The 124,849-nt window shown below is 37.6% G+C and overlaps 1 protein-coding gene and 1 pseudogene across 7 annotated transcripts; one reads left to right on the plus strand and one right to left on the minus strand.

Moving 5' to 3' along the window:
* Positions 1–42,933: 42,933 nt before the first annotated feature.
* LOC123324259 lies at positions 42,934–43,039 on the minus strand (annotated as a pseudogene).
* A 488-nt stretch (positions 43,040–43,527) lies between these two features.
* ELF2 (E74 like ETS transcription factor 2) lies at positions 43,528–117,705 on the plus strand. Of its 7 annotated transcripts, none has more exons than XM_021679372.2 (8): positions 43,528–43,613; positions 62,582–62,747; positions 104,294–104,407; positions 105,984–106,157; positions 109,244–109,330; positions 113,195–113,387; positions 114,247–114,594; positions 114,923–117,705. In XM_021679372.2, exons 1-8 carry the CDS (start codon positions 43,542–43,544, stop codon positions 115,548–115,550), a joined length of 1,782 nt encoding a protein of 593 aa, XP_021535047.1. In that variant the 5' UTR covers positions 43,528–43,541; the 3' UTR covers positions 115,551–117,705. The 7 variants fall into 7 exon arrangements, with proteins under 7 accessions (XP_021535047.1, XP_021535048.1, XP_044768816.1 ...); XM_021679373.2 differs by having other exon boundaries at positions 106,020–106,157; XM_044912881.1 differs by lacking the exon at positions 109,244–109,330.
* Positions 117,706–124,849: the final 7,144 nt, after the last annotated feature.

Below are 124,849 nucleotides of genomic sequence, written 5' to 3' on the forward strand. Positions count from 1 at the left end.
CCCTGGCTTCTTACCCCCCACCATCTTACTCTGTTACCCCCTTTCCTGCCCTGCTCCACCTAGTCAGTGAGAGGGAGGCTGTTATTGCTAAACTTCTCCCATTAGGCTCAAGGGTGTCAGCATTTCCAAAGACCTTCCTCTTCCCCAACTTTCACCTCAGTGACCTCAAAAAGGGAGCTTGTAAAAATAAGAAAAGCTGGATTTGAATTCCAACTCTGCTTGCCTGCATTAACAAAAGCAAGTCACGGGGCGCCTGGGTGGCTCAGTCGGTTAAGCGGCTGCCTTCGGCTCAGGTCATGATCCTGGGGTCCTGGGATTGAGCCCCACGTCCGGCTCCCTGCTCAGCGGAGAGCCTGCTTCTCCCTCTCCCTCTGCCTGCCACTCTGCCTACTTGTGCTCTCTCTCTATCTCTCCATCAAATAAATAAATAAAATCTTAAAAAAAAACAAAAAACAAAACAAAAAACAAAAAACAAAAGCAAGTCACTTATTTTTAGGCCTCAGTGTTCTTAACAGTAGAACAATTGGGTCAGAGTAAATATATAATATTCCTGACAGATCTAAAAGACTAAATAAAAGCTGGAGGTTGGAGACTCCAACCTTGCCTTTTCCATCTGTCAAAGCTTACTTCTCAGGGCGCCTGAGTGGCTCAGTCGGTTAAGCATCTGCCTTCAGCTCAGGTCAAAGTCTCAAGGGTCCTGGGATCGAGCCTGGGGAGTCTGCTTCTCCCTCTCCCTCTGCTCCTTCCCCTGTTTGTGCTCTCTCTCTGTCAAATAAATAAATAAAATCTTTAAAAAAACATATTAGTTTTCTTTCTCCACCCAGGTAACCAAATAAAAATGCAGACTTAGTAGGTGGGCTCTGAAAATTCTCTACTAGTAGAATATAAGACACTTTTTTTTAAATTCTATTTTTTTTTAAACAGTTTTTTTTTTTTTAAGATTTTATTTATTTATCTGACAGAGAGAGAGACCGGAGAGAGGGAACACAAGTAGGGGGAATGGGAGAGGGAGAAGCAGGCTTCCTGCTGAGCGGGCAGCCCGATGCGGGGCTCGATCCCAGGACCTTGGGATCATGACCTGAGCCGAAGGCAGCCGCTTAACCGACTGAGCCACCCAGGCACCCCAAGACACTTTTTTTTTTAAAGATTTTATTTATTTATTTATTTATTTATTTATTTATTTATTTATTTATTTGTCAGAGAGACAGAGTGAAAGCACAAGCATGGGGAGCTGCAGGCAGAGGAAGAAGCAGGCTCCCTGCTGAGCAAGGAGCCCAATGTGCGACTCAATCCCAGGACCCTGGGATCATGACCTGAGCTGAAGGCAGTTGCTTAACGACTGAGCCACCCACGCATCCTGAATATAAGACACTTTTAGGCTTGCTGAATTGTGACTAGGACCCTTTCTCTTCAAATCACAGGTCAGAGGTATTGGCTTATTCATAAGGAGAGCACAGGATAGGGAGAAGCTGGCCTGGTCTCTCCTTCCATCCTGGAGAGGACAATGCACAGGAGGAGGAAGCTGAGTAGACTGTTGGGAGTGTGGAGTCTGGAGCCAGCCTGCTTGTGCCTCCTGCCTGGCTCCACTACTCACTTGCTGGTGGTCTTGAGAAAGTTGCTTTACTCTTCCTTCACCTCGGTGTCATAATCTGCAAATGGTAACAGTACTTTCCTGATAGGGTTTTTATGGGGATTAAAATCAAAGATTAAAAGAAAGTACACATTCAATCAACACTATTAAGATGATGCTAAATTTCGAAAGTATTTTGTTGCTATTTTGGACTCTGATCACATGTAAGTATAGATATTATCAATTACTATACCTATCATGAACCCTTGAATATTAACTTTTAACTATGGAACTATTATTATTTCCCTCTCTCCTTCACATTATAGGAGTTTCCAGTCATTCATATAGATTCATGGTATTTTAAAGGTTTATTTATTTATTTTAGAGAGACAGTGAGAGAGAGAGAACCCTTGAGAGCAGGGGAGGGGCAGAGGGAGAGGGAGAGATTCTCAAGCAGACTCCTGCTGAACACAGAGGCCGTGGTAGGGCCGGATGCCACGACCCTGAGATCATGACCTGAGCCGAAACCAAGAGCTGGACACCTAACCGAATGAGCCACCCAGGCACCCCTAGAATCACAGTATTTTAAAACTCTCAACACATCTTCCCATTTATTCCATTTTTTTCCTGCCTGGTATTCACATTTTAATTATTGTTCTTTTTTTTTTTTTAAGAGTTTATTTAATTATTTGACAGAGAGAGAGAGAGAGAGAACAAGTAGGCAGAGAGGCAGGCAGAGGGAGAGGGAGAAGCAGGCTCTGCACTGAGCAGGGAGCCTGATGCAGGGCTCGATCCCGGGACCCGGGGATCACGACCTGAGCCGAAGGCAGCTGCTTAACCGACTGAGCCACCCAGGCGCCCTAATTATTGTTCTTCTTAATTACAGTGACCCATTCATTCTCCATGTCGATTGGCTTCTTATCCTGATCCTAATTTCTCTCTCTCCTTTTGCTTAGCGGTCAGTGTCATCAGCAGATATGGGAGGTCTAGTCAGACACAATGAAGCAGACAGGAAGAACAGGAAACAGGAACTGGAGGAGAGGGAATATGTTGGCAACCAGTGGAGGAAGGAGTGTCTGGAGAGAGGGAGATAGAGAAGATGGCCAGAAACACTCAACCATCTGCTATGTTAGGCAGAACAGGACCCAAGCAGAGGTGAGTAGAACTGCAAGGTGGCATCCAAGCCCAGTGAATTTGGGGGAATAGGACATGAGGCTGGTGTCCAAGCTGAAGGAGAGGGCAATACTTTTTGCCCTTGATGTTTGGTCATGAACAGTTAAAACACACTTGCACTTTAGAAGTGCTGGTGGCTAAGAGCATGGGCTCTGGAGAAGGATTCAATATCTAACTCTATTATCAACTGTGTAACTTTGAATGAGTGGCTTAACCTTTCTTACCTTGGATGTGAACTGTAAGATGGAGATACTTGTAAAAACTCACAAGGTACCTAGCAATATACTAATAGTGGTCAATATTATTGTTATTATTGTCATTATTATTTACTATTAATAAAATAATGCCACCCACTCTGGTTAGCTGACCAATAGGAAAAAACTGCAGAGAAGAAAGCAAATAAATAGTGGAAAAAACAAAGCTTTTGGTTTGCTTTTCTAATCTTTAGAGTGATCCAGGAAATAAATGGAAAGAAAAATTTCTATTAATTCATTTTAACTTAGTAGCATGGAAGAAACAGAGTTAAATACCCTTGAAAACTAGTCAGCTTACAAATATGGAAATTTATTTCAGAACTTTCCCCCATGGAATATATTTATCTTTGTGTTTTAATTAACTACTATGGCATTTATCCTGAATTTTATTAAGAAACCAATTTTATTCAGAAACTCTAAAGATTAATATGATCTTAAATCACTATTAAAATGTCTTCATGTACATTTCATTGGATTTTTAATTTTTATAATAAAGACAAGGAGGCAAATCTGCTTACAAAATTGGTTTTATCATTGAAAATATAAGAAATTCTAACTAGAATAAAATATAATCCATCTTAACACTTGAAATATTTTAACAAAGCAATAAAATGTATGCTAAAAGTAATTTATTTGTTGATAGCATTAATGTTTCCAACTAAAGCACTATCTTAAAGAGAAAGCTGCTTTAAAAATATATCAAGAACTCAAAGTATGAAATGACTTTACGTACTTATTTTACTAGAAAACAGTACATGGTAAAATTACACATGCGACTTAGAAGGATTTAAATTCCCTTCTATGAGGATTTAACTTCCCTTCTATGTTCAAAACTTTGTACTTTCTGCTTATTTTATCCGATTGCATTTGATGGTACAAATTTCATTCTTAAGAATTGTTTCATTGGGGGGCGCCTGGGTGGCTCAGTCGATAAGTGTCTGCCTTCGGCTCAGGTCATGATCCCAGGGTCCTGGGATCGAGCCCCGCATCAGGCTCCCTGCTCTGCAGGAAGCCTGCTTCTCCCTCTCCCACTCCCCCTGCTTGTGTTCCCTCTCTCGCTGTGTCTCTCTCTGTCAAATAAATAAATAAAATCTTAAAAAAAAAAAAAAGAATTGTTTCACTGGATTCTGGAAACTTAACATGTTCCCCCGGCCCCCAGTGGTTTTGAACATTCTCTGGGGAAAGCCTCTTATAACTTGTTTAATATGTGATGTTTAAGAGATTCTGATTCATACAAGGCAAAATGATACCTAAAACAAATGTGAGTCTGGAGCCTGGGTTCCTTTGCAGAACCAGAGTATGGGAGAGTTATGAATAATCATCTTTGTAGAAGCCCAGAAAGGGGTGGTGGAAGGGATGGATATAGTGACTTTTAAATAAGGTAGGTTAATACCAGGATATAACTGGACAATAGCACCCAGAACCACTTATTTTTTTAAAAAGATTTTATTTATTTATTTGAGAGAGTGAGAGGGAGAGGGAGAAGCCAACTCCCCACTGAGCAGAGAGTGGATGTGGGACTTGATCCCAGGACCCTGAGATCATGACCCAAGCCCAAGGCAGACGCTTAACTGACTGAGCCACCCAGGTGCCCCCAAACCACTTATTCTTTAAGGAGAAGCAAGAGATTTTTCTCGCTGTTCTTGTAAAGTCTACATAGTTGTTGGTAACCTAGGGATTTGCCCATCTGTAATGAGGGAATCCAACAGGTTTAAAGACTGTCAGTAATTCAAAGTTCACTAGTGCAGAATGCCCTTGTGGTAGCTAGCTTCCAACAATCCTCACTGCCGTGTGTGTGTGTGTGTGTGTGTGTGTGTGTGTGTGTGTGAGAGAGAGAGAGAGAGAGACAGAGAGAGAGAGAGAGAGACTCCTGAGGCTAGGTCAGAAAAGGTAGCACAGCATTCCCTTCTCTTGGACTACTCACTTCGAAATGTTGTAAAGGAATATAGCTTTGTTTAATCAACTCTAACTCAAAGTATCCAAGGATTATCCCAAGAAAGAGAATTTCCAGTTTGGGAGGGGCAAATGATTTACTGGCTAGCACTAGGAGAATTTAGTCTTCTGTGTTCCTCATGTTGATTATCACTCCCATCCCTAAACTGGCCCTAAAACCTCCTTTTCCCTTTTAATATTCTGATATAAAAGTGGAAAACCTCTTCTCTTGGTTAACCCATCATACTGAAGACAGGCTGAAATTTTAAAAAGACTTTCTTAGGTAGTAAGAGAGAACAAAGGGTAAATGGAGAAAAGAAGTACAGAAGCATTCTATCTAATACACATATTATACCATTTCATTTATAGTTAGTCTACATAATTACATGTGTATGTATATAAACGCACAGAAAAACGTCAGGAAGTTGAAATGCTAACTTATCATTCATGGTTGCCTGTGGAAGGGTAGAGGTGTGGAAAGACTGGTATGTATGCAGGATTGAGGAGTGGAAAAGGAAGTAGAGAAGGAAAGGAGGAGACTTGACTTTTTTAAAAAAGTCCGTTTTGTATTATTTGAAAGTTGATGATGAGAATGCATTAGTGAAGCACTTGTCTAATTACAAAACAAATTGTATAATATCAAAAAAACAGAAGAGCAAATTTAAAAAAATTTATTTATTTTAGAGAGAGGGAGAGTATGAGGAGGAGGAGCAGAGGGATAGGGAGACTCCGCACAGAGCATGGAGCCCAGTGAGGGGCTCAATCCCATCACCCTGAGATCATGACCTGAACAGAAATCAAGAGTCGGTCACTTAACCGACTGAGCCACCCAGGCGCCCCAGAAGCAAGAGAAGTTTAGGTATAACCTGGAGATCTCATAGTCCCTATTCATTAGCTAGGACCACTGACCACATCATCCCTTTCCTACTGAGTCTGAGGTTTTAGAATGCCTTGCTACAAACTTGGCTTCCACAAAGAATGTGCCTTTCCAAGACCCACTATGGAAGAGCTGCCCCAGAGACATCCGTTTGGCACCTTTAAGGCTAATGACAAGAGAGCAGATTGTTCCATCTCCTATTCTACCAGTCAGCGATTGGAACACTAGTTCTGGGTAGCACACTCCTAAACACAGTGCTTAAAACAACAATTCCTTTTTCCTGTAGGTCACTGGCTCCAAGCTGGGGATGGTTCTAGACCCGCTTCATGTCTCTCATTCTTGTTTTACTGGCAGACTACCCAGGCATGTTCTTCACACTGTGAAAGACAGGTGTGGGGGAGAGGCAAGCAGAAACATGCCAAATCTAAGGACAGGCTCAGAACTGTTACACTGTCACTTCTGTCCATATTCCTTTGGCCAAAACCAAGTGGAATAATCTAAGTCCAACATCAGTAGGGTGGAGAAACTTTCTGCCTCTAATTAGAACTGCAAAGCCACATTTCAAAGAACATGCATGGAAGAAGCACTGAAGAATTGGGAACAACAATGTTATTTACCCTTGTTACCCACCTGGGACTTGCCAGTTTACTTGCAGCTGGCAGTAGGAGAGAGACATTTCTTCTCATGGTAGCTGAAAACAGTAATGATTTGACCCAGCAGGTGAGATCTGTTCCTAACTACAGGAATCAGGCTTTGTCCTTGCATCCTCCTTAATATGACATGTTATTGTCACGGAGATGCAATAGTATTATTAATTCTTTACATATATCGAGTGGACAATGGTTCCCTATTTTACAGCAAATATGAGATCAGAAATACTGCCCTAGAAAGGTTACTATGCTTGTAGTACCCCGTTTATTGTGTATTAAAGGTTTGAATTCTTTAGTTCAAAAGAACGTCGAGTCGCCATGTTTTAGAACTAAGGGATCCATAAAACTTCATCAGAGTTAAGAGGATCTGTTTGATTAACCTATTTGCTATCCAGGTTTCCCCTACGTAAAAATCTCTTAAGGACTCACCAGAGTTGCTTTTCCAGATAGGAGAGGAAGAATCCCACTTCCACCCCCGTGCCCCGCCCCCCCGCCAGTAAATAAAAAAGACATAATAGCTTTAAAAAAGAAAGAGATCATTAAATTCTTAGGTTCTTCAGGAACAAATCAGTGGGGCTGACAGTCCTCTGACATTTGAGCCCTACTCTAAGGTTATTTCCATGGTTCCCACGTTACTTTAAAGAACAGCTACCACTTACATTCTTTACGGTTTTTTCTTCTCTGACTGGTTATGGAGCCGCAAAAAGACTAAGGCTGGAGCCCAGCGATGAACCTGGTGGATACTGCGCCAGGTCTATCGGAGTGGGGCTGCAGGAGCCCGAGAGGGGACTAGAATTAGTCCCTCCGCGCACCGGGACAGTCATCGCTCTTTGTTAACAAATACAAGAAAACGCGGCGGCGGCGAAGTGTGGTGGAAGGGCGGGGGACTAGATTGAGGCATAACTTTGCGTTTATATGCATAACTGTGCGTAAGAAAGATCATTAGCAAGGCGTTCCAAACGCTGGACAGTCCAGGGCACCGTGTCATTGGCTTTTGTGCATTTGAAGGCGCGTGAGTGCCCGGCTCAAAGGTTCCCCTTTGTGTGAAAGTGGGGAAACCAGAAGCGTGCAGCTACGGCTGGGTTTTCATTTTCGAATTCATCAGGCACTTGGACCAAAATACTCCCGCACCAATACATTCCCGCATTCTCGCAACAACAATACTCGGACTTGAGTTACTTATCCGTCGCTGACCGAGCGAGGAGCGACAATGGCTTGGTGCGGGCGCCCGCAGTTCGGGGGGCAGCGCCAAGGGGCCGCCCGCCGCGCTCCGCAGCTGCGCGCTGAGCCCCGCCACCCGACCGTCAGCAAACGCGGGCACCAACCGCCGCGCGGCCCGGCCGTTGGGCGGGTGGTAATTTCTGGGAATGGGGCGGGGTCGCGGGTGTGCAAGGCCGGGCGCCTGCGAGCGAGGAGGAGGAGCGGGCGGCGCAGAGGGCGCGAGGCTGGAGGGGCGGTGCGCCACGAGCGTCACGGGCCGGGGAGGGGCCGGGGCGGGGTGGGGTGGGCGGTGCGCTCTGGCCTGCCCGAGCCCCCACCTTTCACTTAGCGGAGGCTGTGGAGTGGAGAACTGGAGGGTTCTGGGCTAGGAGTTTATCCAACCCTCGGCCCCCAGTAACTGTCAGACTGCCCGAGTGCGGAGCTGTCCCTGGAGAAGGGCGGGAGTCTGGAGCTGGGGCTGGAATGACAGCGGGGCCCGCGGGAGGCTTCAGAGAGTGGCGAGGGTGTGTGCGTGCGGTCCCGGCCAGCTGGGAGAAGGGGGCGGGCGGGCGCTGCAGGTGCACGCGCGGTCCCGCTACCCCCACGCGCCTGCCCGCGCCTTGGAGCCCCTGCACCAGTCTGGGGTTGGAGCCGAGTGGGATGGGGGAGCCCCGAGCAGGGAGCGGGACACGGGGCCAGAGTCTTTACCTGAGATGGAGGGTTTGGGAGAAGTTGGGGGATCAGGGGCGGGCGAGAGTCGAGAGAGCCACTGAGGCAGGTTGGCGGGCTGGTGGGGGCCGGGGACGGTGGGGCCCCGCGGGGTATAAATAGCCGGCCCTGGTTTGACAGACGCTGCGGTGACTGGCGGTGCCGCCCCCCCTCGCCGCGTGGGGAGGGGAGGAGCGCTCCGAGCGGGCGGGGTGGGGGAGGCGGACTCGAGTGTCCTGGTGGCGGCGGCAGGAGGCCGAGGGGGAGGAGCTGAGGCGGGGGGTGGAGGGAGGGGGCCGGGAGCGGGGCGAGGGCGGGGGCCACCATTGCTCCCCGCGCCGGGCTCTGTGTCGCTGCCGTCGCCTCGGCGGTTGGGGATCGGTGGGGCGGCGCGGGCGGGGGGCGCTGCGCGGGGCGGCTCGCCGCTGTTTTGTTTCCTCCTCTCCCAGTGGAGCGGCTCGGGCTGCCGGGGAGGCCCTGGCTCCCTCGGGACGCCCAGCCAACGGCGGCGGCGGTGCTAGTCCGCGGCCCTGCCGGGAGGGAAAGCTACGCCGTGGTCTTCCCAGGCGACGCGGAGAGCAGGTAAGAGCGCGGGCAGCCGAGGCTGGTGGGAGGGAGCGCGGAGGGCGCGGCGATAAAGCCTCGCTGTCCCGAGTGCCGCCTCCTCCCTCCGCACCCCCGCCCCGCGCCTGTGTTGTTTGCTCCGGGGTTTGCTGAGGGTTTTCCGGAGGCTGTGGCGGTGACAACGGCTGGGAGCTGGGGAAGGGGGCTGAGTGCCCCCGGGCAACGGTCGGGAAGCGGGACTTGGAGAAAGGGGAAGGCGCGCTGTTCGCCTGCCCGCGGGGAGCGCGAGGCGCGGGGCAGGGCTGAGGAAAGAGGTTACGGACCCCGGCGGGGGGGGGGGGATGGGCTGAGCGCAGCTGGTCTCGCTGTGTTTACATCTCCGCGCGAGTCACCTCTGCCGAGAAGCGGACAGAAACTGACCCGCCTTATCCCGCGGGGAGGCCAGGGCGGGGGTCCGGCTCCGGAGGAAGCGCGTCCTGGGAGGGTCTGGTAGGGCGGGAGGCTGCGGCCGGCGCCGGGGCAGGGCAGCGAGCTCTGGGCGGGACCTGGGAGGCTCCGGCCGCTCCGGGTGGCGTGGAGGGCTGGACACCAGTTTCCTTCCCCGTCAGGCCTTATCGCCGCCTCTTACCTTTCCTTCTTCCCGCGGCTAGCTTGCATGGCAGGTTGTACTCGGTTATCCTTTTATTCTCGCTTTCCACGCCGGCCCCCTACTGCCACTTCCCCCAATTCTCCCGGGGGTAGGGAGGCTTGGCTGTGATAGGAATCTGTTTTTTAAACAAAACAAAAACGGGCTCTGTAACGCGCGTCCAGTGACCGCCTTCTGGATCCTCTCTTGGAGAAACTGTCCCCTTGGGACCGTGCTACTGGATGTTTTGGGGGCGCGGGAAAGGAACGGTGAGGGCTCTGCTAGGGCTGGTGCTGACTGCCGGAGCAGCTTTGCGAGCAGAGTAGCCGTACCCCCACCCCCGACGCCCCCGCTCCAGTTGGGCATTTTAATTCCATGTCACTAAAGGACAGAGAAAATATTCCATAAGGCCAAGAGTAATCCAGATTGTACTGTTTCTAATGTTTCTTATGTGCCAGCATCCTGGGCTCTCTTTCTAGGACCTAGATTCGCTGCAGAACAGCCTTTAAGTTATTCGTACTAGTTTAGATGAGTGAGGGGGGAACACTTCATTCAAAAACTGTAAAATTTCCCCCCTTCGTGAACATTTACTTCAGTTGTGTGGTTTAAATTTTAATCCGGTGATGATATAACAGTAATCTTGTGTTTGATAATCAGATTTGCTTTTCTTTTTACCTATGAGTCACTATAGAGAGGTAAATTATGCGCTTTCCCTAGTGCCATAAATCACAGAATAGTGCCAGAATCACGGAAGAACGTATACTTTACTAAGGTAGGATTGGGTAGTTGCGTTTCGGAGTTTTTTTTTTTTCTTTCTTTAAAAGGTAAAAATGACTTTATATAAGCCTGGAAATTATTGAATTACATTTAAGGAACTCAGGAATAATGAAAGTTTATATGTAGTGCAATACAGTTTATGCAGTGCGTTCATATGAATATAAGGGAGCTAGCTCCTCATAAACACATGAAGTAGAAAACTGAAATATCTTGGGCATTTGAAATTTGAATATTTAATGACAACCTATTTTTTAAGGTTAGTGACTTAACGAGTTACTCAATCATTGCTTGTAATTTCAGATATATATACTCATATACAAAATTATGAGAGTATGATTGGAAGATACTTATAACTTTGAGATTTTTCTGTCCTAAATAATAGATTGGTAACTTTGGATGTGGTAGGCCTACCAGTGTTGATGGCTTTGTACACCCAGGTTTTGTTTTGTTTTGTTTTGTTTTTGTAACAGTTTTATTGAGATATAATTCATATACGGTTCAATTCACCAATTTAAAGTGCACATTTTAGTGGTTTTTAATATATTCACAGAGTTGTGCAACTATCACCATAATCAATTTTAGGACATTTTCATCATTCCGAAAAAGAATCCTGTCTCCATTAGTGGTTACTCTCCTTTTCCCCCCAAGATCCCCAGCTCTAGGCAACCACTGATCTTTCTGTCTCTATGGATTTACCTATTTTGGACATTTTTTTATGAGAGGAATCATACAGGAGTGCCTGGGTGGCTCAGTTGGTTGAGCATCCAACTCTGGATTTTGGCTCAGATCATGATCTTAGGGTCCTGAGATTGAGCTGGGGGTGGAGCCTGCTTAGGATTCTCTCCCCCCACCCTCCTTGCTTGAGCAGGCACTTGCTCTCTCTTAAAAAAAAAAAAAAAAAATAGAATCATACAATATGTTATTTTTCATGACTGGTTTCTTTTACTTAGCACAATGTTTTCAAAGTTCATGTTGTAGCCTATGTCATTATTTTTATTGCTGAGTAATATTCTATTGTATGGATATACCACATTATTTGTTAGTAAGTGGACATTTGAGTTTCCACTTTTTAGCTATTATGAACAGTGCTGCTGTGAACGTTTTTGTACACATTTTTTTGTGGATGTGTTTTCATTTCTCTTGGGTATGTACACAGCATAGAAAATTAATATGCATAAGCCTGTTGCATTTCTATACATTAATAATGAACTATCAGAAAGAGGTTAAGAAAACAATCCCACTCACAATTGCATCAAAAAAAAATAAAATAGGAGTAGATTTAACCAAGGAGTTAAAAGACTTTACTCTGAAAACTATAAGACATTGATGAAAGAGATTGAAGATGATACAAATAAATGGAAAGATAAACCATACTCATGGATTAGAAAAATTAATGTTAAAATGTTCATATTATCTGAAGCAGTCTACAGATTCATTGCAATCCCTATTAAAATTCCAGTGGCATTTTTCACAGAAGTAGAACAAGTAATCCTAAAATTTGTATAGAATTTTATTTGTGTACAAAAGACCCTGTATAGCCAAAGCAATCTTGAGAAAGAAGAACGAAGCTGAAGATATCAGGCTCCCTGATTTCAAACTATGCTACAAAGCTGTAGTAGTCGTCAAAGCAGTATGGTACTGGCTCAAAAACAGACACAGATCAATAGAACAGAATAGAGCCCAGAAATAAACCCATTCTTATTAATGTTTGACAAAGGAGGCAAGAAGCTACAACAGGGAAAAGATAGTCTCTTCAATAAATGGTGCTGGGAAAACTGGACAGCTACATGGCAAAAGAATAAAACTGGACCACTTTTTAAAAAAAATTTTTATTTATTTATTTTTAAAGTAATCTCTGTGCCCAACATAGGGCCTGAAATCATGACCCTGAAATCAAGAGCCAAATACTTCACTGATTGAGCCAGCAGGTGCCCCTGGACCACTTTCTTATACCATATACAAATAAAAACTCAAAATGGATTAAAGATTTAAATGTAAAACCAGAAACCATCAAAGTCCTAGAAGCAAACATAGGCAGTAAGCTTTTGGACATTTGTCTGAACAATATTTTTTTGGATCTGTCTTCTCAGGCAAGGGCAGCAAAGCAAAAATAAGTAGGACTACATCAAACTAAAAAGCTGCTCAGTGAAGGAGACCATAAACAAAATGAAACGGGGACCTGCTGAATGGGAGAAGATATTTGTAAATGATGTAACTGGTAAGGGAGATCAATAATCCAAAATATATGAAGAATTTACAACTCAATATATTAAACAAAATCCAATTAAAAGATGGGCAGAGGACCCAAATAGACATTTCTCCAAAAAGACAGACAGATGGCCAACAGACACATGAAAAGTTGCTCAACATCACTACTAACCAAGGAAATGCAGGTCAAAACCACAATGAGGTATCACTTCACACCTGTTAGAATGGTTGTTATCAAAAAGACAAGAAATGACAAGTGTTGGCAAGAATGTGGAGAAAAGGGAACTCTGTGCACTGTTAGTGGGAATGCAAAGTGGTGCATATACTGTGGAAAACAGTATGGAGCTTCTGCAAACTAAAAATAGAACTACCATACAATCCAGCAAACCCATTTCTGGCTATTTATCTGAAGATAATGAAAACACTAATTTTATTTATTTATTTATTTTTTAAAGATTTTATTTATTTATTTGAAAGAGAGAGAATGAGAGAGCACATGAGAGGGGGGAGGGTCAGAGGGAGAAGCAGACTTCCTGCCAAGCAGGGAGCCCGATGCGGGACTCAATCCAGGGACTCCAGGATCATGACCTGAGCCGAAGGCAGTCACTTAACCAACTGAGCCACCCAGGCGCCCGAAAACACTAATTTTAAAAGATAAATGCACCTCTGTGTTCATTGCAGCATAACTTAGTATAGGCAAGATATGGAAGCAACCTGAGTGTCCATTAATAATACATGAATGGATAAAGATGTATTATATATATATATATATATATATATAATGGAATATTACTCAACCATAAAAAAGAATGAAACCTTGCCATTTGCAACAACATGAATGGACCTGGAGGGTATTATATTACATGAAATAGGTCAGAGAAAGACAAATACTGTATGCTATCACTTGTATGTGGAATCAAAAAAACAAAACAAGAGAACAACCACAAAACAAAACAGAAACAGGCCCATAGATACAGAGAACAATTTAGTGATTGCCAGAAGGGAGATGGGGCAAGGGACGGAAAAAATAGGGGAAGGGGATTAAAAGGTACAAACATCCGGTTATAAAATAAATTAGACACAGGGATACAATGTAGAGTGCAAGGATTATAGTTAATAATATGTAACAACCTCATATGGTGATAGATGGTAGCTAGATTTATTGTGGTGATCTCACTTTGTTATCTATATGAATGTTGAATCTCTATGTTGTATACCTGGAACTAATATTGTGTGTCAACTGCACTTCAATTAAAAAAAAAATTAGTGTCTTGAGTTATTTAATACCAAAAATGAGTCCAGTTGGGTTGCACAGTTCAGTTATTTTTTATTTTTATTTTTTCCCAAAATATATTGAGATACCACCTCACACCCGTCAGAATGGCTAAAATAAACAACACAGGGAACAACAGATGTTGGTGAGGATTCAGAGAAATGGGAACCTTCCCTCTTATACTGTTGGTGGGAATGCAAACTGGTGCAGCCACTCTGGAAAACGGTATGGAGGTTCCTCAAAAAGTTAAAAATAGAATTACCCTGTGACCCAGCAATTGCACTACTAGGCATTTACCCAAAGGATACAAAAATACTGATTTGAAGGGGCACATGCACCCCAGTGTTTATAACAGCATTATCAATAATAGCCAAATTATGGAAAGAGCCCACATGTCCATTGACTGATGAATGGATAAAGAAGAGGTGGTGTGTATATATACAATAGAATATTACTTATCCATATAAACAATTCAGTTGTTTTTAGTAACATATAGAATTGTTATACTATCATTACAAGCCAGATATATTTGTTTGTTTGCTTGTTTATTTTAAAACCATTTACAAACTTTAATTCAGCAAAGGAAGGTCTGTGAGAGGACTGGGGAGACAACACACCCCCTAGACTCCTCCAGAGACGGAAGAGGGAAGCTGGTGGCCCAGGTGGCTAGGGGGAGAGCCCAGGATCTCCTCAGACTGACAGGTCCTGCTGGTGGGCAGGGGCAGAGCTTATCTGCATGAAGTTGCCGGACTCCACACTGGGCCAACAGGAGGCCAGGAGGCCACCTGTAAGTACTATAGCCTGGGATGGAGAGGCAGAGCTCATCTTCACCATGGGGGTAGACAGCAGAGGCTCAAGTCAGATGCACAATACCTGACTCCCGCAGACTGACAGCAGGACTGGTTTAAGCTTATAAGCCACTTTTAGAACATTTCTCTGTCCTCCAAAAAGTACCTCTAGTCTGTTTGCAGTTAACCCTTCCCCCGCCCCCTCCAACCCAGTCCCAGGCAACCACTGATCTGTGTTTTGTCTCTCTGGATTTGCCTTTTCTGGATAGTTTATAGCAATGGAACCATACAATATATGGTTGTCTTAGCTTTTACTTATTTACTTATTTACTTATCTGAGAGAGAGAGTGCGTGCAAGCGGGGTGAGGGGCAGAGAGAGAGAGAATCTCAAGCCTACTCCATGCTGAGTGTGGAGCCCTCTGTGGGACTCAATCTCACGATCCTGAGATCATGACATGAGCTGAAATCGAGAGTTGGTCGCTTAACCAACTAAGCCACCCAGGCACCCTGAATCATACAATATGTAGTCTTTTGCATCAGGCTTTTTTCACTTAGCATCATGTTTTTTGGGGATTTATCCATATTATAGCATGTACCAGTACTTTGTTTCTTTTTATTGCTGAACAGTATTCTATTGTGTGGATATACCACATTTTGTTTATTATTGACCAGTTGAAAATAATGCGGCTTGAACATTTGAATACAAGTCTTTATGTGAATATATGGTTTCATTCTCTTGGGTAGATACTAGGAATAGACTTTTTCTATTCTGCTGAGTGGGGAGCCCAACATGGGGCTTCATTCCATGACCCTGAGATCATGACCTGAGCTGAAACCAAGAGTCAGACACTTAACTGACTGAGCCACCTGGGCGCCCCATATATTTACATTTCTAACAGCAGTGTATGAGAGTTCCAGTTTCTTCACATCCTTGTCAACACTTGTTCTTATTATTTTTATTATAGCCATTCTAGTAGGTATGAAGTGGTTAACTCATTGTGGTTTAAGTTCACATTTTCTTAAAGATTCAAGGCATTGAGCATTTTTTCATATAATTATTAGACATTCATATATTCCTTTTGTTGAAGTAGCCACTCAAATGTTTTGCCCATTTTCTATCTTATTATTGAGTTGTAAAAGTTATTTTTTTAAAAAAGATTTATTTATTTATTTTGGGGGGAGGGGCAAAGGGTGAGGGAGAGAGAGAATACCAGACTTCCCACTGAGTGGGGAGCCTGACCTGGGGCTCAGTGTCACATCCTTGAGATCATGACCTGAGCTGAAATCAACTGAGATATGACCTGAGCTGAAATCGAGAGTCAGATGCCTAATTGACTGAGCCACATAGGCCCCCCCCAAGTTGTAAGAATTCTTTATGTATTCTGGATACAAGCCCTTTATTAGATACATGATTTGCAAATATTATTTCCCAGTTTGTGGCTTGTTTTCTCATTTTTTTATTGGAGCCCTTTGAAGTGCAAACATTTTAAAACATATATATTTTTAGAGTTTTTATTTTTTAAGTACGCTCTAGGCCCAGTGTGGGGCTTGAACTCATGACCCCATAATCAAGAGTCGCATGCTCCACCAACTGAGCCAGCCAGATGCCCCCCCCCAAATTTTAATTTTGTTGGAATTTAATTTCCCAGATTTTTCTTTTATAGATCATGCTTTTGTTGTAAGAACTCTTTGCCTAATCCAGGGTCTTCTTTGTTTTCTTATAGATGTTTTATAGTTTTTGCTCTTAGATTTGGGTTGTATTTTGAGTTAATTTTTATGTATGGTATGAAGTAAGAGTCTAAATTCATCTGTTGCATATTGATTGTCTTGGAACAATTTGCTGAAAAGATAACATATCTTTGTTGAAAAGATGCCATTTCTTCATTGATAATAAATGTAAAGATTTATTTCTGGCCTGCATTCTGTTCCATTATCTATATATCTGTCTTTATGCTAGCTAATACTATTCTGTCTTGATTATTGTGCCCTGTGGTAATTTGTGAAGTTGGGTAGTGTAAGCCCTCCAATTTTGTTTTTGTTTTTAAAAGTTATGGCTCTTCTGGGCCCTACATAAAAATTTTAAGATTATCTTATTAATGTTTGGAAAGCAGTCTTGGAATTTTGATGGGAATGCATTGAATCTGTAGATCAGTTTGGGGAGAATTACAAATCTTGCAATATTGCATTTTCTAATACATGAACAAGGAAAATTTCTCTTGATTTATTGATCTTTAATTTTTCTCAGTGATGTTTTGTAATTTCAGTGTATAAATTTTATTCTTAAAATTTTTTTATTTTGTGGTAAGAACACTTAACATGAAATCTACTTTCTGAACTTTTTAAGTGTACAGTGCAGTATTGTTTATTGCAGCAGTACAACAACAGTGTTGTATAGCAAATCTCTGTATTTGGTAGAGGGTTCCTTTTAAATCCTGGTTTGTTCCTGAATTTTTATCATGAATGGCTATTAGATTTTGTCAGATGCTTTTTCTGCATCTGTTAGCATGACCAACTGTCACAGTTTGCCTAAGACTGTTCTGGTTTTAGTACTGAAATTCCTGCATTTTGGGAAACTCCTCTGTCCTGGACAAACCAGTATGATTGTTCACCTCCATGTCTGAGATGATCATGTGGTTCCTGTCCTTTATTCCATTAATATTGTGTGTTATATTAATTGATTCTCAGATATTAAACCAGCCTTAGTCCTAGGATAAATCTCTGTTTGTCATGGTGTATAATTCTTACTATAGTTGCTGGTTTTCCTTTGCTAATATTTAGTTGAACATTTTTGTGTCTATATTTATGAAAGATACTGGTTTGTAGTTTTTTTTTCCTTGTGATGTCTTTGGATTTTGTAACATAGTAATACTAGCCTCAAAGAATGAATTGAGAAGTGTTTCCTCGTTTATTTTCTGTAAGAGTTTGTGAATGACTGGTGTTATTATCTCTTGGAATACATTTGATAGGATTTACCAGTGAAAGCAAGTGGGCCTGGATTTTATTCCTTTGGAAAATTTTTATTTTTTATTTTTAAAAAGATTTTATCTATTTATTTGACAGAGACAGAGACTGAGAGAGGGAATACAAGCAGGGAGAGTGGGAGAGGGAGAAGCAGGCCTCCTGCAGAGCAGGGAGCCTGATGCGGGGCTCGATCCCAGGACCCTGGGATCATGACCTGAGCCGAAGGCAGACGCCCAACGACTGAGCCACCCAGGTGCCCCTGGAAAATTTTTAAATTGCTAATTCAGTTTCTTTATTTGTTATAGGTCTGTTCACATTTTCTGCTTATTTTTGAGTTAGTTTCAGTAATTGCATTTCTTGGGATTTGTCCATTTCACCTAAGCTATTTAATATTTTTGGCAAATAGTTCATAGTATTCTTATATGTGCTTTTAATTTTACTAGTGTAGGTAGTGATGTCCCTTTTTCATTCTTAATTTTGGTAGCATGTGTATTCTTTCTTTTCTACTTGGTCATTCTAGCTAAAGGTTTGTCAATTTTGCTGCTATTTTCAAAGAAACAGGTTTGGTTTAATTGATTTTTCCCCCTATTTTCTGTTTTCTATTTCACTGATTTCCATTTTAACTTTTATAATTTCCATCCTATTGCTTGCTTTGGGTTTAGTTTGCCTTCTTCTAGCTTCTTAAGGTAGAAGTGTAGGCTATTGATTTGAGATCTTTCTTCCTTACTGATACAGGCATTTAAGGCTCTAAATTTCCTTTCTGACACTGTGTTAGCTGCATCCTATGCATTTTTTATGTTCTGCTATTTATTTATTTATTTATATTTTTAAAGATTTTATTTATTTATTTGACAGAGACACAGCGAGAGAGGGAACACAAGCAGGGGGAGTGGGAGAGGGAGAAGCAGGCTTCCCGCTGAGCAGGAGCCCAATGCGGGGGCTGGATCCCAGGACTCTGGGATCATGACCTGAGCCAAAGGCAGACGCTTAACGACTGAGGTACCCAAGCGCCCCTATTTATTTATATTTTTAAAAAGATTTTATTTAGTTGCTTGAGAGAGAAAGGGAGAGAATGAGCAGGGAGAGAAGGACAGAGAGAGAGGGAGAAACAGACTCCCTGCTGAGCAGGGAGACTGACATGGGCCTCCATCCCAAAACCCTAGGATCATGACCTGAGCCGAAGGCAGACGTTTAACCACCTGAGCCACCGAGGCACCCCTATGTTTTGCTTTTTAAAATTTTTATTCACTTCTAAATATTTTTAAATTTCCTTTGTGATATCTTCTTTGACCTATGGGTTATTTAGAAATGTACTGTTTAATTTCCAATTATTTGGGGATTCTCATTTCATTGTTGATTTTTTATTTAATTCCCCTGTAGTAAGAGAACACAGTTTGTTTGATTTTCTCATTTTAAATTTATTGAGACAGTTTTATGGCCCAGTATGTAATCTTTTCTGAAGAATGTTCCTTGTGTACTAGATAAGAATATGCTGTTGTTGGGTGGAATGTTTTGTAGGTGTCATGTCAAGTTGAGTGATAGTTTGTAAGTCTTCTATGTCTGTGCTGATTTTCTGTTTAGCCATACTATCAATTATTGAGAGACAGATTAAAATCCCTATTATTATGTTTGTTTTTCCTTTCAGTACTGTCAATTTTTGCTTCATGCTTTGGGGGCATTGGTGTTAGTTACACTATACATACATAATTGTTTTACTGATAAGCTGATCTCTATCATTATGAAAGATTCCTCTTTGTCTCTAGTATAGCCACTCCACTCTCTTATGCTTACTGTTTGTATTGCAAATATTTTCCCATCTTTTTAGTTTCAGTCTATTTGTTTTTTGAGTCTAAAGTGTGTCTTACAAACAGCAAAGCATAACATGCTTTTTTTTTAAAAAAGTGCGACATTTCTACTTTTTGATTGGAGGGTTTAATCTGTTCACATTTAATTTAATCACTGATAGATTTATATCTGCAATGATGTATCTCTTTTTTTTATTTGAGAGAGAGAGAGGGCGCACGCATGAGAGAGGGACAGAGGTAGAGGGAGAAGCAGACTCCCAGCTGAGAGGGGAGCCTGATGTGAGGCTTAATCCCAGGACCCCAGCCCCAGGATCATGACCCAAGCTGAAGGCAGATGCTCAACTGACTGAGCTACCCAGGTGCCCTGTCTCGTTTCTTTTTTATTTATTTGCTCATCCTCTTCTGCCTCTTCTGGAGTTAATAGATATTTTCCAGAGCATCATTTGATTCCTTTGTTAGTGTTTTAACTAGATCTTTTGGGTTATTTTCTTAGGTTGCTCTAGGGATTACAATATGTGTCTTTGTCACAGTCTACTTCAGATTGACTAATTATGGTAAAATGTAGAAACTTTGCTCCATTTCCTCCCCATTGTATCTGTTAGTATTGTCATACATATTAAGTTTTTATGTGTTAGAAACCTGACAGCACTGTTTTACATTTTTTATGCAATTGTATGTCTTTTAAAACAACTAAGAGAAGAAAAAAAAATTTTTTTAAAGATTTATTTATTTGACAGAGAGAGAGAGCGTGCCCACAAGCAAGGGGAGCAGCAGGGAGAGGGAGAAATAGGTTCCCCACTGAGCAAGGAGCCCCATGTAGGACTCGATCTCAGGACCCTGGGATCATGACCTGAGCTGAAGGTAGACACTTACCTGACTGGGCCACCCAGGCACCCCGAGAAGAAAAAAATATTAAGCAGTCTTTTATATTTACACATATGTTTACCTTTTATGGTGCTCCTTATTTCTTTTTGTGTATTTGAGTTATGGGCTGGTTATTTTCTTTTAGTCTGATGGACTTCCTTTAGGATTTCTTGTAAGCCAGGTCTGTTATCAATGAATTATTTCAATCTTTGTTTTTGGGATTGCTTTTATTTTGCCTTTATTTTTGAAAAATAGTTTTGCTGGATATAGAATTCTTTGTTACAGTTTTTTTTTTTTTTTTCTTTCAGCACCTTGACTATGTTGTCTCCTGCTTTCTGGCCTCCATTGTTTCTGATGAATTGTTTTTCTCTTTGTGATTTTAAGATTTTCTTTGTCTTTGGCTTTCAATAATGATGTCTAGCTGTGGATCTCTTTGTGTTTATCCTACTTTGGATTCCTTAAACTTGAATCTATAGATTAATATTTTTCAACAGTTTGGCAAGTTTTGACCATAATTTCTTCAAATATTTTTTTCTGCCCTTTTCTCCCTCTTCCTTCTGGAACTTGCATTACATGTATGTTGGGTGCTTGGTGGTATACCATAAGTCTCTGAGGCTCTGTTCATTTTTTAAAATTCTCTTTTTCTGTTCTTCAGAATTGGTAATTTCTGTAGATACATCTCCAAGTTCACTGACTCTTATGTCATCTCAAATCTGCTATTGAGCTCTGCTAGTGAATTTTAATTTTGGTTGTGTATTTTTCAACTCTTATACTTTTCATCTCCAGAATTTCCATTTCTTCCTATTTTTTAATATAGTACCTATATCTTTATTAAGATTCTCCATTTTTTTGAGTTGTGGTTGTCATACTTTCCTTTAATTCTTTAAACATGATTTCTTTAATTTCAGATAAAATTACATTTTAGGTAGATGATATCTAAACTATGTGTTAAATTCTAAAATGATGCTTGTTTTATTTTTAAATTATGTTCAATAATTTTCATCTGTATTTCATTATATGCCTGATTGTGTATTACTCATAAATGCTAAATTCATCTGATAGTTTTTATAAAAGCACAATTGACAATTTACTTATAATTACTAACGTTTACTGATATGTAGGGTCAGTGTACAATTTGAAAGATATACCATTAATTCTGAAACTTTGGGTCAGTTTCTGAACTGATTATAACGTATAACATCTACTTGCTTGTCCATATTTCTTGGAATTAACCTATTCTTTCATGGTAAGTGCTCATGGTAGAAAAAAAATGGAAGAAGCCTAAGAGAGCAGTATGTGTGAGAATGGCTACAAAATACCAAAATCTTCATCTCAGCCTGTACATTTAGTAGTATAGTATTAATTCATTTTAGGTCCTTGAGTGATTGTAGTAAACAAGATAAATGCAGTACTTATTCTTATGGAATTTATATTCTGGTGGAGGAGACATACATTAAACATAAATGAATAAAATAATTTTCATTATAAATATAATGAAGAAACAAAATAAAGTAATGTGATATCAGATAGAGACTGATGGGGGAGCTACATGGCAATGGAATATAATTGGAACTGGGGAGCCATGATAAAAATATTTCTCTGAAGGGGTGGTACTTGAGGTGATATTTGTATGGTAGGTGAGGAGGATTCATTCTGTGGATGATCTGTAAGAGCCTGTAGTCTAGAGAATAGGAGGTACAGAATAAGCTTGTTGTGTTGTGGGAATAGGGCCACTGTAGCTGGAGCTCAGCAGGCCAGCGAAAGAGAGATGAGAGATGAATGAGGTTGGAGAAATGGGATGGGCTAACCCTGGGTTGATCTTTATATAGACCATGTTTAAGACTTCAGATTTTTTTTTCTAAATGTGGTGGGAACCCACTGGAAAAATACTGTAGTGACCTTCATTCTTGACTAAAGAGTTAATTTACAGCTCACTTTGTAATTTATTCTGTAACAGTTTTTGAGTGTGAGTAAATGTATGTAGAATTTTCTCTCAATGATTTTAGCTTTATAAAGAACAGCAGGGAGGGCGCCTGGGTGGCTCAGTTGGTTAAGCGACTGCCTTCAGCTCGGGTCGTGATCCTGGAGTCCCGGGATCGAGTCCCGCATCGGGCTCCCTGCTCAGCAGGGAGTCTGCTTCTCCCTCTGACCCTCCTCCCTCTCATGCTCTCTGTCTCTCAAATAAATAAATAAAATCTTAAAAAAAAAAAAAAAAAAAGAACAGCAGGGAAAATAACTTCCCTGATGTTTCTTCCTTGAAATTTAGCTACCTAAAAATAAAATAAAATACCAATATCTAGAAAACTTTAAATTTGTAGTACAGTTACAGCAATGGCAGAGATTTTTTTTTTTTTAAGATTTTATTTATTTATTCATGAGAGAGAGAGAGACAGACAGAGGCAGAGGGAGAAGCAGGCTCGGGACTCGATCCCAGGACCCTGGGATCATGACCTGAGCCAAAGGCAGACGCTTAACTGACTGAGCCACCCAGGAGTCCCAATGGCAGAGATTCTTATGATAATAATTTTAACCAATTCATGTTAGTGTTATAAAATTATAATTTCAGCTGTTCATAATTATGGGCTAAAATATACAGATAACATGATGTAATTAGTTGTATGATGACTGACTTTATAAATATAACTTTTTTCTCCTCCATTTAACTAGCAAAAACAGTCAGAGTTATTCTTTTTTCAAAATTAATTAATTAATTAATTTTTTCTTTCTTTCTTTTTTTATTATGTTATGTTAATCACCATACATTACATCATTAGATTTTGATGTAGTGTTCCATGATTCATTGTTTGCGTATAACACCCAGTGCTCCATGCAGTACGTGCTCTCTTTAATACCCATCACCAGTCACAGTTATTCTTACTATTTTTTTAAAAGATTTTAATTTTTTATTTGAGAGAATGCAGGAGCTGGGGAGGGGGGAGAGGCAGAGAGACAAGCAGACTCCATCCCAGGACCTTGAGATCCTGACCTGAGCCAAAGTCAGACGCTTAACCAACTGAGCCACCCAGGTGCCCCAGTCACAGTTATTTTTGTTTGGCTAACTAGTACTAACATAAAATAATTAGGAGTTCAAATTACTTCAGATTAGACAGTGTGGAATATAGTCCACTAAAGCTTTATGTGAATAAAATTTTTGAAGATAAACTACCTTTTCAAAGTGCCGCTATTGTTTATTTAAAAAAAAGTAAGCTATGGTTTTTATAAAGTGACTGGTAACCTCCAGTATTTCCCTTTATAATGTCATGTATTTTTTTTTTTTTTATATTTTAAAGTTTACTTTTCTAGGGGCAGTTGGCTGGGTGGCTCAGTTGGTTAAGCAGCTGCCTTTAGCTCAGGTCATGATCCTGGCGTCCTGGTTTTGAGCCCTGTGTTGGACTCCCTGGTCAGCAGGGAGTATACTTTTCCCACTCCCTCAGCTCCTGCCCTCCTCTTGTGCTCTCTCTCTGTCTCTCACATAAATAAATAAAAATAAGTATAATTAAATGTACTTTTCTATAATATTTAAGATATACTTTTTTAGTATTTAAAATATATTGAAAATATATTTCAAATAAGCTAGCTCTATCAAATCAACTCAGATGTATCATAATTTGGAAGGTATTTTTAAATTACTCCAATTCTCTATTAATACTGATTTACAGTGTGTGTCTGAATATATTTCTTTGCCCCTTTATTCACTAACCATTTAATTTGACTGTATTCAGTATTGTATATATAGTTGTTAAAAGGTACTTGCTTTTTTCCCCGAAATAATTTAAAGTAGCTTAACAAAGGACACATATGTATATATATTAATGATAGTAGAATAGAAGAAGGAAGCCAAGAACAAGAAAACTTGAGTCAGGAGTTAAAATTGTAGTCTATTATGTGCCAGACACTCTTCTGAGAGGTGTATATACAATGATGATTAGGATAGCTATGGCTCAGCTCTAATGGAGCTTACATTCTAGTTTGTGTTGATGGGGTTGTAGAAAGGTTTGCATTAAGCATGTAAAAAACACCCGTTTTACTTCATTACAGAGGAATGACAAAAAGATGATTTGGGACAGGATAAAATCCAGACAATTAAAAAACAATCAATCTACTGTCTAATATTATTAGTATCCTTGTTATGATTCATTTAAGATAGAATAAAGCTAATTTGTTTTGGTTCCCAAGCTAACATATGTTAATTTGAATTATTGGATTATAAATTTGGCCAAAGAACAAACCAAAAAATTTCTCTGATCTGGTAATTTATATGTTCTATAGGTTTCTACTCAGCCATAATCAACGATAATGTGGAAACTTAGAGGGACATTGTGGTAGATTGATTATAGGGCTAAGCTTTATAAATAATGTAAGAAAAGAAGTTAAATTCATGAATTGGGGATAAAACAAACAAATAACATAGTGATTTCAGATTAAATATTAAATCTCAAAATGCTTTGGTTTCTTATCTATACTTGAAGGCCAAAGTTTCAATGTTTTCATGAGTAAACTGTCCAATTTGAGTAGTTTTATTTATAACCTTGCAGTGGATATCATTTAGATACATGAATAAAAAAGTAAGTTTTCCTTATTAATCTCAATTCTGTGTTAAACATGTGCCATTCTAAATCTAAATTTAATGATTATCTTAATTTTAGAGTATAATTAGTAAGAATTAGAAGGTATATTCATTTGTAAAAGGATTAGTAAATTGTTTCCTCTTTTTTGTTCTCTAATAGTGTGATTAAATAAACTTCTAGGATAAGCTCATGTTTTATGTTTTATTTTGTGATCTGGATGGGTTGAGAATGTTCCAGGAAGTTTGCCTTCATGAATTTTTACTTAATTTTTGGAAGTGGAGATGCTGTTCTACTATGTCATATCTAAGCACTTAAACTCAATCATAATATCACTCTATAATGATAAAGCATTTTAATCCTGGCATATCTTTTACAGGAGAAAGATGGGGTCTATGTCCTCTTCATTCCTGATCATTATGGTTTTTATCCTCCTCTAAAAGTTGCTGCTGGGTTGAAGATTAAGTTTTAAGTTGAAGTTTTACATTATCTGTAACTTTCAGTAGTCCTCCTCATCATTATCACAAAGTGATCTTTATGAAGTCTTTTTTTTTTATTTATCTTTATGAAGTCTTGCCATCACACTGGATAACAATACCGTGATAGTTACACTATAATAGTCATTGTAGCTGTGACGTTTCTATTATCTTTTCCTTTTTACAGATAAGTCTGAGACTTCACAAAGTTAAATAACTTTCTGTGCAGACAAGAGTTAACATAGTAGGTCTGACACTGCTCTCCATAGAGAGGCCTGTTTGCAAGGTGGCCCATGGCTAGCATCTGGGAACTTGGCTCTCAGAGTGTTTCCAGTAACTGATAAGGATGATTCATTGGTTAAGCATTTGACTTTAGCTCAGGTCCTGATATCAGGGTCCTGGGATTGGGCCCCACATCGGGTTCCCTGCTCAGCGTGGAGTCTGCTTCTTCCTCTCTCTCTACCCCACCCCCTGCTCATGCAGGCACGCTCTCTCTCAAATAAATAAATTAAATCTTAAAAGAAAAGCATGATTCAGTGTGCCTAGACTGTTTGCAAACAATATGGTTTATGTTGAACACCTGCTTTCCTTTTGGGGGTCTGGAATTTTGGTGTATATGAGGCAAAGGGTACCCATGTGAGCAGGCCTCAATAAAACTTTGGGTGCCGCATCTCTGATGGGCTTCCCTGGGCAGAAACATTGCACATATGTTGGTGCATTTTTGTTGATGGGGGGGGAAGAGTGAGTTCTGCATGCCCTCCTCTCATAGGAAGGAGAGAGAAGCCTGCTGTGGCTCTTTCCTTTCTTGCCTGCTACATATCCTTGCTGTTTTCCATGAATGCAACCATATGCTGAGATCTGTGAGACTCCTGACACACCTCTTTAAGACTAAAAGAGATTCTGCCCTGCTGAAGCTGAACATTTGTGTTTTAACCTCTGGGGAAGCAGTTTATTTACCTTTGCCTGGTGATTAGAGTCCTAGGTACAATGGAGAAGATGATATTTAGTCCTTCAAATAAAAATAAGCATGCATTTGTTCATTCATCCATTCATTATAGTTCTGTGGGCCCATATGTGCCCATGTTTCAGGCCCTGAGAGGGAGCTGTAAATCTTGGCTTAATTAGGTAGAGAAATCACCTTGTAAATAGTTCAGGCCTCAAAGTGGGAGAGTAGATGTACTTTTTCCCCTAGTTGCTTCTGCAGGGGATCTATATCTACCTACCTATCTATATCTATCTATCTATCTATCTATCTATCTATCTATCTATCTATCTATCTATCTATCTATCTACTTTTAAAGATTTTTATTTTTAGGTAAGCTCTACACCCAATCTGGGGCTCATACTCACAACCCAGAGATCAAGAGTTGCATGCTCCACCAACTGAGCCAGCCAGGTGCCCCTGCAGGGGGCCTTTTTATGTAGCAGTGTGAAAATGTTTATATTTTAGTTTCAGGGAGTTCTTTTATTTGAAATATGGGTAAACTTGAATTAGGATATAAGGCCTATATCTGAGAATTTAACTCAACCTTGAAGAGAGCAAAGTAGAGAGAATTTCTGTCACTTTCTCCCTAAGGCCTACAGAACTTATATGAGACAATTTGTGAGTTAAAGAATTCATCCACCTGCCCAGGCCGCCCCCCCTTTTTTGAAAAGAGAAAGAAAAATCTGTATACTTAATGTAGATAAGATATATATAATTTCCACTTAACATATTTTAAGCTTTCTAATTGCTCATGTTATGAGCCAGTAAGAAATTAGGTAGAAGAATCTGCCAGGGTGGGGTGGGAGAGATTCTGTGTGATTCTTTCATAGTTTTAATAAAACAAAACCAAAGATACTTGTATAATCATGAGGCAGAAAAACTTAAAGATTAAGAGCATAGATAGACTCTGGAGCCAGACTGCTTATGTTGAAATTGTGACTCTGTCACTTGCTTGTTGCTTGACCTTGGCTAAATTATTTGAATCTCCCCATGCCTCAAGTTTTCCCAAATATAAAATGGGGATGATAATACCAGTTTTGTAGGATTGTGTAGATTAAATAGATTAACACATATAATGAATTTAAAACAATGCCTGGCACAGAGCAAGTGCTGTATGAATGTTACCTATTATTTTCCCTTTATTGTTTGGAAAAAGAAGGAAAAATATTCTATTTATTTATTTTAAGATTTTATTTATTTTTACAGAGAGAGAGAGAGAGATAAAGCAGGAACACAAGCAGGGGGAGTGGCAGACAGAGGGAGAGGCAGGTTCCCCGCTGAGCAGGGAGCCGGATGTGGGGCTCAATCCCAGGACCCTGGGATCATGACCTGAGCCAAAGGCAGACGCTTAACGGCTGAGCCACCCAGGCGCCCCCTAGAAGGAAAAATATTCTAAACTAAGCTAGTTATTGACTTTCCTCTAGGATAAATTCACTTAATGGATTCATATCCTATCAAATCAGAATATTAAAAAAGATTCTTATATAAGGCAGTTTTGCTTCCTTTTTAAATCATGAAAGTGAGGAAGTTGGCTAAGGTTTTAGAAATAAATACACTAAAATCTTTAGGATGGCAGTTGCTGGACTAGCAATTTATCCCTCCTTAAAAAAGAAAAATTCCCTCAATTTGCTTTCTGGAATAGAACTGAACTAGATTTTAGGCTTTCTTAATGACTGGGAATCTGCCATATATCCCAATCACCTCTAGCCCTAGCCTCCTGTAAAGGAGTTGCTTAACCACCATAAGCCAGTTGAAACGAGTCTTCTAAGCTTTTTATGTATTTCTTTTTGGATAAACAAGAGGCTATTGTGACCAGACTTTAGACTTTTCAAACATTGGAGCAATAGTCAGGGCATAAGCCTTGACTTTGATTGTTACTTTTTCCCTAACTAAACCTCTTAGTACAAGTCCTTTTGTCTGGTTCTTAACTGATTTGGAAGTTTGCTTATTTGCAGAATATACATGGCTAAACATATTTATTCCCATAATTTAGTATTTCTTACAAATAGTTAATGAAGTCTGGGAATGAATAGTCACACAAATTTGGGGTTGTTGATAAATAATCAAAACTTTGTTGCTTATCTTCAGCCTCAAGATAGGTTGGATTCTATATATATTTTTTTAAAGATTTATTTTGTAGGGGGGCGGTAGAGGGGGAGGGAGAGAGAAACCCAAGCGGACTCGTGCTGAGCACAGAATCCAATGTAGGGCTGAATCTCAGGACCCTGAGATCATGACCAGAGCTGGGGGCTTAACCAACTGTGCCACCCAGGCACCCCGAGATAGGTTGGATTGTAAAATGTGCTTGATGTGGTTGCTTTCTCCATATACTTATTCTGACCCTTATTATTGCTGCCCTAGAATTTGACCATTATGTGAAATGGTAGCAGAGATTAGGAAGATAATAATATTAAAGGAGTGTCCAGTAGTGACTGTAGGCAGCCAAGTCAGGTTGATTTTGTCTTGTCTCTTTGCTCATCAGTACTTTAAATAACTGTAAAGTTTGATTATTCAAAGTATTTTTAAATTCCTTTTTTTGTTTTTTGTTTTTGTTTTTTTAAGAGAGAGCAAGTGCATGTATGCGCATGGTGAGTGTGGGGGTGGACAGAAGGAGAGGGAGAGAGAGAGAATCTTTTTTTAATTTTATTTTAAGATTATTTATTTATTTATTTGACAGAGAGAGACACAGCGAGAGAGGGAACACAAGCAGGGGGAGTGGGAGAGGGAGAAGCAGGCTTCCCGCGGAGCAGTGAGCCTGATGCAGGGCTCAATCCCAGGGCCCTGGGATCATGACCCGAGCTGAAGGCAGACACTTAAAGACTGAGCCACCCAGGTGCCTTGAGAGAATCTTAAGCAGGCTCCACGCCCAGCACAGAGCCTGATGCTGGGCTCAGTCTTACAACCCCAAAATCGTGACCAGAGCCAAAATCAAGTTGGACGCTTAACCAACTGAGCCACCCACATGACCCCAGGGTATTTTTAGATGATACTTCTCTGTTAGATTTTAGTCATCATAAAATAGGTTGAACAAGTCAACATTGATGAGGTTACACCTGGGAACCTGGTCATTGTAGTTCTTGGAAAGCATCAAAATATTTTAAACAGGGATGCCTGGGTGGCTCAGTCGGTTAAGCATCTGCCTTTGGCTCAGGTCAGGATCCCAGGGCCCTGGGATTGAGTCCCATATCGGGCTCCCTGCTCAGTGCAGAGCCTGCTTCTCCCTCTGCCTGCCACTCCCCCTGCTTGTGCTCTCTCTCTCTCTCTGACAAAATAAATAATAAATAAAACCTTAAAAAAATATTTTAAACAATTTAGATGAAGTCACAGATTATCTAAATTCACCCTATCTATAGGTCATTCATACGTATTTCACATACAAATATTTGATTAAGAACATGTATCTTAATTGGATAACAAGGTCAGGGCCATGAGTAAGTGAGGATGTTAAGATATCGTTATCCATGGTGTGGGACTCTTGAAATGCAAAACTTTTTTTATGGTTGGCAAGTTATTTCACTCAATTTTCCGATTCTTCTCTTTCATCTGTTTTTTCTTCTATAAAATGAGCTCTAAGATCTCTTCCAGTTTAAAATAATTTTCTTTTATCCTATGCAATTTCTGCAATTGCATTTATCCTATAAATTTCTCTTATCCTATAAATTTCTAGCCTCCAATTTTAAATATCTAGATCAGTTACCTTGGCCTAAAGTAGGTCCTATGACATGAATTCTTGCTGCAACAAAATTATTACCAGTCCTGACTTATGGGTCCAAATATTTCTAAACCATATACTCCTTAGACTTAGTTCCCTCAAAATGATCTCATTCCCATTTCATGGGAATCTTTTTTTTTTTTTTTTTAAGATTTTTTGTTCATTTATTTGACAGAGAGACACAGCGAGAGAGGGAACACAAGCAGGGGGAGTGGGAGAGGGAGAAGCAGCCTTCCTGTGGATCAGAGAGCCCGATGCAGGGCTCGATCTCAGGACCCTGGGATCATGACCTGAGCCAAAGGCAGACGCTTAACGACTGAGCCATCCAGGCGCCCCTCCAAGGAATCTGTTTTTAAAAAATTCAGTAACTTACTGTTTATCCTTTTATTTATTTAAAAGTTTTTTTTTAAAAGATTTTATTTGTTTATTTGACAGAGATACACAGCGAGAGAGGGAACACAGGCAGGGGTGAGTGGGAGAGGGAGAAGCAGGCTTCCTGCTGAGCAGGAAGCCCAATGCGAAGCTCGATCCCAGAACCCTGGGATCATGACCCGAGCCGAAGGCAGACGCTTAACGCCTGAACCACCGAGGCGCCCCTTAAAAGTTTTTTTAAGATTTTATTTTATCTAGAGAGAGAGAGAAAACGTGAATGGGGGGAGGGGCAGAGGAGAGGGAGAGAGAGAATCCCAAGGAGAATCCGAGAGCATGGAGCCTAATGTGGGACTCCATCCCAGGACCTTGAGATCATGACCTGAGCTGAAATCAAGTCGGGTGCTGAACCAACGGAGCCACCAGACGCCCCTTATTTATTTTTAAAAGTTTATTTATTTATTTTTAAGTAATCCATACACCCAACATGGGGCTCAAACTCACAACCCTGAAATCGAGTCACATGGTCTTCTGACTGAGCCAACCAGGTGCCCCTGCTTTTTCTACCTTTAAAATGTTATACAAAAAAAAAAGTTGTGCTAATTTTTCTTTTAACAAATTATAAGAATGAACATCTCAATTTTGCATGAAGAACAGTTAGGTTTTAGGTATTATCATCTATTCTGCTACTGCTTTATTCTTACATGAAGCTTTAGCAATATGATATAGTTCCAACATTCTATCAAAGAGATGATAATAAATTCAGTGACATTCAGTGCGCATAATGTGCCAGAGACTTTATGTAAGGAATGAGAAGAACTAAACACACCTACTTCCCAGAGTTGTTTTACTATCTTATTATGGATGAGGACATTGAAGTTTAAAGAGATAAATAATTGTCCAAGATTACATAGTCAGAGGTAAAGCCAAAATTCAACAAATATTTGCTGAGCACCTGCTGTGTTCTGGGGATGCAGTAGCCAACAGGCTCTTAACTGTTAAATCATACTAGCTCTTAAATATAAAGCATACTGTCAAAATAGTCTTCATGTGGGGCGCCTGGGTGGCTCAGTTGGTTAAGCGACTGCCTTCGGCTCAGGTCATGATCCTGGAGTCCCTGGATCGAGTCCTGCATCGGGCTCCCTGCTCGGCAGGGGGTCTGCTTCTCCCTCTGACCCTCCCCCCTCTCATGTGCTCGCTCTCATTCTCTCTCTCTCTCTCAAATAAATAAATAAAATCTTTAAAAAAAATAGTCTTCATGTAATAAGGGGGATGATTATACCTATTTCATAGGGCCTAAGGATGAATAGGCAATGCATAAAATTGTGTGGTTCAATAATTAGAAAAATACATGGTGAGACTGTTATTATTGAGACTCTTACATTATTTATTATTATTTTTTAGAAGATTTTATTTATTTGACAGAGAGAAAGACAACGAGAGAGGGAACACAAGCAGGGTGAATGGGAGAGGGAGAAGTAGGCTTCCTGCTGTGCAGGACGCGGTCCCAGGACTCCAGGATCATGACCTGAGCCGAAGGCAGACACTTAACGACTGAGCAACCCGGGCGCCCGAGACTCTTATATTAGCATTATAAGCTATATATATAATTCCTGTCAGACTTGGAATTGAGTTCCATTTAAAAACTTTTAATTTTACCAGTAAAATGACTAAGAATAATAGGGATTTTGGGGGAGAGAATTCGCTGATTCTAAGGGCAGGAATCAGTTGTGAATTAAACTGTATATGGATGGGTGCCTGGGTAGCTCAGTTGGTCAAGCATCTATCTTTGGCTCAGGTCATGATCCCAGGGTCCTGGGATCAAGTCCCGCATGGAGTCCGGCATTGGGCTCCCTGCTCAGCGGGGAGTCTGCTTCTCCCCCTCTCCCTCCCCAACTTGTGCACTCATGCTCTCTCTCTCACAAAAATAAATGAAATCTTTAAATACAAAAAAAGGAACAATATTAAAAAAAACTGCATATGGATTTAGATTACAAGCTACAGTTCTTAATATATTGTTAATATTGAACAAGAGTGTCTCTTTAATAGATTAAATTCTAATTTTCAACACTCTTCTCCCCTCTTTTAAAGTCGTTTATTGAAATTTAATTTACATATAGTGAAATTCATCTTTACATTTCCATGAGTTTGACAAATACATAGCATTGTGCAATCATTACCACAGTCAAGATATAGAACATTTCTATCACCCCAAGGCACACCTGGGTGGTGCAGTCTGTTGAGCATCCGACTCTTGGTTTCTGCTCAGGTCCTGATCTCAGGGTCCTGGGATGGAGCCCTGAGTCGGGCCCTTTGCTCAGCGCAGAGTCCGCTTGAGATTCTTTCCCCCTCCTGCTCGTGTGCTCTCTCTCTCAAATAAAGAAATCTTTGAAAAAGTAAAAGAACATTTCTCTCACCCCAAAAAGTTTCCTTGTGCCCTTGGAGATCAGCTTCCCATTGATTTTCTGTTCTTACACTTTTATCTTTCCTTGAATGTCATATGAATGGAATTGCCCTTATTCCTTCTGTTAAGTTGTTTAGATATGATTGCTGCAATAGCAAACAAGATAACTAACCCCTGTGCTGATATAGCTTTCTTACAAATTAGGAATTGCATTAAGAAACAATTAGATGAGAAACAATATAGCCTGTTAAATTGTAAAAAAGAGATTTTGTTAAAGGATTAGTAAATATTTTCAGTTTACATGACATACTTAAAAAGAACCAATTCAGGTTTTCACACTTTAGATGGGAAACTAATAAAATCGATATGGTTTTGAACCCCCTTCCTTGGACCCCAGTTACACAAAATTAGATGAATCATAATCCTTGATTCATGACACATTTAAATACTTAGCCCAAGCATGGCTGTTTATTTTTAATAATCTAATAAATACACATCATTCAACACAAGAACTAGAACCATATCAAGAATTCACTGTGCATTTACCAATGTGTATCTTAATATAGATTATATAAAAATCTTTAATAGAATTTTGATTATATATATATTAATTAACAGGAGTTCCTGCCCCCCCCCCCTTTTTTTTGGAAGGAGGGGAATGAATTTTCCCAGTCTCTTGTCTTTCAGTTTTGTTTTTGGTTTCTGTTTTTATGCATTAAAAAAAAAAATTGGTGTAGTCAAGTTCATTAATTGTTTTTTTGCTTTCTATGTCTTATCTAGTACTTTCTCCTTACCTGTGAGTTCGTGAAGATAATCTGTATTTTCTTCTAATTTTGCAAATTATTTTGTATATTTAGGTCTTTAGCATACCTGTAATTTGTTTTGTGAATGGTGTGAGATAATGATTTAATTTCTTATCTTGTATGGATAATTACTTGTCTCTGCATCATTTATTAAATTTTTTTTCACTGATTTTAACACTGCCTGTGTTATATATTGTTTCCAATATGCATGAGTCTTTTTCTGGTCTTTATATTCTGTTCTATTAGCATATTTGACTGTATATACACCATTCCTTATTTTACTTATTGCCTAACTATATAGACTAGGTAGCGTAATTCTTCAGGAGGTTTTTGGCCAACTTTTGCCCTTTACTCTTTTACATACTTTTTTTTTCACTGCTGCTGTTAAGTTTTTTATAAAACCTTTTGGGATTTTTGGCTGTAAATATATTGAATTTGTTAGATGAATTTGGTGAGAATTGACATCTTTAAAATATTGAGCTTTTCTTTCCATGAGCATGTTTATCTTTACAAATACATGAGACTTTTTAAATTCCTTTCAATAAATTTTATGATTTCTCCATAGAGGTCTTTATATATTTTTTCTTAGATTGAATCTTAGTAGGTATCTTATAGTTTTTGTGATTATGTTATCCTATTTATTTATTTATAAGAATTATTATTTTTTTTTGAGAGAGAGAGAGAATGGGGAGGGAAGGGGCTGAGAGAGAGAGAGAGAAAGAGAATCTTAAGCAGGCTCCACGCTCAGTGTGGGGCCTGATATGGGGCTGGATCTCATGACCCTGAGATCATGACCTGAGCTGAAATCAAGAGTTGATGCTTAACTGGCTCAGCCACCCAGGTGCCTGCTGTCCTTTGTAAAGATTACATTTTCTGTTTGTTTTTGGTTTATCCTTCTTAAAAATACATTTTCTGTTTGTTGCTGGTATATAGAAAAACAGTTGATTTTTATATATTGATCTACATCCACATACCTTGCAAACACTCTTACTCTGTTATCTGAAGATTCTTTTGGATTTTCTGTGTAGATAGTCATATCATCTACAAACAGTGATAGCTTTGTGTATGCCATGCTAATGAATTTTATTCCAAAGAGGAAAGGGAGTCATTGAAGGTTTTTAAAATTATTTTTATTATTTTTTAAAGATTTTATTTATTTGTCAGAGAGAGCACAAGCAGGCAGAGCAGGCAGAGGGAGAAGCAGGCTCCCCACTGAGCAGGGGGCCCGATGTGGGGCTCGATCCCAGGACCCCAGGATCATGACCTGAGCCCAAGGCAGATGCTTAACTGATTGAGCCACCCAGGTGCCCCTTTATTTATAAAGTTTTATCAACTATCAGGTAGGTAGTTGTTGTATCTACCAGGATGATGTATTATCTCTTGCTGCATAGCAGATTACCTACAACACGTGTTGGTGGAGATGTGGAGAAATTAGAATCTTTATACAGTGCTGATGAGAATATAAAATGGTGTAGCTACTTTGGAAGAAGTTTTTCAAAATGTTAATATAGAGTATGTTCCAGCAAGTCCACGCCTGGGTATATCCCCAAGAGAGATGAAAGCATATGTCCACATAAAAATTTGTACATGAATTTTCATAGCAGCATTATTCACAATAGTGAAAAAGTAGACTACAGCCCAAATTTGCATCAACTGATGAATGGATAAATAAAATATGATGTCTCTATTCAATGGAATATTATTCAGCAATAAAAAGAAATGAAATGTAGTTGACCTTTGAATAACACAGGTTTGAACTGCGTAGGTCCACTTACATACGATTTTTTTCCAATAAATATAGTACTGTAAATGTATTTTCTCTTCCTTATGATTTTCTTTCTTTTTTTTCCCAAAGATTTTTATTTATTTGACAGAGAGAGCACAAGCAGGGGGAGCTGCAGGCAGAGGGAGAGGGAGAAGCAGAGTCCCCCGCTGAGCAGGGAGCCCTACATGGGGCTCGATCCCAAGACCATGAGATCATGACCTGAGTCGAAGGCAGATGCTTAACCGACTGAGCCACCCCGGTGTCCCTTCCTTATGATTTTCTTAACATTTTATTTTCTCTAACTTATTCTGAGAATCCAGTATGTAATACATACAACATACAAAATATGTGTTAATTGACTGTTTATGTAATTGGTAAGGCTTTCAGTCAACAGTAGACTTTTAGTAGTCAAGTGAAAAGTTATATGCGGAATTTTTACTGCATGAGGGGGTTGGCATCCCTAATCCCTGTGTTGCTCAACAGTCAACTATACTAATACGAGTTACACATAGATGAATATTGAAAACATTATACCAAGTGAAAGAAGCCAGTCACAAAAGTCCATATGTTATATGAATCTATTTATAGGAAATGGCCAGAACAAGCAAATCTCTAGAGATAGAAGGTGGGGTAATGGTTGCCAGGGACTAGGGGTTGGGAAAGTTTGGGGAGTGACTGCTAATGCACATGGGACTTTTTTTGGGGAGGTGGTGCTGGAAATTTCTAAAATTAGATTGTGTTGATGATTGTACTTAATACACTAAAAACCATTGAGTTACACTTTAAATGGGGGAACTGAATGATATGTCAGTTATATCTCAGTAAAGCTCTTTAAGGGGTGCATGGGTGGCTTAGTGGGTTAGGCATCAGACTCTTGATTTTGGCTCAGGTCATGATCTCAGGGTCGTGAGATCGAGATCCATGCTCAGCAGGGAGTCCGCTTGAGATTCTCTCCTTCTGTCCCCTCTCCCCCACTCTCTCTTTAAATTAAATAAAACATTTTTTTTAAAAAAGCTCTTTAGGGGCACCTGGGTGGTACATTCAGTTAAGCATCTGTCTTCGACTCAGGTCATGATCTCAGAGTCCTGGGGTTGAGCCCTGCATTGGGCTCCCTGCTCAGTGGGGAGCCTGCTTCTCCCTCTCCCTCTGCCACTCCCACTGCTTGTGTGCTGTCTTTCTCTCTGTCAAATAAATAAATTAAATCTTTAAAAAAAAAAAAAAAAAAAGCTCTTTAGGGCACCTGGGTGGCTCAGTTGGTTAAATGTCTGCTTTTGCCTCCTGTCACGATCTCAGGGTCCTGGGATTGCCCTGCATCGGGCTTTTTGCTCAGCTGGGAGCCTGCTTCTCCCTCTCCCTCTGCTGCTCCCACTGCTTGTGCTTTCGCTCTCTCTCTGTCAAATAGATAAAATCTTAAAAAAAATAAAATAAAAAAAGCTCTTTAAAAAAAGGTGTGTATATAATTTACTTAGATATTGCCAAATTGTGTGAGTTTGCATTCCCACCAGCAATGTATAAGTGCACAGCTTTAGCAACAGAATATAATGTCAGACATTTTAATTTTCACCAACCTGATAGATGAGAGAAATGGTTTCTTATTTAAAAATTTTTTAAAAAGTATTTCCATTTCTCTGTGAGTGAATTTGAACATTTTTTCATATGTTTAAGGGCCATTTTTTATATCTGCTTTTGTGAATTGTATGTTTATTTGTTTTCTGTATTTTTCTCTTGGGTTTTTTTTTGGTCCTTCATTCCTCTATTTTAAGTGTTCTTTATATATTAGTGATATTAGCCCTTTGTAATATAGTATCCTATTTCTAATATCATAGTTTGAGTTTTCCTTGTTTTTGTACTTTATATAAATAAAGTCATACACATAAACTGTTTTTGATGAGAGTGTGATTTGTACTCTAAGCAACTAAATTATAGTCTGATCAGAATTTACTTCTGAGTGATACTTAAGTTTTTATCATTTTGCACAGTTTTTTTTTTCAGTCCTGAGACTAGCATTTATTATTCAAAGTTGTTTCTCTTCTTACTGCTGTGCCAATTTCTATCCTGTCTTCTAGTCCCAGAGCAAATGATGGCTCCTTTCTGAAGGATGTTCCTTTTTTTAATATTCCCATTGTACTTTGTAGTTTCTTTAATGACATTTACGTGATTGTAATTGCTTCTATGTTGTTTCTCCTTACTAGACTTTAAGCTGTTTGAAGGCTGAGTCCTGACTTCATTTTTGTGTTCCTGACATAGTTCTGTGTTTGGTATATAGTAAGTGCTCAATAAATATTATTGAAAGAATTGGTGTAGTAAGAGATAGGAAAGAGGTGATGTCATTTTAGGGAAAAATTTGTCCTTGAGGAACAGGTGGAATTTGAATAACCAAAGAAGAGGGCATTCCTGGTGAGAGAAGAGGACTAGCAAAAGGATAGCTGTGGGGATGAGCATGGTACGTGTAGTGAACAGTGAAGATACTTGTCTGATTGGAACATGTTTGTTTATTCTTGTATTCATCATATCTTTACTGTGTATCTGCTATATGAAAGGCACTGGTCTAGGTGATACAAAACACAGATTTTTAAAACTTGGTACTTTGGGAAAGTAGTTGGTGGTAAGATTAAGAAGGTAAAGAGCAGGATTTTGGAGGACACTGAAAGAAAGGCATAGGTGTTGGGCTTGAAGATTGATAAGAGGTGGCAAATGAAGGATCTGCTGGAAGCTGTTATTTCCCTGATGTTTTTATGAGGGAGGTACATGTGTGGATGGGAGAAGAGCGTCATAGAAAATGATATTGAGGGGCTCCTGGGTGGCTCAGTTGGTTAAGCATCTGCCTTCGATTCAGGTCATGATCCCAGGGGCCTGGGATCAAGTCCTGCATCGGGCTCCCTGCTCAGTGGGGAGCCTGCTTCTCCCTCTCCCTCTGCCTGCCACTCCCCCTGCTTGTGCTCTCTCTCTCTGTCAAATAAATAAACAAAATATTTAAAAAAAAAAAAGACCTTAGCTAGGTCAGAGGGTATGAGATTATAGAAGGGTCAAGAGTGAGGGAGTATGATGGTTTTTCAGGAACTCTGAACTTTAGGAACTTTACTTTTTAGATAACTTGTTACGGTGTTGGGGTAGCTTACTGAGCTAAGCACAGTAGGAAAGGTAATACATTTTCCTAGCGGAGGAAAAAATGGGTATAGTTTGGGACACATTGGACTTCTCTTCCCACACTTTTCCCTATCCCATGGCTATTCCAGTGTGCTCTGACTGCTATCTTTGGATTCATTTTTTATTCTTTTGATTTCATATCCACATACATACTGCTATAAAATCTTGTCCATTCACTTTCAGAATATATCCAACAGTTTTTCACTCTTTTCAGAACCTACCACTCTGGTCTTAACCACCATCATTTCTCACCTAATTATTATAGTAACTTCCTAACTGATCTCCCTGTTTATGTCCTTGTCCCCTTGTCTGTTTTCAATCCAGCTTCTGAATGATTCTTAGAATAATCAAGTCATCCATCTCTCTGCATAGAACTCTCCTTTCCCTGGAGTAAAAGTCACAGACCTCAAAGAGGGCCTGCATGTCCCCCTCCCCTTACTCTCTCTCATTTTCTTCTATTCTTTCTTCCTTTTGCTCACTTCACTCCAGCCATATTGGCCTTCTTGCTGATCCTTGAACTAGTCAGGCGTACTCCGTCCTGAAGATACTGTATTTCCATTTCCTTTGATTAGAGGGCTCTTCTCCCAGTCATTGACACAGCTCACTCCCTACTTTCAGGTCTTTACTTATATGTCACTTTTTTAGTTAATCCTTCTCTGATCACCTAATTTGAAATTATAGTTCTCTTCCCTGCTGAATACTCTTTCCCTTTGATTCATTTGTCTCCTTAGCTTTTGTCACCATCTACATGTATGCTAAACATATTTTATTTTCACCTCTTCCCACTGGAATTTAAGATCCATAAGAGTGAGGATTTTTGCTTTATTCACTGCTGTACTTCTAGCACTGAAAACTGTTAGCATATAATAGGTGCTCAATATTTGTTGAATGACTAAATTAATTAATGAAGTGCCTGAGATATCTTGGAATTGGTGCTTGCTATTTATTTATACCCTATTTAATTTCACAAAGAAGTAGAGGCAAGAAAGTGTCTAGTAGACAGGGGCGCCTGGGTGGCTCAGTTGGTTAGGTGTCTGCCTTCGGCTCAGGTCATGATCCCAGGGTCCTGGGATCAAGTCCTGCACCTAACTCCCTGCTCAGCAGGGAAGCCTGCTTCTCCCGCTCCCTCTGCCCCTCCCCTCGTTCGTGTTCTCTCTTTCTCTCTCTCAAATAAATAAACCAGAGCCCAATAAAATGGTTTAGATTGGAAGAGAGATTTGCATGAAGCCATGGCAGTGCATGAAATAGCTTATAGAAAATGTAAAGAGTCAGAAGAGGATTAGGGATGGGATTCTGGAAACACCTCCATGTAAGGGTGACCAGGGAGTAGCACTGTTCTTTGGCTTTGCTAAGCAGGAACCCTGCTCTAGGCCTGGTGCTTTAGAGGTCCTCATCTGGCCTTTGTTGAGTTTTACCCCTCCTGATAGGATGAAGATGTGTGTGTATGTGGGGGGGGGGTGCACCAGGGAACTAGTTCATTTGGTACCCATTTCTACATTAAGTTCTGAGTATTTGAACCCCAGAATTCCCTGCCCATGTGGCCCTTCAAAAGCCTCTTCTCTGATTCTCTCCTCTCTTGACTGAACGCATGTATGCTTCTCTAGGCCTAAGGGATGACCAAGCAACTGCTGTTTGCAGGCATGTGGCCAGAACCTAGACATGTGGGATGGGATGTCTACATATATACATATGAGGCTCCTTATTGAATGGAGTGGAACTAAAGATGGGAAGAGAAAAAGGGGTAGGCTCCCAAAGAATCTGAGTGACTCCCATGCTCCTATAGAACTTGAGGGAGTGAGAATTCCAGATCAGAACTTAGCCTTTTAGGTTGTTATAAAAGTATATATGTCAAGATGGGAGGATTGAATAATAATTTGACAGCTTGTTAGCTTAATTTATAACTTTAAAATATTTAGACATGTGGAATGTAGGCTTCCATTTGTACTCTTGCTCCAAGCCCCTTGAAAATTAGGGGTTAGCCTACAGGAGGGAATTGAAAAAGAGTAGCTAGAGAGGGAAAAGATAAATTCAAGATAGAGTTTCAAAGGGAATGATCAATAGTGTCAAATACTTCGGAAACATTAAGTCCTATGAAAACAGATGTATCCATTGGATTTGATTGACAATCAGAATTTAGTAAAAATTTCATTTGGTGGTGATAGATGCCAAACTTCCATAAAAGGAGGACTACCTGAGGAATTAGGAAGTGGAGACAGAAGATAGGAGATTTTTTCCCCTAGATCCATCTCTGAGAAGGGAAAAAAACTAGAACAGTAGCTGGAGGGGTTTTCAGGGTCATGGAGGAGGACTTTTCTATGTTTAAGATTAAAGGGTCTTGGGGCGCCTGGGTGGCTCAGTCGTTAAGCATCTGCCTTAAAAAGAAAAAAAAAAGATGAAAGGGTCTTACAAATGCTGATATGTTGAGGGAAAGGACCCAATGTGTAGTAAGAGAAGGTTGAGGAAAAGGAGGGAATAATTGATGGAGCAAGGCCTAACATCCAGTACATAGGTCATTAGATTTGCCTTTGAAGGGAGGAGGGCTATTTGAGAAGACTTGGGATGTTTGGATGATATGGAAGCTAGGTTTGGAGGGTGAAAGAGCAGGAAAGTGACTTAATAGGCAATATGTCATTGATTTTTTTTTACAGTAGTTTTTTGGGTTAGTGTTTTTAAACCTGATTTTATATTCCTGGGCATCAGGGCTTATACCTGCAGCCACATATTAAAATCCTGTTGGTTAATTGAAATGTAGCCCATAATATGAGGCATAGGCCATAGCATGTTGGATCTGTCTTTATTAAATAATTTGACAGTTTAGTGGTGTCTTAAAATTATAAGTTTGATAAAAACTTCTGATTCCTCAATAGCCTAGAAATAATTTCTTTATTATGTTCATTATGTAATGTGTGTTATCAGGATTTGGAGATGGCTTTTTATAAGAAGTGCGTATTGTCTGAATCACACCTATTTTGGGCAAAATATTTTTAAATAGAAGTATATTAATACTGTCTTCTTTCCCCCAAACCGTAGTTCCAAAGAACTGCTGGTTTATATTTTAGCTCTTGCCAAGTTGTGAAAATAGTGAAGGATGATTATACTACTTAACATTCAAATTGTAAGTAAACTTTATTTCTACTACTATTACCTGTATGTTAAGAAAACTGAAATTGAAAATAGTCATTACCTTATATGATAATAGTGAGCTTTAGTGTGACATGGCCTGTGGATTTTTACTAGTTTTTGTTGTTAAAATACAAATACATCCTCTCCCATTGTCTTTGATAAGATGAAAAAGAATACTAATAGTCCTGAATGAATCTTAGGAGGTGTGAAATTTCTGCTTTTTTCCCCAGGTATTTCTTTTATTGTGTAAATTTACAGAAATTCTTTTTTTTATTTTCATATCTGTATAGTGCCAGTGGTCAAATTTAATATAGGACATAATATTAATGGAATGATTTATTAGAAATGTATATTCATTTCTCTTTAAATATGCTTAATTTTTCTGCATTATTTAATTTTTATATGAAAATCTGTAAAAAATAAGTCTTTAATTCCTTTATGAAAAATATAACCTACATAAAATCAAATAAAATATAACTTTATCGGAATAATCTAATGCATAAATCTAGATGATGTATATATATATCAACATTCATCTCTACTAGGGGAAAAAGGCTTGAATTATGTTTATTTGAAACCATTTGCTATATTGAATTTTTTTTTTAAAGATACATTTATTTATTTTATTTTATTTTTTTTAAGATTTTTTATTTATTCATTTGAGATACAGATACAGGGAGAGAGAGAGCATGAGCAGGGAGAGAGGCAGAGGGAGAGGGAGAAGCAGGCTCCCCACTGAGCCAGGAGCCCGATGTGGGGCTCGATCCCAGGACCCCGGGATCATGACCTGAGCTGAAGGCAGACGCTTAACCATCTGAGCCACCCAGGCGCCCCACATTTATTTTAGAGAGAGAGCGTGCACAAATGGTGGGGAGGGGCAGAGGGAGAGGAAGAGAGAATCTTAAGCAGACTGTTCGCTGAGAGCAGAGCCCCACACGGGGCTTGATCTCATGACTCTGAGATCATGACCCTGAGATCATGACCTGAGCCAAACACTGAGAGTCAGACGCTTAACCCACTGAGCCACCCAGGCACTATTGCTATAATGAATTTTTAACCAATAGCAAAAAAACTATCGAGGAAAGAATGATACAGTAATATTAAAGGTATTCCAAGTGATTTTACTACTTTATTTTTAAACTACTCTATTTGAAAGTATAAATATATAACTCAGATTAATCCATTTTATAGTCCTTATAGAGTATTCAAAATATGAACACAAAATGAGATTGCTACCATAATCAAAAGACAAGTCTAATTATATTATTCAGATAAAGAAACCAGAGGAGCCAAAGAAGAATGAAATATTTACAAACCAATAACTCTTTTAATTTGTTAAATAGGCAAATAATTTTAGAAGTTGTCTTGATTTAGCATATTTTGTTATCAATGCATAAAAGATTTTTAAACTAATAAGAACAGATACTACACTTGATCTTAGCCAAAAGGCTGAGAAGCGATCAATGCATAAAAGATTTTTAAAATTTCTACCAAAATATTTCAGGGATAAAAGTATATCTTCATAACAAGACAAAGTTATAACACTTTATCCCTTAGAATGTAAATAGCATAAGGTCATCCATGTGCAATAGCTTGGTTGCAATAAATTGTTTATGAACTTGACAGCTCTAAGAAGTAGAATGCTCATGACTGCCCTCTTTTGGCACTGGGCTTTGTAAGTCTAAGCTCCTTTTTCTTAGCTTACAAAAATGTAAAAGATTAGATTGTAAAATAGGTTGTGCTTTATATCCTTCCTGTATATTTTTAATAACTTTTCAAATTCTTCCTCTTTTTAGGCTCTCTGGTTAATCATCTTTAGAAGACTGGATTTCTGGATATCTCCTTCACTCCATGTCTATTGACTTTTAAAACATGATATTGCAAACCTGTAACACTGGCAGTCATCCATGAACCTTTAAATTACACTACTTAATAGTGTTTGAAGCTTCCTCAGGGAATAACAATGACATCAGCAGTGGTTGACAGTGGAGGTTCTATTTTGGAGCTTTCCAGCAATGGAGTAGAAAATCAAGAGGTTAGGCATCCAATGTATTACATTTCTGTTTTGTTCATAGAAATCAATATATGAACTCATTTCGAAATTAATGGGAAACAGGTAATTTTTGAGTAGAAATGTACAATGCATGAAACTGTACATGTATATGCCATGTGCCCTCATATAATTTAGGTAGTAGAAGGTTGAGGTAGGTATTGCTAGGCTCACCTGAGTTGTTAGAACATGCATATATTGGAATGAACTGAGAGGAAAGAATTGAAAGAAAGAACACAGAAAGTATTAATTGAAATAGATTTTAATTCCTGATAAAATTCATTGTTTTGGATTACAGAGTCTGTAGGTAAATACTGTACCTAAATACATAAATTAGATTCATCTTAAATTAGAATTTTGTATCTCCTTTAGTTGTCATGTGTGCTTTTTTTGTTATTTTATTATATCTAATTCAGTGTGGAGATCTATCATATTTTAATCCTATATATATAAAGAATTTAGATGATTTGTAAATCAGAAAGAAAGGTTTTGAAATTTTATAAATGTAGAACTCTGCATCATTAGTATATTTGGTTATTTTCTTGTTATTGATAACATTAAAGAATAGGAGGTAGGAGTAGAAAAATAACAGTACCAGAAACTTACAGACTTCCAGGGCCTGGCTTCTGTTCCCTCCATTCAGTAAAGACTGAATATTGGGAAGGATCTAAATTAAAAAATAATGCTGTCATAATAACAGACAAATATTTGATCAGAGATGAGGTGGGCAAATGAAGAGTTGGCTGTATTTAAAAAATCTATTTTCTCTATATTCTGTGAAAGATATTGCTGTTACTGGTCCTTAGTACCAGCATAGTAGAATAGTGACAGGACCAAGAAATATTAGGATATTAGGCTGTGTATTCTGGAGTCTGCTTCTTTTTCTTGCTTGTTTGTGTCTGTTCAATCTTCCAAGGTAACTACGGTTAAATTCAGAGGGATGGGGATAAAATGAAGGTACTACTTTTTCTTTGTTCTCAGTGGACTTGGTAACCAGAATGTTCTTATTGTGTTTCAATCTAAAACTGATTTAAGGTCCATTAAGAGAAGCCACAGCTAGAGAATATACTTAAGTCTCATAATCAGTTTCTATTTGTTCCTTGAAGATTCACTTTCTATATGATCACTTCTAGGTATGACTCACGAAAGAGATCAGAGACTCAGGGGACTTCCATCCCCTCCACATCACCCAGACCAATTATTACTTCATTTTCCAATGCTTTCTCTTTGTTGTATAATTTTACTTTGTTGTATTTAACCCTAAGAAGGCAACCACCAAGAATAATAGGCAGAGTATATTTACCTTGTGCTGGTTTGGTATCATTAATATGGGAAAAAGAGTACAACAGTTTGTTTCTGGAAGACACTATATTTTTCTTCCTTTACATGGAACCCAGGTGTTCATGGCCTGGAGAACTAATTATTATGGAAGAAAGAATCTGATAAATGAAGTCATTTTACCAAAGCATTATTGATTAATGATTTATGTGGTAGATATCCTATGGGTAGTCACAGGCGTTTTAGGTAGTATGGCACTAGAATGGAGGAAATTATTCTTGGGGAACTCTTTTTTCAAATTATACTATGTAGATACCCACTTGGTTTCATTTATTTGTTCCTTCAGCAAATATAAATTGACCACTTACTGTGTGTCAAGTACTTTTCGAGGCACTGGGAATAAAATATTTCAGAATGGCTATGAAGAATAAATCGGGGCTAGAGATAGATGGAGAGGTGGTAGGGGATGTTTTAGTTAGGGTGGTCAGGGAAGCCTTTTCTGAAGAGGTGGCATTTTATTTTAAAAAATTTTATTTATTTATTTGAGAGGGAGAAAGAGCACAAGCAGGAGGAGTGGCAGAGGGAGAAGGAGATGGGGCTCGATCCCAGGACCCCAGGATCATGACCTGAGCCAAAGGTAGACACTTAACCAACTGAGCCACCCAGGCACCCTTGAAGAGGTAGCATTTTAGTCTAGACCTAAATAAAGTAAGGGATTAGGCTGTAGAAATAGAAACATCTGGGGAAAGAGAATTCCAGGAAGAAATTGAAAAGCAACTAGTATCTGAAATATCTCCTAATATTACAAAGAGAATTTTGAGGATTGTATATGTGAAAGATAAATTTAATATCTATACTCTAGAATGTAGGGTGGGGTGAAAAAAATGACCTGTCAAAATTTTAAAATCATAGCTCCAGAATCTGAAGAAAAAAATAAATGTTTAAGAAGTTGTGGGCATTTGGAGAGTTATTGATGATTTTTAGGCTTTATTTTTTTTAACTCTATTCCTGATTATAAAAGTAATGCATTTTATAAAATTAGAATAATTACATTTCTGGCAAAGAGACAAAAACCAAAGATACCAATTCCAGTCTTAATAATGAGTATAGATGCAAAAATTAAAAAAATAGTAATAAATATATAAAATGCAGTCATATATTAAATCCAGTACTAAATAGGACTTTAGATACACAAGGATAATTCAGTATTAAAAAAAGAACAATTAATATATATACCTCTACTAATAAGACACATGACCTATGATATGTTAATAGGGATAAAATACCTGATGAAATGAGATTTTATGAAATTGAATATCCATTCCTGATAATATAAATATAGATAAATATTTCTGTAACATTATAAAAAATAACTGTTACAAATCAGTAGCCAGAATCCTGTTTAATGGTGGAGTACTGAAGTATTTCCTTTAAAATTGGCAAGAAGATAAATATGGGCACTACTGTAACTATTACTTAATGTTTTCCTGTAATCAGACAAGATAATGAAAAAATATATAGACATTAGAAAGAAGACCAAATTATTATCTTTAGATAATATCATTCTCTACCTGGGAAAACCAGAGGAAGTCCATGAAAACCAATTAGAACTAATAAGAGTGCTTGGTAGTTTAGTGGGTACAAATTAACATTAAAAATATCTAGCTTTCTTTTGTAAGGAATTAGTTAGAAGAGCTCATGGAAAATAAGATTCCTTTCAGGAAATTAACAAAAAAATATTGAGGAATAGTGTAAAAGATATATGGGACTTCTTTGAAGACAATGAATTAATGATACTGAGGTACATGAAAGAAGACTTTGGTAAACAAAGAGATGTACTTTGTACTTGGATAGGAGAGATGGAAGGAGTCAGTATTGTGGAGGATGTCAATTTCCTCCAGTTAGTCTATATATTTTATTCCATCTTTATCAAATGTTAGGGCAAATTTGGGGGAAACTGATTATATGGACCTAAAGATTGTATGGAAGGGTATATATGCAGGAATAACCAGAGCAGTTTTTGAAAAGGAAATATATAGCAGGTAAGTCTCGTAGAAATGGGAGTTAATGCAGAAAAAAATAAAAAGAGGATTTAAATACATTTTTAAAAACACAGCAAATACAATTTTAGAGAGCATCTGCTTTCAGACAAATAGGATCAGGAGCTCTTCCACTTAGACTGTGATGGAATAACAGACCAGATTTTTATTCCCACCGTAATCAAGGAGGAAAATGAACAAAACATGTGAAAGCATAGTTTGAAACATTGGTGCAGTGGTCTGAATGTTTGTGACCCCCAAAATGTTGAATCCTAACCCCAAACATGATGATACTGGGAGGTAGGGCCTTTGGGAGGTAATTAGGTCATGAGGTAGGAACTGTTATGCATGGGATTAGTGCTCTTATAAAAGGTTCCAGGGAGATCCCTTGCTCCTTCTGCCATGCAAGGATCCAATAAGGAGTCCTTGACCTGGAAAAAGACCCTCATCCAGTCATGCTGGCACCCTGATTTTGGACTTCTTGCTCCCAGAACTGTGAACAATAAATTTCTACTGTTTATAAGCCACATAGTGGTATTTTGTTGCAGCAGCCTGAATGGACTAAGACATTTGAACATCAGAAAGCACAGGGCTATGCTTCCCAAGAGAAGAGCAGGTGATCTCTGATTGTACTGACTCATTCCTTGGAGCCACTTTCTGGATTACAGTGTAGGGAGGAGGAACCCAAAAAAAGAGTGACAGTGTCACTGAATTGAGGAAATAAAATTTGAAATTTGTGGTTTTTTGGGGGGGGGCAGCAAAGCAAGGTTTATTGAGCGATTTATTAAGCAATAACAAAGTGATAGTACAAAGCTACCGAGGAGGGAGGGGACCCAAGAGGGTTGGCTAAAATTTGGAATTTGGAGAGGCAAACACTAATTGGAAGTGCAGAGTATCTGAGGGGAAGAAGCTACCCAGAGGAAGAATACCAGAACTCAGCCTCAGGTACTCTGGATTTTAGCTGAATAAGCTTCCCAGATACAATATGAAACTCCATGAAACCAGGCAAAGAATGACCAGAAAGGTATAAACTCAAAAATTTACTGAAAAATCAGAGTTCACTCGGGGCTGGGAGATACTAGAATTCTAAGCAGTTAGAAGGGAGAGTCCTTGTTAAATGCTCAGGGCATTCCTAGAGACTCCAGAAGAGTTATGCCTTCCAGTAGGGCTAAAGTAGCTCTGGAATAATGGGTAGTTCAGACTTGCCCTAAAAAGTTAAAAAAACAGGCCTTGAAAAAGTTGACCCATAAGGAACTTTTTTTTTTTAAGATTTTATTTTTCAGTAATTTCTACACCCAACATGGGGCTTGAACTTACAATGCTGAGATCAAGAGCTGCATGCTCTTTGGACTGAGCCAACCAGGTGCCCCTTGACCCATAAGGAATTTAAACGTCATAGTAAACATTATTAAAATACGACAACAGGGGACGCCTGGGTGGCTCAGTCAGTTAAGCATCTGCCTTCGGCTCAGGTCGTGATCCTGGAGTCCTGGGATCGAGTCCCACGTCGGCTCCTTGCTTGGCAGGGAGCCTGCTTCTGCCTCTGCTTCTGCTGCTCCCCCTGCTTATGCTCTCTCTCTCTGACAAATAAATAAAATCTTTAAATAATAATAAATAAGTAAATAAATAAATAAAAATTATTTAAAAAATAAAATAAAATACGACAACAGTATGTAAATTGCACCCAACAGTGTAAAATTTATGTATCTAACACCCAAGCATGTTAAATGCAAAGAAGGAGGAATAATACAACATATAACTTGAAGAAAAAAAAAAAACTATCAAGACAGAAAAACAAATGATAGAGATGATGGAATTAGCAGATAAGACTTCAAAACAGCCATTATAAATATGCTCAGCAATTTAAAAGAAAACATGGAACTCAGAGGAGAGGCCTAAAAGATGTAAAAAAACAAACAAACATAACTTCCAGAAATGAAATTTATACTATTTGTAAAAATTTCACTGGATAAGATTAAAAATAGATTAGGTACTATGGAAGAAAAGACAAGTGAATTTGAAAAGAGCAGAAGAAACTGCATTATGAAGCACAGAGAGAAAAACTGAAAAAAACATGAACAAAGACTGTTACCTGTGAGAAATATCAAGTTGTCTAAAATACATGTAATTTGAGTCCCAGAATGAGAGGAGAGGAGGGAAACAGAAAAAGACAAATGAAGAAATAACAGTCATAAAAATTTTCAAGTTTGATGAAAAATATAAACCCATAGATCTGAGAATCTTAACACCAAGCAGGATAAAGCAGAGAGCAAATAGACACTGAGGCACATTATTTTTTATTATTATTTTTGACACTGAGGCACATTGTAACAAAAATACTGAAAGCAAATTTCAGGAAGAAAATTCTGAAAGCATGCAGAAAAAAAGTATTAGAGACAGAAGAACAAATTTAATGACGACAGACATCTTGACTGAAACTATGCAAGTCAGAAGATAATGACTTTAAATGCTGAAAGACTAAAACTTGTCAGTCTACAAATATATATCCAGTGAAAATGTCTTTCAAAAGTGAAACTTTTTTTCTGACCAATAAAAGGTGAGAGAATTTGTCATCCACACTGGGTTATAAGAAATATTAAAAGAAGTTCTATAGGCAGAAGGTAGATGATACCAAATGGAAACTTAGATATGCACAAAGGAATGAAAAGCCCTGGAAATGTGTAGGTAAATATAAAATGCTTTTTAAAATAAATTCTTAATTAAAAAAAAGATACTTAAATAATAACAGTGTATTGTGGGGTTTACAATGTGAAAAAGTAAATGTATGACAACAGTAAGCAAAGGATAGGAGGAGGGAACTGGAAGAATACTATTGCTTTTTACATTATTCATAAAGTAACATTACTTGTATATTAACTGTGATTAACATGTTGTAAAATCTAGAGAACCACTAAAAATTAAGCAAAGAACTATTGATAGCAAGCAATTTTTGCATTAAAATGGATACTAAAAATACTCAATTCAAAAGATGACAGAGAATAAAGAGAAAGGAATAAATGAAATAACAGAGAGCAGGATGGTAGATTTAAACCCTGTTTTACTGATACTATTAAATGTAAATATTCTAAACAGTGCAATTAAAATGGAGATATTGTCAGATTGGGTTAAAAAAAGCCAAATCTATTTATGTTACATATAAAAAATTCATTTTAAGTATAACAATGTAGCATAAAAGTAAAAGTGTAGAAACAGATATACAATGCAAACGTTAATCATAAAAAAGCTGAAGTGGTTTCAGGACAAAAATATTACCAGGGTTAAAGATAGATTTCATAAATGATAAAAGGACCATTTGTCAAGAAATGGGTATGCCCTCAATTATTAGAGCTTCAAAATACACAAGACAGGGGCACCTGGGTGGCTCAGTTGTTAAGTGTCTGCCTTCAGCTCAGGTCATCCCAGGGTCCTGGGATTGAGCCCCGCATCGGGCTCGCTGCTCAGCGGGAAGCCTGCTTCTCCCTCTCCCATTCCCCCTGCTTGTGTTCCTTCTCTCATTTTCTCTCTCTCTGCCAAATAAATAAAATCTAAAAAAAACAAAAAAACAAAAAACAAAAGGCATAAAGTGACAGAGCTGAAAGAAAACATAGATAAATCCACAGTATTAGCTGGAGATTGCTGCATACCTCTCAGAAGCTGATAGGACAGTTAGAGAATCAGGATATAGAAGACTTGAACAACATTATCAACCAACTTCACCTAACGGACATTTATGGGACTCTCTACCTAATAGTACCAGAGTACACATTTATTTCGAGTGCACATGGACAGTGAACCAAGATAGATCATATGCTGGGCTATAATATCAATACTTTTTTTTTTTTTATTTTTAAGTAATCTGTACACTCAATGTGAGGATCGAACTCACAACCCTGAGATCCAGAGTTACATGCTCCACCAAACTAGGCAGGTGTACCTACACATCTCAGTACTTTTTAAAAATATATATTTATTTATTTATTAGAGCATGAGCAGGGGAGAGGGTCCAAGGGAGGGGGAGGGGAGACAAGCAGATTCCCTGCTGATCGAGGGGCCTGACTTGGAGCTTGATCCCACGACCCTGAGATTATAACCCTGAGATCACAACCTGAGCTGAAATCAAAAGTTGGATGCTTTCCTTTCTTGATTAAAACTCTCCACAGTGTAGGGATAGAGGGAACATAGCTCAATATCATAAAAGCCATATACAAAAAGCCCACAGCGAATATTATTCTCAATGGGGAAAAACTGAGAGCTTTCCCCCTAAGGTCAGGAACACAACAGGCATGTCCACTCTCACCACTGTTGTTCAACATAGTACTAGAAGTCCTAGCCTCAGCAATCAGACAACAAAAAGAAATAAAAGGTATCCAAATTGGCAAAGAAGAAGTCAAACTCTCACTCTTCACAAATGACATGATAGATAATCTATGTGGAAAACCGAAAAGACTCCACCCCAGAATTTCTAGAACTCATATAGAAATTCAGCAAAATGGCAGGATATAAAATCAATGCACAGAAATCAGTTGCATTTCTATACACTAACAATGAGACAGAAGAAAGAGAAATTAAGGAGTCAGTCCCATTTACAGTTGCACCCAAAATGATAAGACACCTAGGAATAAACCAAACAAAAGAGGCAAAGGATCTGTACTCTGAAAACTACACAACACTCATGAAAGAAATTGAGGAAGACACAAAGAAATGGAAAAAGATTCCATGCTCATGGGTTGGAAGAACAAATATTGTTAGGATGTCTGTGCTACCTAGAGCAGTCTATATATTTAATGCAATCCCTATCAAAATACCATCAACATTTTTCACAGAGCTGGAACAGATAATCCCAAAATTTGTGTGGAACCAGAAAAGACCCTGGCTAGTCAAAGGATTGTTGAAAAAGAAAACCAAAGCTGGTGGCATCACAATTCCGGCCTTCAAGCCCTATTACAAAGCTGTAATCATCAAGACAGCATGGTACTGGCACAAAAACGGACACATAGATCAATGGAACAGAATAGAGAACCCAGAAATGGAACCTCAAGTCTATGGTCAACTAATCTTCAACAAAGCAGGAAAGAATATCCAGTGGAAAAAAGACAGTCTCTTCAACAAATGGTGTTGGGAAAATTGCACAGCCACATGCAGAAGAATGAAACTGGATCATTTTCTTACACCATACACAAAAATAAACTCAAAATGGATGAAAGACCTCAATGTGAGACAGGAATCCATCAAAATCCTAGAGGTGAATACAGGCAGCAACCTCTTTGATCTTGGTCGCAGCAACTTCTTTCTAGATACATCTCCAAAGGTAAAGGAAACAAAGGCAAAAATGAACTATTAGGACTTCATCAAGATAAAAAGCTTCTGCACAGCAAAGGAAACAGTCGACAAAACCAAAAGACAACCGACAGAATGGGAGAAGAAGCAAATGCCTTATCAGATAAAGGGCTAGTATCCAAAATCTATAAAGAACTTCACAAACTCAACACCCAAAGAACAAATAATCCGGTCAAGAAATGGACAGAAGACACGAATAGACATTTCTCCAAAGAAGACATCCAAATGGCCAACAGATACCTGAAAAAATGCTCAACACCTCTTGGCATTAGGGAAATCCAAATCAAAACCACAATGAGATACCACCTTACACCAGTTAGAAGGGCTATTAATAAGTCGGTAAACAACAAATGTTGGTGAGGATGCAGAGAAAGGAGAAAATTCTCACATTGCTGGTAAGAATGCAAGCTGGTACAGCCACTCTGGAAAACAGTATGCATGTTCCTCAAAAAGTTAAAAATAGAGCTACCCTACGACCCAGCAACTGCACTACTAGGTATTTACCCCAAAGATACAAATGTAGTGATCTGAAGGGGCACCTGCACCCCAATGTTTATAGCAGCAATGTCCACAGTAGCCGAACTATGGAAAGAGCACAGGTGTCCATTGAGGGATGAACAGATAAAGAAGATGTGTATATATATATATATGTATATATATACACGCACACACAATGGAATATTACTCAGCCATGAAAAGAAATGAAATCTGGCCATTTGCAAGGATGTGGACGGAACCAGAGGGTATTATGCTAAGCGAAATAAGACAAGCAGAGAAAGACAATGATATGATTTCACTTATATGTGGAATTTAATAAACAAAACAGAGGAGCATAGGGGAAGGGAGGAAAAAAGAAAAGACAGAATCAGAGAGGAAGACAAACCATAAGAGACTCTTAATCATAGGAAACAAACAGGATTGCTGGAGGGTAGCGGACGGGGGAATGGGGGGGGAATGGGGTAACTGGGTGATGGGCCTGGAACAGAATAGAGATGGGGTAACTTAAGGAGGGCACATGATGTAATGAGCACTGGGTGTTACAAAGAACTGGTGAATCACTGAATTCTACCTCTGAAATTAATAATACACTTACATTAATTAATTGAATTTACATTAAAAAATGATCCCTCTATCCAAATAAAAGTCTGTTATAAAAAAAAGTTGGATGCTTAACCGACTGAACCACCCAGGCACCCTACATCTCAATACTTTTTAAAGAATTGAAATCATACAGAGAAAGTTATTTGACCAAAGCAGAATTATGTTAGAAATTAACAACAAAAAACTCTTGCAAAATCCTCAAATATTTGGATATTAAACAGCTCACTTTTTTTAAAAAAAAGATTTTATTTATTTGACAGAGAGACAGGGAGAGCGGGAACAAAAGCAGGAGTGGGAGAAGGAGAAGTAGGCTTCCCGCTGAGCAGGGAGCCCCATGTGGGGTTCGATCCCAGGACCCTGGGATCATGACCTGAGCTGAAGGCAGACGCTTAACGACTGAGCCACCCAGGTGCCCCTAAACAGCGCACTTTTATATAACTCATGGATTAAAAAGAAATCACAAGAGAAATTAGAGAATATCCTAATTGAATGGAAATGAGAACACAGTATATCAAAATTTGAGGGATGTAGTTAAAGCAGTGCTTAGAGGGAAATTATACCTTCAAATACTTATATCAGGAAAAGAGTAGAGTCTAAAATCATTTAAGCTTCCATCTCAATAAGCTATAATATGAGGATCAAATTAAACCCAAAGCAGAAAGAAGGAAATAATAATAATAACAGGTCAGTAAGGTAGAAAGTGGACAAACATTAGAGAAATTAACTACCAGCTGGTCCTTTAAAAAAATTAATAAAATTGATAAATCTCTAAGTAGACTGCAGAATCAAAAAAAAAAAACTATGAGGCAAAAATTACTAATATAGGGCGCCGGGGTGGCTCAGTTGGTTAAGCGTCTGCCTTCGGCTCAGGTCACGATCCCAGGGTCCTGGGATCGAGCCCCACATGCTGCTCCCTGCTCAGCGGGGAGCCTGCTTCTCCCTCTCCCTCTGCCTGCCGCTCTGCCTGCTTGTGCTCTCTGTCAAATAAATAAATAAAATCTTTAAAAAAATTACTAATATAAGGAATGAAGGAGTCATTAGTATTGACACTAAATATTGTGAACAACTTTATGCCAATAAAGCTTGGCAACCCAGATGAAATGAGCAAGAACCTTGAAAGTCATTCCAAAAGGAATAGCAAGTCTGAATAACCCTCTATCTTAAAATAAATTGAATTCCTAGACAAAACCTTTTTCACAAAGAAACTTCCAGTGGAAATTGGCTTTATTGATCGTGTAGGCCTGCATTTTTTATTTATTTATTTTTAAGTAGACTTCTGACCCAGCGCAGAGCCCAAGGCAAGGCTTGAACTCACAATCCTGAGATCAGAGCCCTGAGATCGGGACCTGAGCTGAGATCAAGAGTCAGACACTCAAGTGAGTGAGCCACCCAGGTGCCTTGTCTTTACTGATTATTTATTTATTTATTTATTTTTCTTTTTAAAGGTTTTATTTATTTGACAGAGACAGCGAGAGAGGGAACATAAGCAGGGGGAGAAGGAGAAGCAGGCTTCCCATGGAGCAGGGAGCCTGATGTGGGGCCCGATCCCAGGACCCTGGAATCATGACCGGAGCTGAAGGCAGACGCTGAACTGACTGAGCCACCCAGTTGCCCCTTTATTGATGATTTAACAAGGATTTAGGGAAGAAATAATAATAACCTTACATAACTCTTTCAGAAAATAGACAACATAGGGCGCCTGGGTGGCTCAGTTGGTTAAGCGACTGCCTTCGGCTCAGGTCATGATCCCGGAGTCCCTGGATCGAGTCCCGCATCGGGCTCCCTGCTCGGCAGGGAGTCTGCTTCTCCCTCTGACCCTCCCCCCTCTCATGTGCTCTCTCTCTCATTCTCTCTCTCTCAAATAAATAAATAAAAAATCTTTAAAAAAAAAAAAAAAAAGAAAATAGACAACATAGCATTTCATAACTCATTTTGAGGCCAGCATTATTCTGATACCAAGACCAGAGATACATAGGAAAAGAAAACTGCGAACGATATCCTTCATAAGCATAGACAAAAACATTCTTGATAAAATACTAGCATTTAAACCCAGTAATATATAAAAGGGATTGTATGTCCCAAATGGGGTTTATCACAGCAAGGTAGGTTTAATCAATCAATGTAATTCATCACATTAACAAAATAAAAAGGAAAAATCATGTGGTCATATCAATAGACACAGAAAACCCATTTGCCAAAATTCAACATCTATTTATTATACAAATTCCCTAAATTAGTAATAAGGGCAACTTCTTCAACCTGATAAGTGCATCTGTGAAAAACCCACAGCCTACATCATGCTTAAGGGGGAAAAGGGGGGGGGCACCTGGGTGGCTCAGTTAAGCGTCTGCCTTCGGCTCAGGTCATGATCCCAGGGTCCTGGGATTGAGCACCACATCGGGCTCCCTGCTCTGCGGGAAGCCTGCTTCTCCCTCTCCCATTCCCCCTGCTTGTGTTCCCTCTCTTGCTGTGTCTTTCTCTGTCAAATAAATAAATAAAATCTTTAAAAAAGTGAAAACGGGAATGTTTTCCTTTTAAGGTTGATAGCAAAGCAAAGATGTCTACTCTAACTTCAACATTGCTGCAGGGCAAGAAAAATAAAAGACATACGGATTGGAAAAGAAGTAAAACTGTCTTTATTTCTAAATGATACAATCATGCATACAGAAATTCTTAAGAAATCTACACAATTGTTAGAACTAATAAATTTAGAACAGTGAATATGTAAAAATCATGTTCATATATCTTAGCAAAATACAACTGGAAAATGAAATTTAAGAAGCAGTACTGTTTAGCAGCATGAAAATAATATAGGGATAGGTTTAATGAAGTAAATAAAAGATCTTTATGCAGGGCGCCTGGGTGGCTCAGATGGTTAAGCATCTACCTTGAGCTCAGGTCATGATCCCAGGGTCTTGGGATCGAGTCCTGCATCGGGCTCCCCGCTCGGAAGGGGGCCTGCTTCTTCTCCCTCTGCAGCTCCCCCTGCTTGTGCTTTTTTGCTCTCTGTCAAATAAATAAAATCTTAAAAAAAAAATCTGTATGCAGACAACCACAACATATTGTTGAGAGAAATTAAAGACCTGAATAAATGAAGAGTTATACCATGTTTATGGATTTGGAAGACTTATGCTAAAACAAAGTTAGAGGGCTTATCCACCTGATTTAAAGACTTACCATGAAGTTCCAGTAATTGAGACAGTGTGGTTTGATGTGCCAACAGACATGTAGATCAGTGGAACATTATATAGATCCACATAACACTGATTAATTTTCAATAATGGTGATAATTTGGTGGAGAAAGGAGTCTTTTAAACAAATAATGGTGGAACTGCTGGACATCCATATGCAAATTAATGAACTCAATCCTTTCTCACATACACAATGAATAACTCAAAATTGATCATAGAATTAAATGTTTATAAAAACTTCTGGAAGAAAACACAGAAGAAAATTTTTTCAATCTTGAATTAGGCAATGGTTTCTTAGATTGAACACAAAAACATGAAAAAAGCTTTAAAAGAAAAAATGATGAATTTCATTTAAATTAAAAACTTCTGTTCTTAAAAATTCCATTAAAGGGCGCCTGGGTGTCTCAGTTGCTTTAAGCGTGTGCCTTCGGCTCAGGTCATGATCCCGGAGTCCTGGGATCAGCCCCACGTCAGGCTCCCTACTCAGTGGGGAGCCTGCTTCTCCCTCTTTCTCTGCTGCTCACCCTGCTCATGCTCTCTCTCAAATAAATAAAATCTTTTAAAAAACTTAAAAAAAATTCCATTAAAATGAAAAAGTGAAGCCAAGATTGGAAAAAATATTTACAATATATATTGACAAAGGATTTATATTCAGAATATATAAAATAAGTTGGAGGGGCACCTGGGTGGCTCAGTTGGTTAAACGTTTTTCTTCGGGTCGGGTCATGATCCTGGGGTCCTGGGATCCAGTCCCGCATCATGCTCCATGCTCAGCAGGGAGTCTGCTTCTCCCTCTCCCTCTGCTTCTCCCCCAGCTTGTGCTGTCTCTCTATCTAATTAAATAAATAAGTAAATAAATTAATAAAATCTTATAAAAAAATAACAGGGGTACCATGTGTTGAAAAGGATGTAGAGCACTGTCACTCTCATACATTTATAGTGGAAATATAATTTGACAGTTCTTTTAAAATGAAGTGCACAATTACTGTATGATCTGGTAAATTGGCTCATAGGTGATATGGAATGCAATAGAACAGAAGGGAGGGGAAGAGCAGGAACATTAATAGGAGCATTACGGCCCTGTTTATGATAATTTGTTACAACAACTCCAGAACTTAACACACCACCTTTACAGTCTTATTTTCTGCATTACTTCTCATAGTTCTTTGATTACTTGCTTTGGCCCTAATTCCCAAATGTGAAAGCTTCCATGACTTTTGCTCATGTTCATGAGCCTACAATTGCCTTCCACATCTATCAAAATTCTTTTCATCCATTCAGGACCCTGTTATAGGAAGTCTTCTATAATCCCCCAATCTAAATCAATTCAACACCTAACGTGGGTTGAGGGTTATACTTCAAAGAGTGTTAAAAACCATTGTTTTGTATGTTAAATTTTTCTTTTAGACAAATGGGGAGTCATGAAAGCTTTTTGTACAAAGAAGTAATACAGACAGTTCTGATTGTAATGTGAAAAGATGCCCTCCAAAGTTGAGGGCAAATAGAAGGTTTGAATACTATTACTAATCTTACAATATGACAATTAGCTATCACCAATTGAGTATTTACTCTGTTCTAAACACTCTAAACACTGTGCTAAGCAAATGTACTTTGTGGATATTTAATTTTCAAGGGACTTTGAGAGGTATGAATATTGTAACCTTTTTTTTTTAATATGAAGAAACAGGTTTAGAGAACACAGGGAGGGAGAACAGGGAAAGATGGTGATAATTTGTTCCATTTAAACATGTTAAGCTTAGAGTATTAGCTGATTATTCTTGTAGTGATGTTAAGTTGGTAGTTTAAAATTTGGTTCTGGAGTTCAGGAGATGAGCCAGAGAAGAAGACAAATATTTAGTAATCATCAGTATAGAGGTGCTATTTTAAAATAAACCCTGAGAATGGGTGGCCTTGCCAGGGAAGGTAGAATAGGAAATGCTGAGGACAGAACCTTAGTTAATTGGCTATATTTCAGTCACTGGAGATGGAAGAAGAATCAGAGGAGATGCTTAAAAGTAGAGTGGTAGAAAGAGAACAAAAAAGATGGAAGAAATAATTTTAAAATGAGGTAAGAGTGTGTAAGTGTATAAGAGTCTGCAGAAGGGGAAAGGAGGGTGAAAACTGGAATAGAATTTAGTCCTTACTGACATTTAAGAGAATAGTTTTGGTGAGGTGGTGGAATCCAGATTATAAGGTATGTGTAGATAGCTAGCTAAAGAGTTAGACTACCCTTTGAGAGTGTGTACAGGTATAAAAAGTAAAGATCTGGAGTTCAGTTAAAAGAAAGAAGAGTTGAAATAAAGATTTTTTCTTTTTTATAGTTAGAAGGAACCATTGAAATATTAAAACCCAACTAACATGTACGAGAGAGAAGAGTGGGTCTAGAATCCTAATTGGTGGGGAAAAGAGTATAGATGGGGGAACTGACCTTGTACAATATTCTAGACTCAAGTATTGCATAGTTTAGACAATTTGATTCAATTCCTACTGGTAAGGTGGAGGTGGAGAGTTCACAATATAAAATAATTTCAGGTTAATATTACTGTTAATAATACTATTAGATTTCAGAGGAATTAAAGAAGTTATAAATCCCTTGGGTTATATATAAATAAGATATTTACTGCTTGGGTCAATACTAGCTCAAATGCCACTTAGTTGTTGCATTCTGAATTTCTGATGAGTGGAGATCTCGTCAGTTTTTACCTATCCCATGCTTCTCATTAACAGGTATTATAGCTAAGTGATGCTGCCTGTAGGTTGGAGTTATAAAGCTGAGAAAGAAGCATGGAGATTCAACTGTTAGTATATCCAATTTGTGGGGAAGGATTTATTTTTTAAAGTTTTATTTATTTATATAAGAGAGACAGGGCTTGAGCAGGAGATGGGGCAGAGGGAGCGGGAGAGGGGAAGCAGACTCCCCCCGAACGCAGAGCCTGAAATGGGGGTCAATCCCAGGACCCTGAGATCATGACCTGAGCCGAAACCAAGAGCCGGTCACTCTATTGACTGAGCCACCCCGGCGCCCCAGGATTTTTTTTTAATGTTAAATTTTTTTTGCCTTATACAGAGTAGGAAATTCAGTGTTAATATTCAGCATGTGCTTGCTTATTTTTAATTTATTATACCTTTGTTTTTTTTTTTTTAAAGATTTATTTATTTATTTATTTGAGAGAGCGAGAATGAGAGAGAGTACATGAGAGGGGGTAGGGTCAGAGGGAGAAGCAGGCTCCTCGCTGAGCAGGGAGCCCGATGTGGGACTATACCTTTGTTTTTAATTTATTTAAACTTTTTTGTGAAATGTTTGATACAAAATGAAGAGTGTATAAAATATAATATGTTTTAGTTTAAGAATAACAAAAAGAATAAATATTAGCTCTCAATCAGGTTAAAAATAGAAATTAGTATTATTTTAGAATATTGTGTGTCCCTCTCTTAATATCCCCAGAGGTGCCATTATCCTGATGTATGTGGTAATATTCCTTTACTTTTCTTTATAGCTTTATTGTCTTTGGATATACTCCTAAACAACATGTTGTTTACTTTTAAAAAATGAATAATGTCCCAAGCTAACTGAGTTAAGAAAGGATAGCATTACCACAGTTAGATTAAAGCTTCCAGGAAAAGGAAGATTAGTCTGGCATCAGGTTCACTGAGTTTCAAGAGGTTCTACTCAGGAAATCAGTAAGGAATGTCATGAGTTACATCTTGGAAACATAGGGTCATCTTGGTCAGGCTTCAGGCAGTGGTATGACCTGGTGTTGCAGGTTTGTTCAGCAGGTGTATATACAGTCACAGGGGAAGAATGCTATTCTGCTTTTGTTTGTTTCTAAGCTCTTTGTGGCCTTCTTCTAACAGTTAAGAGTAGATCAAAGCAGAACACATCTAGGAGGTGAAATGAGTGTTCTTAGCTGTTCTAGGTAGCAATGCAAAGTAGATATATCAAAGCAAGCCAAATATGAATAAAAACTGGGAATAGGCTTATCTGGACACTCTGTCCTTAGGAATAATGTGAGTGAGAATAAGTGACAGTTTATCATCCTGTCTCAGGAATCATGTTCCTACAATCCAGACTGGTTGCCCTATAAATCTAGTGCATAGCTGGCATCCTGGAATCTCTTCGCAATCCTTCTCAAGATTACTATTGTCTCTCTCCCATTTTGAATCTCCCATATTGTCTATCTTAAGTTGCTGTCTTTATTAAAATTTTACTTTTTTTTGATGAAATACACTCTCCACTTGCTTCTTGAGAAAGGATGTATGGAAGATAAATGTTTTGAGATCTTTCATATTTGAAAAAATACCTAATTTTCATAAGATGATTTGACTGGCTGAACAATTCTGGGTTAGAAATAATTTTCCTTTCTAATTTGAAGAGGTGGTTTCACTGTCATTTTCCTCCTAATACGACTGTTGAGAAGACTGAAGTCCGAGTCTATATTCTTTGTATGTGACCTGCATTCTCTCTCTAGCAACTTGTAGAATCTTCCTTTTTGTCCCCAGTGTTGTGATATTTCACAGTGGTGTGCCTCAGGGTAGGTCTCCCTTAATTTTTTATTGTAAATATCTGGTGGGTCCTTTCAAATGGGCAGTTCGTATCTGTCAGCTCAGGAAATTTTCTGGAACTCTTTCATTTCTTTCCAACCTTTTTTTTCTCCCCTATTTTCTTCTTCTGGAACTCTGTTATTCAGATATTGGACCTCCTGGACTGGTCCTCTAATACCATTCTCTTTTCTCCCCTATTTTTCAAAACTTCATCTTGTTTCTCTGGTTTCTGGAAGACTGCCTCAGTTTTATCTTCCAAGCCTCTGTCTTTTTTTTTTTTTTTCTTCAAGCCTCTGTCTTTTTTATTTCAGCTACCATGTTTTTAACTTCTAAGTTAGAACTCTTTCTTTATTAAATTGTGTTCTGTTCTTACTTTATGGGTATAATATCTTATCTCTATGAGGAATATGCCCTATATGTGTGTGGGTGTGTGTACGTATATATATATATTCTGTGGTAGAGGCTTTTCCTTAGATGAGTGGCAATACTTGGCTGTCTGTTCATCATTAAGAGTGGAGGACTAAAAAGCTGATTGAAAACTCTTTTTGGTGCAGTACCTTTACTAACAAATGTGCCTAATATACCTCAAAGATGGTTTTGTTTTTCCATCACCAGAAAGTTAATTCTCCAATCTTCTGCTGAGATGAGGGCCAGTTGCCTAGCATCGTGGAGGAGGGAATGGGTCTAGGAATCAAAGTGCTTTTCAAACAGCTTTAATGGGATTTTCCTGTTTGAACCCCTCCTCTTTCTCTACACCTGCTGCTCCATTTCCAGGAGTAATGGGTATTGCTTTCTGTGGGTTCTCCAGTATAAAGTGTATTGTTTCTCAGCTTCTTTTTGCTGCCAGGCTGTGATTTGGCTGTCCTGGGTCTGCTAAACCATTTCATAATACTTATCCATCCACTCTCAATCTTCCAAGATTCTGTTGCTCTTATCTCTTCTCCTTATGGGTTTGTGTTGAAAAGTCTTTTACTTCATTTTTGTGAGTTTTAGGAGAGTGCAATTATATGCATGTTTTTAATTTGTCATCTTAATCCTAAAGCCCTGCTTGTTTAAAATGTTACCTCCTGAGACTTGAAAAATATTATTATTATTTTTTAAGATTTTATTTATTTATTTGACAGAGAGAGACACAGCGAGAGAGGGAACACAAGCAGGGGGAGTGGGAGAGGGAGAAGCAGGCTTCCTGCTGAGCAGGGAGCCCGATGCGGGGCTCGATCCCAGGACCCCAGGATCATGACCTGAGCCGAAGGCAGACGCTTAACCGACTGAGCCACCCAGGCACACCTTGAAAAAGATTATTAAAGTTCCCTTTTCATCTCTTGTTTTGGTTTTTACATTCATAATTATAGTACATGAAACTCATTGTGTAGCCCCCTTCAGACTACGTGAACTCAAGTATTTATACGTAAATCCAGAATTTATGAATAAAAAGGTTGATTGTTTTCTAAATTTGCTCTTGTAGGAAAGTGAAAAGGTTTCTGAATACCCAGCAGTGATTGTGGAGCCGGTTCCAAGTGCCAGATTAGAGCAGGGCTATGCAGCCCAGGTTCTGGTCTATGATGATGAGACTTACATGATGCAAGATGTGGCAGAAGAACAAGAAGTTGAGACCGAGAATGTGGAAACAGGTAGACATCTCATAAAATGTTCATTATTTGTAACTTCTTATTTTATAAGTGTCAATATTACTATTGCCAAATGAGTACTATACCAAAGAACCTCTTTTTGCTTGGAAACCAGTGAAACATCTCTTATTTAAGGGAATTGATATAAAGTTCTACATTAGAATTCTCTGGAGTATAACAGGTCTCATATCGTGGACTCTAAGGACAAGATTACAGGCCCATAATAATAAAATTATCATTTTTTTTCCTGAGAGTGTGAATATTGACTAGTTACTTACTTATAGAAGTCCATAGGCTAGTATATGAGGGTAACTTTTTAATTCAAAAATAAAGACAGTATTCTCATTCTGTAACAGATTAAGAGTTTCTTTGAGTCAATATTGGTGGAGCAGTATGATTCCTTTTTTCTTAGATCAGAAGCATCTTTGTAGCAGTCTGTCAGAGTCTTCTTCCCTTTTTGTCTTCTGAGAAATTTTGGTATTTCAGTCTGTCTATGGTGAGATAATTATATGTTTAATTGGAGATTAATATATATATAATCCTTGAAAATCTTTTCTTTTTTTTTTTTTTTTAAGATTTTATTTGACAGAGAGAGAGACAGCCAGAGAGGGAACACAAGCAGGGGGAGTGGGAGAGGGAGAAGCAGACTTCCCATGGAGCAGGGAGCCCGATGCGGGGCTCAATCCCAGGACCCTGGGATCATGACCTGAGCCGAAGGCAGTCGCTTAAGGACTGAGCCACCCAGGCGCCGCCTTGGAAACCTTTTCATTTTTGCCACTGATTATAAAGAAAATAGAGTATTGTACCAGAAAGATTGTAGTGACTATCTTGTAATAATAAATATTAAAATTTATCTTTAGCTCTTAATGGAGAAAAAGAATTCTTATACTTGGTTTACAATTCTAATAAACACTCTTAAATATTTATTTATTTATTTATTTATTTATTTATTTATTTAGGCTCCATGCCCAACATGGAGCCCAACATGGAGCCCAACATGAGGCTTGAACTCACAACCATGAGATCAAGACCTGAGCTGAGGTCAAGAGCTGGATGCTTAACTGACTGAGCCACCTAGGTGCCTCATCACTCTTAAGGATTTAGATAAGTTTCTATAAATGTAGCAAAGTCCCATGATTAAAAATTTTCAATATTTGATGTTTTTCTGCTTGTTGAAGCCCAGTAGCCTTCCCTAAGACCACTAGCTTCTTCTAGCTTACTGCTGTGCTTCCTCCAGTTTTATTTTTATTTTTTTTTCCTCCAGTTTTATTTTTTATTGAGCTGAGGGATTAAAAGTTACCTTGCTCTGCAGAACAATGAAGGCAACAGTGCCAGCAAGCCCCTGTGAAGTGATAATCAATTCATTTTCTCAAAATAGGTAGCCAAACACTTTATATAGGCTTTGTGACTGGACTGGAGTGGTACTTGATTTACAGCAGATAATGCAAGTGGCAGGAAGATACATATGTGTTTTTTTTGAGGATTTTGGAGAGTTTTCCAGTCTGAAGCTAGAAGCATCATGGCAGACATGAATTTTCTTCTTGGGGAAAAGAATAGGAAGAACAGCTAAACGTATTATGCAGGATGATATTTTGACGTAGATATTGTAACTGATTTTATTATAGGAGTGTAACTAGGGTGTAACTAAACAGAAAATTAATAGCATAAGAGAAAAAAGTATGATAGCTTAAGTTGAATGAAAAAAAAGAACCTGTTTGAAATTTCTGGAAGATGTTTTGATCAAAAAAATAAGGAAGACTATGATTTTGGTAGCAAATTGGGAACTTCATAAAGTATGAAAACTATAGTACCAAAGTCCCATTAGTAGAAAATTATGCATACTTATCACATTAAAATACCAGAGCAGGTCAGCCAAATCTTATTGGTTGTATAATTGATGATCAGTGCTTCATTAATTTAAATTACTCAGGTAAAAGCAATTCCAAATAGGAAGAGAATATAATCTGTTCAAGGGATTTTATTTTCTTAGTTATCTTGAACTCTGAGGATGATGATAATCATTTGCAGGGCAGAGATATGAATGATTGTAATATTGAAAGAGGATATACATAGTCTGGCTAAAAGAATAGTTACTTTTGTGATATTTTGAAAATGGTTTTTGACTAGTTGATAATATTTTTTAGATTGGTTTTTCTTCAACACTAAAAGGAAATGTTAGTAAATAACTTACATTATTCTAAAATAGTCTAGAAGTACTTGAGAAGTTCATCTTAAACATTTTTAATTCCATTCTGGTTCATTTTTAAAAAATCTATGTTTGCTTTATCACTTCAAAAAATAAAGAATAGTATAGTATAGCCATTCTTGTCTCTCTTACAGAGTAACACTGTAAAACTTAGAATTCATTTATAACTCTGTTAAAGGCAATACCAAATTCAGACTGAAATCTGCTGGCTCATACATCTCATACATCTATAATCAGAACAATTTAAAACACTCCTATTTATTCATCATAAGGCATGTGGAACTTGAGACTACAGTATCCTGAGTTATTTGAAAATACTATGGGGCGCCTGGGTGGCTCAGTTGGTTAAGCGACTGCCTTCGGCTCAGGTCATGATCCTGGAGTCCCTGGATCGAGTCCCGCATCAGGCTCCCTGCTCAGCGGGGAGTCTGCTTCTCCCTCTGACCCTCCCCCCTCTCATGTGCTCTCTCTCATTCTCTCTCTCTCAAATAAATAAATAAAATCTTTAAAAAAAAAAAAAGAAAGAAAATACTATGGCTCATGGGTTTTTAATGTAACTTTATAAGGATTGTTAATATATATAGATTAGTTTAGAATCAGTTAATCTGAACTTAATTTGTTTTTTTTTAAAGATTTTTATTTATTTATTGTTAGAGAGAGAGATACAGCGAGAGAGGAAATACAAGCAGGGGGAGTGGGAGAGGGAGAAGGAGACTTCCCGCTGAGCAGGGAGCCCGATGTGGGGCTTGATCCCGGGACCCTGGGACCATGACCTGAGCCGAAGGCAGACGCTTAACAACTGAGCCACCCAGGTGCCCCTTAATTTTGTTTTTATTTAAAGAATAAAATGCATTTTAAAAAAGATTTTATTTTTAAGTAATCTCTACACCGAACATGGGGCTCGAATTTACAATCCCAAGATTCAAGAGTCCCATGCTCTACCGACTGAGCCAGCCATGCACCCCGTAAAGAATAAAAAGCATTTTTAACGAGTTAAAATCTGAATAAATTTTCATTCTTCTGACATTTAGAACATAGACATATAAATAAATGTTGTTATGACTTACCCTGATGTATGTTTCCTTTTAGGTAGTAGAATAGGATCAGGTTCGTTTCTGTGGCGCTATAAATTTTTAACTTAAATTCCAGATACATATAGGCTTTGGAGAAGAATCTGACTGGGAAGAAAAGGAAAGGAGTATTTATAAGATGTCTACAACGGTTTTTATTTGGTGAATTGGTGGAAATGAGATCCCTTATAGAACAAGATTTCCTTTTGTACGTCTAGGAAATGCTTCCTGGAATGCTCCTACATTATAACTTAGATGATACTAGTCTAAAAAATGTTCATAATTATATATATTGACCTGTTATATCAGTTCTCTTCATGTTTACATCGAAGTTTTTCTTCTTTTATTCCCTTATATACCCATATATATATGTCTATACCAGAAACAGTATTCATGATGAAATCCAGGCAGGAGTATTAAAATTATATAGTGATGTACACTTAGCCATCTTACTTATTTTATGTATAAAATGATTTCTCATTTTGTTAGTAGTAAATGTCTTTTATAGACAAAGAAAATGTATGTTTTTCTCACAGAGCTTATGAGTAATAGTAATCCTCTCAAATTTTATAGGAAAAACCAAATATGTTTGAGACTTTAAGTGTGTTTATCTAAACCTATAAATTGTTTTTTTAAAAAAAATAAATTGCTTTTTGATGATAACTGGAGATCAATAATCATAAAGAGTCTTTGAGGAAAAGTAATGAAGTATGAATGAAGGGTGGTCTTGACTGGCAGGCTGGAAATACTTTTGCCAGTGGCTGCAGGGTCCACGAGCTCTGGAGGCCTGCTAGATAGACTAAGGTGGTGAGTTGGGGATGGAAAGGAGTCTCTGGGATTCCCTACTAAGATTTGAAATGCAGTTTTTATGTTCACTCTTAAAAAACTATATATATATAGTTTATAGCAGGGAGCCCGATGTGTACATATTACAGATTGCCATTTAAAAAATAGTTAAGTTTATACCAATGCAATCAATAGTAGATAAGTTTTGATAGAAATCTTTTAAGGCTTAGCTGAGAAGATTGAGCTATCTAGGATCTGCTTCTTCATCTTGCACCTTAACTTACTATATTTATCTTCTTAAACTTCCACTTTAATTTATGATGTCAGTAATAGTTTGCATTTCTTATGTGCAAGGGCACTGTTTTCAACATGTTCCTTTCCCTCAAGGGGTTAATAATTTACTTATATATAATATATATTATATTGAAACTATAAAGCAGTGTAGAATCAATAGGGTGCTACTTACAAATTCAAAGAAATTTTTAGGAGAAGAAAGTTCAGTTTACAGGATTAGGGAACGTTTAGAGAAAGGAAGGAAGGAGGACAGATGGTAGGATTTGGATGGGCAGATAGGAGGTGAGTGAAAGGCACTGTAGCTGAGGGAAATATAATTAATAATGGGTGGAATATTGAAGTTCAAGGCATGTTTAGAAGATACTGAGTAAATGAGACCATGACAGAGGGTTCCATTAGGAGTTGTGACTAGATTAGGATTTGAACCAAGAGTTAGTGATTAGGCATGTAAGAAGCAAAAAGATTTGGAAGGTTTTGAGTAGAAAGTACCATGTAATTAGTATCTCAGGAGATAGCGGATGATTGTAGGAGAAGGGATGAAGCAGGACGACTAGCTGTTGTAGTATGGGTTAAGAGGTGACTTGAGCAAAACAAAGTAGAAGCGATGGGAGCAGAAGGGGCTTATATAAGCAATGCTACTATATATGCTCTATATGCTACTATATATACTTGACATGACAAATTAGGGGGAGAGGCATAGTTAGGTAAGACACTAAGTTTTTTGGCCTTAAGTGATGGCCATAAGTATCATATAGGGATTTGAGGAAGGCAAGACTCTTTTGGGAAACAGATATGTTTGGTAGTAGGTGTGTTGATTTTGAGTTGAAGCAGAGCATCTAAGGAGAAATATTTAGGTATTTAAAGATGCACAAATATATAGCCAGGGTCCCAAAACATAGGAGATGTCATACTCAAATTAGGATAATTTAAAAAATGTTTTACAAAATGACTAGTTATAAATATATGGGCAAGTGTAGGGTGATCATAAGAAATAGGGCAGTAGGCCAGAAGTGGCAGTAGCAGAGCTGTTTCTGTCCTTTGGCCTGAGGCCCCAAGGGAGGGAATGGTTGCTGGAACCTAGAAGAAGAGAGGGTCACCTTGGGAGAATCTGGGACCTTTGATCAAAGGATGCAGCTGGCTTGAGGGTGATGCCACAGAGAGGGAGCCAGGGGTTACTATGATTTTCTTCTCCTTCTTCCCTCTAATGCCCTGCAAGGCTCTCCATTGACCCAATGCAATTTAAAGCAATAGGAGTCCTGTTGAAGTCAGCCTTCTGGGACAGAGAGCAGCATCAGGAAAGGTAAAGAATAGATCTGGAGGGGCAAATGGAAGATATCTAGTACAACTGAAGTTTAGTAAAGAAAGGTCAAGGAGAGACTGTTTTGGAAATCACAGTCATTGATGCCATGGTAATAAATGGAATCTCCAAAAGGAAAGGTATTTGAGAGATTTCTCCAAGGGAGAAGATAATTAAATTCTGTGTTTGACTCTCTGTGATCAAGAACAAGGGACACAGAATTAAGGAATTAACCTTAAGGAATGTTTACATTTTGAGGAACATGAAGAAAAGCCAAGAGTGATCAAATATGATAGAAAATCCTATTCCTGAGGTTAACATTTTTTCTTTTTAAAGACTTTTAAGTAGTTCTCTTTAGTAGAAAAGGGAAGAATATTGATGGTTAGTTAGTCGTGGTTTCAGATTCCTACTTTATTACTTACCTATCAGTGTTTAAGTTTTTGAGAGTCTGTTTCACTGTCATAAACTAGTAATTCAAGGTCGTGAGGACTACATAAAATAAATATATAAAACACAGTGCTTGTGATGTAGTTAAGTGCTCCATAAGTATTCCCTTAACTTCATTAGAACCTTTCCTTATGCCTTCAAATATGGAGAAGGTCTTTTATACATTAAAACAGAACATTTGTTTACTTCTCTGTTGTATTTTTCTCTTTCCTTTCACTTCCACTTTAAAAAAAAAACAAAGGCTCTATACCTTCATTCTGTACTTTTTCCTTGTCATTCCTTCCTTAACTTACTGTGCTTTAGCACCTACATTTATCATTCTCCTGAAGCTCTTTATCAGATTTCAAAAGCCACTCCTCTGCCAAATTCAGACTCACAGAATCATCCAGAAGTAGATCTTTCCTAATCTGGCCTTCTTATCTTCTGAGCTTTTGCTCAAATACAGTTTTCTATCAAGACTGTAATTAGGTATTATCTATTTTTTTAAGGCCCAACTACACTAAACTTTCCACAGTGGTTATGGTCTACATTAAACAGTCCCTTTCCCGATCCTCTGTTAGACCATCTGGACTAAGGCACTTGATCATGTACTTTCTTATACTGTTCTTGTGTGTATTCATACTCCTTTTGTTTTCAAACTGGATATATGTCTCTCGAAGACAGGGACCATACTTTTTAGTTTTGTTGAATATAGTATATAATAATAGTGTTTAACACATAATGGTTAGGGAATACAGATTGAAATAAATTGAGTTTTGCCTCAGTATTGCAGTATAATCAAGAACCATCTGTGTAAAATCTTAAATATATTTTCTTTTTTGTTAATATGCTAAACATTGAATACCTTAGGGTTATTTAAAATATAAAAGGGTAGTCATCCAAAAACATAAATATGGGCATCCAAAATATATCAGCGCCATAATGTTGTCATATTATATTAACTTCATCTTAAAGTCACAGTAGGTTTTTTTTTTTTAAGATCCATTTATTTATTTGACAGAGAGAGAGACAGCGAGAGAGGGAATATAAGCAGGGGGAGTGGGAGAGGGAGAAACAGGCCTCCCGCCCAGCAGGGAGCCCGATGCGGGGCTCGATCCCAGGACCCTGGGATCATGACCTGAGCCCAAGGCAGGTGCTTAACGACTGAGCCACCCAGGCACTCGTCACAGTAGATTTTAATCATTCGTGCTTACACCTAAATTTGATTTTTTTCTTATAATAAAAGCAACACATGCTCATTGGAGAAATTGGGAAGTATTACAAAGAAAAACAGTGAAAATTACTCATAATCCCTTACTAGCAAGGGAACAGCAAGTATTGCTTTTTGTATTTCTTGCTGGCCTTTTTAAAATGTACATTTTAAGCAAAATTAACATTATGTTATGTAATACAAGTAGATTTATTCGTCTTTACTAACAGACATTGGCTGAAAGCAGTCTGTTCGCTTCCTACTTCTCTCTTCTGATCATTAGGAGTAGGACTTTGGTTTTTAGCCAGGTATCAAAACATAAAAATTTGGTGTTAGTAGTTAAAGAAATGATCAAGAAAACTTAGTTTCTTTTTGTGATCAACAAAATTGTGTTTAGAGATTAGTTGAAAAGATAGACAAATGATAAGAATTTTTACATAATTCAACAAGAAAGCACTGCTTTTTTTTTTTTTAAGTAAATGAAAGTTTAGCTTTTTAAAGGGCAGTTTAAAAAAATAAAACCAGATTTCTGTCTTGAAAAATAAATTCAGGAGCCAAATTTCTTTCTTGAAAAATCTCAAGACTAAGTTGACTTCATGATGAGCTGTGATAACTTTTGTATTTGTTATACCATCAGAAATCCTCCCTGTGGCACAAAAGGACTCTTTTAATTAGAAAATATTGTTGCCACAGGGAGGTAGAAGATCGACATGAAAAACTGGGGATCTGAAAAGGAGCCCCTATCCTAGGATTACCTGAAGGTGAAACAGATTGAGCCAGAAGGAAGACAATGCTGGTAGGTTGGTTTTTAATTTACTAAGAATGTTTACAATTTTACATTTAATTACAATTATTTCAACACCTATACCATATTTTTGTTTAAAGGGTGACAACGATTCCTCCTTTAGGAGGGAGAAATAATATAACAGTCTCTTTCCTCCTAAACAATTTGTTATCTCTGCTAACCCCTGCCATGTTCCTAATACTTGTTTCTTTTTATAGATTAAGCTCTAGGGCTATTTCATGCCTCTACTTCCTTGGAAGCTACTACTGACTGAACATCTTCAAGTCTTTTTTTTTCCTTCTCTTTCTGTTATTTCTGCTTCTGAAATCTAGACTTTTTCCTACATTTTTTTAAAGAAGTGTTTTCTTTTAATTATCTATTTTTTTGAGTTTAGCCTAGTGACTAGTTTTCTAAAAAGGTAAAATGTGAATCTTAAGTTCAGTTAGTTTTGATTCTAGAACTGTTTGAATTATAATTGTATTGTGATTTAGATGAGTTAGAAAGCATTATTAGAGAAAAGTTTTTAATATTTTAATAACTATATTTCATTTAGCCTAAGATACCACCTATTGTAAGAAACATTTTTAGACCACTAAAAGAAAGAAATGCTGCCAATTATAAATTTTAGGGTACCATCAATTGTAAGATACATCCTGATTTCAGAGATGTTAAAATGTGAAAAAAAGTACATCTTAGAATTAATGAAATATGGTGTCATGCAATTATGAATCTTCCTGAAATTCGTATTTACTGGGAATTGGACTTTAAAATATCAGGTTTATAAAAAATGGAGGTGAGTTGTGGTTGTGGAAGTCATATATATGCTGAGTATGGTCTCTAAATTCTTTACTGTCTTTTAATAGAGGGTGTTAAAGTGAAAAATCATTTAACTTTGTTGTTTAAAAGTATGCAAAGTAACTATAAGGTATTAAATTATGAAGAATATAGAAGATGAAAGGTGTTTTAATATGACACATTACTTCAGTCAATAGTGTTTTATCATAATTTTTACTTTTTAATCAGATTTTGTGATCCAAAAAGAAAATGAAATGAAGCTTCTGCTTCCTAAACTATAATTTTAAAACAGGATCCTTTAAGGACCCTTTAAAATAGCCACTGATTTTTAGTGCACTTGAATATATGTTTTACAGATTGTTGTGAAGGAAAAAGATAGAGGCCAAAAGTAAAGAACTACCCTGTCAGTTAATAAAGCAGAAATGAAAAGGAATGATTTTAAATGGTATTTATATGCTTTAAGAATCATATTTTGTATATAAAGAAAGATAAGTATATCTAGAGAACAGATCAATAAAGGGTGTTTGCTTTTGGAAACTATAGCACTCCTTCCTTTGTGCTCAGACTTTTAGTTTTTATTTATATTTATTTTTAAAAAGATTTTATTTAATTAAGAGAGAGAGAGAGAGCACTTGCACTTGAGCAGGGGGAGGGGCAGAGGGAGAGAGAGAGAGAGAGAGAATCTCAATCTCATGACCCTGAAATCACAACCTGAGCCAAAATTAAGTGTTGGTTGCTCAACCAGCTGAGCCACCCAGGCGCCCCAGACTTTTTAGTTTTTAAAACACTAGTTAACTTTCAATTTCACTCTATAACAATGTGTCTAAATAATAAATTTTTATTCATTTATCTTTTTTAAAGATTTTATTTATTTATTTGACAGAGAGAGCACAAGCAGGGGGAACAGCAGAGGGAGAGGGAGAAGCAGGCTCCCCACTGAGCAAGGAGCTGGACATGGGACTCCATCCCAGGGCCCTGGGATCACAACCTGAGCCAAAGGCAGATAGATGCCCAACCTACTGAGCCAACCCAGGCGCCCCAAATTTTTATTCATTTAGAGGAGAGGGCAAATTTGGATTATATAGAATTATAAATGAGCACACAAGGTTATAAATGTTGCCAAGTAGGGATAGCTGAAGGTTCTTAAATGTAGGAATGCTTTAAAACATTTCTAGGCAAATTATCCATCCATTCATCCTCTACCAGCTCTTACTGAGGGCTGCAGCATGTCAGGCTCAGAGCCGAGTGTCTTGGGGTAAACAAGACCCTGTCTTTGCTCTCACCAGGCTTTCAGTCATGTGGAGAAATGAACAATTAAACATGTTATTATAATCAAATGTGATGAGCATTATGATAGGATTAATGAAAGGTTTAGGGAGTATATAGCTGGGGAATGCCTAGGAGGACAGAAAATGCCTCCCTGAGGAAGTAACATTTGAACAGATTTGAAGGGTTTGAAGTAATTAGCCAGGCAGAGTGTAGCATGGTTGGAAATCTGGAGGAAGGAGAACATGGCCTATTTGAGTTGTAGAAGGGAATTCAGTATGGCTAGAATATGGATTATGAAAAGGAAAGGGGATTAAAATGAAGCTGAAGAGGTAAAAAACTCTTACTGCTGAGGACATTGTAAGATTTGTGTCTGTTTGTTGGGCCATATCTAAAGGGCAATGGGAAGCCTTTTTAGAGTTTTAAACAAAGTATGTTTCTTACACAAATTTAGTTTTTCCCCAAATAGTGCTGTAAATGAAAAGTGAAACAAGACAAAACATTACCTAAAATAAAATCTGAACTCCTTAGCTTCTCATTCAGAGCTCCCTAATAGCTAGTCAACTATTTTTACTCACCTTCCACTAAATTGTCTGCCTTTGTAGATCTGAGCTCTAGGTATGCCCATTGCCCAAACTAAGCTAGAAATTATAGAGATTAAAAATTATAGTTGCACAGCTAGCTTTTCTTTTCAGAATTCAAAGCTGGGTAACTTGGTACAATTCTGTTTCAAGAGAAGGAGTCATTGTCCCTTATGCATCTTCCATGCCCATTTATAAACTGGGAAAGAGGCCTATGAGTTTTCTTAGGTTCATGAAAGGTCATCATTTAAAGGAGGTCAAGAACATTTTCAACACAGCTATTAACTTTCGTAGTTTTTTCATCTTTTTGTGTCATGGGCCTCTTTGATCATATGGTGAATTCAGCCTGTGGACCTTCTCACAACAATTTTTGTAAATATATAACATGCAATATCTAGGATTACAGAGGAACCAAATAAATTGAAACGTAGCTTTTAGACTATTTTTAATTGTGATGTATTAATGCATATGCTTCTTTAATAATGCCTTTAGTAATGAGAGCTAGTGGCAGATCTAATTTATGCCTATAATTTCATAGTAGTGATGACCATAAATTATATTTTGAGGTATCTGTAACAACTATAATATGAAAATATTTATGATTTCTATTGGTTATGAAGTCATAGATATTGCCAAAACTACTGTGATTTGTGCCTTTATTTAAAATTAAAGTGCTTGGGGCGCCTGGGTGGCTCAGTTGGTTAAGCGACTGCCTTCAGCTCAGGTCATGATCCCGGAGTCCCTGGATCGAGTCCCGCATCGGGCTCCCTGCTCGGCAGGGAGTCTGCTTCTCCCTCTGACCCTCCCCCCTCTCATGTGCTCTCTGTCATTCTCTCTCTCACAAATAAATAAATAAAATCTTTAAAAAAAAAATTAAAGTGCTTAATTTCAATTAGAATCTAAAAAACAGTTTTTCTAGGTCTCATCCATATATTCTTTTAGCTGTCATCCACCTTTTTCTCATACTTTCCTGCTCTGTATTCTGCCCTACTGCTATTCTTTTCTTCCTAATAACTCATAGTAGGGATCTGAAAGCCATTTTAAATGTTGCTTATTGAATATACTTTTATGATCCCTGCTAAGGAAAAAAAAAAGGCCCTCAACTATGTAGTGGTAATTTTTTATGTCCCTTAATTGATTGACCTAATTTAATTTATCCTAAGACACTCTCATATATGAACATTTAGTATATTTCTTTAAACCATCATTTAATATTTTATGACCTGTTTGTGTTTTGAGATCCCCCTATTTCCATGACAAAAATTTCTGTGGCCAGTGGTTCTCAAACTTGACCGTACATCAGAATCATCTGGAGCACTTGTTAAAATACAGATTGCTAACCCCACCTCCAGAACTTCTGATCCAGTGGATCTGGAATGGGACTTGAAAATTTATATTTTTAACAAGTCCCCACGTGATGCTGATGCTGATGCCGTTGGCCCAGGGATCATACTTTGAGAACCATTATCTAGACTGTTGGGAATGACAGCACTGAAAGAGAGCTTCTGCCATCAGGAAAACCCAGTTAATACAGTAGCTTTTTATGATATTGTGTTATACCCATCACAAAAGATTGTTATTGGGGGTGAAAAGATACTAAAATTCTTTTAGGTTTATATGAGATGATGTAATGAATTACTATTAATTAATTCATCAGTAAATATTCACTGCACATCTACTATATGCCAAGCACTATTTTTTTTTTTTTTTTTTTTTAAAGATTTTATTTATTTGATACAGACACAGCCAGAGAGGGAACACAAGCAGGGGGAGTGGGAGAGGGAGAAGCAGGCTTCCCGCCGAGCAGGGAGCCCGATGTGGGGCTCGATCCCAGAACCCTGGGATCATGACCTGAGCCGAAGGCAGACACTTAACGACTGAGCCACCCAGGCGTCCCTGCCAAGCACTATTTTAGGCATGGGCTGGAGGGGTACACAAGACAGGCAACGTACCTACATTCATAGTGCTTAGAATCTAGCAGAGAAAGCATATAAATTTGCCATATTGTAAAATTGTTCTGTCACAAATCATACCACATAAATTAACACCTCCTGAAATTGTTCTTTAGAGTTAATATTTGCAGTTAAGCCAAGACCATTTCTTTTCATAATTTGAAGCAGCAGATAAATTCTCCCTCTTCCTCCTTCATGTGACAGTTACTAAGTACAGTTGAGATACTGGTAAACTTAACATCTATCATGTACAAAGTACTTGAACAAACAGCATCATGGCTCCTAGGGAATAAGTGATTCAAAGTTGACTAAAACATGGGGCCTGGCCTCAAAGAAGCTTACCAACTAAATTGAGAAAAACAAGCATTCAAGGAAATAATACTATGGAGTAGGGATGGTTGGGGAAAGGTGAGGAAAGACAAAGAACTGCCAAGTATGGTAGCTAACTTAAAGGTTCCAGATTTCATTATTGCTATGTGGTGGGTCATTTTAAATTTCATCATAAGGGCATAGTTGACAGTTAAGGCCTCTGGGTTTAGGGACAGAGGAGCAAGTCAAATGGAATTAAGCATTTCTAAATGTCACCATTTTAATTATTTATGTGTGGAGACAGTACCATGAAACTCATGAGTGGGGCTCTGGTTGGCTCAGTCATGAAGCGTCTGCCTACAGCTCAGGTCATGATCCCCGAGTCCTGGGATCGAGCCCCGCATCGGGCTACCTGCTCAGCGGGAAGCCTGCTTCTCCCTCTCCCACTCCCCCTGCTTGTATTCCCTCTCTCGCTGTGTCTCTCTCTGTCAAATAAATAAATAAAATCTTAAAAAAAAAAAAAAAGAAACTCATGAGTGACTTCTTTTTCCCATTCACAAAAAAATCAGGAAAGTGCAAAAAACACAACCTGTTTACAGTGCTTAATTACAACTTGGGAGTGGAGATTAGGAAATGAGATAGGGCTAATGTTATTTTTAAAATTTTTTATGTTTCTATAATTTTTTTCATTGAGTATATTAGGGAAGAAAGAATGTAACCCATTTCCTCTCTTTCACTTAGGCATTATTTTTTTTTAAGATTTTATTTATTTATTTGAGAGAGACACAGTGTGAGAGGGAACACAAGCAGGGGGAGTGGGAGAGGGGAAGCAGGCTTCCCACAGAGGGAGCCCTACACGGGCCCGAGACCTGAGCCAAAGGCAGACGCTTAACGACTGAGCCACCCAGGCGCCCCCTCACTTAGGCATTATTAAGATAGAGTGCCAGTTTTTATAACAAATAACCCATATTCTCCTAGTTTAAGGTCAGTGATCATAATTGGATGTTTGATTTCTTTTCACTTTGTTTTTTAAAGGTTTATTTATTTATTTGAGAGAGAGAGAGAGAGCTTGAGCGAGTGCGGGGGTGGGGGGGTGGGCAGAAGGAGAGAATCTTTCAAGCAGACTCCCTGCTGTGCGAGGAACCCCACGCGGGGCTGGATCTCACTACCTGTGAAATCATGACCTGAGCAGAAACCAAGAGTTGATTGCCTAATCGACTGAGCTACCCAGGTGCCCCTCTTTTCACTTTGTAAATCAGCCAAGATACTATGCTACTTGAATGAACAATTTTAAAATTTAACTGAAAATATTTTTCATATATTTTATATTAGAGGGTGGTGATAATAGTTATCTTCCAGGATAACTTATTTATTATTTTATTATTATTATTACTTATTTTTTAAGAATATATTTGAACAAAATGAGTTCTTTGTTAGCCAGAACGTGGGAGACATTTTCTTAATACTAGGTGACCTTACAGAAGATCACTCTAGAAAGTTTTACATCAAAAGGAAAAGAGTTATGTCTCTAACTTAGTTAGCAAAAAGGTACTTCTTATTGTACATGACATTTGACAAGACTTTTAGGAAAATCTGAATCCTTTTTCTTCTATATCACCTTTTTTTTCTGCTACTTAATTCCCAGAAAATAAATATTTAGAATAATAAGTTAGAATGAAAAAATTCAAGAGGAAATCAAGGATTTGGTCCAAGAGGAAAAATAAATCAAAAGGTGCTGATCTCTTTTTGACATTTGCTTTCCTGAACAAACTTGAAAATCCTTGTTTTTTTTTCCTTCTTCTCTAGAGACACTGTTCTACACATAACATCTATTTGGACTTACAACATTAAGTTTTAGCTATTTAGTTTGAAAAAAATGAGGTTGGCAGATTCACATTTGTTTTTAATTTCTTTGCTACCATTTCCTGCCTATTTAGGAGCCCTCAGAGACAAGAAGACACCAATTACTATGTTTGGGTTTCATCTGCAGTCCTATTTTCTGGGAGGAGAAGCCTCCACAAAAAAACAAAGAACTTTTGGGAAACTCATCCTTGGGAATAAAAGTCAAGGGTAGAAGCCAGTGCATTCAGCTTGCCATCTCACAAAGGGAGTCAGGAACTATAGATTGGAAACCATAAAGATCATAAAACCCTACTTTAACTTTGTCACCTTCTGTTTTTCAATAGTAATTAATAGCAAGCACTTTAACAGAAAGCCTCCCTGTATATTTGTTTTTGGGGGCCCCCAAAATAGGGAGGTTAATGAGAGATTAGTTTAATTCTGCAACTAGTCTTGGGGGAAACAGAATTCCAAAAGATAGAATGAATAGCTGAAAGGAGAAGAAAGCAGGCTGAATTCTTATACTTCTTAAAAGGAAGGAAGTAAAAGAGTATGAGGAGTTGCCCTGGCTCTGAGACCATTTGTGGGGTTACCTGAGACTGCCTGTGGTACGCAGAGCATTTGTGTGTGTGGGGGGGGGCGGGGCTAGAACAAAAAATTAGATATGACCATAACTGTAAAGGAGCTTGCTCTTTATTGGGGAAAATATGTAAGAAAACAACTTTTTATAACCTAAGGATCAAAAAAATCAGTGTTGTGAGAATGAGGGGGAGAGAGCTATTAGCTATTGTAATGGAAAGTTCATAATTTACCTGAGCCTGGGAGAATAAAATTTCATTTGAAAAGTGTTAACAGAAAAAAATTTCAATGACAATTCTTAAAGCATGGTAAGGAAGACTTTATTCAAGGGGGAACTATTGTGATAGGGATAGAGACCACTATGATGGGATTTTGCAATGAGGGAGAGTGGGCTCGACTCCGAATACAGCATATGCAAGTGGGAATTTATAGCCGAGGATCAGGATGGGGGTCAGTGGATGGAAAATTACTGAGAGGAAATATCAGGAACCGAGGGGTGGGGTTTATGGCTAAACAGATTCTTGCTGAAGACAGACCAGGATGATCAGACATCACTTGGGGGATGGGGGAGGATGAGGAACCCTATCAAATATCGAGAGTGAGCAGATACAGAGGATGGGGGATTCTAAACTGACTAGCTAAACTGACTTAGCAGAGTTCTTGCTAAAATGGGATTTTACAAGGAAGTATGCAGAAGGAAGTAGGAGAAGGTTCAGGAGCCTAAGTAAAGTTTGGTAGACAAAGAATCTTTGTCCAGTAGCAAAGGATTTTCTGGTTGAGAAGTCATCATTTATACCTTCTCCTAGTCCAATACCAAAACATGTCAGTTTTACCTCCAAAATATATCTTGAATCTTCCCATTTCTTTCCATCTTCATTGCTGCTAGCCTTGACCAATCTGTAGTTATTTTTTATTATAGAGTTACTATCATGGCCATTGGCCTTCTAACTTCTTGTTTTCATTCTTGGCCTTTCTCCCTTTCACTCTAGGCAATCTATGCTTTACCTAGTAACCAAAGTGACTTAAAAAATATATTTATAAAGTTAATCATTACACTCCCTTCCCTAAAACCTTTCAGTGGGTTCTAATTACACTTAGGATAATACTCAGAATTTTTAAAATGGCCTTCAAGACACTGAATAATTTGGTTCCTCTCACTCACCTAGAAACAATAACAATAATAGCTACAAAACCAAAACCCTAACATTTGAAATTTCTTTACTATATTGCTAGGAATAGTTCCTAGGGCTTCACATATTAATATTTTAATATTCTTTTAACAACCCTAGGCTGAATAACTTTTCCAAGGCTAGACAGCTATTTAAGTGGTGGAGCATTTAAGTGGTGGGGCAAGGATTTAAATTCAGAGGGTAAGTAGGACTCCAGAGTCCAATCTCTGAAGATTATACGCTGATGAATTATATACCACCCCTCTCACCCCAGTATACACACACGCATGCACACACACACACACATACACACTACTGTTGTCTTTTTGCATTTCCATGAATCCAAACTTTACCTTCACAGGGTGCTTACATACACTGTTTGCTTCCCAGTTTTTCAGTTTCTTACTCCTGGTCATCCTTTAGATCTCAATTTAAATGTCACTTTCTCAGAGAGAGATTGCCTTTAGCTGATACTCATCAATCTCAATTAGGACTGTTCTGTTATTTTTGTCTTAGCCCCCCATTTTTCTTTTTTGGTTAGCACCTACAACTTGTGATATAGTAAACTCCCACGATGAGGTGGTAAATAATTCCAAAAACCTCAGATCACATGATATGGCATTATGATTTTAATAAAATGACCAGAGATAATGGTATGGAGGAAGATGTGTGTGGAAGGGGTTCCAGGACTCAGGCTAAGACATCCCAATCAGCCTTAAGGTCCGGCTGTGGTTTGGTGCCACCTGGTGGGTAGTTGTGTATTCCAGTGATGGTTGTTTGAGGGTAGAGTGGAAGATGGGAGCCAGTTACCATCAGTTAACTTACCTGAATTCATGTATTCATGATGTTCTATTCTATTCTATTTATGTTTATTTAATGTTTCCACATGATGCTTTATAAAATCAGAGACCTTATCATTTACTGGTATTGGTCAGAGCTAGGCACCAAATAAGTTTTCAATAAATTATTTGTTGATTGAATGAGTGAGTGAATGAGAAGATGTCATGAACCAGGACAGAATGCCAGGAATTTTGTATTTTATTTAGAGATTGACAAGCAATATAGTTTAACTAGAGATTAGGCTTTGTAGAGGTATATGGTAGAGAGAGGTAAGGCTAGAAAGATAGAGTGGAACTAGATTGTGGTGGCCCTTGAATAAGATAGTTAGGAACTGTGTGAAATGTGATCTGGAGAAGATGAGAAGTGAAAAGGACATTTATTTTAAGCAACTAGAACATACTAAAATAATAGAAATGGAAGGGATAGCTTCCAAAATACTAAGTTGGGGGTAGGGAATAAACTAAACTTGACCAATCCAACACAAGGCAACAAAGGAGAAAAAAATGGAACTACAAATCATAAATCAAGATAGTAGAAATAAGTCCAAGACCAGAAATTATATTAAAATAATCTGTTGTGATCTTAACATGAGTCTGTGTTATTTTTAACAGATATACAAAACAAAATAATATAAAAAGGATAGAGCAATATATTCATCTGAAAAATACTAACCAAAGGAAGCTGGTTCAATAAAATAGAATTTAGGGTAAAAATTTTTAATTGGGACAGAGACTCTTCAAACTGCTAAAAGGAACAACCCAGAAAATATAATCATCATAATCTTATATGCATCTAACAACATAGCCTTGAAATATCATTTAAAGCAAAAACTTTTAAAATTGCAAGGAGTAGTGGACATGCCTACAAAACAATGAGATTTTAACACACCTCTGCCAAAATTGAAAAATGAAGCAGATAAAAAATTAAAAATGGGATCAAAGAATTGAACCACAGCACTGACAAACTTCATAAACTAGAGATATATAGAACATTGTACCTAACCTAATAAAATACAACCCTGTACACTTTTTTCAGTTATATATAGGTCAGCTTTTAACTGTGTACTAGGTCATAGAGGAATCTCAACAATGTCCAGAAAATCTGTGTCATTCAAAATATATCATTTCATCATAATACAATAAAATTAGAAATCAACAATGAGGTGAAAATCAAAATACTTTATATTGGCTCACTAATGGAAGAGAAAATGAAAATTATAAAATATTTGCAACTAAATAACAATGAAAACATTGCATATAAAAATTTGAGATGTGATTTAAGTAGAACCCACTGGAAAATTTAGTAGCTCTAAATGCATTTATTAGAAAATATGAAAGATTGATATAATGAGCATATGTTCATCTAGATGGTAATAAAGGATCAACAGAATAAATCCAAATTAAGTAGAATAAAAGAATTTATAAAGATAAAAAAGTAAATATTAATGAAATAGAAAAGAAAATAGATAATAAAACCTTAAAGTTTAAAAAATAGATGAACCTCTGTAAAGACGGATCAAAGAAAAATGAGCACTATGAAGAACAAAAATATAACCAATAGAATAGAGTTTGAAAATCATAAGAAAATACTATGAACAACCTATTGCCAAGGAATTTGAAAACCTATGGACAATTAAAATTATATATATGTATATGTAAGTGTGTGTATATATTTATGTATACACACACAACTGACTCAAGAAGAAATAGAAAATGTTCAAGTCAACCTTTTAAGTTCTTTAATTTTACATATACATTCCCTCAGTCAAAATCCATCAGACCCAGGCCTCTTACTAAAATTTCAAGGGATACATAAGCCCTATTATATACAAACTATTATGGAAACAGTAAAAGAGGGAAAGCTTTCCGACTCATTTTATGGAGGTAGTAAACCTTAACTTTAAAATGGACCCAGCATAAAAAAAAAAATAAGTTTCTTGCTGAATTTATGTATGATCATAGCTACAAATATTCTAAATAAATAAAAGTAAATCTAGCACTTATTAAAAAACACATAATGACTAAATACATACTAGGAAGGCAAAGAAGGTTATTAGAAAATCTGTTAATATAATTTGCCACATGAATAAATTAAAAGAGAAAACCTATATAATCATCCCAGTAGATCCAAAAAGCATTTATTAAAATTCACCATCTTCTGAGACTCTTAATCTCAATTGGGACTTGATAAGGTGTCTATATTAAAAATTTAGAACAAATATCATGATTAATAGGGAAACAGGATGCCAGCTGTCATCTTTACTAAAAAGCATTATTTCTGGGGGTTCTAGCAAATGCAAGTAAGAAAAAGAAAAGGTATGAAGATCAGAAGGGAAGAAACAAAATTGGTATTTACAAATGGTTTAATTAACACATAAATTTTAAGAAACTGTATAGATTTTAAACCTGCTTAGAGGGTTCATCAGGGTTGCTCTATACAAGAACAATAATCAGATAATCATAAAGAATATGTGGTATGCACACACACACACACACACACACACACACACACACACACTGGAATATTACTCAGCCATAAAAACAGAATGAAATCTTGCCATTTGTGACAACATGGATGGACTCAGGGGGTATAATATGCTAAGTGAAATAAGTCAGAGAAAGACAAATATATGGTTTCACTTTTATATGTGGAATCTAAAAAAACAAAACAAAACAAATAAAAACCAGAAACAGATCCATAAATACAAAATGTTGGTTGCCGGCAGGGGGGGTGGTGGATGGGCAAAGAAGGTGAAGGAAATCAAAAGGTAGAGACTTCCAGTTATAAAATAAAGAAGTCATGAAGATGATAAGTACAGCACAGGGAATATAGTTAATAATACTGTAAAAACATTATCTGGTAACAAATGATGACATTTATCCTGGTGACCACTGAGTAACATATAGAATTGTTGAATCACTATGTTTTACACCTGAGACTAATGTAACATTGTATGTCAGCTATACTTCAATAATAAAAATTTTTAAATAAAAAATAAAAATGAAACAAAAAAGATTCCATTCATAATAGTAAAAAACTTAAATAGGTATCTAGGAATAAATCTAATAATAATATGCAATACCTTAATGAAAATAAGAATTTAACTTTATTGAAGGGCATAAATAAGTGAAGGGATATACAACTTACTTAAGAGGAAATAGACCCAAACCATTTGATTCCTTTAATCTTTAACCCACAAACACACATGGAAAGATGGACAAGGTAAAGCTGTTAATTCTTCCCCAATTAATCTATAAACTCAATACAATTCCAGTCAAAATCTCAAGAGGACTTGTTTTTGGAAGAATTTGATAAACTCTTAAAGATCCAAAAATAGTCTAGACAATTCTGCAAAAGAACAAAGTATAGGGTGCTTGCCCTCCTATGACCCTAGAAAAATTTAAAATGTGTTATTAGCCTACAAACGGATAATTTATTAGGATAGAATAGAGACCCCAGGAACAGAGTAAGCATGTATTTATACCTGGCGTGTAACAGACATAGATTTATAAGTCAGTGGGAAAGGACAGATTATTTAATAAATTATATTAAGATAGTTGGCTTTTTATAGAGAGAAAGGTTTAGATCCCTATTTCACACCCTCTTATTTATTTTTCAATTGATTTATTCCTTTCTGTCCTCTCTTTATATAAAGTCATATCTCCCTTGCTCATAAACATCAAATTTAATTTGATTAATGCATATTTTTAACACATTGTGTATATGCTGTTGTATATATTTAAGATTTATATAAATGGTATTATGTATCTTAATGTTTCTTTCTTTTTTAGTAAGTACTGCTCTTAATAACCATGCATGTTGCTTTGTATATATCTAATATGTTGCTGCTAATTGCTGCACAATACTCCACCACAGATATCCATCACATTTTACCGTTATAGTTGCCCAGTAATGGATACCCATCACTCCTTGTGTCAGCTATTGTTGCATAACAATCCCCCCCCCCCCCACCATTTATTGGCTTGAAACAAGAACTAGTTATTGATTTTCCTGAGACTCTGGGTTAGCTATGTGGTTCTGCTGAGATGGGCTGGGTTTACCTCCCTATTTGTGGTCATTTGTGGATCAACTGGGAGCTTACTGGTCTCGGAAGACTTCAGCTGGTACAACTTAGCCCTCCTCTCTTCTTTCCAGTTATCTTACATCTTTTTCTTTTCTTATAATGTTGGTCAAGAACTCCAATATGATGAAGAGTAGTGATACTAATTGGCATCCCTGTTTTGTTCTTAATCTTGAAGGGAGTGTATCCCAACTTGAAGTTTAATGTTTGTTGTAGGTTTTAGTATATAAAGAATTCCCATCTATGCCTTTGGTTTTGTTTTTCTGTTAAGTTGTACTTAAGTATGGAGTCTTATCAGATGCTTTTTCTGCATTTTTTGGTAGGTCATAATTTTTCTTCTTTAATCTATTAATGTGGCCATTTAATTGATGGATTCTCAGATCTTGAACTCCTTGCATTTAAAGATACATGTTGCTCATTGTTTTGCTTTGTTTTCCTTTAAGTTTAGGACCTTTCATTAAGTAATATGAAGAGGAGGTTTTGTACTACATTTAATTTCTTTACTACTTACTACTCATTTTTTTCTTTATATAATTTACACAATTTCTTTATATACTTCATCCACATTTAAACTTAATTAAGATATAATTGTTCATAATACTGATTTATTATTTTTATATTTATTGTATCTGTGGTTATTTCTCTCTTTTTGTTTTATATTTGCACTTTCTTTTCTTGATAACTCTTGCCGAAGTCTAATTTGTTAATCTTTTCAGAATCATCTTTTGGTTTTGTGAATCTGCACTATTTTTTAAAATTATTCTTCTCAGGGCACCTGGGTGGCTTGGTTGGTTAAGCATCTGACTGTTAATAACCTCAGGGTTGTGAGATTGAGCCCCGCATTGGGCTCTGCACTGGGTGTGGAGCCTGCTTAAGATTCTCTCTCTCCCTCTCCCTTACCCCCCTCCCTGTCTTTAAAAAAAAAATTATTGTGCTCTATTTCATTTTTCCTATTCTTTATTATTTCTTTCCTTCTATTTCTTTGGTTTTGTTTTGTTGATTTGTCCATCTTTTTGAATTGAATACTTGGCTTCTTTATTTTTAAACCTTTTCATCTCCTGACCTCTAAGTTCTGTTTTAGCTGTGTCACACCTATTTGACATATTTTAATTATAATTCATTTCTAAATATTTCTTAATTCCTTTATGATTTCCTTTTTAACATACACTGTAAGGTAAAACACATATTAATTTGACTACATCAAAACCTAAAATTTTTGTAGGACAAACAATACTATAGGCCAATCAAAGTAAAAGTCAAAGAGCAGGCTAGCAGAAGATATTTGCAACACATATCTGAATTATTTTCTAGAATGTTAATATTCTACACATGAATAAGACAAAAATTATCATAGAAAAATGACAAAGGATATGACTAGGCAATTTATAAGGGAAATATTAATAGCCAGTAAGTATATGAAAAAGTATCCTCAGTACTTATTAAGTATATGCAAATTAATACAACAATGATGGTTTTCTTGTCACCCAACAGATGGCAGAAATTTTAAAGTCTGATTATATCTTGTACTGACAAGAATTTGAGAAAAGTAGGGCGCCTGGGTGGCTCAGTCGCTAAGCGTCTGCCTTCGGCTCAGGTCATGGTCCCAGGGTCCTGGGATCGAGTCCCACATCGGGCTCCCTGCTCAGCGGGAAGCCTGCTTCTCCCTCTCCCACTCCCTCTACTTGTGTTCCCTCTCTCGCTGTGTCTCTCTCTGTCAAATAAATAAAATCTTTAAAAATGAATAAGTAAAAAAAAAAAAAAAGAATTTGAGAAAAGTGGATACTCTTAACATCACTGGTGGAATTTTGGACTTGCACAGCTACTTTGGGGAGAGTAACATATAAAATTAAAAATGCACTTATTCTATTATGTAAAAATTCTATTTGTATGTAAAAATTTCTATTATATACTGTGGAGACACTCTAGCATACATGTGTAAAAAAAACATGGAGAGGAATTTTTTGCAGCATTGTTCATAAAAGTGAAAAGTGGGAATACATTTATTTGCTCACCAGTAGATAATTTGATGAATAAAATGGGGGTAAATTCATGCACTAGAATAATGTGTAGCATCTAAAAAGCATAGCTATATTTATTTACACCAACATGGATAGAATGTAAATCTTGAATGGAAAAAAAGGAAATTTTAGAATGGCGTATATAGAATAATGTCATTTATGTACCCAAAGCATGCAAAAATAATAGTATATATATTATTCTGGGATACACACACCTATAAATATATACATACACAAAAACATAAAAGTGTAAAAAATTGAAGAATATGCATAAAACTTATGATAGTGGTTTCTTTGGAGAGATGGAATGGTGAATGAGAACTGGGGGTAGTATTCAAAAATGTTATCTTCCCCTGTAATGTGTTATTTCTTAGGGTGAAAAAACACCTTTAAATAATAAAATGTTAACAGTTGTTGGTTCTGGGTGTTGGGAAGGTGACTGTTTGTTACATTATTTTTTATAATTTCATGTATGTTTTAAATTCCTCTCAAAAATTGTATAATAGGGACGCCTGGGTGGCTCAGTCGGTTGAGCATCTCAGGGTCTTGGGATTAAGGCCCATGTCGGGCTCCCTGCTCAGCGGGGAGGCTGCTTCTCCCTCTCCCCACCGCACCCCCTCCCCCCCCCAGCTCATGCTCTCTCTTGCTATCTCTCTCTCAAATGGATGGATAAAAATCTTTTTTAAAAAAATTGTATAATAGGGACTCCTGGGTGGCTCAGTCGGTTAAGCATCTGCCTTCAGCTTAGGTCATGATCCCAGGGTTCTGGGATCAAGTTCCACATGGGGCTCTTGCTCAGCAGAGAGTCTGCTTCTCCTTCTGCCTGCCACCCCCCCTGCTTGTGCGCTCTCTCTCTTTCTCAAATAAATAAATAAAATCTAAAAAAAAAAAAAAAATGACTCTCCTGTTATTTAAAAAAAAAAAATTGTATAATAGACGAGTTCCTAAACTAGGATCATAGGTGACTCAGATTTGTAGCCTGGGATGATGGTAATGTTATTGATAGAGAAGATAAAGGAGATTTGTAGATAAAAGACCTTTAGGTACCAGTGGGTTAGCCAAATAAAGATGTTTGCCATATAATTGGAAATTAGAACCTAGATCTAAAAAAATAATAAGTCAAGCCTGGAGATGCTGATTTTTGAATCAGTACAGAAATAATATTGAAAACCCTGGAAGTGAATGGATAATAAATACTATTCTTGAAAGAGTAAAGAAGGAAGAGAGAAAGTGGTTAAGGATCACACTTTGGGAGAACACCACATTTAAGGTTTGTGTGGAAGTGGATGAAATCAACTGAAAAGAAACAAATAGGAGAAAACAAAGCCAGACAGTTTATTCTCATGAAAAATCAAATGAAGGGAAGGATTTCAGTAAGGGGTGGTTAATAATGTTATTTGTGCAGAGAAGTAGAGTCAGGTGAAGACTAAGAGGAGATAGCTGGGTTTCGCAATTAAATGCTCAGTGTTAACCTCTGAGGAACTTTTTGGTGGGTAGAGTGCAGAAGCTATATTGTAAGAGGGGAAGAAATTACGTAATCTGAATATTCCTTTAGGAATCAATCAAAATAGAATTTGACTTAAAGTGGTAGTATAGTTTAGTTGAGAACTCCATTGTAAATTTTTCATAAACATGGTAAATGCGAATCATGTATTAGCTCTTATAAAGTTTCACAAGAATTGAAAAAAATTTCCAGAGTATTCAAGATACTACATATTCTCTAATGATAATAAAAATCCAAGCCCTTGAAATCACTTGTCATAAATGTTATCTAAAATGTAGTTATCATTAACTATTTAAACTCATTTTGCAGGGTATCATGTACATATGGGTGCTTAATAAATGCTGTTTGGAAAGAGTTGTTTGTCTAATATCCATAGGAAAAGACTAGCTACAACATCAGTGACAGTCTTCTAGGAATGGCTGCTAAGAATCAGAAGCAGTGTGTCACCTAGTGTAAACCACAGAGTGAAGAGTCAACAAGCTCAAGGAGAGTCTGTCCCAGGAATAACTTAATAAGTAAAATGCAGAAAACATGAATCTAAACCAAACCTTAATTTTTTTAATTTAGATTTTATTTATTTCTTTATTTTTTAGAAAGAGAGAGAAAAAGTGTGAGGGGGTGAGGGGGGAGGGAGAGAGAATCTGAAGCTGACTCTGCGCTGAGTGCAGAGCTCTACTTGGGGCTCACTCAGCTTGGGGCTTGATCTCACTACCGGGAGATCATGACCTGAGATGAAACCAGGAGTTGGCCACGTAACTGACTGAACCACCCAGGTGCCCCCAAACCGTCAGTCTTAAAAATGGCACATACTGAATCCTTACTCACTGTAGAGTTTTTGTAGTCCATAAATGCATATGGCAAGATAACTTATGATAAAATAACTTCTAGGAACTTCTGATAAAATAACTTTTAGGAGTCATGGATCTCTTTGAGACTAAAACAAGCAATGGCCCTTCTCTTTAGAAAAATGCAGAGTACTAACAAAATTTTGCCTTTGTGAACCCCTCATTAAAAATCTGTGATTTATGAAGGCTTTTATACATAAAACTTTCCTGGGTGGTAGTCCAAATTGTAGTATAAACCCACTATTTCCTCATTTCATGTATAATCAGTTTCATACATCATACCGTCTCTAAGGATTTCACCCTTAGTGGGAGTTCTGTGTGCATTAGGAAGGCTTAATTTTTTCCTTTTGTTATATAACCTAGTGCTACCAGGTATAATAATAGATGCCTATGACAGAAACTTGCTCAAAGTAAGTGCTAGATAATTATTTGTTGAATAAATGAATGAATATGTGACTATGGGTTCACACACCTTCATTTTAATAATACTTTATAAAACCTGACTATTAAATAAACAAGTCAGTAGTATAAAAAACTGCAAATAGATAATAAAATAGTAGCATAAAACATGTGAAATAATTAATCTTTTCTCTGTAAATCTGTAGATTCTGCATTTATTGTCTGTCTTCCAAGGCTGATGAACCAAGCTTTACTTAATGGTCCTAAATCACTTGATTTCCAGTTTGTCCTTGATAGGCATATTTTTCTTTCTTCTTCCTTTTTTATTGTTTGATAGGCATATTTTTCTTTTTCTTTTTTTTAAAGATTTTATTTTTTATTTATTTGACAGAGAGACAGTGAGAGAGGGAACACAAGGAGGGGGAGTGGGAGAGGGAGAAGCAGGCTTCTTGCGGAGCAGGGAGCCCGATGCGGGGCTCGATCCCAGGAACCTGGGATCATGACCTGAGCTGAAGGCAGACGCTTAATGACTGAGCCACCCAGGCGCCCCAGGCATATTTTTCTTATAGCTTAGTTTTCTTGACTTTTTTTTCCTCCTAAGCGTGTCCAACACATCACACCCCAGCTCTGAATTTTATTAGTTCAGTTGTATCAGAAAAGCTTAGACCATTTGGCGTCCTTTTATTGTTCTCCCACCATTCACTGCTCAAAAATTTTTTTCATTTATTTTCTTAATTTGTCAGAAAGACATTAACCATTGCTTTAGCTTTTGACATTAAAAAAACAAAACATCATTTTGCAACTTATAGTTTATATAGTTGGAGTAAAATGGATCTAACTTTTTGTCTGTTTTATAATTTCTAAGTTTTATAGAAGATTGTAGAATTTTTGACCTTGAAATCATAAGATACTGTATGACTGATCAAATTTTTTAATTTCTTGGGGCCTCAGTTTCCCCATGTGTAAAATGTAAGGGCATTGGACTAAATTAGTGATTCTCAAATAACTCTCCCATTGGTAGAGAGCTGTTATTACTAAAATAGGAAATTGGCATCCTTCTCCTGAATTGTAGGAAGATAATATTAATGCATAGAATGTCTACTCCCTTAGATTCCAACCTGTAATTTTTTTTAAACTTTAAAGCCTGTGCCTTTTGTTTTTATTAGCATCTGTTAGAGCACACAATTATATATTTGGTTTTCAAGATGTAATATATCTAATTTAGGGTAGCTAGGAAGAGAGATCATGATATTCAGGTTCTTTATTTTTTGAAAACCTCTAGGTGATGTGGTCTCTAGGCTCCTTTCCAATCCGTAACATTTTATGATTCCATGTACTAGATAAGTGGAAAACACAAATGAAATCATCTGGGTAATCTAAAAATAAAAACATTTGCAACATATATGGTATTGGAAACAATATCTCTCAAGAATGTTTTCCATTTTGGTTACTGTGGAACCATAAAATCATTCAAAAAGCCAAGGGTATCTATTTTTTGTTATATTAGACTTTAATGATAATATAGAGACATTTTCAAAATGGAGAGGTTGGAGGATGAAAGAGTTGATGCCTGGACTATAAAGAATTAAGAAATGGAAAGAACTGCTCAGGATACTGTAGTTAAAAGTTAAAGTCGTTTCTAAACTTCATCCTTTTTTAAAATCTAAGCTCTGAAATGTGACAAGGTGAGAGTTTAAATGCCTTCCTTCTGTATTTTCTTTTTCTGATTAACAAATTACCCCAAATTTAGCAGCTTGAAACAGCAACAGCAATATTTCTTATATTGTCGTTTTTTTGGGTTAAGGACTGGGGAGTAGCTTACTTGCTGGTTCTAGCACAGGGTCTTTTGTGAGGCTGCAGTCCTCTGAAGACTTGATTAGGGCTGGAGGATCGGTCTTATAGTTAGCGCAGACACAAGACTGTTGGCAAGATGCCGTTTTTTCTTGCCTCAAGGGCCTCTCCACAGTTACTTGAGTGTACTCATGACATGGCAGTTGGCTTCCTCAGAGAGTGACCCTAAAGGAAGAGATCAAGCAGACAGTTTCTGAAGTCCCACACCATCACTTCAGCTTTATACTATTTGTTAGAAGGGAGAAGGGTATTAGGTTCCACGTCTTGAAGGGAGGAATATAAAAGAATTTTCAGAGGCACCTGGGTGGCTCAGTCAGTTAAGCATCTGAATCTTGATTTCCACTCAGGTCATGATCTCAGGGTTGTGAGATGGAGCCCGGTATTGGACTCTGGGCTGAGCATGGAGCCTTTTTCAGATTCTCTCTCTCCCTCTCCCTCGGCCCCTCCTCTGCTTGTGCTCTCTCTTTCTTAAAAAAAAAAAAAAGGATTTCAGACAAGAAAATGGACAGGGACTAAATGCATTATAACAGATAAAAAGGCCTTGTTACTTTGGTGCTTGGGTCGTGGTTGAGGGTAAGGACTCTAGAGTCAGTGCTTGGGTTCAAATCCTCCCATTAACTCTATGACCTTGGTCAAGGAACCTTAGATTCCACATCAATAAAGTGAGCGCAATAGTAATATATAATTCATAGGAATGAGGGGGAGGAATATGTGAAAAAAGTGAACGTAAAGCATTTAGCATAGTGGCTTTTATTTCAGTAAGAGTTACCTATTTATCTTTTTTCCCCCTGCTAGGATATAGCAGTAACTTTGATGTAGGAGATATCTTTCTGTAATGTTATTAGCAGAATATGAATTTGCTCTTATGTGCTGTAATATGATTTGTCTACCATCCTAGCCTATCTGTTCTCAGTTTTTTATTCTGCTTATTAATACCTGCTTAATCTTGAAGACTTGAGAAATGCAGATGAGTATGTGTGAAACATGTGTGTACACACATGTATACAGTATATTACATATACATACATTCACATGTACTACAGGGTTTGAGTCATATTGGTGGAAGAAATATATATTTAAATCTTGGCATACTTGTATTTTCACTATTTTACTGTGTTGTTAAAATTTTTTCAAATGCATTTTTAATGGCACAATCCATTGAATGTCTTATTTCCTCAGGCTAGGCCCAGGAAATGAAACTCCTGGGTCAGAATGTATGAACCTCTTTTAGACTCTTAACATATAATGCCACAGTGCTTTCCTGAAAGTTTGTACCAACTTATATTTCTAGCAGCAGCTTATCCTTACTTGCTATTTCCAGTATAGTATTTTTGGTTTCTAAAGTATTGGTGGCTTTTGAAATCTTAGTTTCAGTAGCAAGGCAGAAGTGCATTAAAGCCCAAGGAATTCTGTTTTTACAGGAATTTTAAATATATAGGAATATTTTCCAGTCTTTCTGAATTGATTTGTTATCACTCACGCACACACAAACACACACAAACACACAGAGTGAAGTCTTAGGTAGGCATAGATATAGCTTCTCTTCTCTTGGAACTTAAAATATAAGGCTGAGGTGAATACATATAATTAAGATGTACAAAGAATAAAATACATACTATTGACTTCTTAAGATACAGCTCAAGAAGCAAACTGTAGGGTAAAAGTTACACATCAGGCTGCAAAATCACTCGTATGTTGAGTATGCCTTCTTGAGCCAAGTTAACCTGTTGCCTCCAGAAAAAATACGATTCTCTTCCATTTTAAATACGTGAAAATCTACTACTGATTGATAGGAGTAGAAATTCAGGTTTATTATCAATTTCCGTGATTTGCCTAAAGCCAGCAGTTACTCCTTGGCGTTCCATATCATCCCCCACCTGGAAACTGTCTCCAGTTAAGATGCTGCCTATCAGTGGATGACCCTTTTTAAAAATTGACTAGATTTAAAAAGCTGCCAGTCATACAGTTCCTTCTGTCCCGTAGGTGAAAGTTTACCTAATGCAAGAAAGATCCTTATTGAGTTTAAGGGGAGTTGTACTTTGGAAATGGCATATAGGTTCTTTTTGGGGAGGGTGGGGATCATGGTGGTAGGGCTAGGACAAAGCTCCAAAAGAATAAGAGAGTATTTAGAAGAAATGAAAAAAAAAGTCATGGGCTGTGTATGTGTATTCTGAAATTGCACTGACACACTGGGCAAACTTCTGTAAAATATTACATTAGTATTACCCCTGGAAATTTTTTTCCTTTCTAGATTATCATCACAGTTCATTCCATTCAGATCATAAATATTAAATTTGTAAATACCAAATCTTTTTTGGTGTTTATTTAAAAAAACTTATTGAGCACTTACTCTGGAGAAGGCAGTGTTTTATGTAAATTATGTGTAGAAACAACTTCAGGGCAACATTTTCTTTCAAACCTCTTTTGGACCAGGGAAGCATTTTTTTGTTTTAATGAAGATTCATCTGAGTCATTTTATTGGTTTGATTTTCTTTCGTCAATAAATTTGTAGTCACAAAATGCAATTTATCCCCCTCTTCTATTGTATTTTAGCATGTACTTATTTATAAGATCAGTTTCTATGAAAAATATTTTTAAAAGGAGAGGATATAAATGAATACGTTTGTTTCCAAACGAACAAAATAGAAATGAAAGGGTACATGAATTTCTTGACTAGCAAATTGGGGAAGGATAATCTGATCTCCCAGAGGTTGGCATGTTCTGTTGTTTACTAATAAATACCTGTTTAGTGTGCTCTTTAACAGTTCTGTAGTGGGAAAAAGACGAAGTCAGCCTCTGAAAGTAGTTAGAAACTCCTTACTTTCCAAGTAAAGCTTTTAGCATATTTTGTAGGTATGCCTCTTTTTTTGTTGTTGGTATTCCTGTTTTAAAGTGCAGCTTTTTCAAGTGGACGGGTTACACGTTGCATAAGCTTTGGAACGGCCCAAACAAGTTAAATAGCCACCTTTATTTACAGCTGTGGAACTAGGTATTAGATCTCTTCCAGCAAGAAAATTTGATTAATGGCTCTTTTCCAAAGTGGGGACAATTGCAGACTTTTCTTCCGCAGAGCGTGAAATGTGCCTCTTCCTGCCGAGGAGCCTTGTCCTGGCCGCGGCTCCCGGGGCAGTTTTCAGCCTCAGGTGTCTCTCTCGCGGTGGGCCGCGGCCGCTCTCCGGGGCGGGCGTCCGGGACTTCCTGTCTGGGCGCGGGGCGGAAGGATCGCGTTGCCAGCCGAGGCGGCCGCCGCCGCCGCCGCCGCCGCCCCTGCCGTTAGGTGGTGGGGTTTCTCAGCCCCGCGGCGGGAGGCGGGCCGGCCTCGGCTTCCTGTCGGAGGACGCGCAAGGATCCGGGCGTCTGAGTGTGTGCGAGTGCGTGAGTGTGTGTCGGTCGCACGGCGTGTATCTCCGGCCGCGGGTTCCGCCTCCTCCCCTGCCGCCGCTGCTCACGGTGTAAGTCAATGTGAAGCAGCAGCTCCAGCCCCGGGATAAACATGGCGACGTCTCTGCATGAGGGACCCACGAACCAGCTGGATCTGCTCATCCGGGCTGGTAAGGACAGGGGAACTTTTCTCCTGTGCATCGGTGCAGCAGGAGAGGGGGTGCACAGAAGGCGGGGTGACTCCCCTATGGCGGTCAGTGCAGGGGGTTCAGTGTCCACCTCAGTCAGTGGAGCGGCCGGGGGAAAGGGGGGTAGTGAATGAAGTAATGGAGGCGACGAATCAGGAAGTGATCACCTTGGAGAGTAACCTGCCTCGAATCTGGCGCTGTCGCTTCAGGGTGTGTTCGGCGAGCAGCGGCGGCAGCTGCCGGGCGGAGCGCTGGCAGCCGGTGCTGGAGAACCGAGCCGCAGTTAAGTTAGGGACTCGGGGGCGGACGAGTTGTGCGCTTCACCCCAGTTGCTGAGGAACCAGGAAGTGAGTGAGGCTGTTGTCTCTCGGCTGCGCCTGCCACGCTGTCTGGCCGGAGAGGCCGCTGCTGCCCGCGGTCGGGGGCGGCGGGCTTCTCCGGTGAACGCTCGCCACCCCCGGCTCGGTTCTCCTTTCAGACTTGGTCCGCAAATCCACGACTTCCGCGTGGACGAGGCAGCCCCGGGCCATGTCCGGTAGACCGATACCCGCCAAAAAAATGCTCTGCCCCTCCTCTTCACGTCCCCACCTTGTGCAGCCTCAGGAGTAACGGTTCTGGAAAGGGTCACTGAATAATGTGTAATAGCTCGGGAGGATGTTTCTCTCAGGGGCCCGCCTCCCTTTCCTCATTTAATGGGTGGCTGTGAAGAAGTAGGTTTATGCCCCTTCCCTCGTGGGTTGTTTTTTTAGGGGGAAGAATGGGAAGGACACGGGATATATTTGGTACCCCTGACCTAGAGCGTTGGGGCATCAGAGAAGGACGTTTATTTTTGTAAACAGTGGGTGAATGTGAAGCAGTGGGGCGGGCGAGAGGGAGTCTTGGCCCTAGGGAAGTCTCAGCACGGAATTGCCCCCTTTTCCCCTCCCCCCCAAACCTCCCACCATAGCGGAAGCGCCTCGGAGAGGACAGAACGGTCGGGATTGACAGGCCCCTGGTTCCAATCTGCTCTCTGAGATGTTCCAAATAAGAACGTTGATTTCTGGGGGCGGGACTCGGGGCCCGCGTTGGGCCAATGAAGATTGGGCGGGAGTGAAGCTGACAATGTACGCATGGAATTGGAGGGAAGAGGAGTGTAAACACGGAAGTGGCCGCGGGGGTGGGGGATGTGCAGCGCCACTGCTGCAGCGGAAGGGCACGGACTTAAGTTACATAGAAAAAGCAGCTTTACTTAATAGCAGACAGCGCAATCAGGGCCCTCAATCCATGTAGCAGTGCTAGAATATTATTTACTTATAGCAGTAATAAGCATACATGTTCCTTTTCCCGGGGTTCTATTTCATATCGCCAACTATGGGAATTGGAATATGGGAAATATTCACCGAAGAGTAATGCTGTAAAAGATCTTATACTCTGGGAGCGTGAAATTAGTGGTTTGGTTGGTGGAACTCTGATTCAGTTCGGTTGGGGAAAATCATGAACATAACGGGTATCGCTAAATTTAACAGGACTTTTAGTTGAAATAAAGTCTTGAATGATATAACTATGTATTGTATAATACATGAGTGACCAGACTTTTTTTCCTATAAAATGTAGTATTACATGTTTTAAAAGTCCCAAGAAAAATCACAGTTTCCTGCGTAGTGACTGAAACACATTTGACAGTTATTTTCTGATAAGAGCAAGAATTAAAGTGTTAGTAAATAAGAACTTGGTTCCTTTTTGTATGTTCAGTCCATTAATAACGTACTATGAATTAAGGAACAGAATTTTTGGTCTTATATTATTGGTACTAACAATACCTGTAATTGTGGGTCAGTGATATTTTTGTGAGTGTTAAACATTTCAAGAGATGTTTCCAGTGATTGTGAACATACCAAGAGAACCTTAGCGTAGCCCCTGCAGTCAGAATCTTGAAAAATATTGTAAAGTTTAGAGGGCTAAATTTTGCCAGTGGAAGGTATTTCTTTCATAAGCTTTTGGAATTAGCGAAGCTGAATGTGACCTGTAGGTATTTTGCTTGGAATGGAAACCTATAGACGGTTTACAGTTTGAAAATACAAGTTTAATCTCCCTTTGATAAAAGTTTTTTTTTTTTTTTAAGTGTTTTCTGGTCCTAGAGCATTTCTTTAGTATTTACAAATCCTAACAATTGAAGTTTCCTTTATGATTATAATGTTCTGCAAAGAATATGTTTTACATATAATTGTTTTCAAATTATTTCCTTAATCATTTTCATGTAATCTGAAGCTCTTTTACAAGCCCTATTTTAGAAGGAAACTTGAGACAGGTTTGCTGATTTACCCAAGAATCATTCAGTGAGTTAAAAGTTGGGGAGGAAAGGTGGCCCACAAGATGAGGAATCATGGATCTAAATTAATAAAAATTTAGATTGCTGCTAATTTCCAGTGATGTTGGGAGAATAATGTTTGTGAAGTTTATATTTGTAAAATAGAATGATACCTTTTTATTCCCTTGAGGGAATTTTGTGTTAGGCATAATTCTTCCTCACAAAGATTTTACAGTCTAATTGAGGAGACAGATGTAAATCTACTTAATACATAAATGTTAATGTAACTACAGTGATTTGCTATAATGGGTTGATGAGTAGTGTATAATGACTGATATTAATGAAAACTTCTAGAGGAGATAAGCTTTAAGTTGAATATTGTTAGCATAACTGTTGTTTCTAAGCAATTATAAAGCACTTAATATTACCGCTACTATATTGTTATATTTTAAGGTACTAGGGGATATACTTTTGCTTTTATTTTCCTCCTTTTGAGGCTTAACTATCAACTTTAGTTACCAACTTCAGCTTTAGTTATCAGCATTTTTGCTGTCAGAGGAGTCTGAGTTAAGGATGAAATAAATAAGCTTCTTTATTAAAAATCACTTATTTTAACATATAAAATATTTTTGTGGTGAAGACTTGACATATGTTGTAAAACTTTCACTTATAACATGATGAGAAAGAGCCTTGAACCTGAAGTCAGGAGATGACCGTCTTCATCTCGCTGTCACTAAACTAGCTCTGTGCTAGTGACTTTACTTCTTTAAGGTTTCATTTTTTTGTAAGAGGACAGGATTGACTAGGGGATCTCTAATAACTCTAAGATTATAAGTAGTTAAAATATTTAATGGAAAGTGAAGGCTTTTTTCCTTCTTGGAATTTTTTTTTTTTACATTGCACTGTGTAAATGAATGTCTGTAAGGTCATTTACCTAATTGGGAGTTTAATTTCTGCTAGCCAATGTTTGTGGCAAATTGGAATTTGAGGCCAGGTCTGTATGTTAAATGAGACTATGATATAGTTTAGGATCATCTTCATGTATGTATATATGAAGATACATATATATAGCTAATCTTACATATATATATAGCAAATCATAGGAAAAACATGTCTAGTCTGTAGGAACCATGAATGTTACTTTCTTAATTATGTGAAAGTATTGTGTAAGTGTGATCTAGATTTTTTGGAAGATTTTCAATTTAAAATATTCTGCCTTCTTGTTCTCAATTATACTCTCCTTGACTTGTTTCTTCTTTTTTTGAGAAACTGAGAATTAAGAAATTGAAGAATTTGGGTTGAGAGACATCGTCACCAGAACTTTTGTTCTACTTTAATGCTGGTATTAAATGGGAGGGAGAGAGTTTTCTGGAAATTTAGCTTAAGTATTTTCACTGGTAAAACAAATCTGATTTGTCAAAGTTCACTGTGAAGTTTGAACTTGAAAATCTTACTTCCATTTTACTGTAAATTGAAATACCTGGTTATCAATCTTGAAAAGATCAGTTTGAAAACAATTTAGGATGTGAAAAAATGAAGCATGTGTTGAAATAAAACTGGAAGAATGGCATTCATTTTTTGTTTTTAAAGATTTATTTTAGAGAGCGAGAGCGCATGCGAGAGAGCGAGTGCAGCGGGGAGGGGCAGAGGGACAGGGAAGGAAACTTAAGCAGACGCTGTGCTGAACTCGGAGCCCAGTGGAGCCCAGTGGAGCCCAGTGCGAGGCAGATCTCACAACCTGAGCCAAAACCAAGAATCGGAGGCTTAACTGACTATGCCAGCCAGCCCCCATTAAAAAAAAAAAAAACAAACATATTTGAAGTGTTTAAAGAAATTGGTCTTCGGGGGCACCTGGGTGGCTCAGTCATTACGCATCTGCCTTCAGCTCAGGTCATGGTCCCAGGTCCTGGGATCAAGCCCCGCATCGGGCTCCCTGCCTGGTGGGAAGCCTGCTTCTCCCTCTCCCACTCCCCCCCCTGCTTGTGTTGCGTCTCTCGCTGTCTCTCTCCCTGTCAAATAAATAAAATTTTTAAAAAGAATAAAAAAGAGGGTGCCTGGGTGGCTCAGTTGGTTAAGCGACTGCCTTCGGCTCAGGTCATGATCCTGGAGTCCCGGGATCGAGTCCCGCATCGGGCTCCCTGCTCAGCAGGGAGTCTGCTTCTCCCTCTGACCCTCCCCCCTCTCATGTGCTCTCTGTCTCTGTCATTCTCTCTGTCTCAAATAAATAAATAAAATCTTTAAAAAAAAAAAAAAAAAAGAATAAAAAAGAAATTAGTCTTCAGAATTTATTGCAGCATTAGTACTAAAATTCATAAAAAACTGAGTTAAAGAGTGACATCAGTATTTAAATACTCAGGATAGGATAATTCAGCATAAAACAATTTCCTTTTGAAACGCATGTGGTTGGTGGAGAAGGGTGGGTCGGAGCATGTTCTTGATAATTATTGAAACTCCTTGTGTTATCTGTAGCTTAAATGTTCAAAGGGATGCAAAGAAGTATTTATGAAAAACTTGTTAAAAAATCCTTTATGTGTAAGTGGACAAAATACTGTTGTACTTTTGGAAAATGGAGTCATATAATTTTTCATCTGTACACTGTTTAGAAGCTAAAACTTAAAAGAAACAAGATAGAATTTGGGTGTTACTTTTCTGTTTGGTAATAAATATTAGTTGCAGTCCTTAAAAACAAAAATCTCTGAGCTGAGGATCTGCAGAGTCCCTAAACTCTTTCAGGGAGTCTGTGAAGTCAAAATTGTTTTCATAAGAATTCTAAGACATTATTTGCCTTTTCACTTTCACAAGTGTTCAGAGTTTTCTAGAGGCTATCTGACTTGATACTACAACAAATTTAATGAAGAATCAAATAAATCCAACCACTTTCTACCATGTATTAAAAAGATTTACTAAAATGTACAACAAAGCTACTCACTAATTTTTTTTGTTGTAGAAAAGCTATTTTTCATTAAACTACTACTTAGAAGTACTGGGTTTATTACTTTAAATGAATTGATAAATACTTTAATGTCTTCTTAATTTCAGTTTCAAATAGAATAAAATTAAAAATAGGATTTATATAAACAAAATCTCTTTGTGGTCCCCAATAATTTGAGTATGAAAGTTGCCTTTGACCAAAAAAGTTTGAGAGTAGCTGTATTACAGTTTTATTTACTCAGCACTTTTCAGTACCATAGGCATTAGCCATATGTGGCTACTGAGTGGCTGAGAAACTGAATTTTTAATTTTTTAAAATTTTAATTTAAACATAAAAACTGAAGCTGTGGACAACTTTCATATTGATTACATGTTGAAATGACAATATTTTTAATATACTGGGTTAAATGAAAGGCATTAATTTCAGTTTCCACTTTTTAAAATCTGGCTTTTGGAAATTTAAAAATTATAATGTGGCTCACGTTGTATTTTCATCAGGCTGCTCTATTTAGAAAATTTTAGTTCTTTTTCTCTTCTAAACTTTTAAATTGTAACTATTGATTTAAAAAGTCAAAGAGGAACAAGAAAAGATGGAGTGTCCCAGACTTTTACCTTTTCCCCCTTTTTATTGCATTCATTTGTGTTTTTCACTTACCTATTATGCCTTGGGGCATTAGAAGATGAGCTGAGGTAAGTCATGTGCCTGGTTGAGTGATGACCTTGTATTATTAGTTTATGGTCTTGCTTGTAGGGGCATACTACTATCTTTTAAGGAAGTGTTTTCTAATTTTTTCCATTGCTCTCAAATTAAATTGCTATTAATTTTTAGTTTTGACTTTAAGAACTTTGTTATGAGCTAGATCCATTGCCAGCATTCGCTTCTGCAAAGCTGAGAGGTATGTCTCTTGTCAGACTTAATTACCAAGTTTGGTATTTTGTAACAGCTGTTGAGTGAGTCTGGAATAGTCTACCATACAAACACCAGTTGATTAGAAAGCTGGAAATGGAACAAGAAGACTCCTACCAATAGTGAAGGAGGGCATAAGCAAATTTGATTTTTGGCACTATGATTAAAGTTAAAATTGTTTTGAAATTTGTTTGATAACGTTTATTTCTTCAAGAGGGATTGACTAGCAACACCAAGTACTAGTCTTAAGTAGAAAATGATACCTGTCAGATTACTTTTGGCTTCATTGTTTCTATTTTTAAAATGAGTTGCTTTTTTTTTTGGTCCCATTAATTTCATACACATGTCTAGAAAGATACCAATAAATCAAGTTTTAAGTAAGAGATAAGGAGTTTTCAGCCCTTGCTTGTAGTTTGCTTATTTGCTTACTTTGATTGTACAACACTGTTAAACTCATGTTTATCCTTAAGAATTGTGCATAATTCTAGTTTAAATTTTATTTGAATTACTGAGCTGAACCAAATGAATTGAAGTTTTAAAAAATTACAGAAACTTGAATAAGAGAAATATTTCTTAAATTTCTTTTATCAAAAACTATATCAACAAAAGAAAAAAGTGCTTTTTCAAAATGGTAAAGTATTCTTGGAAATTGATAGGTACGCTGTTGTAAAAACTGATCTAACTATGAGCTCTTAGGTGTTTGTTTGCATGTGCTTTGGGTTATTTTAGTTAATAAAAATGACAAAAAGTAAAATTAGTAAGCATAAAAAAAAAGAGAAATCAGTGCTCCACTTAAGCTGTTAGCTTATAGAATAACTTTATTTTATACCTTTTTTTAGTTTTGAAATATTTTACTTCCATTTATGTTTTTGATACTACCATTTATGTTCCTGAACTATAGTATAACCTTCACAAGGCTAGAGATCTATTCACATTTGTCTCTCGGATTTCTAACACAGGGTCTGACATATGGTAAATGCTCAACAACCAAATGTTGACTGTACATAGATCATTAGATCTCCTGATTGATAATTCACAGAAAACGTATGCCTTTTTGATATTCTCATCCTAAATTTAAAATATGAATTAATAAATGTTATTCTTAAGTTTGTATGTGTTTTGTTTTACTTTGTAAATGTAAAACAGTCCTGGGAAATAATATGTTGAATTTGGGAGAAAGGGGAGTTTGAGGTCAGAAATATGAGCAAGAAAATATACTTTTAAGAAATAATTTCTGGGGCACCTGGGTGGCTCATTCGTTAAGCATCTGTCTTTGGCTCAGGTCATGATCCCAGGGTCCTGGGATCAAGCCCCGCATTGGGCTCCCTGCTCAGCGGGAAGCCTGCTTCTCGCTCTCCCACTCCCCCTGCTTGTGTTCCCTCTCTTGCTGTGTCTCTCTGTCAAATAAATAAAATCTTAAAAAAAAAAAAAAAAGAAATAATTTCCACTGACGTAACTAACATGAAATCATGGTTTTAAAAATGTGCCTCAAACCACATAAAAAGGGCAGCATTATTTGTAATTGTTAGGCACGTTTCATTTTGTTTATAACTGAAAACATGAAAAAATTGGGTAAAATTCTATTGCTGCATTATCAAGTCTTTGAAGCTCTGATTTTAATATGGTAAGGTTTTTAGGGTGTGTCTTAATACAATTACATAAGGAATTAGTTTACCCAGGGTAGTTTATTAATAGCACCTAAGACAACACCTAAATTGCAACACAAGCAGACTTTAAAGAGAATGAAGTTCTTTAAAAACCTGAGACTTTGCTTTCCAAGGTTCTTTAGTATATGTGAGTATTGTGGGAAGGCACTTTGAAAAAATTACTTGAGAATGGTAATATATTTTATACTTACTAAGTTTCTTAAAGTTGAGCTAGAAGGACTGATTGAATCCTTTGCTTCAGTGAAGCAGCAGATAAGAGTAAGCAGGGTCACCTAAAGATAGATTTACTTAGAGGTTTGGCTGCCTCTCTGGAACTGTTTAGCTTTGAGCAGATTTCCATAAATGGAAAGAGCAACTGGAGAGACCCAGTACCTTGGTTGAGAGTGTGGATGATGTGCAACAGGTGGTAAAACAGTCGCTGGATTTTTTTTTTTTTTTTAATAAATGCTCTCCAAATGACTGCTGTTTAAGGCTTAGGCTTTAGCATTTGGTGAATTTTGAGATCAAGTGAATTTTTTTTTTTCCAACTAAAAGTTTCCTGGAAACAGTTTTAAAAGATTCCTATCTTTAATGTGTAGAACTTGTGAATTTGTAATATAGCTTATGGAATTTATACAAATACTTTCTTTTAGTCTTTTTAGAGGACATCTTGAGAAAAATCTATCCAGTTAGAAACTGTTATATATTCATGTTTCAGAACCAAGTAGAATGTTCAATATTTTTAAGTTAGAATGTGAAATTAATATATCATTAATATAAGTTTGTGCTTGAATGGCCAATTTTCCTATAAGGTCTGTGGGTTATCCTCAACTTTAATATATAAAAGAAATACTTGCATGCCTATTGTATTAAAAATCTATATTGGGAATTATAGCAGATACAAAGATGAATTAAGATAACCCTCCTGACCTCAAGGAACTTATAATCTTACAGTAGTGATAAGAAATTATCACCATTTGGGGCGCCTGGGTGGCTCAGTCGTTAAGCATCTGCCTTCGGCTCAGGTCATGGTCCCAGGGTCCTGGGATCGAGCCCCGCATCGGGCTCCCTGCTCGGCGGGAAGCCTGCTTCTCCCTCTCCCACTCCCCCTGCTTGTGTTCCCTCTCTCACTGTGTCTCTCTCTGTCAAATAAATAAATAAAATCTTTAAAAAAAAAAAATTATCACCATTTATTGAATTCTTACCCATATGCCAGGCATTGTACATGTTTTTTATGGGTATCACCTTACTTAATTCTCACAACTATCTGAGGTAATACACCTGTTTTGTAAAAAAGGAAATCAGTTTCCTTACAAGAAATTAAATTGCTGGTCTAGGGTAACAAATAAGTAGCAGCGACTAGGACCCAAGCTGTTGGACTCGAAAAGCCAAACGATTGCTGTATACTTTACTTTTCACAAGTAATTCAGTCAGCAAAGCATAAAGTACGTGCTAAAAGAGTTATAGAAGGTGGCAGAATTAGAAAAGGCTTCATGGGAAAAGGAACAAACATAGAAACTTTAAAAACAAATTTATTGGGTAAAACGCAGAAAAGTTGAGTGAAATCTCGAAGAGACTAGGTCATTGGGAATAGAGTTCCCAAGTGTCTGGCGCTGTGCTAGTGAGCACACCTAGGAGGGTCTGTAAGAACCAACTAATTCATTAAACTAACTTGGAAGTACATTTTCTGACTGATTCTGCAAGGTATTGCCCTTGATTTTAGTGGCTGTATATCAAGACACATAATTGACCTCCTAGGATTGTTAATCTACAACCATCCTCCCTCCCGCCCCACCTCCAAGTTAGTTTTGCCTGAAATTGATACAGGGTTCAAATTTCAAGGGTCCCTGTTTTCCTTTGGATAAGATTCAGAAATTTCTCAGTAATTTCTAATCATTCTCAATAGTTGCTTTATAATTGTTTGTTTTGCAGAGTGTACATACTAGATTGTTTTTTAAATTATTTCTGTAAATAATTTATATGGACTAATATGTATCAATGACTTAGAGTTATTCACATGAGTTAATTTGTTTCTCATAGAGTAATATGTTTTAATTTAGTAATGTATTCTGTGCATTTTTAATTGAGTAGAACTTATTTCCCCCCAGTGGAAGCATCAGTTCATAGCAGTAATGCACACTGTACAGATAAGACAATTGAAGCTGCTGAAGCCCTGCTTCATATGGAATCTCCTACCTGCTTAAGGGATTCAAGAAGTCCTGGTATGTGAATTGTTCTTTTTTATATTAAACATGTCATATCACTTTGCATACTAAAATAAGTTTCTTCTTAAATACATGAGGATTATTGTTGTTCTCAAGGTTTATTATGCATGAATACCTGTGACAGCAATACTTGATCTTTATTTGTCAAAGTTCCCTAGTCTTAAATAATTAATTTTTAAAAATGGTAATAGAAAATGCCCACTATAGACAGATAAATATTTGTTAAATTGCTATTTATATCGTTATGTCTTATTTCCTTAACTCTGGGTAAATTATAAACCTTTGTAGTCCTTAAGGGAATGGCAGATGGGGTTGGGGGATTTGCTGCCCATGACTACTTTCTGTCTTTTACTTACTTACTTATTTATTTATAAGAAACACCAGGTGTTGCCTTTTTTTTTTTAAGATTTTATTTATTTGAGAGAGAGCGAGAGAGCAAGAGAGAGCACAAGTGGGAGGGAGAGGGTTAGGTCCCACACCCTGAAATCATGACCTGAGCCGAAGGCAGCCGCTTAACCGACTGAGATAAATAGGCAGTAGCTCCAGAGAACCTTCCATGGTGGAGAGAGGAGATAGCTTCTACCATTTCTTCATACTCCCTCAGGCTGGGAGTTTCCTTTTCTTTTGGTCCCCCCCCCTTTTTTTTTCTTTAAGACTGCCTTTGAGAGTCATTTTGTGCTCTAATTTTAATGTCCAAGTGTTAATTTGACTTAATACAATTAATATTGGCCCTTCTTATAGGGATTTATAAATACCAAGAGCAACTGTACTTTTTAATGAGAATAGTATTATTCATGTATTATTCAGGGATATGAGAAGAGAATTAGGGCATATTGGTCAATGTATTATTCCACAGTAGTGTTATTAGCTGTCCCTTAATTGAAATAGAAGTGTCATATTCTGATTATTCGTGCACATTGGAAGGAAGCTGGAGCAACATTATTGTATGTAATAGAATACCAAATGGCAGTTTCTATTTCTGTTTTAGTGACCCAAAACATCAGGACTGTTACATTAAATAAAATTTTAAATATTGAAAGATGATATTCATTGGGCTATAATCAGCAGGTTTTCCTTTTCATATTTCAAAATGATCTGTAAATGCTTTCTTTTCACTGAAGACACACACATTTATTAAATGTTTTAAATTTTATACCATATACATGTATTACCTAGTTAGAGAATATTGATGGGTACCGGGAAGGAAAGTAATTACTGAAGAAGTCACTATTATTCTGTTGTCTTATTTTCATTATGTTTTCCCAATTGTCAAAATAATTCAAAGTCTTCTGCAGTGAGCTTGAATGTATGTAAAAATGTGAAGAAGGGGGGGTGTAATTGCTCATGGTCCCCACCTTACCTACAGGATTAACATTTCCTTCAAGCTAATTTTCTTTGCATTTATTTCCTTATATACTTTAGATCGTATTGCGTATTCAGCAAATTAACTATAGGCTCTTACCCGGCTTTGATGAATTGTTAATAAACCTCACCTCTACTAAATATTGAATTGTCCGCATGAAGAAGTATTAATAGGGGTGGGAAATTTTAATTTTTCGACTTTTTTTTATAGTGGAAGTGTTTGTCCCTCCTTGTGTATCAACTCCAGAATTTATCCATGCTGCTATGAGGCCAGATGTCATTACAGAAACTGTAGTGGAGGTGTCAACTGAAGAATCGGAACCAATGGATACCTCTCCTATTCCGACATCACCAGATAGCCATGAACCAATGAAAAAGAAAAAAGGTAGAGTATATTTATAAATTTCTGGAAAAGTGGGAGAAATTTTTTCTGGTATTTTTTTTTCCTCCCATCAAGGGACATAGGAAATACATGCTGTAGATTTATGATTGATGTTATCTTTACCTAGGTATTCTCAAAGAATCAACAAATTGAGATTTTAATTTTGTGTTAACACGTTCATACTGTTTTTAAAGGAGTTAGTATTTGAGCTCTAAAGAAAGTTGTCTGAAAATGGAATGATAACAAATGTTGGACAAGCAGAAGGAAGATTAGAGGTTCATTACTTGTCTGCCTTCTGATCCTTTTAGGTACTTGGTTATTTTTTTTAAAACATTTAATTTTATTTTCTCTATTTTTAATCTTCCCACTCTTTTGTGGGCCTTAAAATAAAAAGCCCAATACTATTTTGTTCCGTATACCTTCTGTCTTAAAACACCAAGATTGCCAGTAAGGACTTTTAAGTGGAATAAACTCACCAGTGGGTGAAGAGCATTTCCACTTACTATTTATTTGACTCCTGCTGAAACTTCTGCTCACCTGATCCCGATGGGTGAGGCCCAAGGCCCCATATATCTTCAACATCCCTAGGAGATGGGCAGCAAGTGGGTCTTTTTCCTGTTTGAATCAGAGGTAAAACTTGAAAGAAATGAAATTCTATATAAATGGTACTCATCTAATTCCACTTTCTTCTGTATCTCTTTCTTTACATTTTGGAGTAGGAGAAAATCAAAAAGGCAAAAATAAGAAAACTTGTGTTAGAAATAATGGTATTTCCTTTCATTTATTAGAGGTATTTCAAATTGCTGTGATTTTGATGTGTCTGTACTCATTACTGTGAGGGACACAGTGAAGAGTAAGATTTGAGTGCCTTTCCTCATGTAATAGATTACATGTATGTTGCAAGAGGTATGAATTAGAGAATTAGAAGGAAGAATTACTTCCTGCTGTTTAAATGTTTAAACAGCAAAAGGCATACATATAAATAGCCGTGTTTACCCACTTCCCCACTGTAGCCTTTGGCTGGTTGTATTTGATAGGAGCTATTACAAAATACTTACAAATGTTTAGATTTATTTATTTATTTATTTATTTATTAAAGATTTTATTTATTTATTTGAGAGAGAGAGAGAGAATGAGAGAGAGCATGAGAGAGAGGAGGGTCAGAGGGAGAAGCAGACTCCCTGCCGAGCAGGGAGCCCGATGCGGGACTCGATCCCGGGACTCCAGGATCATGACCTGAGCCGAAGGCAGTCGCTTAACCAACTGAGCCACCCAGGTGCCCCTAGATTTATTTTTATTTTATTTTTTAGGGAGAGGGAGAGGGTGCGCGTGCTTGTGCACGCACACACACGTGCACACACAAGCAGGGGCTGGGGGGGCGGGCAGTGCAGAGGAAGAGGGAGAAAGAATCTCAGGCAGACTCTATGCCCACCCAACGCAGGGCTCGGTATCACGACCCTGAGATCAGGACCCTGGCCATAATCAAGAGTCAGACACTTAACCGGATGACCCACCCATGTGCCCTAATTTTTAGATTTAAAAGAAGATGGAAAAGACCATGAATAGCTGGGAACCAAGACCTCTAGATGAATAGGTTCATCTGCCTATGTGGTATGATATAAACCAGGAAATAATTTGCCAATTTAATACTAATTTTATATATTTGAAAATAGATGATCTTAGTGACCATTTAAAAATTATATATAATGCATAAATATATATGCTTAAGTTCATTTGGGACATACTAAGTTAGGTAGGTTATTTTTTAATAGCAGAGCCGCCTTTTTATTTCCAGAGCTTCTAACATTCTAATGTGTGTTGTGAATCTGCAAGAGAAGGTAACATGCAGTGTTCTAAAAGTTAATTTGACTGTAGAACATTGTTTCCGACCGATGAATAAACTATTAAGAAGTATGATTTGGGAAATACTGCTTTATATGAAAATAAATTAAGCCTTTTTGGGCTAACATTTCGATGAAGGAAGTTGAGGTTTTTTCGTTTTTGTTTGAGTCTTATTACTGATTGATTTGTATTCTAAATATTATTTAAATTGAGAGATTAATCTCTGTTCTAATGAGACCAGTGAACTTTCCCTTTTAATTTTTGCCAGAACACACATCTTATTGATTAGTTACCATAGTGAAATTCTAGAATATAATAGCTATGTATTTTGAAATAAATTAAAACACTTTGATTTTTAAGTCTTTATTTAGCTCTAAATAATCCTTGCTAATGAAGACCAGAGTGACATCAGAAATCCCAGATGTATGACAGTCACCAAATTAGTAATAATATATTTAATCTGCAAATTATAATATACTTGACTATTCCCAGCCTTTCTGGAGGCTTCCCCTCATCTGCCAGCATTCTTTTATCAGTGCTGAGAATTGAAAACAATGCATTTCAGCCTTACGCCCTTTTTAGTATATAGCTCTTGCTTTTCTGTTCATTGTGGATGCTAGTCTGTCTGAGAGCACCTTTTGGTGGAAGTGAAGAGAAGCTAAAGGAAGGGCACACTTACTAGACATATGAAATAATTAATTGAAAGATTTTTTTTTTATCCTTATAATGTACCTGCACATTGAGGTGGGGAAATTTGAACACTTATGCTTAAATTCTGATGAATGGATTGGCTCAGAGCAGTAGAGTGTTTGAAATAATATTTTTTACTTTTCCTCATTTGAGCTCAAAGGGCTTCCCAGATTATCAGATCCTCTGCAATAGGTAGGTAAAGTTTTTCTAACAGCCCTGTAGAACAGAAAAGAAAAAAGTTTGTACTAGAATTTGTTTCCACTGCTGCATTATTGGAAGAGGTTAGCAAATTGAGGCTCTGACTGAGTAAATAATAGGTTGGGTAGTACCTGACTTGCTATATACACTGAAATTACTGCCAACTAAGTGCTGTAATCTAAAATTGCAGAAGTGCTTTTATTGCTCCTTTTAAATGCAGCTTTTTATATACACTCAGTATATTAATCCACAAATTAGTGTCCAGTTTCATGAATAATGTGTTATCAAAGAGTCTGCTAATCATGCTTCTGTTATTTTTCCTGTTTTCAATGTATGGTTTCAATCTTATTTTTTTTCAGTTGGCCGTAAACCAAAGACCCAGCAATCACCAATTTCCAATGGGTCTCCTGAGTTAGGTATAAAGAAGAAACCCAGAGAAGGAAAAGGTAATTTGGGGAGGGCTGTTTTGGAGGTGAGATGACTTTTTTTTTCAGTTGACATTTTTGCATTGGTAAATAAATGATTTCTAGTACACGTACAGGTGGAAATACCGTCTTTGGTAGTAGGTATTAATCAGGGATATATGAGCATCGCCTGGGGAGCTTTTTCCCAGTTCGTACCCCACTGAGATTCTATAGCCATAGATAAGCTACAGGGGGAGTAAAAGGTAGTAGGCATTTGTGTTTGGAAAAGGTCATCTAAAAAGTGCAATCTGATGCACAGCCTTTTAAGAGCCATTGTTCTTGGGGGAGGTATGTATGTATAACAGTACTCATCCTCATATAGACCCGCTTAGAATCGAAGGGGTGGGTTTATAACTAAGACTTATTTCTGATACATAATTTCTTAACTGATAGAAGTAATGCAAGAATTCTCAAGGCAAGTTGAATTTAATTTCCTAGTCAACCAGTTTCAGTCATGTCAGGTCAGAACAAAAACCATATTTTTGCTTTAGAATTTGTATACTTTCATTAAAAACAAAAATTAATGAGAAGCCTCCCATGTTCTGCGCTCTTTTTAGATGATTTCCGGTGTGTTCTGATAATCTGATAACCAGAATTTATCACTTTAATGAATGTTTTTGGACCAATATTTAATAGTTGGATACATTTTGGATTAATATATTCAAATTTATTCCATCTTCAACAGGTGGTCTTATATCTAAATTTATTTATTTTTTTCTGCTGTCACATGACAAATTTTAAATAGAGCAAAAATTAAATCTCTAGTAAAAAAAAAAAAAATTTCTCCAATAAGTCTATCAAGAAATTTAGACCAAAAAATGTAGTTACATTGAACTGTTAATTTATTCAGGAACTGAGAAATTGAATTTGGGACAGATTTAGGATACTTGTCTTATTTCTTTGTCTTTGGTCATTTTACATTTCTAACATCTTAGGTTTTGTCTTTTATGTTGAAAACTTTAAAAATTACAAAGCTAAACTGTAAATACATATTATTACTGTTTTTTAAATAATTCTCATCATCAGTGGTCTCTTGTACTCAAAGACCTGATGCTTAACACTGGAGAAAAATTTTGTGATGACCTGTTCTTAATCAAAATCACCTTTTACTAAAGTTTCAGTCTTTTATTATCAAACTTGAGGCAAAGTGTTGAATATGAAGATTAAAGATTAAAAATCCAGTCCGGAGGCACCTGGCTGCCTCGGTCGGTAGAGCTTGTGACTCTTGTCATGAGGTTGTAAGTTCAAGCCCCACAATGAGTGTAGGAAGTACTTTAAAATCTTGAAAAAAAAAAAAAAATGCAGTGTTTCTTCTGTAAAATGCTGATAATGTCTGTTATAGGCTTCATGAGAACTACCTTATCTGATAAAGAAGGCTTCCCTTTCTGAATGTTTTCCTTAAAGTGAGATTTAGAACTTTCAGTTTTAACTTGAGAATGGGAACTGGGGTGGAGTGAGTATCCAAAGACAACCTGAGGAATGTTGTCGAGTCTCATTCCACAGACATGGATGCATTCAGATCCCTACTATGTTATAAGGCATTGTTTATGTTATTCAGAAGTTTCTTCCACAATAAGCTCACTTTTACTATGTCCACTCATAGGGCCTGATAATCTCCTGATCACAGAAATGTCCCAAGTACATATCTTAATGTAGCTGAAAGTTACATATGGTTTACTAGTAAGAGTTTTTACAAAGTATTGATGCTGATGCAGTGGGATTTCAGAGACGCAGACGTAAAGTTGAAGGTTAACCTTTTCAGGTTAAAAGATGCACACTGGTCTCAACTATGGGTTACCAAATTTATTGAATTTTCAGATAATTCCAGAATGAAAATGAAATGCCTGAGGAAGAGCATCAGGATTTAGATTGAGTAGCAGTAGCTTAGTTTGGAAGCCTCCTACCCTTAGAGGTTCTTCTCATGAAGCCTGTAATTTTGATCTACATTTGATGATAGTAAAGGGATAGTGAGCAGGAGCCTAGAGATGACCTGGTGACTCAGTGGTGGTATGTGTATTCTAATTTTCTCCTTCTCGGGGTTCTTTTCTGTTCTTTTGATCAATTTAAGAATCTTTGGCCCTAGAGGCTTTATGAAGGGAATAAAAGAAAAACAGCATTCTGAAAAGCCTGATCTCCTCATAACTACTGTCCACTAATTGCCCATCCTCCACTCTCCAAAGGGAAAGAAAAAAAAAGTCATGCTTTCCTCTTTTGGGGATTAAGTTCCTTATCTGAATCCCAGATTCCCTCCTTTTCCTCTACGCAAATCTTAGTCATCTTCCAAGTCTTCTGTCTTACCAATCCGCTTTATTTTTATTCCTGAAATCCCAGACTTTTCTGTCATTCATTTGGAATATAATGCATTGCCTTGTGATCTTGTGTCACTTCACAAACTGTTACTTCTTTGTTGTATTGTTAACTTGTCATTTACTTTTCCCTTCCCAACTAAATTGTAAATTCCCTGAAGCAGGGACCAAGTTTTAAATGCTCTTCTGTATCCTCAACTACACTTGAGCATAGTGTATGATGAAGAACTATGCTACTCTGCAGAAATAGCTCATTTTCAAATTTTGCTAGTCATGTGATCAGATGTTATATAGTTAGCATTTGATGAATACTTGACTAGTTAAAGGAATTGCCATGTTACTTTTTAGTGTTTGTTTAAGGAGTTCGTATTTTAAGACTGAAGCACAAATGTATTTACTCAACTGTTCATGTATAATGCAATCCTAATACATTGCTTGTCTTCACTGTACTGGGTATGGTCAGTAGAAAGAGATTAGCAATTAAAAAAAAAAAACAACTCTGTTTTTAGAGGAAGGTAGGTCTCATTGATAGAAAATTGACTAGTGGTCCAGAGGATAATGAAAAGATAATGTTTAAAGGGGTCATGGGTAATTTGTACTTTATAAGACATGTACTTCAGAGTTCCTGCATAAAGGTCAATCAAAGAAAATATATCAAAGAAAAGTAAGTTTCACGGTGCCTGGCTGTCTCAGTCGGTGGAGCATGCAACTCTTGATCTCGGGGCTGTGGGTTCCAGCCCTGTGTTGGGTTTGGAGATTATGTAAAAAAGATAAAATCTTAAAAGTTTTGCAGATTTCACCGTGTATTGCTTGGCTTTTCAACAAGTAAGTGCCTTCTGATGAATTTTGATCGTAGAATTGGGGCTGATCATAAAATAAACATACTGATGCAAATAAATTTATTCATGGTTTAGACCTGTGTAAATTAATAAATTGGATTCTGTTTAATTCAGGTTCACTTTGTGCTATGCATTATGCCTTTGCCTTGCCTTTACTGAACTCAAAATTTAGGATAGGGTGATGTATAATAGTATAAAATCCAGGACCTGTTACATTAGTATCATAACTGTAAACATAAATAGGATATTATTTTTGAAAACCAGCAAACAAGTATATTTAGGATTATGTTATAATGAAATATAGTGTATATATAATTTACTAGGCAACACAATTTGACACTGTATAAGTGATGCTCATATAGTCTAGTACTTAATGACAGACTCTTGGGACATTTGTTTTACCAGTAGTTAATGAATTTTTGTCCAGCATAATTAAATATTTGCCTTTTTTTTTTTTTTTTTGATTGAGGGTGTGAGTGGAGGTGGGGGGGGGCAAAGAGAGAGAGGGGGAGAGAGAGTATCTTAAGCAGGCTCCATACCCAGCGCAGAGACCAATGTGGGACTCGATCTCATGACGCTGAGATCATGAGCTGAGCAGAAAACAAGAGTTGGATGCTTAACCGACTGAGCCACTGAAGTGCCCCTAAATATTTGCTTTATATTAATGAATTTTTAACCAATGTCTTATCATTTTTTCAAAGGAAACACAACCTATTTGTGGGAGTTTCTTTTAGATCTACTTCAAGATAAAAATACTTGTCCTCGGTATATTAAATGGACTCAGAGAGAAAAAGGCATATTCAAGCTTGTGGATTCAAAGGCTGTCTCTAAACTTTGGGGAAAGCATAAGAACAAGCCAGATATGAACTATGAAACTATGGGACGAGCTCTGAGGTAGGTACACAAGAGACTGAATTTTCAAATAAAACCTACATATTTCTGTATTGTCTATTAGTTGTTTAAAAAGAAGCTCTAAAAACCCCTTTTTATAACTTTTAATTTGGGGGGATATTCTAGAGGAGTTTCTTAGGTTTGGAGGTAAATGGAGAGAAAGATTTTGGTCTAGACATCTAAAATTTCAGCCATCACTGGAAACCCATTTTTGCAGAAAAATGTGCTTTTGCACTTAGGACTATTCCTTAATAAGAGAAGTTGAAGACCTTTAAGGAAATTAAACCCAAATGAAATACGGTTTCTAATACAGCTTTTTAGTTCCTATGAGTTTGTTATAATGGATTTATCTTAGTATGAAATTTTGAGAAACCCACAAAACTTTGCAGTGTACATGGCTTCTTCTAATTAGGGGTGTTTGTAAATGGACACATAGTTTATATGACAATATTCACATATCCCGCAGATTTATCTCTACTAAGCATTGCTTAAGTAATTTTTCTACATAACATCAGATTGTTTTTATAACCTGTGTAAATCACAGTTGAATTTTTACTGATGTCATAAGATACAGTAAAATATTTGGTATTTAGGTTGTATCACTTCCTTTAAGAAAGAGAACTTGTAGCTATTTTATAAACCTAAAGGTTAAAGGAACTGTGGCACCAGGTTCCAACTTCATTCTTATCCAAGTTCTTAGCCTTTTGAACAATCCCCAGCCAGTAAGAGCTCCTTCTCATCTCTAACAGGAGTAAGAGAATGTTTCTGTTAGTGTCCATTCTACATGGTGTTTTGGGGGTGGGGGGTGGGGGTAAAAGATGTAATAATACACTTGCTTCATTTAGTACTGTTTCTGTTACAGATACTATTACCAAAGGGGTATTCTTGCAAAGGTTGAAGGACAGAGGCTTGTGTATCAGTTCAAGGATATGCCCAAAAACATAGTGGTCATAGATGACGACAAAAGTGAAACTTGTAATGAAGATTTAGCAGCAGCTACTGATGAAAAATCCTTAGAACGAGTGTCACTGTCTGCAGAGAGTCTCCTGAAAGCAGCAACCTCTGTTCGTGGTGGAAAAAACTCATCTCTGAACTGCTCCAGGGCAGAGAAGGGTGTAGCTAGAGTTGTAAACATCACTTCTCCTGGTCATGATCCTCCATCCAGGTCTCCTACTACTACCGCGTCTGTGTCAGCAACAGCAGCTCCAAGGTCAGTGAAGGAAACTATGTACCTTTTTTAATGTTAGCAGTCTAAAACCCCACTGTCGTCAAGACTTGGAAGAGTGTTTGATCTTTTAAATGTATTTTATTGTTCTTGTTAAAGTAGAGGTCTCAACTAACTCGAATTGTTTTTATGGTTTTATAGATGGAACTTAACGTGGGCATTTGTTTTTTAAGATCTGTTTCACAATATTTCATATATTCTAAATTGTCAGTACACCCGTAAAATTTGGGAGCATTAGTTTTGTACATGAATCTTTTTGCTCGAGACCTATTGTCTAATTTAACATTAAATCAACTTTTTTTGAATTTACTAGGACAGTTCGTGTGGCAATGCAAGTACCTGTTGTAATGACATCGTTGGGTCAGAAAATCTCGACTGTGGCAGTTCAGTCAGTTAATGCAGGTGCACCGTTAATAACCAGCACTAGTCCAACAACAGCAACCTCTCCCAAGGTAGTTATTCAGACGATCCCTACTGTGATGCCAGCCTCTTCTGAAAACGGAGACAAAATCACCATGCAGCCTGCCAAAATTATCACCATCCCAGCTACACAACTTGCACAGTGTCAGCTGCAGACAAAGTCAAATCTGACTGGGTCCGGAAGCATTAACATTGTTGGAACCCCGCTGGCTGTGAGAGCACTTACCCCCGTTTCAATAGCCCACGGTACACCTGTAATGAGACTATCAGTGCCTACTCAACAGGCATCTGGCCAGACTCCTCCGCGAGTTATCAGCGCGGTCATAAAGGGGCCAGAGGTCAAATCAGAAGCAGTGGCAAAAAAGCAGGAACATGACGTGAAAACTTTGCAGGTGGTACAAGAAGAAAAACCAGCAGACGGAAGTAAGACAGTGACCCACGTAGTGGTTGTCAGTGCGCCTTCAGCTATTGCCCTTCCTGTAGCTATGAAAACGGAAGGACTAGTGACGTGTGAGAAATAAAATAGCAGCTCTACCGTGGACTTGAGACTGTTAGTGATAGTACTAACATAAATATTTGCAAGGGAGGTCATCAAGCAAAGTCAAAAGAAGACTTTAAAACATTTTTAATGCATCTAAGAAAACAATCAGACTTACTGGAAATAAATTACCTATCCCATGTTTCAGTGGGAAATGAACTACATGCGGAGATGCTGACAGAAAACTGCCTCTTACAGTAGGAAACAACTGAACCCGTCAATAAGGAAAACGGATTGAAAGGGACCAAGCAACTCACTACAATGTCCAGTTACACTAAGACTTGGAACACTAACACTCTGTAAGAGGTTATATAGTTTTCAGTGGGGAGGGGTTGGGATGGGTGATCTCATTGTTACATAGAGCAATTTTTGATGCATTTTATATGCATACCAGCAATTATTACTGTGTTCACACAGAACTCACTTAACTGGTGCTATGTGAAGACTGCTAATATAGGTATTTTAGAATGTGAATTGAAAATGGATCCAAAAGCTTTTCAGAAAGAGGATAGCAAAAAAGACCTAGTGTGATTTTTTTTTTAAATATCGTATAGCTTAAGCTGATTTAAAACAAAGGCCTTAGACTAATTTTCAGTTTTCTTTATTGAAATAAGCTAATGGCTTGTTTATGTAAAGCTTTTTTATTAAAAGAAAAATTTTAAAACTCTTGTACCTAGCACAGTATTGTTATAGAATTTACATGTAACATTTTATATGGTAGTTTAAGTCTGTCAGTTTCTTAATTGTGGACAAATTAACAGTTGGCTCTGGCCTTTTGCTGTAACCTGCCTGTGTCACTCACTTAGTCCTGGCATCTGTGCAGACATAGCAGTTTCAGTTCTACTGTCACTTGGAAGTTCAGGCTCAGCATGAATTTTTGTCAGGTAGCTCTAATACCTGGTGTTTTTGTTTTTGTTTTTCCTTCCTTCCTTTTTTTTTTTTTAGTTGAAGTTTTAAGAGGGAAAGTACCAGTGTTCAGATTTGAACTATAATAGTTTGTATATTCAACATTTGAAGTATATTCTATTTTGTTGTACTCTTGTTTCAAAGTGTATTCAAGTAGGTTTTCTGAAATATAGAAATGAAATTTATGTTGTGTTTTGGTCTCTGGTGATATTTATAACAATATTCAAAAGCTAGTATAGAGACACTGTTTTAGTTAAGTATAGAAGTCTTATTTCTCCTTCCCAACTACTGTGTGAAAAAATTTTCCTTCTGTTTGTTCCATTACATTAATATTTGGCAAATATCTGCATGTTGCCACTTATTTTCTAATTACTATCATGAACTGTAATGTTCTACTTAACCATGAGTTTATTATTTTAATGTTGGCCACACTTAAAGAAATTTCTCAAACAGACCTTTTGAGGGTTAATAAGATCAAGTAATACTCTAGCCCTTTTACAAATTAGGAAATGGAGGTACCAGAGGGATTAATGAATTTCCTAATTTCACACCAAATTAGGTCCTGTGACCCCACATCTTAATGCTCTTTCTACTACAAAGAAAAGTTGTCTATTTTTACATCTTTTAGAAATTTAAATAAACTGATACTTAATGTTTTGTGGCCTTCAATTGTGCACTTGATCAGATACTACTTAGGTTGACAGCGATTTTTATAATAGCCCCCTTTGTAATCATTTATCTTTTCCAGACATACCTGATGGTACTTTTTAATAAAAGCTCAAAGAAAAACTCACTTGATTCTTATCCCATTTGAGAATTAAGCTCAAATTTTACCTACTTTTAAGACATTTCCTAAAATTTCAGTTTTCTTTGGCACTTAATTGTATTGTCTTCTTTTTTGCAATATAGTTTCATTTCTTTAGTCATACTCCATGATATTTTTGGAGGGCAAAGAATATATAGCTTATATCATACCTACACCTTTCTCCAAATGCTGAGCTTATTGGACACTCAGACGTGTTGGTTTTGGTAACGTATTTGCTAAGAATCTAAGTCATGTGCTATGGAGGACAGCTAAAGAGACTTCAATTTTGAGTGACTAATTCCCCCCTCACCACTCTATTATTAGTTGGTTCTAACTGGGTTAAGTCAGAACTACCTAGCTTATCTCCACCACTCTACCTAGATATTTTTCTGTCTCAAATTCTAAGTACACCTAAGGTCCAGGTTTGGAAACAGATGTAGACAGTATATAATGGTCAGAATGTTTCTGATTAAAATTCTCAGTGGTATGGCTTTTAACCTCAACCCTTCCAAACTGTAAACCACTGTAATTTAACATTTGCTTTTTTGTGTCGGTATGCTGGGGAAGAACCTTATTAACAATGGCTTAATGCCACTATGTATTCCAGCCTCACTAGGGCTTGTGAACAATAATAAGCAGTCTGTCCATTTATTCCTGAGGTCTGTTTCCAGCAACAATTCCAGCCTTACTACCCTGCTTAACCAAATGACCAGTATACCTCTTTATAGAGAACATGGTGGTCCAGAGCTATGAACTCCCTCCATTTCTGGACCCTTTGCTGTAAGAACATCTACTTCCTCTGGCATCCGTCCTTACCCATCTGTTTCAGGAAGGAGGCAGGGGTGCCTTCTTCCTGTACTCCGCCTTCCTCTCCTTTCATACCTTCGTGGTCTCCTTGTTCCAACAAGTTTTATAGCCTATTGCTCTGTCTCTCTTCCGTAGCTGAATTCTGGCTTAAGAGAAACAGTTCTCACTGAGGTCCAACAATCCAGTAGTAAAATTAAACAGACACTTCATTTTTTCATGGGATCTTGTGCCTCAGCCTACTTCTTAAAAATTCTTTGGTTTTCCATGACATCCTTCTTCTGGTTTACTTCCTGCCTTCTTAGTCTGCTTTGCTCTCCTTCAGTTTCCCATTTAATGTTAATACTTAGCAAGATTCTATCTGTGGGTCTCTTTTCTTCAGATTTTCTTCTTTATTTCAGAGAGAAATAAAGGTGTACGAATTAAATGAATATGTTAAGGATTTAGAACCAGTGCCTGGCATATAGCAAGCACTCTATTAAGTGTTTTCTATTATGAATTCACTTCAACTTAATGGTTAGATAATTTTATTCATGCCTGTAGTTTTTACTACCAAATGTGTAGTAAGACTCAGGTGGTTTTATCTAACTGCTCAAAATTTCCTGATTTTCTCCTGAATGTCCAGTTCAAATCTGTTCTAAAATCTGTTCTTAGCTCAGTAAATGACACTACCAGCAGTCCATTACTCAGGCCAGAAGAAACCATTCTAGACACCTTACTTCCTACCTCCCATCATTCACCAAATCCTATTGATGTTACCTTTTAAGTAGCTTCCCTTCCCATCCTCCCAACCTTTACTGCTTGTCTCACCAACCCTCCCTCTACTCTTACTTGTAAATGCAAATTTCATCACTCCCTTGTAATTGCTTTAAATTCTTCAATGGTGGGGCGCCTGGGTGGCTCAGTCGGTTAAGCGTCTGCCTTGAGCTCAAGTCATGATCCTAGGGACCTGGGACTGAGCCCTGCATTGGGCTCCCTGCTCAGCAGAGGGTCTGCTTCTCCCTTTCTCTCTCCCTCTTCCTCAAATAAAAATCTTTTAAAAATAAATTCTTCAATGGCATCTCTTCCTGAAAACATAAAAGTTCAGAGTGTAACATATAACATTTAAATCCATTGATCTGGCCTCTGCCTACCTTCCCAAGCCTTATTCTCTTGCTACTCTTTTAGTCATCTCTGGGCTACAGACATTCCAGACACCCATACCTCACTGGGCCAACAGATGGCTACTCTCTAGACCACTCTGCGTTCACCTAGGTAGGAGTTCACTTTATTTACTGAGAAGTGACAGACATCAAAATAAAAATTTCTGAGGGCGCCTGGGTGGCTCAGTTGGTTAAGCGACTGCCTTCGGCTCAGGTCATGATCCTGGAGTCCCGGGATCGAGTCCTGCATCGGGCTCCCTGCTCGGCAGGGAGTCTGCTTCTCCCTCTGACCCTCCTCCCTCTCATGCTCTCTGTCTCTCATTCTCTCTGTCTCAAATAAATAAATAAAATAAAAAATAAAAATTTCTGAGATAGGCTTGAAAGGTTGGGGAATGGTCCACCTTGAATTGAGTCTAAAGACTGAAAAGTAGAAAGTATGTGAAGACAAGGGTTAGGGGAGAGGAAAAGGCATCAGCAGTGGAAATGAAGGACTGTTCACAGAGAATTAACAGGGACAAACGAGGTAGCATTTCCAGATATGGTGGGCAGTGCTATCAAGCGTAGCAGGAAGGGCTAAGCAAATAAGGCGAAAGAAAAAACCGGAGATTGTTGATACAGTGAAAATAAAAGGGCAATTCCACCAGACGGGTGGCCTTGAAGGTGGAACGTAAGGGATGCGGCGCCTGGGGCATTACCAGTGGCTTGCTTGACACCTTGCAATACCTCACTATGGAGAAGGCATCTCTGATCCCTGTATGTAAGTCATGTGTAATAGTAAGTCATCAGCTAAACTTCTACACAGAGAACATTTTGGCTTCGGGGTTATCTCCAAAGTATCTCTTGCTCCTTTTATTTGAAATCACCTCGCCTACTCTGAGGGCACTACACAGCACATTGTTTTGGGGAGGCAAGAGTAATAACCCTACTTTAGTTCCACAGCCATCACCACCACTTCTCCCTGTATTACAGCTTTTACCCATTCACTCTACACGCCCTCTGTGCTTGTGATTTATCTGTACTTCAACCTCTCTGTTACAATCATGTCCTCCATAATTAAAACCGATAGTATTTTGTAGGAAGTCGGTACACAGTGATGCCCGTCCTAATGAGAATGAGGTTACTATTCACTCTTTGCAAGTGTGCTGATTCGCCTTTCTGCACTACCCCTCCAGAGCTTTGAAAACTCAAGGGCAGCAGGGAGATGGATTTGATTTTCATCTATTTTACTCTTTAAGCAACCGTAACTATTTTTTGAACACTGCAACTCAGCACTAATGCTGAGTTCAGGACTTAAACACAATATATCACAACTTCTAAAGTTAGAACTTAATATAACAGAACATGGCTGCTTAATGCAAAATACTCCGGGGGTGCCGGGTGGCTCAGCTTGTTAACCATCCGACTAGGTTTCGGCTCAGGTCATGATCTCGGGGTTGTGGGATGCAGCCCGGTGTCCAGCTCTATGCTCGACATGGAGTCTGCTTGAGATTCTCTCTCCTTCTGCCCCTCCTGCTCGTGCTCTCTCTGAAGGAAATAAATCTCAAAAAAGTACTGCATATCAAAAACAAAACTGAACTGTAAATAGGCTATAAACCAACAGTTGTCTTCTCCCAAGATACTGTTTCTTCCCATCCCGTTGTAGTCATGTTTAACTTGGAGAAAACGTCTATTTTAGAAGACTTTCTTTGATGAAATGATACCATCACTGTCGTAATAGGTGAAACAATTTACATAATCTGGAAATTATTTCTGAGTTGTAGGACATTCATTGTTAACACAACGGTAATTTTGCTGCCCATTAGAATCACCTCGGAAGATTTAGAAATCCTGTTGCTCACGTCACACTCCATACCAGTTAGATTACAATGTATGGGAGTGGGAGGCAGGCATCAGTATTTTTCAGTATCTCTAGATTTCATTGTTGCCGTCAGGTTTGGGAACCACACTGCCATATAGATACAATCAAGGAAAGCTTTATGTCCGAGGATCTGTGCCCTAACATAGGCTTTTCTAAAATGGTCAGTGGAAAAAGGTAGTTTGAGATGTATCTATTAAGTATTAAAATGGGTTTTTGAAAAGCCTACATACTGTAGATTTCATTAGTTCTAAAGTCTCCTCATATTTAACATCTCTGTAAGGACGAAAGAGTCTTAGCTATATACTAAGGCCAACAATGCTGTCCTTGTTCAAAATACTTTTGAATTGCTTCCTGGAGCAATGCCTAAAATTTAAAACACAATAATAGAGGCAAGTTTTCTGCTGAGGAAGATTTTAATTTTAGAAATAGCCAAGTCACTTGAGGTTAATAAACTGATGTGAATCAAGCTAGGTAATGCCATATTTGGTTCAAAATGAGATGTGGTATTAAATTCACACTGGTTTTGAGACCTTCATAAAACTGGGTATGGAAGCAGTTCCAAAAAATTGCAACAGTATTTTTGAACTGTGGCAGCAGAAACTCAAATCGTGTTGACGTGCCTCAGTTTAGTGTTTTTAAGAAACCTTAGAGGTTGTCTGATCTATTGCCTATATTACAAATAAACTAAGGTTCAGGAAAAAAGGGACTCCTCAGTCTCAGTCCAGCTGATCAGTGGCAGACCTAAAAACAGAACTCCTCTGCCTCCCAATTTAGTTTTAGCCTCAACCTATATTCCCTCCCATCCAAAAAAAAGGGGGCAGGGTGAGGGGGGGAAGGTTAGTTATCCTATCATGTAATGATCCTTACTTTCTCACAAACTAGATCTTAAAATGTAGAATTTTGCTGTGTGTTTTCTTCAGGTTCACCAATCTATGGAAACCAAAGTGAGATGTTGGACATGTTCCCTGTGTCCAGTCTTCCATCATCCTTCTTGATTGGTGTCTGTCCATATTATAGATAATATTACAGATAATATCTGTAATCATATTTTGACGTTCTTGTACAAACTGTCTCCATCTAGATGCCCGAATCTGTTTAATGTAGCAAGATAATTTATACTCTATTACCAAAAGAATTTCAGATAGTTTATGTAATCTAAGAATAAGTGAAAGCTAAAAAAATAAAAAGGGTAAGAGAAAATTAGGCAAAGAAAAAAGGATGGCAAAAGATGAAAGCATACAGAGCACATACTGTTACAACATCGTAAAGTGTCACCCAGTAATTAAAATTCAGCTATAAGGTCTGGTTTTGAATGTCTTAGAAGCCAAAGCAAAAAAGGTAAGTTGATCAGTAATGAGATTCATATAATCCAGTTTACCAGCTGCTTAGAAGCAACAAAGCTTTTCCTAGCATTCTGTCAAGAGGAATAGCTGTGTCCACATGTCTAATCCTAGGTGAATGTTTTCTTAGACGTGAGCTTTCCACAGAAATCTAGGGATCAAGGCCCTGGAATTAGTATTCTGTTTCATCACACAAAGGCAGTATTTTTTACTTTACCAGTCAAAGTAGGGTTGACATCCTCTCATGAAATTAATAAAGAACCAGACCACTTACAACTTCATATATGCTTGGAAGAACAATTAGGAAAAAAATCTTCACCTATTTGGGGCTTAATTTTCTATTAACCCTATTTGTTCTGCATTTTCAAATTGAAAGATGATTATTCTTAGAACAGTTAAGACTGGGTTGTTACAACATTCATGAGTATTTTAAGACATCAAGTCCGATGCCCTTCCCTTTCTTGCTTTGAACTTTTGAAGCAAGGTTCATTGACTTCTGTGTATATTTTACGTAACAGTTTACGATATTATTTTACAAACATCTCACAAATCTATGGGGTTGACAGGGCAGGTGCGAAGCAATCCTCTGTGGATGAGAGAACTGAGGCCCTAGAGATGGAGCAACCTGTTGAGGGCCATGCTGGTCAGAGCTGTCTTCACTTAGAGCCCGGGCCCCTCTGTTTGATGTTACTTGTTTTCCCTCCGCTTGTTTTATTTTTTTTTTAAATTAAAGATTTTATTTATTTGACAGAGACACAGAGAGAGGGAACACAAGCAGGGGGAGTGGGAGGGGGAGAAGCAGGCTCCCCGCCGAGCAGGGATCCTGATGTGGGGCTCGATCCCAGGACCCCGGGATCATGACCTGAGCCGAAGGCGGACGCTTAATGACTGAGCCACCCAGGCACCCCTTCCCTCTGCTTGTTTTAGAAGCCCAAGCTCCAGTCCTCTCCCACTCTGGTATCTAAGCCCTTCTAGATGAAAGCTTGCCTGTGCCGTATTTTTATACGTGTCATTAAAAAAAGCTCTTTCTGCAAGTACATTCATTTTTTGGATGCCTTTCCTTTTCTAAAATTGAAATCAATTAGGATTATGAGCATGTGTTTTTATCTCTTTTTAGAATTTATATCTTGGATATAAACTTCCTCAAGCCTAAAACACATTATCTAATTATATGCAACATTCACTTCACTATTATAAAATCTTGGATGTTTTAAAAAATGGCTCCAATATAGAATATTTGCATCAATTTCTTCCTCTAGTTTGAAACACTATTAGAGTAACTGTTCTTCCTGCTTCCTTCTAAAAAGAAGTATGCAAACAGTAATAGATGTTTTACTTTTTAACTACTTTACTGTATCAGAATAACGGAGATCTGCTCTTTCAGCTGCGATTTGGCCTCTGTATCTTGCTTCTATTCTACATTGCAAATGTACTACGAAGTATTTGCCTTATGTTTGACCATTTTTCACTGAACAGATCTCTTCCTCCCCCACATATCACTTTTGTCTCCAGCTGTACTCACTCAAGGCCAAGGGAACATGTTGGTGGGGAAAGAAGCAAGCATTCTGGAGTCAAGACAGACCTAGGTCTGAATACTGGCTCTCCTTCTATTAGCTGTCGCTTTGGTCAAATGATTTGATGTTTTACACCCCATTTTAAATTAAGAGTAGTTGCAGAAAAAATTAATTAATTCAGAGTAGTTGAAAGATCGTATTGAAAACTCTTGGAGCCAAAGGTAAGGAACTCAAATGTGTTTCTTATGTATACACCATTATTCTTTGCTTAAATGAAGTGGTCACTCCTATTCCTTTCACCTTGTAGAAGGCAATCTACTGAAATATGGCATGGAGGAAGAAAAAAAATCCACTGCCACTCTCATTCTCTCTTCAAATACGCACAGTTTACTTCTCTTTTAAGACTCTTATTATGACCACGGTTAAAATATTATGCGATATAAAAAGAAAAGCTGAACCAAAAGGTACAGGGGGGTGGAATCAGAGAAATTCATTAAATGGAACATGCCCCAAAATTCAGAATACAGATTTGTTACTTACCATTCTGCTTCTGGTTACTCTGATAGTCCATAAGGCAAAGGTGTCTACAAAGACTTGAAAGGAAAAATAAAATATGAAGTACAATCCAACAAGATTTAATACACTACTAAAAATTGTTTACATAAAATGCTCACATAACTCCATTTTAAATAAAGACAAATACAAAACCATCAAACAGAAGCATACTGCCCTAACTCCAAAGGATAACTGAAGGAGAGTTCCATTATAAGTTTTGCCCTATTTCCTTAATGTATAGGCACATTACAATCACATGGTTATTTCCAGCTTTTTTGCTCATTAGCATTCCCAGCCACCCTCAACCCATAGCCTGTTAATTCATATATTGGTGGACAACATTTGAAATGCAAACACT

The sequence above is a fragment of the Neomonachus schauinslandi genome, chromosome 2 (genome assembly GCF_002201575.2).
Source record: "Neomonachus schauinslandi chromosome 2, ASM220157v2, whole genome shotgun sequence".
NCBI classification, from domain to species: Eukaryota; Metazoa; Chordata; class Mammalia; order Carnivora; family Phocidae; genus Neomonachus; species Neomonachus schauinslandi.

Coding starts and splice junctions, on each gene's coding strand:
- ELF2 (XM_021679372.2), top strand. CDS start 43,542: ATGACATCAGCAGTGGTTGACAGTGGAGGTTCTATTTTGGAGCTTTCC. Junction 43,614..62,581: donor ATGGAGTAGAAAATCAAGAG/GTTAGGCATCCA, acceptor TTGCTCTTGTAG/GAAAGTGAAAAGGTTTCTGA. Junction 106,158..109,243: donor ACCAATGAAAAAGAAAAAAG/GTAGAGTATATT, acceptor ATTTTTTTTCAG/TTGGCCGTAAACCAAAGACC.